We start from the raw sequence: 143,566 nt of genomic DNA on the forward strand, positions 1-143,566 counted from the left end.
TCTTTTTTCACTGCTATGATCCTGGCTTCTAGCATAAGACATAACATCACAGAGCCTCCTTATATATTTGTTGAATGAATGAATGAGTAAAAAGGAAAGTAATTGTTTTATAATAATAGAATTATAGACAATTAAATGTAATATTTTAAATAATTATCTGCTGATTTTTGACTATAAGCTAATATGCTTTATTTATAATTTTCTAATCAAATATGCCAAATTAAGTATTATCAATGATTATTCCTCAGCATGTCTTTTGGACATTACACACATGAATCATAATACGAACTAGTGGGGTTTTTTCGTGTTTTGGAATTTCATTTTGAGACAGGGTCTTGATCTGTTACCCAGGCTGGAGTGTAGTGGCATGACCATGACTCACTATGGCCTCAACCTCCCAACCTCAAGCAATCCTTCCATCTCAGTCACCCAAATAGCTGGGACTACAGGTAAGTGCTGCCATGCCTGGCTAAGTTTTTAATTTTTTGTAGAGACAAGGTCTTGCTGTGTTGCCCAGGCTGGTCTTGAACTCCTGGGCCCAAGTGATCCTCCCATTTCAGCCTCCCAAAGTGTTGGAATTATAGGTGTGAGCCACCATGCCCAGCCTGAAACTGGTTTTTAACCCATCTGGGTTTGAAAGATCTATGCATGCACCTTATCAGCTACTCCAAGACTATTCCTTGTCTAAGGAATATCAAGAGGACTCACTCTCATGCACCATGATTTAGCATCTCCCAACTGTTCCCTCTCACATCTCTGAGCTCACAACAGTGAGTCAGAAGATTGTAGAAAAAGAAGTTAGAAAGAGTTCTTATGGTGTCATCACTCTCTGATTGAGAGCATGAGATTTGAGAGTAAGGAAATCATCATTTTAAGTAGCAAAAGGAAACATTAGCCAGGCATGGTAGCTCATGCCTGTAATCTCAGAACTTTGGGAAGAAGCAAGTCATCTTTTTAAGTAGCAAAAGGAGATGTTAGCTGGGCATGGTGGCTCACGCCTGTAATCTCAGCACTTTGGGAGGCCGAGGAGGGCAGATCACCTGAGGTCAGGAGTTCAAGACCAGCCTGACCAACATGGTGAAACCCCGTCTCTACTAAAAATACAAAAATTAGCCGGGCGTGGTGGCTAACGCCTGTAATCCAAGCTACTCAGGAGGCAGAGGCAAGAGAATCACTTGAACTGGGAGGCAGAGGTTGCAGTGAGCCAAGATTGAGCCATTGCACTCCAGCCTGGGCGACAGAGCAAGACTCCATCTCAAAAAAAAAAAAAAAGTTAAAAAGCTCTTTATATAATTTCTCCTAGGCAAGATGGAAATAATAATAAACCTTAATTTTGAATTTTGTTATTTTATTTATAACAACTGGACATATATTTACTCATTTTTATTATAAGTTTACACATGACCTCCTTCAGGACAACTACAGACAACTCTGTCCCACTCATAACTTTTCCCAACCCCCACTCTCCCAAACACTTCCTCCAGGCCCATAGCTTCTAGAACACCAAAGGCATGAGCTATGGCTTCATTTTCTACATTCCATTATGCTTATTTGTTTATGTGACATTCTTTCTAATAGGCTGCAAATACCTTGAAGCCATGGACTTTGTCTTATTCATCTCGGTATCCTCAGAACATGGCTCAATAAATGTATGTTGAACGATGAATTAATCCCTAAGGCTGTGAATAAATGATACTTACTGTTTCTGGTGTTCCTGGCAGAGAGCTCATTGCATTTGGGAAGGGAAGGGCTGAATTCCCATCTTGGCTGGACCAGTTACCTATTACCTTGGGCAATTCTCTTAACCTCAGTTTTCATCTGTCAAATGTCTCTTTGTACTATTACATGTTTACTATGAAAAGGAAACTCTGTGGTTCAGGAAAACCTCAAAACCATCAGGAAAAAAAGCTGCTAAAACAAGCCATTTTTTAATGTGTATTGAAGGGTAGTCTATAGTCTTCCCAAAAGCCAAGAATACTCTCAGCTACAATATTTTGTAAGCAGTATTGATTCATAAATCACTTACTTTGGTGGGGAGGGGTTTAAATCCTGCCCCTGTCCACTCACTGTGTCACCTTAGGTTCTCCAGGTGTGTTTCCTTTTGTAGAATTACAGTTAATTTAACACATGCTTATTAAGCACTTATGTCTTGAGTATTTATTACATGTTGAGCCCTAAGCAATACGCAAAAATTGGATTCATTTTATTGAAACAATATAAATATTTTTGGTCACTTTGCTTTCTGTATTAGTCCATTTCCAGGCTGCTAATAAAGAGATACCCAAGACTTAACAATTTACAAAAGAAAGAGGTTTATTGGACTTACTGGTCCACATCGCTGTGGAGGCCTCACAACCATGGTGGAAGGTAAAAGGCACATCTCACATGGTGGCGGCAAGAGAGAGAATGAGAGCCAAGCGAAACGGTTTCCCCTTTTCAAACCATCAGATCTCGGAAGACTTATTCACTACCAGGTATACAGTATGGGGGAAACCGCCCCCATGATTCAATGATCTCCCACTGGGTCCCTCCCACAATACATGGGAATTATAGTAGTACAATTCAAGATGAGATTTGGGTGGGGACATCGAGCCAAACCTTATCACCTTCCCTATACTCAGTCATGATCTTGAGTATTCAAACCATTCATTTCTTAAACTCATTCATTCATGATATATTCATTTAGAATCTTTTCTTTGCAAGTAACAGAAAACATATCCCAAACAGGCTTATGCAAAAGGAAAAGAGATCATGTAACTAATAGTATAGAAGATAGGACTGGTTTTAAGTACTGTGTGATGCAGGAGTACAAATGATATCCCCCAAACCTAGTTCTTCTGTCTCTCTCTTTATCCCTCAGTTCATTACCTTTGGGTTGGTACTGTTCTTTAGACAGAGTCCCCACTATAGAACTAATTAATAATTTTATATTCCCTCTTTCAGTGTCTTGGTATAAGAGGGCTCAATTCAGTTGTTTCTTGTGCTTATGATAGGGAAAATTAGAGTAGGTTGCTCTTAATTCTTTTTTTTTTTTTTTTTGAGACGGAGTCTTGCTCTGTCGCCCAGGCTGGAGTGTAGTGGCCGGATCTCAGCTCACTGCAAGCTCCGCCTCCCGGGTTTACGCCATTCTCCTGCCTCAGCCTCCCGAGTAGCTGGGACTACAGGCGCCACCTCGCCTGGCTAGTTTTTTGTATTTTTTTTAGTAGAGACGGGGTTTCACCGTGTTAGCCAGGATGGTCTCGATCTCCTGACCTCGTGATCCGCCCGTCTCGGCCTCCCAAAGTGCTGGGATTACAGGCTTGAGCCACCGCGCCCGGCCGGTTGCTCTTAATTCTTCTAGCAAGCTCAGAAGGCATCTGACACTTGTTATTTAAGGTACTGGCCAGTACAGGGGCAAGTACTAAATGGTTAGGTGGGAAGCAGAGTAGGGGGTAGAATATACAGAAAAAAAATTAGATTATAAGAAACCACTTTTCCATTGAGAATCACTAAATCACGAAGTAAAAATCAAGGGGTCTACACAGAACATTAACATAGTTTAAATAGGGTATTTTAGTACAAAGAGCAGATTTGTCTAAATGTGATCCTGAGAACTCATGTTGGGTTACAGGCAAAAAGCTAACTGGAACCAGGGATCTGCCCTTTTACCAAAGAGAAAAGCTGCACCCAATTTCAGCTTCCCATAGGACTTCTTCCCCTCATAGAAGAATTGTAATATCTAATTAACCCCAAGGTCCCAGACAATGCCTATAAACAGTTGGCACCGCAACTTCAGATTGCCTGGCATCAGGCAGCCTAAGTAGTCCATCACTGACAAGGCTCCTCTTAGACTTGCACTATAAGAAGGGAAAGCAAAGGGGCAAGGGATTCTCTCAACTGAACCCAGTGTTACCCTTCAGGCCCAGCGAGGGCTCCCTCTTACCAAGGCTCAATTAGCTATTACTGGCCTGATCTACCAGCAGCAGAGATCAACAGTGAGCCCACAGTACAGCACCATTTCTCAAGGAGACCAGCCACTTTGGCAGATTGATTACTTTGGATCCTTTCCACATGGGGTGTGGGGCATGCAGTTCATCTTGCCAGAGCTGATTCATACTCTGAATATGAGTTTGGCTTACCTATCCACAGTTTTCCCATGAGCACCACCATTCAGGAGTTTACAAATGGTCATATAGTAACATGGTATCCCACAAAGTATTGCCTTAAACCAATGGACCCATTTTACTGCAAAGGAGTTGCATATGACAATGAGAACTGCTGGCATCATATACCTCATCATGTAAAAGCAGACAGCCTCATGAAATGGTCCATGAAAGGCCCAGCTAACTTTTTAGCTTTTAGACCATACCTTGTGGAGTTGGGAGTGACACCGAATGTCGTTGGTCCCATGAATAGCCTCTATTCTTTTTACCATGAGTGACCCCATGTGAGACCAGAAGAAAAACTGCCCAGTTGAGCCCACCCCAATTTGTTGACCCACAGCATAATGAGCAAATAACATGATTATTATTTTAGACTATTGATGTTTTGAAGTGGTTTGTTGCAGGACAATAGAATATTGATACAACAGGTGAGGCCAAAAATATCTGAAATGATACATAAGATGTGTCTGATACAGGTGAAAAGAATGCATACTAAGTACTATCACATTCCAAAGAGAGCTCCTAGGCACTTCTCTACAGGACTCACCAAGAGGTGACAAAACCGGTTCTATGACCTCAAACACTTCCTCCAGCCTAAATAAGAGAAGACTACAAGGGAGAGGTTTATTAGTTATTATCTTCAAGGGGGTGTTGTAGATTTTCTCTCCCACTGAAAAGGGGGAAGCCAATGAGAAAAATGAGAGTGAGGTGGCCTCTGAGAGCTGATTAAGAATGTCTTCAAGACATATCACCCTCCAGATCCTTGGTCACTGAACTGAAGCTATCTGTAGGTCCAACCCAGAGAGAAAGTTTTAGGGAAAGCCTGCTATGTATCCCTGGAGTTTGGAGGCCCATGTCAGTATAGACACTGATACTGCCTCTTGTCAGAATTCTAAAGGCAGAAAACTTGCTGGAGCAGCAATGACAAGGCAGCATGTCTGTTGTTCAGTATGGCAAGGACATGGGAACTTCTCATGGATCAGGTGAGTGTCTCAGAAGGCAAAATATCTTGAGCTATTTGCTTGTGCCTGCCAAAGGGCTTGCCAGTTGTTGAAATAACACTGGCAGTAAGAAACTATGGGTATTCCACAAGAGACAGGGGCTGAGGAGAAGTTTAAAAGGATTGAGTCCATATTTAAGAAATGTTCAGTGAAGGGGGTCCTGAACAATCATACTCACCCTATAAGAGCCAGCATTCGGATGCCAGTCATATAGAAGGCATTGACAACCAAGAGAGGACTTACAGCAGCACTGAAAAGTAAGAGAGACAAAGGGCTGAGAAAAGAGAGGCTAGATGGAAGAAAGAGCTTCATTTGTGTCCTGACAGGTACTCCTGAATCTTCCCAGTGGGACCCTAAGAAGAAGTCACAGAAGAAATCAACAGAGAGCCAATTTTCAGCATTTGCCATGTCCAGAAAAGACAAAGCCATGCTATGAAAGGATCAGTAAAGCAACACCTTGCCACCTCCATTTCTATCACCCCCGGAGGAGATACAGCTATGGTTAGCAAGATGGGGTAGGAGAATTAGAAGCCTAAGGGACAGAAAGAGAAGGGTTACCCCTGCTTCCTTGACTCGAAGCCCCTCATCGGTGGCAGGATCCAACTGGGAGAGAGGACAAGATATAACTTCAAATAAGGTCCGAGTTTGATTATTTTATGGGTCTTCTGGTTGTCCCCTCAATGTTTTTTCCAAAGTCATGGAATGTTTAGCTAGTTACAGGACTGCTTAGAATAAGACCACGTTTCACAGTCTCCCTTGCAGGTAGATGCAGTAACGTAATTAATTAAGTTTTGACCAATGGGTTGTGAACATAAGTTGATGCTAACAACTTCTGGGTCATGCCCTTAAAGGAAATGGGTAGGCTTTCTCCCCCTTGATGACTGAAATGTGATGTGGTGCTTAGCCATTCTGGACCATGTAGACTAGGACAACAGTCTAGGAATGGTGGAGCAAGAAGACATAGGCAGACTAAACCATGGCTCAGTTTGTAGAACAGAGCTGCCGTGTTAGTCCACTTTTGCCACGTAATAAGCAAAAGTCTCAGTGCCATGCTACTGAGACTTTTTTTCTCACTCATGGTTTTGTGAGTTGGCTGGGGCTGCTCTCCTTGGTCCGAAACCTGAACTTGAAGCAGGTTTTCTACAAATGTTTCAGCACGATGGGCCCCACTGTGTGGGGTGTGTGATAGGAGTGAATGAACCCCTTTCTGACCACATCCAGCTTCCAAAATGAGTGGCTCTTGACACTGCAGCTGCTCTACTTCAGGATGTGGGTCAAATTCAGCTCCAGTCCAGCTGTTACATTCTCATCCCCAGGCTAGAGGGAGATTGGAAGCTCCCAGAGGGACAGGAGAACTTCCTTCCCATAGCAGCAGTTGGATCGTTTGCAGTTTGCCCACACTTGCAGAGGCAACACCTTGAGCCCTGCCCAGAGACATAACACCAGCGGATGCTGCTCCTTTCTCAGAGGTCTGAGTTTTACCTCCACAAGGCAACTCCTCTAAAGGTATAAATTGTAATAATCCCAACCTCTTCCCTTCCTCCTTCTAGCTCTAGGCATAGTAGCTGCTTCCTGCAGTTGCTACCTCTGTGGTACATTAACAGTTCTCTCTGACCTTATCAGTTGCCTAATAATCAATTCTTGATATTAAATTCTATTGGTTGAAATAATTGGGGTGGTTTGTTTCCTGCTATCACCCCGAGTGATTCACTGGACTAAATCTTATGCCTGTTAGACACCTCTGAAGAATTTTCTCTTTGGCTGGGCACGGTGGCTCACCACCTGTAATCCCAGCACTTTGGGAGGCCGAGGCGGGTGGATCACCTGAGGTCAGGAGTTCGAGACCAGTCTGGTCAACATGGTGAAACCCTGTCTCTACCAAAACTAATCAGCTGGACTACAGGTACACACTACTCAGTGTCCCAGCTACTCAGGAGGCTGAGGCACGAGAATCGCTTGAACCCGGGAGGCAGAGGTTGGAGTGAGCTGAGATCACACAGCTGCACTCCAGCCTAGGCAACAGAGGAAGACTCGGTCTCAAAAAAAAAAAAGGGGGGATTTCCTCTTTGATGTATTTTATGATATCCTCCCCCTATATCTGTCACTCCTCTCTGTACTCATTTCTATCACAGAACTTACTGTGCTCAAGTGTCGTCATTGTTTTTTCTTATTCATCTCCATCCCAGGCCAATAGCTCCCTGAGGTTACAGCATTTCCTCAGTAGCTAGCACACAGGAAACTGAACAACACACGTTTGAATGAATGAGCAAGAAAAAATAAAATAGGAAAAAGAATTATTCATATCAGATGGCTCATGTAGCACCAAAAATGAAAGAGAAAGTTAGATGGTGATGTGGGAAACAGGACTGTGGCTGCCAGCTGTGAGGCCATCTGCAAGCACACAGCAAGAAGCTCTTGATCAATAATGTGAACTCATAACAGGATGAAGAAGGTGCAGCTGAGGCTTTGCAAAGAATACTCGGTGACAGAACCCATAAGGACAAGCAAAGGGTTGGAAGACTCCCGAGGACGCAAAAGTGTGTTGGCCATTCGGGCTCCAGAGGGATGACCAAGCCTTAAGGGACGCCTCTCACTTGGTGCCTGATCCTGCCAAGCCCTTTACTGGGTTTCTTGACTGGGTTTCATTACCCCGCCCCGCGCCACTAGTGGAAACAGGTAAAACCTGGAGAACCAGGTCCTACTTTAGGAGCCGTTCAGGGCATGCGTCATTACCCGCGCACGCAGGCGCAGTAACTTCCTCGGTAACTGGTACTGCCCATTTCCAATATGGGAAGTGTTTGCTCAGGCTTCCCTAATTTATCACCTTTCCTTTGGGCCCCCGCCCTCCTGTTCCTGTGGGGGAAGCCTCGCGAGATCGCCCTTGGCAGTACCCGGCGGCGCCATCTTTGTACCTGGCGAGCGACGGCGCCCGACGGAAGCCCTGAAGCCAGAGCCTGCTTGCCAAGCTCTCGCTCAGACCGGATCTAGGAAATACAAGGCGGGCCTCGGTGGGAGGGACGCACTGAGGGAGGAGGGAGGAAAGGGGGCGGCGGCGGCGGCGGCTCACACCGGATCCCGGCCCCGCACGGCGCGCACCCTGGGGGTTCGGGCGGGGAAGCGGCGCCGGCCCGGACCCCCCGCGGGAGCAGGCAACGGGCGTGAGGGCGAGGCGGCGGCGGCGGCGACCAGAGAGCAGCAGCCGCTTGGTGAGTGTCCGCGGGGAGGCCCGGCACCTGCCGGAGCTGGGACGTCGGAGGCGCCCCCGGGATCGTCCCAGTGACCCTGTGCCTGAGACGGTGGGCGTGTGCGCAACTGCTGGTGTCCCGGGGACTCAGCTTGGCCCGGGACTGCGGCTGACAGCGGGAACTGCGGGGCTGCGGGAGGTTTGCGCAGGGCCTGGCGCGTCCGCGCCCGCCCCAGACGCCCTGAGAGGCCGAGGGGAGAGGGAGTGGCTGGGGTGGGGTGTCGACTTTATTGGCCTTGGTCCCCCCAACGGAGGGGAAGATGCCCTTCCTCTCCGGACCCTAGGCATTGCGGAGAGTGAGCCTCTGTGGACCGGCTTTAAGCCCCCAGGAAGGTGTTTGAGGATGAGGACTAGCAGCACCAGCGTAGGGGCCGTTGAGGGTGTTGAGAGATGTGAAGGTTAGTAGCAGTGTAGTAAGAATTGTTGGAGAGGAGGTTTACAGATGACTGTTGGTAGGTGTTGAGTAAGGAGAAAATATTGCTTTCCTTTAAAGATCACACAAGCAGTCCTCTGAGGTCCAACATCAGATTAGTTATTCCCAGTTGGAGTTCTGTAGCTTACTACCGTGTGCCAGTTCATAAAGTGCGTAAAAGCAGGATTTGAAGGGTGAGGGACAGGTGAGGCATAAAGTAAGCTGCATTAAAAAAATCCGAAGTTTGTTAATGTGTTAAAATTAACACTGTTAATGTGTTAAAATGTAAAGCCTTCTGTTTCTACTGAAATGTAACTTACTTGAATTATTTAAGAAAACTTGCCACCTTTGGTCCAGACCGGGCTTGTCAGTTCGGTGTGTTTCTTCAGTGACGTTTGTCAATCAGGCAGTCATTTTGGCCTACAGTATATTTACTTCTGGTTTCTAAAAGAACAAGAATGAATGAGAAAAGGGAACGGTTTGGCAAACTGAGCTTTCTTTGCGCACTTTTTCATTTTGAAAGGATAAGAAAATTTACTTTTTTCTTTGCTTTAGCAATGATTTGCAGTAGTATACAAGAACACGTGGAAGAAGAAAGAAAGGGTTTTTTGAGATGAGAGTTTAATTTTGCACAGTGTTAAATTATAAAGGGCCTCATCACCCATGGCAAATTTTGTGATGGTATGTTTTTATGAACACCGGAAGAATACAGGCATATACATATACATGCTTTTTAGTCAGTGTGTGATATGAATCTTTACAACCTTAGGGACAGCCCCCGCCCCCATTTGCTTACAACTGGCTTAATCAAGGGAAAGTTAGACTTCAGTGAAGGTAAATATTAAATATGTGATTTTCATCTTCACATCTGAAAGAACATAATCTGCATTCAATCACCCTGAATTTTCTTCCATATGTTTATTTGATGGAGTCTTCTCTTCAGTTATAGATACCGCATTGTGTACAGTTTGTTGGAGCAAACAGAGCTAACGGCGATTATATTCAGGCACTGGAGATCCTCACAGCCACCCCGTGCTAAAAAGATAATGTTATCCCGATTGCACAGAACAATACTAACCTCGAATATTCTTTGGTGACTTCCCTGAGGAGATTATATGGCCCTTAAATTGCAGAGCTAGAACTCAAACCCATGTAGGTCTGATTCTAGAGCGTGTGTTCTTTCACCGTACTCTGCATAAGTTTTTGTGCTGACTGATACAAACTTTATGAAAATGGAAATTTGTGTTACAAAGAAACCTTTCAGTTCTGTTGGTAATCTTGAAAGCTTTCAGTGTCCTTGGCTCCAGATAATCTCAAGGTTTTTTTTTTTTCTTTTCGGATGTGTCCATTTTCTAGCCAGAGGTAATATTTGAGTTAGAAGTCTGCTAATCTGTAAAGATTCCTAATAGCTGGTAGTGACCTATCTGAAATTCAGATATTTTCAGCAACTTTGCCTCTTGCGTCAGCATGCCCAAGATACTTCAAAGAACAAATATTTTGTTTATTCTGGTCCTGAATAGTATTTCAAATTACATTATTAAAATGGCAGCTATCTATAGGGATTTGAATTTGCTTTATCAGAGCTTGGAGGTACGCATACACACCCCAGCCTTCTCCAGCAAGTGGAGTACTTGACAGCTGACCCTGTTTTTCTTCTCTTTAATAATTTGATACAAAGGTTTTGGACCCTATTCATGATTTGCAGAAAAGATGGCAGCTCTTCTGGGATCCACCATAATCTGCTATGGGGCAAGAGAATGAAAGACCTTAACAGGTTCCCAGGCAGTATCTGAGGTGTTGGTGAAACAGCGTGAACATCTTGCCAGTGGTCACTTTTATCTGCCACTGTCTCTGCTGTTGCATTTCTTATGTGCTGCAGAGCCTGCCATCCTGGCCCTTATCTCTGCTCAAGAGAAGGGCTCCACATCTGAGTAGAGTTGAAGTGGAAGAACAGCCACAGAAATCATAAAAAAAGAGAAAAAGATACCAAATATCTGGTACTCATCCTCCACCAAGTCATTTGGTCAGGTTTAGCTGCCTAGTTAATTGTCTCTGGCTGAAAGTTCTAGAAAAGTTATGAAATTTGGGATTTGCTACTTCATCTTTTAAGAAGTACATTGTTCAGGGGCCTTCAGTTAAGTAGTCCTGTCTTCATGGAAACAGAAAAAGAAGTCTTGTGTTCCTCAGCACACATCAGCATGTGTGTGTATTATGTGGCTTTACAGACTGTTTTAAATAATCCCTTGGCATCTTGATGGGCAATCTTTGATCTGAATAAGTTTTTAAATATAGTTATACTCCCAAGAAAGAGTTAAATAAAATATACTTCCTTACTTGTAAAAGTAATTACTCATGGTATTTGGGCTGTTTATTAGGGCGAAAAAAATCAACAAATGATAATGTAACTGAATGCTTACCAAGTAAACAAAGCCTTTCTGAAATGATTTATATTGCCACTGTATAAAGATAAAACACTGGGAAATTGCCTCATATCTACTTATAAGTTTATTTTCATACCTTCTATATAGTAACCTCAAATGATTACCATGGCCACAAATATTTATTTCTCTAAAAGTGAAATGGACCTGATGAAATATTTGGAACTATCAAACTGAATTAATCCTAAATAAGAACATTTATTATAGTTTAATTCATGGACAGTTCTATTTGTCCTCTAACATCCTGCTTCCCTCCCTGCTTCAAATTTCTCTACTTTCCATCCTCTCCTTCTGATGCTGTTCCTGCCATTTACCTGGCACCCTTAGTTTTCCGTTGACATTGAAGTCTTTGATAGGGTGGATACTAACAAGGAAGGCACCAAAACTCCTCCAAGTCCCTTCTCCACATTCCCGTGCTCTAGGAGGTCAAGAGGGATGTGGATAAGACCTCTTAACCCACCCTGTTCTTTCTTGAAAAGGAGAACGAGAATAGCCAGAGTGAGGGAGGCACTGTCAAGACCCTCCAATGGTTTCTCCTCCTCTTCCCTCTCCTTAAGCATCAAGGAGGAAAGTTGGTAAAAGCCCACGTGCCGCAGGAACAGGCACTGTACACTCATCCTCTTCAGCAGCCCACCATCTTCGCACTGTTTCCTCACTCCTTTCAGCTGCCATCCCCCCCTCCATCCTTCTTTCCCAGTTGGTCTTGCCTTCCTCATCCCTGGATCTCCTCCCACCCCAGCTCTGCCTTTTTGCCCTCCTTCATAGTGGAAGCCGAAGTCTGTGGTCCTAGAGAACCTCCGACTTCCAGTTATGGAAGGGAAGATTTCCTTTTTCTACCTCCAGGGCTAAATGGGTCAGGAGTAGTTGCTGTTATCCTCAGTTGGAATGCTAAATTGATTTTCCTGTAGAAACATTGCCTGCACGGGTTCTGTGTTTTGTTATACTTCTGTAACCTTTTGGACATTTAGGCTTTTGTGAGCCGGCTTGGAAACCTAGCATATTGATCACTGTCTCCTGGAAAGGCAAAATCTGAGTTTCAAATAGATGATTTTAAAAATCAGCTTGTGCTCCAGAAATTGTTGAGGGTTGCCTGCTTTTTGTTAATTATTCACTGAAATGGTAGGTATTAATAGTACACCTTTAGCTGTCCGGAATTAGATTTATGTGGATCAGATGACTCTTCTGGGAGATAAACTGATAGGCTTTTTAGATTGTCAATGAAGAATTTCCAAATTTAGGCACATGTTTTGAAATAAAATTTAAGTTAGTCCCTCTCAGCCTAATATTGTCATTAAAGCAGGCATATCTTGAAGTTTTGTTGAAAGAGCATAGTTTTGGTTTTTCATAAAAGGAATATCTCGTTCCCACCGTGAATTACTGCTGATTTGAAACTTTTCAAAAGTATTGGATCTCTTGCAGTTATTTTACCCCGTTTATTTAGTGAGTAAATAACATGGGACAGTGTGTTTGTTTTACTTCAAGATTTTAAAATAAAGAGTGTGTTGAGGTTACATACTGTTACCACTGTTTGTGATGTTCAATTAAGTGAGGGATTTGAAGGTGATAAAAACAAAACTAAGTACATTTTAAATTTGTTTTCCATAATGTGTTCAGTCTTATCTTGGTTGAAGGAAATACTCCTAATTAAAGGCAAGATGGGTTTTTTTTTTTTAGTTTCCAAACCACTCTTTCGTTTGAAAAATGACTTTCAGTAAGCATGCTCTGTTCATTTTAAGACATTTTAAGAGTTTACCAAGTTATTTAATTACACACAGAGTGCGGAGGTTAAAAATATGATCTCTAGCGGTAAAATGCTCAGATGTTCAGATCTGACACTAACTAGCTCTGTGTGCGTGGGCAAATTACTTCATCTCTGACCTGTTCCCCCATTTTTGAAGTGGGGATAATGTGGTATCTACCTCATATAAGGATTAAATGAGCCAGAGGATGTATCATATTTAAAACATGCCTAGCAATGGTGAATATTCAAAAAGAGTTAGTTCTTATTATTACATTGTCATCATCATTACTACTATTACTGTTATTACTTTAGCTACTTTCTAAGATGATATGCCTTCTTTTCTGCGGTGTGGGCATGAAAGATGTATTTGTTTACCTGGTAGCAATTTTTTAATGCAGAGTTTATTTGAGAGGTTCAGGGAGAGAGCAGTATGTTAACTGCTGGATACATCCACAACTGGCCATAGTGCAGGAAATTCATAGAATATTAAGCTTATTTTTTTCAGTAACACCATTCCTTTTTTTAGGTATAAAGAACTATGCCTTTTTGATGTTTGAGCAAAACTAGATTATTTGAGTGATTGCAATGTCTTTATTAAAATTCAGTTATCTTGGTATCTACAGGCTAGAGTCTGTGTAGGGGGAGCCTCAATTTCTAAATGATCCATTGGTAAGACTTTTTTTAAGCAGCACCATTTTCCCACAGAAAAATGTCATGTAATAGTGTTCATATTCCCAAGCCAGCCCAACATATATGAATTTGAATACTGATAGTATTATAAAAACTAACTTTTATGTGTAACAGTGTCTCAGCAGGAACATGCACTGAGTACATCAAGTACTGAAAGATTATGACCACAATCTTGCAGATATGGCAGTAGGGCTATCTTCCTTTGCAGTTCTAGCAAGGACCGTCAAGCCTCGGGAAGAGAACTCTTTCCTCTGGTAGAGGCCGAGGGTAAGTAGTGGAGACTGGTCTCTAGAAGGCAGTAGCTTTTTTCTGGCTTGGCTCCTCAAAAGGCTGTATAGTATAGTGGTTAAACGCATGGACTGTCCACTCAGAGTGCTTATCTTCAAATCTCTGTTCCATTACTTACAGAACTTCCCATCTGTAAAATGTAGGTAAAAGTAGTGCCTCCCTTATGGGGTTCTTAAGAGGATTAAATGTGTTAATACGTGTGTGGCACTTAAAATAGCACCTGACCCATAAGTGAGTGCATAAGAAATGTTATGTATTTTTTAAGTATTAAGCTTTACTGGTCTAGGATTTCTAGAATACCTTTGTCTGCTTGGCTGTCCACTGCCCACATCTTCTGCACTAAACAGGATTCTTCTCTTTCCTTTCCACTTTGGAATGGTTTCAGACTTTTCATTCCTGCCTGAAGTATTTCTTAAGGAGTTTTGGGGGATTTATTTTATTTTTTAATGTTGGAGAAATAGCATTTAAAGAGTCCCTTCTGAGAACCCACTCTGTTTCCCCATTTAGGCCTTGTGTTGATGGAGACCATTATTTTAAGAAAGATATTGACTGCGGGCATTTAACTGAGTCAGAATTGAGTTACAAATTTCTCAACTTTTAGTAGTTTTTGCTAAGTCATTTCTTTTTAAATAAGCTTTTTATTTTGCAATAATTTTAGACTTACAATGAAGTTGCAAAGATTATACAGAATTCCCATATACCCAAGTATATATAACCCTGGTACATTTGTCTAAACTAAGACATTAACATTGGTTCATTATTGTTAGCGAAACTGTAGATTTTACTCGATTTTACCAGAATCTCACTAATGTCCTTTTTCTGTTCCAGAATACCATGTTGCACTTAGTTGTTAAGTCATTTTTAATTATTTGTATTTATATCATGGAGACCGCCAGTTCTTTAGTGAATAGATTTCTGTGGCTATAAAACCATTCTCTGTTTTAGTTTGAAGTTTTCTGCACATACTCGAGGGCTAGGTGTTTCCTCTAGGGATGGCAAGTCCAGGGATTTATCTTGGCACTGAACTTTATAGGTTGAAATAAAAGGAGAGAGTCCTATTATAGTGGAAAGAACACGATGGTGATGGAGTTTAGGCTAAAGCATTTTTATAATTTAAAACTGTGTTTTCATGGGACTAAATGAGTTCGTTTATGCACTATTCACTTTTGATGGATTTGATTTCAAAATGACGAGTCATTCTTCCTATTAAAAGTGTTAAGCATACTTCTTGGATATAGAAGCTAATTGAAATGAATTGGAGAATTTAATTTTTTAGTACTCATCATAGTTATGATTGACTTAATAAATTAATATTAAGTTAGTATAATTAAATTTCAGTAATTTAGAACATTTGTTTATATGCACTTTTAGAAAATCCTTGGTTTCAATTTGTGGTAACAATAGAGTCTTACCATATGTAATAGGTGCCATTGTTACTCTAACTTTTCGCACATGCCTTCAGTCTGATGTCAAAGTCATCATTTAATGTAAACAGCAAGTTATCTGTTAGGCTGCACATCATGAACTTTACTTTTAGAAAGTCTTATCTTTTATGCCACAGAAATAGCATTTGGCTATTAGTCATGGATGGCAAAGAAATTAATTTTGAGTTGTTTGGATAAAAATGTTTCAGTTGACTATAGTGTGTATTGAGGGACACTGCCAGTAAACAAACTCTTGGTAGGTGGAAATCCCCTAGAAGTTACAGAAAATTGGGAGGAGGTTAACTTAATTAAATAACTTGAATTGTTTAGACGTATTCAGAGTTTCTTATGACCTTGAACAAATCACCCAACTTCAAAGGACCTTGGTTTCTTCATTTGTAAAATTAGGGAGTTTGACTAGATGTGTAAATCTAGTTGTTAGTTAACTTCTAAGATGTAAAAACCCTCTTGTTTAACAAAAACCTGCAAGATCAAGTTGCTTATCTGAAATCTTTATGAATCAGCACGAGTCACTAAGTCTAGATATAAGTCAGTTTATCAGTTGGGTTCAAATAGTTTCAGACCAATATTACTGTAAGTTTGAGAGTCACTAGTTGGTTTAACACCTCTTATATATTTTTGGTAATTAGTATATTGCTTTTTAAAATTTTATTATCTGATTTTTGTGCTTTACCCTGAAGCAATGAACTTCAAACATTTTTGTTCTCATATTCCCTAAACAATTGTGAAAAATGTACTCCTTTACACTTAAAAAAAACCCCAAATAACCTTTTACTGAAGTTTAATATGCAGAAAGTACACAGAAAGTATGGTAGTGAACAACTCAGTGAATTTTCACCAACTGAGCACACTTGTGTACTAGCACCCAGATCAAGAAATTCTTACCAACTTACCCCCCTCCTGCCCCACCTCCGCATATTTTCCTAACTTTTAACACCACAGGTTAGTTTTGCCTACTTTTATACTTTATCTAAATGGACTCTTTTGTCTCTGACTTCTTTTATGCAACATTGTGAATTTGAGATGTATTTATATTGTATGTAGTTGTAGACTGTTCATTCTCATTACTGTATACCATTCCACTGTATGAATAGATCATTATATATCATTGTTGATGGATATGTAGGTAGATCTCAGTTTGTGGAGAATGTCTTTGTGACCCTGGAGTAGGCAAAGATTTCTTCAACAGGACTTTTCAAGAGTAATTATTTCTTTTACAGTTTAGATTGGATAAGGAATGGGAGAACTGGTTTATTGAAATATGAGCAGTTAAATTTTTTTTTTAATGTTAATGTATAGTTAAAAATACTCTCTAAATCTCAGGGAGAATGTTAGTATTTTTAACTAAATCTTCCAGGTAACAGGTTTGTGCTTTCATGACTATTTTGGGAGGAATTCCTTCAAAAATGTGTCATGTACTTCCTTGTCTTTTTGACTTGCCGATTTGTAGGAGTTTTTTTACTATATGCTGGAAATGAGCCCTTGCTGGTTGTAAATATCTTCTCCCACTGTGTGGCATGCTTTTTCTATTTCATGGTATTCTCATAAGATTACTTCAAGGTATTCTCTCATCTTCTAGAAGCTTTATTGTTTTGGCTTTCACATGTAGATCTAGCATATACCTGAAATTGATTTTGGTATATTGTGTGAGGTAGGGGATAATACTGTTTTTTCTTATATGGATAGCTAATTGTCCCAGCACACTATTTCCCTGCTATTTTCAGGAATCAAATGTCCATATATCTGTGGTTCTGTTTCTGTGCTCTCTGTTCTGTTCCTTTGGTCTGTTTGTCTCTACTTGTACTGATGCCACATTGTCTTGTTTATTATAGTTTTATCATAAAACTTGATATCTAGTAGAACAAGTTCTTCCACATTGTCCTTCGAAAGCATCTTCGCTATTCTTGACCCTTCGCACATTTCTTTGATTTTAGTGTCATCTTGTCATTTTCCACACACACCCACAAAACCTGTTGCTACTCTGATTGGAGCTGCATGGAATCTAGAGAGCAATTTGAGAAGAATTGACATCTTTATCATTTTCTGATTCATGAACATGATACACTACTCCATTTATTTAGGTCTTTAATTTCTTTCAGTAATGATTGTGATTTTCTCCAGAAGATTGTTCACAACTTTTGAGAGTTTTATTTGTAGATATTTGATATTTTTGATATCATAAATGTTTATAGCCATTATTTTGTTTATATCTTTATAGTGACCTTGTATCTAAGTTTTGCTAAACTTTTAGTTATGTATCTTCAGAGTATGTATTCGATCTTTTACTATGTATTCAGTCTTATCTGCAAATAAAGTCTTGTTTCTTCCTTTCGAAATGTTATACTTTTGTTTCTTATCTTACTGTACTGGCTAGTATTTCGATTATAATGTTGAAGAGAAGTAGTAATAGTGGCGCTATTGTCTTGTTTCCTTTCTTGAAAGGAAAACTTTGAACATTTCTCCATTAAATATGATGTTTAGTTTAATTTTTTTCTAGCTATCATCAGATTAAGGAAGTTTCATTCTGTCCTTAGTTTGTTAGGAGCTTACATCATGAATAGATACTGGATTTTATCAAATGTTTTTCCTACTGTTAATATAACCATAGGATATTCCTCAAGTCACATTATATTGATTGATTTCCTAATGCTAAATAAACTGCATTCCAGAAATAAACCCAGCTTGGTCAACATCACATTTTCCTCTAATTTTACTTTGGAATTTTAGATCTTTGTTCATGAGTGGGGTTGGCCTGAAATTTTGTTTTTCTTGTGCTGTCCTTGTCAGACTTTAGTAGCCTTGTAAAATGAGCTAAGGAAGATACCTGCTTTTTGATTCTCTGGAAGAGTTTAGGTTAAATTTGGTTTTATTTTTTCTTTAAATGCATGACAGAATTTAGCAGTGAAGCCATTTAGGCCTAGAATTTTCTTTGTGGGAAAGCTTTTAATTACAGATGCAGTTTTAAAAATACTAACAGTATTCTTCAAGTGTTTCTATTTTGTTAATCTCTGCCTTTATATTCATTATATTTTATATACCTTTTTAGGAATTATTTTGCTCTTTTTCTAACTTCTTGAGATGGGTAGGTAGGTGTTTATACCCTTGTTTCCTTCCTGACATACATATTTAAAGCTATACATTTCATTTTCAAGTATTGCTTTACCTGCATCCCATCATTTTTGAGATGTAATATTTTAATTATTTGACAATATTTTTAAATTCTCACTGTAATTTCTTTTTTGATCCATGGGTTTTTTAAAAGTATATTTCTTAATTTCCAGTAATATGAGAATTTTCTGTGTATTTTTTGTATTTTGTTTCTGGCTTTAACACATTTTCCTTAGAGAATTTTCTTTGAGTGATTTCAATCTTTTAAAATGCCCTGGGACTTACTTTATGGTTCAGCTTGTGGTCAGTTTTTGCAAATATGTAAGCACTTGAAAAGTATATATTCTGCAGTTATTGGATATAGCATTCTATATATGCCCATTGATCAAGTTTGGTAATCATATTGTATCTCTGTCCCTACTAACTTTTTTGTCTTCTTATTCTTTTAACTACTGAGAGAGATATCCTGTCTTTTTTTTTTTTTTTTTTTGAGCTGGAGTCTTGCCCTGTTGCCCAGGCTGGAGTGTGCAGTGGTGCAATCTCAGCTCACTGCAACCTTTGCCTCCTGGATTCAAGCAATTCTCCTGCCTCAGCCTCCCACATAGCTGGGACTACAGGCACGCACCACCACTCCTGGCTAGTTTTTGTAATTTTTGTATTTTTAGTAGAGACGGGGTTTAACCATGTTAACTAGACTGGTCTCGAACTCCTGACCTCAAGTGATTCACCTGCCTTGGCCTCCCAAAGTGCTGGGATTACAGGCGTGAGCCACCACGCCCAGCCAAGAGATATCTTAAAATTTACCCCTGAGATACTAATGCATGTCTAATTCTCTGAGAAGTTTTGTCAACTTTTGCTTTATATATAATTTGAGTCCATGTTATCAAGTGCATACAGATTTAGTTCTTTATATTGTTCTGGTGAATTAAGCATTTCATCACTATGAAGGGACTCTTTTTAACTCTAGTGATCCTTTTTCTTTGATTCTGTTTTGTCTGAAACGAATACGGCAACACCATCTTTAATATAGCAATACCATCTTTATTTTAGCTAATGTTTGCATGATATATGTTTATCCTTTTAACCTTTCTGTATTCTCATGTTTTAGATGGGTCTCTTGAAAGCAACATATATTTGTAGATTTATTTTTTACCCCAATCTGATAATCGTTCTTTTTTGAAACATTTGATTCATTTATACTTAATATAATTATTGACATTTTGGGGTTAAGTACAATATCACATTTTTATTCTACTAACTCTGTATTTATTTTTCCCCCTGTATTTTTCTTTTATTTGACTGAGTATTTTTATATCATTTTTCCTTTATTACTTCAGATATCACTTATTCATTTGTATTCTTTTTGTGATTACCCTAGCATTTATAGCATGTATTCTTCACTTATCAAAGTCTAGTGTTAACTGATACTTCTACCTTCCTCCTAGTTGAAGCAAGAATATTAAAGCACCTTAGTTCCATTTACCTACCTTGTAACATACATATTGTTGTCCTGTAATTTAGTTTTCTGTATGTATTTTAAACCTTACAAGACATTATTATTTTATACAGTCAATATTCCTTTAGATTTCACATGCTTATTTGAACTTCATGGGTCTTCATTCCTTTCTCTATCTGTGACCTTCCATCCTGAGGCAGTTTTCTTTTGCTTCATTCGTAGTGAGGGTTTGCTGGAGATGAACTCTGTTTTTATTTGTCTGAGCCTGTATTTTAATTTTTTTCTTGAAGGATATTTTCTCCTATACTAGGTTGGCAGTTGTTTTCTTCATGCTCCTTGGAGATACACAGTCTTTTAGCTGCCATTTTTGTTGTTGAAAACTAAGCTGTCAATCTAACAGTTGCTTCTTTGAAAGTAATCTCCCCACCCCTGCCCCCGCTGCCCCTCCATCAGGATGCTTTAAAACTTTCCTTTGTCTGGTGGGAATTCATTAAGATTGTTACACATGTGGTTTGACAGGTTTCATCATTTTTGGAACATTTATTCAAATATTGCCTCTGCCCCATTCTGTCTCTTTTCCTTCTGAGATTCTGATTAACTCTTGGATATTAGACCTTTCTCACTGTATCTTCCAGGTTTCTTACCCTCTCTTCATTCTGAGCGTTTTATTTTCCCCGACCTATCTTTTGGTTCACTGTCTCAACGGTGTCTATTGGCTGTTAGACCTGTTTATTGAATTCTTAATTTCGGTTTTTGCATTTCTCAGTAATAAAATTATTCTTTGCTTCTTTTAAAAATCTGCTGTGTAGCCCGGGCAACATGGCAAAACCCTATGTCTACAAAAAAAAAAAAAACAAAAATGAGCTGGGCATGCTGGTGCATGCCTGTAGTCTCAGCCACTCAGGAGACTGAGGTGGGAAGATCACCTGAGCCCCAGAGGTCAAGGCTGCAGTGAACTGTGATCACGCCACCACATTCCAGCCTGGGTGACAGAGTGAGACCTGGTCTCAAAAACACCCAAATTCTGCTGTGTCACATTTTATGATTTCTGGGTCATTGCTGAGGTTTTTAAGTTTGGCTTTCATCTCCTTGAACATAGAAAGCATTAATTTAAAATCCATGTCTGATAATTCCAATACTTGGAGTCCTTCTGAATCTGTTGTGGTCATCTTCTCTTGTTTCCTCGTGTACCTGATTGTCTTTAATTGCATGCTGGGCATTGTATTTGAAAAATTATTTGAAAAATCATTTGAGACCAAGGATGATAGTTTTTCAGAAAGGAGTATATGTGTGTGTGTACATCTGCTTAAGGGAATCCAGAAAATCCAGAGTTGCTTAATCAAATCTCAGCTTTGGAGACCTTCCTGGGCCAACCAGATGACTCAAGGCCACACTGCATTCAGTGTATGAACTGATTTATTGTGGTTCACCCTTATTTCTAAGGTGTAGCCCCTTCAGGGTCCCAGCCCGAAAGTGGGTGAAGAGGATTTTCCCTTTTGTCCTTCTGTTTTAGCTCTTTGACACTTTTAAGAAAGCCATTTCTTATATTTTAACCAACCCTATTACTTGCCTTCAGATAGGGAGGTGTTTTGTTGGCTCTTTATGGGCAGGATTTTCTTAGAAGTGGCAGAGACTATCATTTTCTCTAAGACTTCAGACTCAGCCCTAGTTCTGTTTAAGCTTTGTTTTATATAGCTGTACTCACTTGTATAATTATATACATTTTTAAATTGAAAGGTTACATTGTATGTGCGTAAATATAAGTAAATTGTTTACTAAACACTCAACAATATTTTAAGTTTCTTCAACCTTGGTCAGTTGCTAGACCTTGACAATGGACAGGTTTATTTAAATTTCAGCTATGTCTGGAATGGCTCAAAATATGAAATCCCTCTTAATTGCTATTGAAATTAGCATGCATAATACCAACTAAAGTTTTTTTCCTGTCATGGAAGAGAATACTTTTCTAGTTACACTTTTGCAGTCACAACTTCTGTCTTAGCATACCTGTATGTTGGTATAATATGTATCTGCCTTGTGAAATAGGAAAAAAAAAAAAGGCAATTCTGCTGAGATTCTTAGATTTCTGCCATATGAGAACCCTCAAACAACCTAATCAATGAACATTGTGTTTTACTAACTTTTTTCCTTCTATGTAAATTAATAACCCACAGCAGCCTTGTGAGGTAAGTATGTGATAGTTAGGTGTGATATTAAGCAAAGGATTAGGAAACAGGGCCCAAGAGGTTAAGTAACTTGTCTGTAGTCCCACACCTGGTGAATGGCATAGGTTCTTTGTCTGTTACTATTACAACATTGTGTTTCAGCTATAATGGCCAGGTAACTCTTGCCTGCAGATGTTCACTGACTTCCCAGTTTTATCATGTTATGCTTTCTTCTTTCTGTAAGTCATATAATATCCTGACCCCATGACTCATGTCCTGAAGATTGAGACAATTAGGAGATTACTCCTTCATATCTCATCCTCACCGCCTCCCACCCCATTTCTAGAACATGGTACCACCAGCTCTGAAATTTACCAACCTCTCTGCCCTGTTAGAAAGCTTGCTGTGTCACTAGTCCTTTCTCATCCCTACACATACAGTCCCTTTATCTCTTTTTAGACATGCCTCAATTTTTCCAGTTCTAAAAGAGATGCGTCTTTGCTTTCCAGTTCATTTGCCGTCTTTCTTGGCACTCAAGGCTTCCTTTGTTGCTTCTCCGGTCACTCTTGATGAAATCCTAGCCAGTCGTGTTTGCCTTATCCTTCTGAATCTTAAGAAGGGCAAAAAGCCTATCTGCCTTGTACTTCTTTCCCAGCAATAGAGTCAGTGCTTCTATACTTCTAGTGGTGATTCTGCTTCTGAATCCCCCTCATATCTCATTTTCAAATCATTGTTTTCAGCATCCAGCAACATCCTTGCTACTCACTTATAATGATAGCCTTGAACAATTATCTTACGTTAGGCCTGTGAATGTCAAATACCCTTGTTCGTTTGTAGGTACTTGACATTTGAACGTTTTATTTGAACATTTCTAAATGTACACAAATGAAAAGTCCAATGAACCTCTGATGCTACAGTTATGTACGTTTTACCATACTAGTTTCATCTCCTTACTCCTCTTTTTTCCAAGAATTTAAGACATAGCCAAGACATAATTTCACTCCTCAATAATTTAATATATCTAAAACAACACATTTTCTTATGTAGCTACAATGTTATTATCTTATACAGCACACCTAATAAGAATTCTTAATAGCATATACAATACAGTTGACCCATGAACAAAGCCAAAATTAGGAGTGCTGACTGCCTGCAGAGTCAAAAATCCACCTGCACTTTTGTTGTTGTTGTTGTTGTTGTTGTTTTGAGATAGGGTCTCACTTTGTCCCCCAGGCTGGAGTGCAGTGGCATGATCATGGCTCACTGCAGCCTCAATCCCCTGGGCTCAAGTGATCCTTCCACCTCAGCCTCCTGAATAGCTGGGACCATGAGCATGCACCACCACACCTGACTACTTTTTTTATTGTTTTGTGGAGATACGGTCTCCTCATGTTGCCCAGGCCAGTCTTGAACTCCTGGGATCAAGGGATCCTCCCGCCTTGCCTTCCCAAAGTGCTAGGATTACCGGCGTGAGCTTCTTTTGACTCCCCCAAAACTTAACTACTACTAGCCTAGTGTTGAACAGAAGCCTTATCAGTAATATAAACAATTAACACATGTTTTGTATGTTACATATATTATTGTATTCTTATAATAAAGTAAGCTAGAGAAAAGAAAATGTTAAAAATCATAGAAAAATATATTTCCTACTCATTAAGTGGAAGTAGATCATCATAAAGGTCTTCATTGTTGTCATTTTTATGTTGAAGAGGCTGAGGAGGTGGAAGAAAAGGAGGGGTTGGTCTTGCTGTCTCAGGCATGGCAGAGGCAGAAAAAGGGGAGGAGGTGGAAGGAGAGACAGGCACACTTGATGTAACTTTTTTTTATTGAAAAAAATCCACATATAAGTAGACCCACATCTTCAAACCTGTGCCGTTCAAGGGCCACCTGTACTTAGCCCATCCTTAAATTTCCCTAATTGTCTAAAAAAAATTCTTTTTTTATAGTTGGTTTCTTTGCAACAGGATCTACTCATTGTATTTGGTTATGCTCCTTAAGTCTCTTAATTCTCTTATAATTTATAACAATCCTGTCTGCTTTTTTTCATCCTCAGACTATCCCATTCTGGTGAAGCATTGTTTAACTTGTTTCTTTATCCTCTTATTTCATATGGACTGGAAATTAGATCTATGTACTTAATTAGGTTCAGAATATATTTTCTTGGAGGGGTGGGCAAGAGTGCTTGTGGTCACTTCATATTACATTACACCTGGAGGCATATATTGTCTGGTCATTTCACCTTAAGTGTTGTGAAGGTTCATCAGAGGGTTCCAGTGGTGACAGCTTGATCCCTTTGTGAAGCCCAACCTTTTACCTAATGCTTTTACCATCCATTGATTACCAGTGCATGAATTTAGTTATGTAATTAAAGGTTGCAAAATTGTGATTGTTCAATTTGGTCACTTCTGCTATTATTAGCTGAAATATTTATATATGGACAAACTGTTTTCTCATTCACAAGAGCTATTTGATTAACCTGAAATATGTAATCATTTATTGAGTTGTTAAATGTATAACTCTATTATTTTACTAAGGCTTATGAAAACTTGATAACTTGAAGAAGTTAAAGCTATTCCTGAATGTTAGATTAGTGATTTTTGTGGGTTGGGTCATGGGGAAGGCCTTCTAATCCTGAGTGAACAGTTCTAATCCTGTTGAGAAGAGGTAAGGTAACAGGGAAAAACAAACAAACAACAACACAGAAGAAAAGATTGTATACTCTGGTCATTGTTGTGGGCTTGCAGTGCGAGTGTGGTGCTTACTTGGGGTGTGGGAATTTTAAAAAGTTCCTTTACTTTACCAGAGACTAAATCAGACTCACCACGGAGTCCTTTAAATTTTAAAGACCTATGGCCCTAAAAGGGTCTCAGCACAGTTTTGCAATCAAATTCATTTAATTTTAATGACTAGTACATCTTGGGAAGCTGCAGGGACTCCTGATGGTTTTCCAGGGATGCAGCTAAAGCTCTTCTTGCTAGCTTTCTCTGAAGCTAAAATCTCAGGAAAGCTTTGTTCATCCCCTCTGCTGTTGTAAAGCTCTGCCTTAGGCACTCGAGGTGATGAGAGAGGAGCAGGGTGGCTCAGACAGTCAGGAAAACTATCTCTTAGTGTCAATTAAACATAAATTTCATTCACTGAAATTTCATGTAGTAAAATGGCTGCCTGCTTTTTCATGACCTTTTATTCATACACTATATCACTTGCTCACACTGTTGTATTTAAAGCTTTCACAGTTTGAATCTTACCTCATTAGCCTTTTATATTTTAGGATACTGTCTTCAGCCTTTTCTTCAAGTTTCTAACCGTGAATTGTGTTGTGTCAAACTGGATGAATTATCTTAGTTGAATTTTTACCAGTTGAAAATTGGAGGTAAGGAGTATATTTCTTTTTTGAAATTGAATCTATATTACTGTTAACATGTTTACACCCTCCCCTCCATTTATATTCCGTGTCCTTTGTGTATTTAAGAGCAAGGATGACAAAAGATGTCCAAGTGATTTCATGTGCTTAGATTTAGGCCCTAAGTCAAGACCCTAAGAGCAGCAGCTGCTACTGCTACTACTAGTGCTAGTACTACTACTACTGCTAGTGGGAGTTACAAATTCTTTGGACAATTCATTTGCTATTAGAAACCTCACCAGAAAATAGAAGGGTAATTTAGCAGTTTATTTTGAATAAAAGGGGCTAATCCTACTCAGGTGCCAGATCCTCAGCATTAGAGCTGGTGGAAATTGAAAGATCTGCCCCAAGAAATAACTAGATGTGTGTGGGATATACAAATCTTCCAACTTCCTAGTTTTTGTAATCTTTCTTATTCTCAAATTTATGTTGAAAAACTGAATTAAGCAGATGGTAAATACAGTATTATGAACAAATAAGGGTATAATTTTGTTAGTGGTATTGTAACCATAATTCTTGCTTTGAACCATTGGTAGATCTGTATCAGGAAAGACTACATAACAGTATCAGTTGTGATTTCTAGACAGGTTGTCTTTCTACCTTATGAAAATGTTCCCACTTTTTTTAACATCTGTTTCCTAGTATAATAACACACATGGGTATGTGCTGTGAATTAAGTACTTAGGCAAGATGTTGTGACACCTATTTAATAATCTTGGCTTTTAACAAGTTTTAAAATCCCTCCAGCCTTTAGTTATCTTCTTGTGTGAAGTGTTTGTATTTGGGTTGAGTTCAGGGTTTCTCGGATTTGGCACTATTGGCATCTTGGGCTGGATAATTTTCTGTTGTCAGGGGCTGTCCTGTGCAGTGTGGGATGTTTAGCAGCATCTCTGGACTCTGCCTGTCAGATGTCAATAGCACCTTTCCTCAGTATGACAACCAAAAATATCTTCAGACGTTGCCAAATGTCCCTTGCAGAGCAAAGTCACCCCTGGTTGGGAACTACTGGGTTAGATGATGTGAAGTTTCTTCCAGCTTTATAATTCTATAGTTTTTATTTTAAACAAAAAAACCTATTTTTTGTAATCAAGCTTAAATGTCATCTCTTCCCTGAAGCTTTCCTCAGCTCTCCTTCTCTTTGTTCTACCTTCATTGTTTCTTTTTCTGACTACTAATTATGGAACTCACTCCACTCTATTATAACTGCCAGTGTGTTTCTCTCACTACGAGGACATGGGTCTTCAGTATCGCCAAGCTTAGATTGTATTAAATGAATGGGCAATGCATTAGAAATTGTTTAGTTAATGATTATAAATGGCATTTCTGTTAATCTTTCAAACTCTTCCACTAGGAAATTCCCATAGTTGTGATCTTGGATTTCAGGGTTAATGAGACTGATTATTCATTTAAAAAAAAATCTTTTAAATATATTATAAGGCAGGAGCCTCCTATATGTATGTGAGGATGCTACATGAACACATCTAGGCTGCACTTGAGAGAAATCACACAGAAATTCATAACGTGAAGAGTTAAGTCATTTCAACTTTCATATCTAGAGGGTTTCTCCAGTACCTCTACTTTGCTTCTTAATCAGAAAGCTTCCATCTATTCAGAAAAAGGTAACAAGGAAAGTAGTAATATTTTTCCTTATATAACCTAAAATATATCACCATATTTGAAGTCACTATTTCTCAAACCCACAGTAAGAAATACATTTTAATCGTGATCTAGTACATATGCACATACCTGATACAAGTTTTTTGAATTAGTATTTGCCATTACTGTGTGTGAAACACTTCGATATTTTCTGTTCTTTTTCTTTTCCCCTGATAGTCATCACCTAGTACATTTGTTATACAATTCATTAATAGGTCAGAACCCACCATTTAAAAAACACTGTTCTAAGTAATCTCTTTAAGTAATAAAATGTGCAGATGATCTGCCTCTGGCATATGTCACCAATAGGTTATTCTGTCTTTCTTTTAAAATAACGTCATTTAGGAATTGATGCAACCAAGACCTTAAAACACCTTAACCAGAGCATATTATATTTCCAGTTATTTTCAAGGCCTATATTTTCTCATTTATATTGAATATTTAGTGTGTATAAGGCACTGTAGCCAAAAGAGCATGTTTGGTTCTTGTTCTCAAGATTTATAGTGAAAAATCCTAGAGGAGACTAAAAAGTTAATATACTCAATGTTGAAAGTGATAATCCACACACAGTGACTTTTATAGGCATTTACGAAAGGGAGAAAACTTTATAGGCATGTAGGAAGGGGTTAACATAAATGTGGGATGGCAAAAAACAAACAAAAGGCCGGGTGCAGTGGCTCACGCCTGTAATCCCGGCGCTTTGGGAGGCCAAGGTGGGCAGATCACCTGAGGTCAGGAGTTTAAGACCAGCCTGGCCAAAATGGTGAAACCCCATCTCTACAAAAATACAAAAATTAGCCAGGCATGATGGAGGGTGCCTGTAATCCCAGCCACTCAGGAGGCTGAGGCAGGAGAATCGCTTGAACCCAGGAGGCGGAGGTTGCAGTGAGCCGAGATCGCACCACTGCACTCCAGCCTGGGCGACAGAGCGAAACACCGTCTCAAAGGAAAAAAAAAAAAAAAATGTGGGGTGGATTTTGCATCATTGTATCAGAAAGTAGAAAAAAAAATTACACATTGTAGAAGCAGCATTCATGTCAGTGCATAGTGCTTCTTGCTCATACTTGAAGTTCAATTTTTTTTCTTTGGATAATCAAAGTAACTGAGAAATTTAAAAATAAGAAAGTTTGGTAAACTGCTAAATTAAATATATGATATAAACAGGGTATGTTATTTTAGCTCTACTGTGGTTGTAAAATGAAGTTTACTCAGGACCTCAGTTAGAAACTTGTGTGTATGATAGCTCTGATAAAAGCCAATATATGCCCTAAAATGATAATATTAACATTGAATTACTAGGTTTACTGAGAATGCAGATAATCTCTAAATGGGGAGAGTGCTCATCTGTCAAAATAAGTGAATAAGGTTACTATTTCTCTCTCTCTCTCTCTCTCTCTCTCTATATATATATATATATATATATATGTAGTTTTTCACAGACCAGAAACAGGATTTATAATAGAGGTAGCATTTTTCAAAAAGTTATACACACTGTATGCTATGCAATTAAAAATCATATAGGCTGGGCATGGTGGCTCACACCTGTAATCCCAACACTTTGGGAGGCCCAGGTGGGTGGACTGCTTGAGCCCAGGAGTTTGAGACCAGCTTGGGCAATATGGTGAAACCCTGTCTCTATAAAAAATAAAAAAATTAGCCAGGTGTGGTGGTGTACACCTATAGTCCCAGCTACTTGGGCAGCTGAGATGGGAGGATCAATTGAGCTTGGGAGGTTGAGGCTGCAGTGAGCCGTGAGTTTGCCACTATAGCCTGTCTCAAAAAAAAAAAAAAAAAATTGTATGCATGCTTCATAGGCCTGGGCTTAATCCTCTCTTTTCTAAATAGAATGGAGGCTCAGGATGCTAAGTCAGAACCAGGTGTTGACCTAAGAAAATAAGTAGTGGACTTGTTTTTCTTTTTGAACTTCTGCTGTCTTCTGTGGGAGAATGTAGAATTTACTTGCTGTAGAAGATATTTAAAGAAAAGAAGATTCAGCTTGTAAGGATACTTGGGAAAGAGCCAACCTGCCCTGAAAGTGTGGTCTAGCATCCTGTCTGCTGTTACTTTGAGGCACCAGAAGTCTACTAGTTTTTGTTACTTTCCATATTGAGTTGGGAAGTTAGCAAAAAGATAACCATCTTTTCGTTTTCTCAGATTTCTAGACTACTGAAAAGAAGTTGCTTTCAGAGCTGGAGATGTGAATAAAATTTCTGTGCCAGGGCTGATAAACCATCTTGAGGTACATTTTTTTTCTATTTTTAAGTAACTATATTTTTTAGAACAGTTTTAGTTTTACAGAAAAATTGAGAAGATGGTACAGGGAGTCCCCATATACCCTGCACTCCGTTTCCCCTATTATTAACAGCTTACATTAACATGGTATATTTGTTACAATTAGTGAACCAATATTGAAACATTATTATTAACTGAAGTCTGTACTTTATTCAGATTTCCTTAACTTTTACTAAACATGTTTTTTTCTCTTTCAGGATTCCATCCAGGAAACCCCATCACAGTTGGTTGTTATGTCTCCTTAGACTCCTCTTGGCTGTGACAGTTTCTCAGACTTTTGTTTTTGAGGAGTACTGATGAGGTATTTTGTAGACTATCACTCAATTGGGATGTGTCAGATGGTTTTCTCGTGGGTAGAATGGGGTTATGGGTTTTGAGGAGGAAGACCACAAAGATAAAGTGCCACTCTCACATTCTCATCACACCATGCAAACAGTCCATATTATCAACGTGACTTATCACTGTTGATGTTGACCTTGATCACCTGGCTGAGAACGTGTTTGTTAGGTTTCTTCACTGTAATCTTTTTTTTTTTTTTTAAACACCTCTTTCCTGTATTGTGCTCTTTGGAAAGCAGTCACTGTGTGCAGTCCACACTGAAGAGGTGGGAGGTTATGCTCCACCTCCTTGAGGTGAATTATCTGTGTAAATTGTTTGGGATTTCTGCGTGGGAGGCTCCCCCCAACCCTCATTTATTTATCATTCATTCATTTATTCAGTCATTTCTTTATATCAGCATGGGCTCATGGCTATTTATTTTATACGTTGGGTTATAATACAATACTACTTTATTTTGGTGTTCAAAATTTTCCAGCTTTGACCATTGGGAGCTCCTTCAGTTGGCTCCTGTGTCATTTTGACAAGCCCTCATCATCATGGGATTTTGATTTTTTAGTACTTCCTTACTTTCTGGTACTACAAGATGCTCCAGGCTCATCCTATATATTCCCTGCCCCAGTTTTAGAATCATCCATTTCTCCACAGGGCCTTGGTTCCCTTTATTAAAGAGAGAATGCAATTAGAAATCAAGATCTGGATGCTGGGTGTGCTCATTACTCCTGGGGTATTGTTGTCTCTGTGTCCTCTCAGCTGAAATTTCTGCGTATGTAGTCTCTATATATTTATGCATATTTATAAATATTCTTGTGTATACGTTTAATGTGGCAGCTAACAAACATTGTGGGGGCTGTTAAGTTTAAATTAAATATGAATATATTGTTTCTGGAGGCCATATTTAAATTGAAAATGTTTTTGAGGATTATTTTAATATAAATATTTCAGTCTCATAGTATATCTCTTGAGACTATAACAGAATATGAGATAGATGCAGTGAATATGTGACTATTTCAAAATGGTTTCTATTGTAATAAAAATCCCATAGGATGACTGTTTCATAAATTATTTAGAAGGCTTAATTTAGGGGAAATAATAACTATCGTATTCCTCTCTCCCTTGTTATTTGGTAGCACCTTTACATGTATGCATTAAATATCTTGAAAAATGGAACTCTTATCTCTGCCAGTAAAATATCATTTGTTATGCCTCAATATCAGCCACTTTTTATTACTGTTTAACTTGAATAATTCACACTCTAGTATAAAAACTTCTGTTTTAAAAGCAAGGTTTGGTTTAAACTGTTGTTAAGAGTTATGACATCATCAGAGTCTTACCAGGTAGCCAGTAGTACGGAAGAATAATGGTTAAGAGCATAACCTTAAATTTGTATCTTAGTTTTGCTACTGGCTGACTGTGTAACCACAGGCAATTTATTTGCCCTCTCTGAACTTCAAGTTTACTTATTTGTAAAATGTGGATGATAATATTACCTCTCATGGAAGTATTTTGGGGATTAAGTGAGGTAAAGCACTTAGCACAGTACTTGGTACACAGATACGGCTCAATAAATGTGATCTAAAATCAAAACCTCCAAAGCAGCAAAAAAAATGGGTGAAAGCTTCAAAGCTTTATACTCATATACATACTGTGTTTTGTTCAACAAGTATTACTGGGCCAGACCAACCAGAAAAATTAATGATTCTTTTATTTTGCAATCCTAAAATTCCTCTCAAGACAAGGCTAACTTTTCTTCAAACCTGGGAAATGCTCACTCACCTCATTACCTTAATATGCTAGCAGTGGCTGTCAGCCCAAGAAAGTATTGCCTCTCTAGAGGCCACTTGGGGGTGCTACTGAGATTTTATGGGAGGGGCCAGGATGCTAAATACCTTTCATTGCCTGGAATAGTCTTGCATGACAAGGAATTCTTGTGCCCCAAATTATTGCATCAATAGTATGCCGTAGAGACACACTAGAGTACACTGATACTTACCGTTGTATCTTTAAACCTTTCTGCAGAACACATTTTGGGTATCACAAACCCAGGAGATACCTAGATGGGTGAAGCAAGGCCAGGCTGCAGTGCTTGGGACCAGCTAGGGAGTATAGGAACTAGGCAAACTGTCCTTTCTAAAAGGGGAGTGGTACCTTAGCTTCAGCCAGTTGTTGCCTGCAGTTGCTAGATCATGTGATTTTTCAGAGAAAAGCTAGATATGTAAATTTTTATGTGAAATCTCCCAGCTTTTTTTTTTTTTTTTTGAGATGGAGTCTCGCTCTGTTGCCCAGGCTGGAGTGCAGTGGCCAGATATCAGCTCACTGCAAGCTCCGCCTCCCGGGTTTACGCCATTCTCCTGCCTCAGCCTCCCGAGTAGCTGGGACTACAGGTGCCCGCCACCTCGCCCAGCTAGTTTGTTTTGTATTTTTTTAGTAGAGACAGGGTTTCACCGTGTTAGCCAGGATGGTCTCGATCTCCTGACCTCGTGATCTGCCCGTCTCGGCCTCCCAAAGTGCTGGGATTACAAGCTTGAGCCACCGCGCCAGGCCAGTCTCCCAGTTTTAAATGCAGCTCAACTTAAAACAACACTGCGGCGGCCAAACCAGGCAAATCTGTGGGCTGAATTCATTGCACAGACCATTGGTTTTACTACCTCTGATAAACTGTTTTAGGAAGTGACCTAAAATTCTGACAGAGGTAAAACACTCTGGGCTATAATGGCACCACCCTGTTTATTTGCTGAGCTCAGAAAAAACTGTGGAAACAAAGCACTAGATGTCGACATCATTTTCTAGAGTGTGGGGAATTGTGGCATTAGAGCAGAGCTCTGGGGGAGCTTCCTCTCTGATTGGGAGGAGCAATTCTGTTGGGAGACATCCTAGCAACTGCTTTTTCAGGAACAGAAACAACTGTGCCTTGTGTTACCAGCAGTCTTGAATTAGGGAGGTAGCTGCACCACTGAAGGAAGCCTCTGATTCCACTGCTAAGCATAGCATCTGGGCCCCATAGTGTGTCTTGCCTTTAAGAAAAAAATCCTCACAAAGCTGACATGCATTAAAGGCTTAAAACTCTGCAGAATCTCTTGGTTCATGTGGCCCCTGAACTGTGTGATGATCATAGGGTTTATGTCTTTAGTATTTCTTCTTTCTTAATCTAGGGTTACCGCCTACACAGCTCCACAATCCACAGCTGTGGCCATCTGGACTTCAGTGGGGGTGTTTCAAGGGTATCCCAGGAGTTTGGTCATGCCTGAGCCTAGCCTGTACAGTTTAGGTACTGCTTGAGTCCTCTGTCTGGTTTTAAAGTGACAAATCATCATTCAGCGCTTATTGTATTAAGCCCATTATAATGTTAAGAAACAAACTCAATGTGTATTTTGCTTAGTAGTTGTTGCCTACATTGATGTATATGGACAAGAATAGATTATATGCTTTGATCTGCATGGTAGCTACATCTATAATATGACACTATATGACAGTGTTTTCATTTTGTTTTCTATTGGATTAAATATAAAAGTACAGTGTAATACTTTACTGTAAAACTTTGTGTTTTTAAAGGAAACTGAGTATATTAGGCCATTCTTACATCACTGTAAAGAAACACCCAAGGCAGGGTCATTTCTAAAGAAAAGAGGTTTAATTGGTTCAGGATTCTACAGACTGCATAAGCATGGCACCAATATCTGCCCAGCTTCTGGTGAGAGCCTCAGAAAGCTTAACAATCATGGCAGATGGTGAAGCAAGAGCAGGCATGTAACATGGCGAGAGCGGGAGCAAGGCAGGTGGGGGAGAGGTCCTAGAGTTTTAAACAATCAGATCTTGAGTGAATGGAACAAGGACTCACCTAGGATGGTGCTAAACCATTCACAAGGGATCTGCCCCTATCATCCAGTCACCTCCCATCAGGCCCCACCTCCAACGTTGGGAATCACATTTCAACATGAGATTTGGAGGGGACAAACATCTAAACTGTATCACTGACTTAATTTATTGGCTGGAATATTTTCTATTTGTAAACAGAAAGCCTCCCAGTGAGCAAAATGGAAATTGCTTTTTAAAAGTATTTTAACATGATATAGTTATCAAAAAATTAAGTTTGAGTGTTATATATTACAGTGAAATACTAAATGATTATTCGTGTCAATTAGTGCTTATGTGAGTGAATGTTTGTACAGGGCAGAGTGCTAACCACTATTAAGATTATATACATAATCCCTTAAGGGAGGATATGTGTTTACCAGTTTAGATTCCTATTTGTTGTGAAAAGTCAGTCTATTAATCATCTTTTCAGATGGTAGCCATTTTTGTAAGCTGTTGGCTTCCATTTGAAAGATGCTTTCACATGTTTCTTCAAAGGCAAGTATTTATAACCATTTTTTCAAAAGGCATTTTCTTCTTGTGTGTTTAAACAGCTAACTTATTTGTACGAGAATTTTTTCCTTCCCTCTCTGTCATCCACCTCACCACACACCTTTAGCTTCCTATTTGAATGATAAACTTAATGAGGGTTTGCTCCTTAGCCAGTCAAAGAAAGGCACTCATAATTAGAAATGCTCTGATACCTACTAGTGACACAGTAGAAAGAACACAGACTTTGGAGAAGGCAGGCATGGATTTGAGTCATGATTCTGCCGTATGTTCATTCTTTGAGTTCATTTTCTTATTTGTAAAATGGAGATAATCGTAACTACCTTTGAGGGCATATTATTAGCTACCAATAAATGGTAGCTAATAATAATGATAAAAATAATGGTAACCTTGGATTCAGTAGCATCTGAGGTTTCTGAAGGCTCTGACAAAGCTAGGTGAGAGCTGGCCGCTCTCAAGATCTCTAAAGTATATGAAAGCCTATGCTTTTGACACATGAAGCCTGTCTGTCCTTGTTTTGATCCTTCTTGCCTTTTCTTCTATCTCATAAAAAAGACAATGGTATTGCCCTTGTATTTTAAAGGCTTGTAATTAAGGTTGGGAAATGAATAAAACCGTTTTTGGGAGCCACTGGGAAAGCTGGAGTTAGGCCTTTGGCTGCTTCAGAAGCTCTTTATTGAAGGTTTGATTAAATAGCCATGAAGTGTTCTGAATGTAGTTTAGCACCTCAAATATTGGGATCACTTCCTGTTAGGAAAACTGTTATTTCTGTAAATACAAGCAGATTTGATGAGTTAAGGTCATCCCTACCATTAAATTCAGTGAATTCCTTTTTTCTCCCCATTTCTCCTAATAAGTATTTATTGAACACCTAGCCTGTGCTAGGCCGTGTGCCTACTTGATTGTATACCCTAAAAGGAGATGTTGAATTAAGGAATCTAAGAGTTCTAGGTTGTTGCCTATTATTTAAATGAAGATCCTAAAGCCTTAGAGCTGCACTGTCCAGTAAAGTAGCCACTAACTACAGGTGGCTACTGAGCACTGGAAATGGGACCAGTGTGAATTAAGATGTGCTGTAAGTATAAAATATACACTGGATTTCAAAGATATCATTTGAAATATATATATAAAATAACAATGATTTTATGTAGATTACATTTAAAACAATATTTTTGACATAGGTTAAATGTTACAATTAATTTCACCTGTTTAAGTTGGCCACTAGAACATTTCAAATTATACATATGACTCACATATTTTTACTGGACAACGCTGCCTTAGAGCCTCAGTGACTTGGTAAGATTATACATCTAGCTAGGGCTCCTTTGGCCAGTGGAAATTAGAAATTGCTTTACTGTGAAAATGGAAGATAGATCATTCAAACCCCATTCAGAAAAAAGTTAAATTAACACTAAGGACTTTGAAACATTTTAAATCCTGGATTGTTAATCTGGTAGAATCTCTTAGTATTTCAGATTTGGGATTTTCAACAGGGACAAACTGGAAAAGTATACCCATTGATTTAGTAGCCTAAACCAATTTTTTTCCCTAAGCGTTCACAAGTTACCCTATATAGGTGACTCCACTCCCTCGATATTTGCTGGGTGGGGGATGGCAGGAGATGGGGGGACAAGATTCATCTAAAAGGCTTGTCTATATATTTTTCTTTGAGTATGAATATTGTTTTATCCAAATCTATCTTATTAGGTAGATTGATTTAGTATAGTGAAATTGATTCATCATTTAACGATACTTGAGTAGATATGGGGTTGGGCTCTGGAAATACATTGGTGAACAAGGCACAGACCTTGAGTAGAGCTACAGGCTTTTGTTTGGTTAGCTGGTTTTTGTTTTCATTTTAACTTTTTATTTGGAAATAATTTTAAACTGACAGGAATTATGAGAATAAAAATAGGAGAAAGAACACTGTATACCCTTTACCCAAATTCACCTATTAACATTTTCCTGTTTGCTTTATAGTTGTCTGTGCACACAGATATGTGTGCATGTACACGTTTGTATGTACACACACGTACATATTTTTTTTTTCTGAACTATTTGGGAGTAAGTTGCATGCCCTTTACCACTGAATGCTTCATTGTCTAATACATAAATATAGGAATATTCTCTTATGTAACCACAGCACAGTTATCAATTCAGTAAACAGGAAATTCAATACATTTATTGATACAGAATACTTCTGATCTACCGTCAACATTTCACTTCGGTCAATAGATCCACTCATTTATTTTATAACAGTTTTCCCTTTTAGTATAGGATCCAATCTAGGATCAGGTAAAAGATTTAGTTGTCATGGCTCTCTCTTTTTTAACCTGGGACATTTTTCAAACCTTTGTCTTAAAATGATATTTCCTCCCCCTACCCTTTTTTATAGAAAAACCCAAAATGAGAAATGTTCTATTTCCTCATGATTAGTTTCAGGTTATGCATTCCTGACTGTAATACTATAAAATGATGTGTTCTTCTCATGGTGTCACATCTGGAGGCCTATGCAGTCCATCTGGCCCTCATTGGTGATGTTCATTTTGATCACCCAGTCAAGATATTGTTCAATTTGTCCACTGTATAATTAAATTTTTCCCCTTTGCAACTAATAAGCTTTGGGTACACAATTATAAAACTGTGTGTACTTCCTACGCTTCATGCAGATTTTCCCCTAGATTTAGCATCCATTGATGATACTTGCTTGAAGCAGTCTCTATACTATGATGACTGCAAAATGATTTTTCCAGCTCCAGCACTCTTGCATGTTTACCGATTGGATTTTACTGTAAGCAGAGACTTCCCTTCTCCCCTATTTTTGTATGTATGTATTTAGCTATCTTCATTGATACGGATGCACGGCTCCCTCTTTTCTACAGGTTTATAACTCATTACTGTCTTCTATTATTTTGGTATTCAAATTGTTGCAAATGTGGCCAGTGAGTGTACCTCTTCAAGTTGCCTTCCAGGTCCTTATATGTTCCCATCACTTCTTGAGTACATCCTCACTGTCTGTAATAATGAGCTATATTCCAGGTGGGGCTTCAGGTTTTTTTGGGTTTTTTTAAATAGGTGAGAGCTTTAGGTGCATAGATGGTTTCAGTATAGTGTGTTCAGTGTTCCTGTAAGGGTAAGCAAAGCCTGCTGTGGCAGCATCATGGAGGGGAGAGGCAAGGCAGTAGGACTAAGACGGGGAGTGTCAGTGGAAGCCTCCTTAGAGGAAATGCCACCACTACTGAGTTGTACAGGATCAATAGGAATAAAGTGAAATATGTAACTAAACTTAACCATACTTTTTTTTTCTTTTTTAAATAGAAAATGACTGTGGTGCTAGAAGATCATCACTTTTGGAAAGCCAGTTAACATCCATTTCCTAAGAGAAACTTGGCCACCATTTGCTCTGGCATGGCGCAAAGCAGCCCACAGCTTGATATTCAGATTCTCCATGATCTTCGACAACGTTTCCCTGAAATTCCAGAGGGCGTGGTGTCTCAGTGCATGTTACAGGTAAGTTACCTACCAGTGATAATGATATTAAGTTTTAGTTTTTCCTATTAGAGCTGGTGATGTGTGATGTAATTAGAACCCAGTTATGTTTTCTTTGTGTGTGTGTGTATGTGTGGTCTTGGGGAACATTTAGAGCAGGATTTCCCCTCAACCTTGGCACTGTTGACAGTCTATCCTGGATAATTCTCTGTTGTGGGAGTCTGCCTTGTGCATTGTAGAATTACTAAACATTCTAGGCATCCGAGGCCTCTACCCAGTAAATACCAATAGCTTCCCCACAGTTGTGACAACTGAAAATGTCTTTAGACATTGCCAGATGTCTCATAGGAGGCAAAATCTCCCACCATTGAGAACCACAGATTGGAGAGGAGAGTAAAAGCAGGTAGCAACAAGAAAAACAGATACTCCTTATGTTTCACTTTTTGAAGATTTTGGGTTGTACTATCAGTCCCTAAGTCCTTAGAGTTGAATTTTGAATCTCAAATTTATCGTTTTAACTTCTTAGACTATACACTTTTGAGTCTTTTTTTTTAAAAGTCTGTAGATAATCCACTCCTTGTTTTTCTAATGCTAAATCCTTACTGATATCTAATTTTAAATGTAAGCCCACTTTAAATGTAAGCCCACTTTCACTCACATTACCTTTGTCTTGCTGTGTGTCTTACATTGAATTAAATCTCATCTCTAAGATAGAATGTGTCTTTCCCACTCAGGGGACAACAGAGAAGTAGGCCTACCATTTCCCCTGTCCCACTGTCCCCTTGTTGTGTTTTATGTCATCCTTCACAGGATCGTAGTGTTTTGGGTTATGGCACTTACTTATTTGCTTAACTTTGGGCAGCACTACTTCTACCATGCTCACTGGTCTTCCTCACACACAGTCAGTACTCATGTTCAAACTCTACCTTATGGCAGTGTGAGCAGCTCAGGATATAACCTAAACCTATATACAGGTGTGGTTAATTATAAATAGAGACTCACAGAACAATGATGGTAACAGAGGTGCTTCCTTTGTTTGCAAGCCCTTTACTAGTTTAGAGCTTTGGGCTTATGGTTTTTGTGTTACAGCTTGCCTTTGCTTTTTCTCACACACATTCCCAGCCTGAATCTCAGGTCTTTACTTTACATTTTGGTTTCTGGTAGAGCAAAGATACTTCCCACCAGAGTGAAACCAAGTAAGGGTGAAGCTTTTAGTTTAAACCACTTCCTAGCAATCACCTTCCTCACCTATCTTAGGGCCCCACCTAGCCCTGACCTTGTTTTATTTCATTTAGCCCTTTACTACCTGCATTTCTCATGACCATTTAACTAAACTGAAGGAATAGAACTTTACATTCAGCTCAGTGAACATTTGTTGATAATTACACTATCCTAAGTCTTCCACTTTTTTCTTCCTTTGGGATTAATAAAATATATTGTATGGAGATTTACCACCTACTGGCTCTGGAAAACTGTTTTTCACATTAAAATGTATGAGGCTCAGTAGTTTGCATTTAATGCGCAAGCCTTAGAGCCTCACTCAGGGGTATCATCCTCAATTTAAGATCACTTTTTAGGAATATGATGCTTTTTTGCCTCATTCCTTTCAAAAGTGTTCATTATATGTCTTAAAAATTCTTACCTCTGAAATGATTTTGATTTCTTCTTCATGTTTACTGTTTGATACATTTTTTATCCTTATTATAATCTATTCTGGTAGTTTTCTTTTTAAAATACTTCTGTAAAAATAATACTTTAATATCTTGGTTTTGTGGTTTTTAAATTTTCTTCATAGGAAAATTTACTCAACTTGTCACTATGGACATGCTGACAATTCCAACTTTATATCATATTGAATTTGGATACTTTTTGTGACAATACTACATAGGCTATCTAACTCAGCGTAGAGAACATGGAATTTCAGGGTTATTAATAATAAAAATATCAGATGGTAAAGTATCCATGACTACCTTATGTTTAAAAGAAAACTCTCCAGTTTTTGTTTTCCCCTAATCCATAGTCTATTAAAAAAAAAAAAAAGAATACTTTATTTCACCTTCCATATTTTTTTTCCTTCAGATGTCTGTCAGTGACACATTCTAGTTGGCAGTTTGAATCCTTTGGCTCCAAATTTGCTTTTAATATCTTCCCTTCCTTGCTCAATACGATTTTCAAGCAAGGTAAAAATAATTCAGATCTTTGAGTTGTAATGATTTTCTTCTTCAATTAATACATCTTTCTGTGACTCAAAGTATTTTTAAAAGTATTTGAATTTTAAATTTTCTATATTGATAATAATTACTATTTGTTCCTATCATCTGGGTAAGATGTTAATGTTTTACATGCATGATCTCATTTTTTAAAGTATTTGAATTTTAGTATCAAAAACTTTATATAAAGAAAAGGTTAAAAATGATCTATAGAGTTTTAATAAAGCCAATTCATTAAATTTCTAAGAATTCATTTTGCAAAGATTTGCTTGACTTTTTTTAAACTTCCTAAAGTTCTAGTTTAATAATGTCCTTTTGGCCAAACATCCTTTCCCTTGAAATTACCATGTGGAAAGAGCACTGGGACTCAGGAGAATAAGAATCTAGAATTGACTTTCCAGTTAACTAGTTAAGTGCCTATTGTCAAGCCATGTAACTTCCCAGGCATCTGTAACTTCCCAGGCATCTCTTTCCTCATCTGTAAATGTAAGTTGCATTGGAGCAGATGAACTCTAATAGGAGTTCTCCCAACTCTAAAATTACAACATTATGGGTCCTGTTTTAAGTTTAACTTCATTTGGTTCTCAGCAGAAGTGAATTATTTCCTTTCGTTTTTATATAAAACATTTTTCCTAAAATATATAGTAATATCTATGCATGTGCATATCTCTGTGTATATTTATGAACTACAGAGAAAGTCACAATAATTGGGAAACTTTTATGGATTACTTCAAAAGCAGTGGATAATATGTGTCTTACACTAGTAAAATAGTTTGGAATTCTGTATTTCAATAGAAAACTGCTTTTTGATATATTAAAATTTTACAAAGAGGGAACCTTTTATTAGTCTGATTACTGTCAGTTGGAACTTCTAAAGTGTCAGTTTGCTATTACCTTCTTTGTGAGTGTGTAGAACTAAACAATTCACATCTTTCAGTGATTTTGAAAGTATACCAAGACACCTTTCAGCGGGTAAAAACTTTTGAGACTGCGAGAGTATGAATGAATTTAATTAAGGCAGTCGACACCAGGTTTTTAATTAAATTACCCTAACGCGGGCAAAGTCATGGAGCCATAGTTCAAGTTATGGATTTTTTTAATACTTATTCATTTTGCTTAAATCTTATATAATGGTTCAGACAGTTGAAGTTATTCAAGGAAAAATTTAGGTAAAAGAAAAATGAGGGCTGCTTTAGAATTTTTATTGTTTTAACTCTTGAGGAATTTTATTGTAATTCTTTTTCTCCTTTTGTGGTTTTAGTGCCTTTTAAAAACTAAAGCATGGTTATTTTTATGTTTTTTATCGATTTAAATATTAATCATGGATATTACTTATACTTATATTGCAGCAATTGTGGTGAATCCGAGATAAGCCCAACATTTTAATTTGTTGAGATGCAACAAGTATAAAATGAGTCCTGGATTTGGAGTCAGAAAACTTGGGGTTGAGTCACAGTGTTCATTAGTAGGTACTTTACATTTCTGTAGCAGTAGCAGTAGTGGTAGTACTAGTAATGTGAGCTAAATGTTTGTAAAATAATATGGATCATTTGGTATCTCCTTTTCAGGATAGATGACCATGAAGCTTTTTGTGGTTAAGATACTGCTCTCTATTTATTCTGTGACAGTAGTATTTGCATAACTCTCTGGCAAAGCCTGACTTCCACTATTAGAATTTGTTAATGTTGCCAATGTTACTTTTACCATTTTTCTCCCCTAGAATAACAACAATCTTGAAGCCTGTTGCCGAGCCCTTTCCCAGGAGAGTAGCAAATACTTATATATGGAATACCATAGTCCAGATGACAATAGGATGAATAGAAATCGCCTTTTACATATTAACCTGGGTGTCCATTCTCCTAGTAGCTATCACCCAGGAGATGGAGCCCAACTTAATGGTGGTCGAACACTGGTACATAGCTCAAGTGATGGACATATTGATCCACAGCATGCAGCAGGTAAACAGCTGATATGTTTAGTTCAAGAACCACACTCAGCTCCAGCTGTTGTTGCTGCTACTCCCAACTACAATCCATTTTTTATGAATGAACAGAACAGAAGTGCAGCTACTCCTCCTTCACAGCCACCTCAACAGCCATCTTCCATGCAAACAGGAATGAATCCGTCTGCTATGCAAGGGCCTTCACCACCACCGCCACCTCCTTCATACATGCACATACCTCGGTATAGTACAAATCCAATTACTGTTACAGTATCCCAGAACCTCCCTTCTGGACAGACTGTACCAAGAGCTTTACAAATTCTTCCACAAATTCCAAGCAATCTCTATGGATCTCCTGGTTCTATTTATATTAGACAGACATCTCAGAGTTCATCAGGAAGACAAACTCCTCAGAGTACACCGTGGCAGTCCTCACCACAGGGCCCAGTGCCTCACTATAGCCAGCGTCCTTTACCTGTTTATCCACACCAACAGAACTATCAACCTTCTCAGTATTCTCCCAAACAGCAGCAGATCCCTCAGTCTGCTTACCATTCACCACCTCCTTCTCAATGTCCTTCACCCTTCAGCTCTCCACAGCATCAAGTGCAACCTTCCCAGTTGGGCCACATCTTTATGCCACCTAGTCCTTCAACTACTCCACCCCATCCATATCAACAAGGACCTCCTAGCTATCAGAAACAGGGAAGCCATTCAGTAGCCTATCTTCCATACACAGCATCTAGTTTATCCAAAGGTTCCATGAAGAAGATAGAAATTACAGTTGAACCTTCTCAAAGACCTGGAACAGCAATTAATAGGAGTCCTTCACCCATCAGTAATCAACCATCTCCACGGAATCAACACTCACTATACACAGCCACCACGCCACCTTCAAGTTCTCCTTCAAGAGGGATATCTAGTCAACCAAAACCTCCGTTTAGTGTTAATCCTGTGTATATTACATACACACAGCCAACTGGACCTTCGTGTACTCCATCACCATCTCCTCGAGTGATACCAAACCCAACTACAGTTTTTAAAATTACCGTAGGCCGAGCAACGACTGAAAATCTTTTAAATTTAGTGGACCAAGAAGAGCGCTCTGCAGCACCAGAACCTATTCAGCCCATTTCAGTGATACCAGGCTCTGGGGGAGAAAAGGGAAGCCATAAATATCAGAGGAGTTCTAGTTCTGGATCAGATGACTATGCCTACACACAAGGTAAACTTTAACCCTTTTATGAAATTTCATTTCTGTGGTGAGGCAGCAATCTCCCATTCAAATATATTAGCTGTTTAGTTTTAATTAAATGTTTAGTATTAAATGTTGGGCAGTAGCATTGCTATTAAGAATAAAGTTAGTGGTCGGGTGTGGTGGCTCACGCCTATAATCCCAGCACTTTGGGAGGCTGAGGCCGGTGGATCACCTGAGGTCAGAAGTTTGAGATCAGCCTGGCCAACATGGAGAAACCCCACCTCTGCTAAAGTGTGGTAGCGCACGCCTGTAATCCCAGCTACTCGGGAGGCTAAGGCAGGAGAATCACTTGAAGCCAGGAGGCAGAGGTTGCAGTGAGCCGAAATCACGCCACTGCACTCCAGCCTGGGCAACAGAGGGAGACTGTCTGAAACAAACAAAAAGAATGAAGTTAGTGCTTCAGAGTCATCTATAGACTTTGTTTTAAAACATGAAATTGTAGGCCTAATAAGGCTTAGTTTAGAAAGAATATTCATAGAGCAAAAAATACAAGTGAAATGGAAATTGTCAAAAGTACAAACTACAGAGTAGGAAAAAAGAGATTCATGGAAAATGGAGTAAAGTTCATCAAATGAAAGAATTTGAATCTTTTCTAAAGAGGATGGCCCAGAGGGCATAATGATATTTACATATAAATAATATATAAGAAGTGGAATTATTGGATTAGCTAATAGTAGACCTAAATTAGATATAGAGTTTTTAAAACGTCTATTCAGATTGTTTCAAGATACCTGAGAATTTAGTTTTCTTTCAGTATATAAGAAGGGAAGTAATGATTAAGTATGCCTGGTAGTCAGCCTGTTCAAAACACACACAAGTATAAAGAGAATCTTAGGACAATAGAACAAGAGGGATGTTCAGGTGATGTCACTTTGGTAGCATTCAGAGAGCTAAATTGAAGCAGATATGGAGGCAGCATAGCATTAGAAAGACATGAGAGTAAATGCCAACCCCCAAGTTGAATGAGTCTTTTATACATTAGTAATACATATCAAAATTTTCCAGTCACTTGTTCAGTGTTGTTCTCTGCAATGACGTTATCTATAATGCTGTAGCCTTGCTGTTACATCAACGAGCAAGGATGGAGAGGTTAGCAAAGCAGTTGAAACTTGAGAAAGAGGAGCTAGAGCGGTTGAAGTCTGAAGTTAACGGTATGGAGCATGACCTGATGCAGAGACGGCTCAGAAGAGTCAGCTGCACCACTGCGATCCCTACGGTAAGTGATCTGTTAGATGTGTTAATAGGTGGGTCGGGATATTGGCTATCAGGTCATTTATTTTTCTTTAGGTTTTATTCCTGGCAGAGTTCTGGGTTATTTTTGTTGTTGTTGCTGCTGTTTTTTAAAACAATAGATGAAGGACTTTTGCCTTTAGTAGTTCTTGTCAAAATAATTCATGTATGCAAATTCCATAGGCTCATCAGTATTTTCAAACACTGATGATAATAATCAAGGTATAGCATCTCATTTATTTGTAAATTGCTTTCTGTCAAAATAGAAAAGTGCACACTGACCAAAAATTTGATGAATTATTCTTTGTGTATTCATTTATTATTCTAAGTGTATGATATATATATATTTTTAAACATTTAAAATTATTTTTATAAGTACATTAGTTCAGATGATTTAGAATAGATCAATATGAGTTTTGGGGAAGTGTTGACTGTAGAATATTTTAAGGCAGAGCAGTTTTGTTAAGTATAAATAATTGTAGAAACTGAGGTAACAGTATTGACTGATAGCAGTCTTAAAGGGAACTGCTCTAATGAAAAGATTCAGATAATATATTTTTAACATGTTGGTTAATGTATATGAGTTCTAACGATCCCAAGCAACTGATAATTTTGAAACATGTTTAAAATCTTGTGACTTCACAAGCTATGATCCAACCTATCATTTTACCTTTCAACATTTAGCAGTTTTGTGCATATAGTTTATGAAATGTGGTACTATGCTAGATGCTTAGTACATACCTACCAGTGGGAAAAATAGATACATCAACAGATAATTATAATACAGTGTGGTAAGTGCTCTATATGTTCATGGGTAATGAGAGAATTCATACATCAACTCGTTTCTGTGCAGATTCAATGCAATTCTCTGCTCTTACATTATCCTCCTGCTGGAATGCCCTTCTAAAAAGTTCTGCACGTGTAAATCTTGTCTGTTCTGTTCTTCAAGGCTCAACTTAACCTCTACTTTTTCCATGAAGCCTTTCCTCATTTTCCTACCCTCTCTAAACTTAGGGCAATCTCTGAGTTTACAGGTTTAGAGAAGTGGGCATATGTCAGGCCTCTTGCAGTCAGCATGTCTGCAGCCACTCCCTCATAGAGAAGTTTCTACTTGAGGTTCTTGGCTTCAAAGGGGATCTGTGAATTCTCTGAAATTATATGCAGAGTTTCGTAAGTGTGTCTAATATGGGAAGTGGGTCTATAGCTTTCATCAGATTTTCATAAGATTATTATATTGAAGGAAAAAAAGAGTGAGGAACCACTGCCCTAAACAATAGGCAGAGAGAAAAGGGGAAGGCATTTTAGAAGAGAAAAGAACAATAATAAGGTAATGAAGGCTTGAAGTCAAGATGGAGAGTGACTTTTAGGAGACAGTGACTACAATTCCCTGGCATAAGCATGAGATTTCTGAAGAGTTAACAGAGGGTAAGTGGGGCTTTGACCTTGAATGCTAGGTCGAGGTACTTGAACTTTATTCTGCTGGTAACAGGGAACAAGTGGGAGTTTTTGAGAAAGAGAGTCTTGAGAAATAGGCATATTCACTAATTTAATGACTTTTTTGTAATATCGTCTATAGTCCTCAGTATAGTCAATATTAGAAGTGAGGAGGAAGATTTTAACTACTTAAAGCAATGGAAAAATAACAGAGCCATCTTTAATGGAAAGGTGATGTTACTACAAATCAAATTTCTGCCTCATTTTCTCCATTTGAAATCTTAATTGAATCCTCTGATTGTGGAAGATACTGAAGAACATAACCCATATGGGAATCCACCTATGGTGATTGAGTACTTTGGAAACCTTTAGGTACCTGTAGAGCATAAACAAATTTTCTTAGCATAGTAATTTTCTTTTCTTTTCTTTTTTTTTTTTTTTTTTTTGAGACGGAGTCTTGCTCTGTTGCCCAGGCTGGAGTGCAGTGGCCAGATCTCAGCTCACTGCAAGCTCTGCCTCCTGGGTTTAGGCCATTCTCCTGCCTCAGCCTCCCGAGTAGCTGGGACTACAGGCGACCACCACCTCGCCCGGCTAGTTTTTTGGGGTTTTTTTTTGTATTTTTTAGTAGAGACGGGGTTTCACCGTGTTAGCCAGGATGGTCTTGATCTCCTGACCTCGTGATCCACCCGTCTCGGCCTCCCAAAGTGCTGGGATTACAGGCTTGAGCCACTGCGCCCGGCCAGTTTTCTTTAATCATATACATTTTATTTAGCAACTACTTGCTGTGTGATAATCCCTGCTAAATAAAATATTGGTTTTTTTGTTTTGTTTTTCATTGGAAGTGGAGAACTGTCTAATGTAGCATAGGTTAGTACTTAAAAAAAAAAAAAAAAAAGCCCCAGATTTTATATCAGAGCTCTTATTGATGTATCTTTTTTTCTTTTTTTTTTTTTTTTTTTTTGAGACAGAGTGTCTCACCCTGTCACCCAGGTTGGAGTGCAATGGTATGATCTCGGCTCACTGCAACCTCCACCTCCCAGGTTCAAGTGATTCTCCTGCTTCAGCCTCCCGAGTAGCTGGGATTACAGGTGTGCGCCACCACGCCTGGCTAATTTTTTGTATCTTTAGTAGAGACGGGGCTTCACCATGTTGGCCAGGCTAGTCTTGAACTCCTGACCTTGTGATCTGCCCGCCTCGGCCTCCCAAAGTGCTGGGATTACAGGCATGAGCCACTGCACCTGGTCCCCAATCTATCTTCTTGAGAAAGGAAAAAGAGAAGTTGGTGAAACTGCTGCCCTGGGCTGTAATTTCAAGTTTTATTATAATTTCAAAGATACATAAAATAGTATAATGAACCCCCATGTAGCCATCCCCCAAACCGAGAAATTGGTAGTTCATGTGGGTGCTAACATCTGAGAGATAAGACATTTAAGTGTGTTTCCCATGTGTTGCCAAGCCTAGAGTGAAATGGAGGACAATTGTAGTACACGGCAGAGAGAGAGTTGTATGTGGTGGTTGAGACAGTGAGTAGGCTTTCAAGTCAGGTGCCAGTTTGAATCCTACTTCTATTTGTGTCATTCATGTATCCTTGGATAAGTAACTTTCTCTATGCTTGTTATCTATAAAATGTGTGGTATAGTACCCATCTTACGGGATTTTTACTAGGATTATATGAGGTAATTTATGTGAAGCAGTTTACATAATGCCCAACAAATAGTAAGTGTTCTTATAAGTGTTGGTTGCAAAATACTAGAAAAATTTGCTTGAGGTTTAGACACACAAATCTAAAGCATTTTGTACTTTGACTTCCTTTGAACTTGAGGAACATATATAAGATTATTATTATGTAGGAAATTAATCAAGAAATAAATCATTTAGTCAGAATGCCCATTTTGCTCATCAAGGCTCATTTGAAGAACCATGACATAGTGGAAAGAGAGCCCACATAGGCTTTGGAGTCAGAATTGCTCAGGTGCTCACTGGCTATATCTGACTTCTCTGCATCTGATTTTCCCTATCTGTAAAAGAGAATTATAGCAGGTACATTATAATAATTGTCAAGATAAAGAGACAGTGTATGTAATAAGCCTGGCATGAAGTAGGTAATCAGTAGATGGCTAGCCTTATCATTGTCCCACTTGTGTATAGGAACACCCAGTAGAGAACTCATGTTTTTGCTACTAAAGCACACATTGCTACCTTCAAGTTTTCAAACAAATTGCTTATCAGGCAGTGTATACAAAATTGATTAGAAAGCTGCTTGCCTAATGATACTGCAGTGCACACTTGTGACCAGCTATGGGGTAGGGGGAGTTGTAGAAACTTAGAGTAGCAGTGAAATAATCTTTTTCTAAGGAGAGCAGAAGTACAACATGTAAGATGCATGATGGTGTCATTTCCCTTAATCTGTTATTTGCAAAGCATTGTATTAAATGCTGACGAAGATGCCATCTCTTAGATCTGCATGTGAAATGAGATAGGTTTATCTGTGAGTCTATATGTATTTGTGTGTGAGAGAAAATATAAGTACTTTCAGAGTATTGAGATAGAAATGTTAGCTTTTTGCCTATAAAGTTTATAGATGAAACAGTTTCAAGGAGAAGGGGGAAATGTAAGTTTTACCTTGAAAGATAAGATTTTAATATGCAGAAAGCTGCCAGTTGCCCCCTCTCTCAAGTTATTTCCCCCCATTCTTCGTGTTCTGATTAGGTTTTTGGACTGTCCCACAGCTTTGAGTCCCAGAGGCATAACTGAGGCCAAGCCACAAAAGAACATCAGTGGGCCGGGCGCGGTGGCTCAAGCCTGTAATCCCAGCACTTTGGGAGGCCGAGACGGGCGGATCACGAGGTCAGGAGATCAAGACCATCCTGGCTAACACGGTGAAACCCCGTCTCTACTAAAAAATACAAAAAAAAAAAAATAGCCGGGCGAAGTGGCGGGCGCCTGTAGTCCCAGCTACACGGGAGGCTGAGGCAGGAGAATGGCATGAACCCGGGAGGCGGAGCTTGCAGTGAGCCGAGATCCGGCCACTGCACTCCCGCCCGGGCGACAGAGCGAGACTCCATCTCAAAAAAAAAAAAAAAAAGAACATCAGTGGTCTCTGACGCTGGTCTATGCCAGCTTTGGAAAAAAAGCTTACTGTTTTTTATTTTGAAATGTTAGCTACAAACATCCTGTTACCTTACAGACAACTTTGAATTATACATACCCAATTTTGAAATTCCTTCTCCACAAAAACTACTTTTGACAAATGGCGGTAATTTCTCAGAAACTGCTTTTTTCCCCCTCAGTTTAATCAGAAGCTATATGAAAAAGGACATAGGAATCTTACTGATAAACCCTTAGTAAGATCGAGTGCTTCTACTATCTTTGGAAATGAGCCTGTTGATGAGAGTACTTTTTGTTGTTTCTGAGACAGAGTCTCGCTCTGTTGCTCAGGCTGGAGTGCAGTGGTGCAATCTGGGCTCACTGCAACCTCCACCTCCCAGGTGCAATCAATTCTCCTGCCTCAGCCTCCTGAGTAGCTGGGACTACAGGCATGCGCCACCACGCCCAGCTAATTTTTGTATTTTTGGTAGAGACGGTTTCGCCATGTTGGCCAGGCTGATCTCAAACTCCTGACCCCGAGTGATCCATCTGCCTCAGCCTCCCAAAGTGCTGGGATTATAGGAGTGAGCCACTGCGCCCGGCCTGATGAGAGTATGTTTTTTGTTATGAGCAAATGTGTGGTGGCCGCTTCACTGTTCAGGGCCACTGTGGCTGAAACGTCTCTGTTGTCCCCAACTCCCTAAAACCTATGGAAAAGATCATCCTTTTCAGGTGCTTGACTTTCCCAATAGGTTCTTCCATGTGTTCCTAGGAAGACAGCATCACTGTGTGGAGCCCTTAACTAAATACATTAATTTAAATGTTCAAGTATATATTTTAAACTATTTGAATATTGCTTGATAGGCAAAGCACAAAGCATTTTACACATTAATGTCACATAGTTTTAGCCCATAGGAATTAGAAAAGGCAGTTCATAATAAATATTTCTGAATGACTTTTTTTGTTCCTCTAGCATTCTGTGGAATTGTAGCTATTATATTCTGCCTTTTATCACTTATTTTAAACTTTGATACCTGCTTATTTAATGGGCATTCTCAGTTATTCTGATAATACCTCCTAACATCATATGAATTAAGATATCCTTTCTGCTCATTTTTCTTTCACTGGCATATTAACATATTTAGCATTCAGCAAAGTACATGTTTTTAACAGAATAGGATTTTGTTCTGCCTTCCTAGAGTAGCAGATATTTTTCACTTTATATGTTATAAAATCACCCTAGTCATTAATAACTGGGCTGTGCTGAAAGCTTCAGTATTTCAGCCTCTAGATTCTAAACTTTGACTTTTTTACTGTACATACATGTACACGTGTATATATATACACATACACGTGTACATATGTACACGTGTATATATGTACACATATACACATATATACACATGTATGTATAAAATAAATTAAGAATGGCATGGGAAGTAAAGGCTTCCAAAAAGCTTTATTGAATGGAAGATTAGGACTCTCTTCACATTTCAGTGCCTCATATGTGCCCCTGAAAGGCTTAAGGAGTGGGCTGGCCTGAAGAGGTGGAGGCAGAAGAAAACAAAGTTGGGGAAAAAATGGAATTCAGTTGTTTCTGAAGTTTTCATGCACTAGAGTAATTGCCTCCTTCAATCTAGAAAAAAAGATGACAAAAATATTTATATATGAATTTATATAGGAGTCTTTATATTATATAAATCCTGGCTCTACCAATTACTAGCTTTATAACTTTAAGAGAAGTATATAACCTCTCTGTGCCTCGGTTTCCTCATCTACAAATTGGGCACAGTATTAGTACCTACCTTAAAAGATTGTTAAGAAGAAGGAATGAGAATTCTGGTAAACACCATACTGTTGTAATTTTTACCAGGCTGGACAAGACTAAGATCATGGACATGACTCGTTTAAAAGGTTGATTCTTACATTTTCCCTTACCATGAAAACATAGAAACAAAATATTCTCAGTGCTCTGTGATTAAAATGGTAGTATCTTGTATGGTAGAACACAGTCCACTGTTGCAGCTCGCCACTTTATATGCAGATTTTGTTTATATGTGGCCATTTTGATGTCCCCATTTTACCTGACTGTTCCTTTAAAAACATACACATAGGACTTCTTTAAACATGCCCTCTTATGGACTAAGGCCATATTCTTGGTAATACCCAATCATTACAATTAACATGAAACGCAGTTCTTAAATGTTGGGCTTGATGATGACTTTCCCACAATTGCTATTTTGGGTCCTTTCTTACTAGCCTGAGGAAATGACAAGATTGAGAAGCATGAACAGACAACTCCAGATAAATGTTGACTGTACACTGAAAGAAGTTGACCTCCTTCAATCTAGAGGTATAGACTTGATTATTTGGTAAACCATAAGTAATAGTGTGGTATTTTAAGCTGCTTAAATAGCAATAACTTTGGTTTTGTAGATTTAAGAGACAGTTTTTATCCATGATAAGATTACAATCCTGGTAAAGAGATCGCCCTGTCCCATGGTCATGGATCAGATTTGGGGATGAAAAAATAGTTTTACTTTGGCAATTTCATCAAGTTCTTATCATTTAGACTATTCTCTGTTGTTACTTTGCATTTATCCTTTTTTTGTCATTTACTGTGAATATTTTATAAATTGATGGGTTTTAATTCTAAAACTTAGCAGAGTTCATATTATGTGATAGACATCTAAAGTATCTGTAAAAAGGGATCCCAAATCAGAGTATCAGATTTCTCAGTTTTAAAATAAACTCTATATGTTATTTTTCATGTTATGTTATGTGAAAACATTCAACTATAATCATAGTTGTAGTTTTTTGGATTTTTTTACAGAAGTATACTACAGCAGAAGCTCTCTTAAACTTTCATTTACCCAACTCACCAGATTAGAGATGGTCTTCATTTTCTGTGGAAAATATACTGACTGATGTCCACAGCTGCTGCATACTTTTGACTAGTAGGCTGCATTCTGGTAGGCCTATGAATATTGCTCCCATCGGTTGAATTGTCTGCTTACCAAGAGTTGATTCTGTCCCCAAACCTGTTTATACCAGTTATTGTATTTCTGCATTTTAATGTTTCATAAACTGACATGAAGGAGAAAGTTGCTCTTTCTATGAAAGCCAAAGGCAGATCACTCAAAAAATAGGGATTGTGAATTAGATATTGGTGAAAACAACTGAAAAAGGTTAAGGGAGAAAATCATGTAAGTTTAAAAGGATTCTGTACTCAAATTGCATTATAAGTGTTCTTAATATCTTTCTTGCTCCATTCTAAAGCAATCAGAATTATAGATGAGGGTTCAGCAAACTAGGGCCTGTTGCCTGTTTCTGTGAATAAAAGTTTTAGTGGATCGATAGCCATGCCCATTTGTTTACAAATTGTCTGTGGTTGCCTTTGTGCTTCAACAGCACAGTTGACTGCTTGCAACAGAGACTACATCACAGGTCCACAAAGTCTAAAATATTATCTGGCCCTTGACAGAAAAGGTTTGCCAACCTCTGCTGTAGGTCATCATGGGTGTGGTTTATGTAAGAAATACAATATGGAACCCCAGCCAACAGACACATAAAAAGTAGGTCTTCGTCTAACTTTAAAATATAGCTATATACAAGTGTTTTGTTACGTTAAAGTTGACATGTAATTTTTCTTAACGATTCTGTGTATTAATCAGCTTTCCTGCCCCCTCATCCCCCACACTTACTTTTCCTGATTATGGCAGCTAAGAGTTTCTACAGTGTTTTAAGAGTATATAATAAAATATCTCATTGCCATTTTTAGGCAAGATTAAACAAACAGTAGGCTGGGCACAATGGCTCATGCATTTATTCCCAGCAGTTTGGGAGGCCAAGGCAAGAGAATCACTTGAGCCTAAGAGTTAAGAGACCAGCCTGGGCAACATAGGGAGACCTCATCCCTACAAATAGTTTTTTAAAAATTAGCTAGGTGTGGTGGTGTATGCCTGTGATCCCAGCTACGTGGGAGGCTAAGGCAGGAGGATCACCTGAGCTCGGGAGGTCAAGGCTGCAGTGAGCCATGATTGCACCACTGCACTGCAGCCTAGGCACCAGAAAGAGACTTGGTCTAAAAAACAGAGAGAGATTAAAGATTAGTGGCAGGTGAACCCAAAAGACATGGCATTATCTGAACAGACAGAAGCAAATTTGAATGTGAAAACTGAGCAATCTAGTCAGGTACCCTTAAAGTTATTTGCAGAAGCCTAGTCACTCTGTAGCCCACTAACTTGAAGCAATCAAAGAATGACTATGCATGATGTAGGGGTTACATAAACTATTGCTACTATATTTTACAAGATTGCATCAATTTTTTCTACTTGTGTGGTCTTTGAAGCAAAACAGTGAAACATTTGGTTAGGATACTTATAGTAAGCCTTTTGTGATCTAGAAATTAGAACATGAGCTGTAACAAGTAATTGAAGAAATACATATGCAGCTTCTTAAAGCATAAAAAGATCCAATTAATACATCAGATAGCACTGTGGCTTTTATGAGCTATCACAGCAATTATTTTCAGAATATTATCTTAAAACAGCATATTCAAGTGGATAAAACATTTGTGAAAGGGCCTGCAAGGGAAACCACTATTAAGGTTTTACAAGCAAAGAGCTGTGTTTTTTGTCTGCATTGGACAATGAGCTCTTTGGGATACTTAGGCATTTCTAAATCTCTTTTCATAACGAATCTAAATGTATCCATTTTATACTAAATTCTACTCTTCCACACTGCAGAAAACTTTATACTGAGTTCCCAATCTAAACTTTTAAGCTAGGGAAGGAATCTAAACCTTTTTTGGTGGTGAGGGGGGAGGCAGGGAAATAAGCATTTAGAATAGATGCAAATCAGTGCATGATTTTATGAAAACCAGCTTTTTTTGTGATTTTTGGTAAGGAAAACTTGTTGGGGAAAAAAAAAAGTAGATCTGGAAATCAAGAGATATCATATATTTAAACTATCAGTGTTAGTACCACACAGCATCTTCTATAAATAAGTATGGCTACAGTTAACCGTAATTGTTTAGAACAAGCAGAGCACAGTGATAGGTTCACAGAAGTGAAGGCAGCACCCAAAACTGGCACTAGATCAAAACCAGCCTTGGAGGAGACACGGCAGGAGATGTGGCTGAAATAGACACTAGACCAGGGAATGAACATTTGAAGACAGGTGAAAATTTTGTGGCAAGACAAAATTCTCAGGTACTGTTCTATCTATTCTGAAACTGGCACCTTTTATCATTGATAAATCTTTAGGAAACATTTAACATTTAAGATTCTCCTTTTCTTGAAAATAAGAATACATAAACTGTTGATGTTATTTCACATGTATTGAGGTTGTTCAGTAGTCTCAAAATATAACTTGATTAATCCTTGTAAATGTTTATATTTGGCTTCTTCCATAGTTCAATTTATAATGAACTTTTAAGGTAAATTATGAAAAATATGAAAGTAAGCTTTCATTATTCAAGTGTTCTTTCTCACGGTTTGTTCATTAAAAATCAAAAGCAGAAAGAAAACAGTTCAACCATCCTTTCATTTCTCCTCTTCATTTATCTCCCCAAATGCCCACATGCCTAATTCTGCCTAAGGAGACTAGCCTTACAATTAGAAAAATATTCCTTTAGGTGTAATACATTGTAGACATACATCTATGTAGTGGTTTTCTTGGGTCTTTTCTCATAGCAATGAAAACACAATTTCGTTGGGAGGATAGAATTATGTAATGAGTTCTGAAATCCTGGAAAACATTTTTTCCCTTATGTGTTTTATTTACATATTTTCTTTTAAAAAATCAAATAACAGGAAAAAAGAGTTCTTAAATGCCTGATGAATTTACTTTCTTTATAGGAAACTTTGATCCAAAAGCCATGAATAATTTTTATGACAACATAGAACCTGGCCCAATTGTACCACCCAAGCCATCTAAAAAAGGTGAGTATGAAAAATGTCACAAATATGATAGAAATAAATATCAAAATAATTTGGGATTTCACATTTATATCTGAAGAAACTTCCACTAGAGGTTAACTTATTCACCATAAAGTTACCATATTTTTATTCTTTTTCAGACAGGGTCTTATTCTGCTGCCCAGCTAGAGTGCAGTGGTGCGATCCTGGCTTATTACAGCCTTGACCTTCTGGGTTCAAGCGATCCTTCTGCCTCAGCCTCCCAAGTAGCTGGGACTGTAGGCACACACCACCATGCCCGGCTAATTTTTTTTATTTTTTATAGAGATGGGATGTCACCATGTTGCTTACTGGTCTCAACAAATTTGCCATATTGGTGTTAATGTGGCAATAATGAAATGTCGCCAAACTTTAGTTTTTAAAAAGTACTGAAATTAGTAACTCTTAGAATTACTGTCAGAGGTAATTTGATGGAATATATAATTTTTACAAACAGAAGTTGAAACGCTGTATTACATAGTTAACATTATAAATTTACTTAGCATTGTAAAAACTATAACCCTAAAAGATAATTCTCATAAAATAATGAGGATTTTAAAGGTCTAATGTGAGAATAGAAAGTTAGATTTGCAGTAGACTTAAGATTATTTTTCAGACAACAAAAGAATCCCTGTGTACTCAAAAGGGGAGCATAGCAATTAGTAGCGACTAGGTGTTTTCCCATCAAGAACAAAAGAAATCCTACATAACCAAGGTTTGAAGGAATCATTTTCGGATAATTGTTACATAGAAATGATTTAAAATTAAAGATATCAAATGTGTTCTTATTTTTATGTACCAAATGTTTAACTGGCATTTCCATATCTTAAAAAATTAATTTTAATTGAACTTACACGTTTAGTCATTTAAGCCAGATGCAGTGGCTCATGCCTGCAATCCCAGCACTTTGGGAGGCCGAGATGGACGGATCACATGAGGCCAGGAGTTTGAGACTAGCCTGGCCAACATGGCAGAACCTCGTCTCTACTAAAAATTCAAAAATTAGCCAGGCCTGATAGCACGCACCTGTAGTCCCAGCTACTCGGGTGACTGAGGCATGAGAATCACTTGAACCCAGGAGGCGGAGGTTGCAGTGAGCCGAGATCGTGCCACTGCACTCCAGCCTAGGCGACAGAGACCCTGTCATTTATTCATTCTTTCATAAATAAGTAGTCATTGAATGTAGATTAACTTTCTGCCTCATTCTTAATATTTTAATTCTTTTTGCCTTAAGCAACTCCAGGTAGATTGATCGTGAAGACACATAGAATAGTGGAGAATGCCTTATTTAAAAAAAAAAAATTACCAGAGAGTATAACATTTAACATCTCATCAGACTTACTTTTAATTAAAGAATATATAAATTCTATCTAAATACTACCTGACCTAATTATTTAAATTTTGGTTGAATAGTTTTCTACGTGTATTAAGCTCATTACAGTGTGTGTTTTTTTTTTCATTTATAAGTTGCAACACAGTATCTGTTCTTCTTTTTATTGTTTAATATTACCATGGATGTTTCATCTGATCTGCATTTAAAAACAGCCTATTGATTTCTTTTGAGATGGAGACTCACTCCGTCACCTAGGCTGGAATGCAATGGTGCGATCTCAGCTCACTGCAACCTCCACCTCCCGGGTTAAAGCGATTCTCCTGTCTCAGCCTCCCGAGTAGCTGGGATTACCCACCACCATGCCCGGCTAATTTTTGTATTTTTAGTGGAGACGGCGTTTCACCATGGTGGTGAGGCTGGTCTTGAACTCTTGACCTCAAGTGACAGCCTCCCAAAGTGCTGGGATTACAGGCGTGAGCCACGGACCGCACCTGGCCAAAAAATGGTTTTATTGATTTCTAAAAATGATACAAAGAATCATCTTAGTGGATGACTGCCAAGTGCCAGATTTGGCACTTTGGCAGCATTATATGCAGTTTCTTGCTGAAAGTCACTGAAGTGTATAGTTATCATTGATCAATTTAGTCTTTTGGGTTCATAAAATCAGAGTCTTTAAACTTGATTTTGCCTGAATGTCTACTAAAGAAGTATCGCCAGACAAACTTTAGTTCATTGATTCAAGGAGCTGTCTTAGAGGAATTGCCCTATCTAAGGAAAAAAAACATTGGAAAGTTTTTACCCTGGAAACAGGACCAAGTTGATTAGAAATGGTGGAAAACACATGCACCATGAGCCATCCCCCTCAGCATAAACTCCCTATAGGTGTGGTGTATTAGTCTGTTTTCACGCTGCTGATAAAGACATACCCAAGACTTGGCAATTTACAAAAGAAAGAGATTTATTGACTTACAATTCCACATGGCTGGCGAGGCCTCACAATCATCACAGAAGGCAAGGAGGAGCAGGTCACATCTTAAAGAGAGCTTGTGCAGGAAAACTCTCCCTTATAATAACCATTGGATCTCGTGAGACTTACTATCACAAGACCTGCCCCCATGATTCAGTTACCTCCCACCAGGCCCCTCCCACAACACGTGGGAATTCAAGATGAGATTTGGGTGAGGACACAGCCAAACCATATCATGTGGTCTGAGGGACCCACCATAAATAACAGACACTGTCGTTACTCAGGAAATGTCAAGGTATTGAGCCAGGGACAAAGCCAGACCTCTCTTTGGGCAAGGCAGAATTCTTTTCTATGCAATAAAGCAGTGCTTAGAAGGGAGCGTATAGCTTTAAATGCTCATATAAGACAGGAATATCCAAAATCAATGATCTAAAATTCTACCTTAAGAAACAAGATAAGAACAAAGTAAAAACAAAGTAGAAGAAAGGAAAGATAACAAACTCAAGAGTTTGATCTTTGAAAAGGTAAACAAAATCAATAAACTTCAAGGTAGACTGATCTGTAAAAAAAAAAAAAAAAGAACGCAAATTACGACAATCAAAAGTGAAAGATGGGTTATCCATTACAATGGTAATGATAATAAGGGAAAGTGATGGACATCTTTATGCCAGTCAGCTTGACACCTTAGATAAAGTGGACAAATTTCCTGAACCATATAATCTACCCAAACTGAAAACAAGACAAAACAGTAAATATTAGTAAGTATGTGTGTGTATGTATGTGTGTATATATATATAAAAGAAACTGAATCTACTATCAAAATTTTCCCCACAAAGAAAACTCCAGATCCAGATAGATTCACTGGTGGGTAAATCCTACCAAATATTTAAGAAAGTAAAAATACCAATCTTACACAAATGCTTTGAGAAAATACAGGAGGGAATGCGTCCCATATTTCTTTTTTTTTTTTTCATTTTCTTTTCATATTACTGAGAGGAAGTGGCAGAGATTTTCCGTATACCTCCTGCCCCCACAAATTCAAAGCCTGCCCCATTATCAGCATCCTACACCAGAGTGGTGCGTTTGTTACCATTGATGAACTTATATTGACACCTCATAATCACTCAGAGTCCATAGTTTACATTAGGGTTCGCTGTTGGTGTTGTACCCCATCTTTTTTTATGGCTCTAGCAGAACTCTGATTCTAAAACCTGGTAAAGACATTATGTATCTGCCCCTCACAAAAAGAAAACAAAATTTCAGATCAATATCCCTCATGAACATAGAAACAAAAAAATCCATAATTCTGTTTTCTATCTCATTGACTTATAGTCACAATATATAAAAAAAAATAATACATCATGATCAAGTTGAGTTTAGCTTAGGAATGTAATCTTGGTATAAGCATTAAAAAACCAACCAGTGTAATTTACCATATTAAACAAAGGGAGAAAAAGCATGTGATCATTTCACCAGATACAGGAAAAACATTTGACAAAATTCAACAGCCATTCCTGACAGACAAAAACTTTTAACAAATTAAGAATAGAAAAGAACTCTTTCAGTCTCATAAAGGGCATCTTTCAAAAATCTTTAGCTACCATTATTACTTAAATAATGCAATCCTGAACTTACTAACATTGGGAACAAGGCAAGGATGTCTATTCTCACCACCTTTATTCAACGTTGTACCTGGAGTTCCAAGCCCATGCAGTAAGAGAAATAAATAAATAAATAAATAAATAAATAAATAAATAAATATTGGAAAAGAAGAAATAAAACTATATACTACAGATGACATAATTATTTTTAAAATCCTAAGGATACTGAAAAACAACTATTAGAACTAATAAGTGAATTTAACAAGGCCTCAGGATGCAAAGTCTATATATAAACATATTTTTACAATATCAGTAAACACTTAGAAAATAAAATTTAAAAGAGAATTTCATTTACAATGCCATCAAAAACCATGTAACAGGAATAAATTTATCCAGAGATGTATACATTGAAAACTATAAAACATTGTCAAAGGATATTTAAGAAGACCTAAGTAAATGGAGTGATATACCATGTTCATAACTGACTGCATCAATATTTTTGAGATACCTGTTCTTACAAGGTTATGTATAGATACAGTGTAATACCAATTATAACCCCATTAGGTGGTAGTGCATTTTTAATTAACAAACTGATTATAAAATTCATATGGAAATACAGAAAGTCCTAGAACATCCAAAACAATCTTGAAAAAGAGCAGCCAGAAGTGTTAGACTGGCTCAGTGCAATGGCTCACACCTGTAAACCTAGCATTTTGGGAGACCAAGGCAGGAGGATCACTTGAGCTCAGGAGTCCGAGACTAGCCTGGGCAACATAATGAGACCTCATCTACAAAAAGATTTAAAAATTAGCTAGACATGGTGTAATTAAAAGTGTATTAAAAGTGTATTAGTGTAGAGCTAATTTTAAAATAGCTCACTGCAGCCTCACTTATAGTCCCAGCTATTCTGGTGGCTGAGACAGTAGGATTGCTTGAGCCCAGGAGTTTGAGGCTGCAGTGAGCCGTGATTGCAGCACCATACTCCAGCCTGGGTGACAAAGCAAGACCCTGTCTCAAAAAAAAAAAAAAAAAAAAAAGTCTTAGACTAACCAACTTCAGGACTTACTATAAAGCTACAATAACCACAGAGTGATATTGGTATAGGAATAAAGACATAGATCACTGGAACAGAATAGGGAGCCCAGGTTTACACCCCCCAGTCACACTGTCATTTGATATTTGACAAAAGCACCAAAGCAACCAATAGAGAAAGGAACATTTTTTCAACAGGCAGAGCTGGGAAGAACTGGATATCCATGTGGAAGAAACACACAGTCTGATCTCTACCTCACATCATACACACAAATTTGAGATAGATCATACACCTAAGTATAAAAGTTAAACTATAAAGCTTCCAAAACAGAATATCTTTGCAATATAGGTATAAAAGTTTTTAGACAGGTCGCAGGAAGCAATAAGAAAAACAATTGATAGATTAGTCTTCATTAAAGTTTTACACTTCTGCTCATCAAGTGACACTATTAAGAAAATGAAAAGGCAAACCACAGACTGGGAGAAAATATTTGTAAAATATGTATCTGATGAAGGACAGTATCCAGAGTATATAAAGAATTTCTACAACACAGTAATAAAGAGACAACTCAATAAAAAAAGGTGTAAAACACTTGAACAGACACTTGACAAAGGAATATATATGAAAGACCATGAAAAAAGAAATATCAAGAAATTTTCCTGGGGTAATGAAATGGATCTGCTGCCAGGATCCTGTATAGTCAGATTGTGGTTTTCTAGCAATGGTGATGTTCGTGTTAATATGTCATTCTGAGGCCAGCATTGTGGCTCATGCTTGTAATCCCAGCACTTTGGGAGGCCCAGCAGGGAGGGAGGATCACTTGAGGTCAGGAGTTCGAGACCAGCCTGTCTAACAGGGTGAAACCCTGTGTCTACTAAAGATACCAAAATTAGCTGGGCATGGTGGCGTGCACCTGTAATCCCAGCTACTTGGGAGGCTGCAGCAGAAGAATCACTTGAACCTGGGAGGTGGAGGTTGCAGTGAGCCGAGATCGCACCACTGCACTCCAACCTGGGTGACAGAGCGAGATGCTGTCTCCAAAAAAAAAAAAAAAAAAGTCATTTTGCCTTCTGTCTTTGGGATCAACACCATGTATTCGAGGTGGGAGGTTCCTGTTTGGTATCCTCCTTGGCTGGGAATTGAACAAGGCTTGCATTAATATTCCATGATGTGGTCCCATTAATATCAAGCTTCATCTAGCTCTCTACAGGTACCTTTACACTAAAAAGACTTTGTTTATTTGTTTTTGTTTTGAGACAGGGTCCCGCTCTGTCGCCCAGGCTGGAGTGCAGTGGTATGATCATAGCTCATTGCAGCCTCGACCTCCCAGGCTCAAGCCATCCTCCTGCCTCAGCCACCCGAGTAGCTGGGACTACAGACGCACACCACCACACCTGGCTAATTTTTGTATTTTTTGTGGAGATAGGGTTTCGCCATGTTGCCCAGGCTGGTCTCGAACTCCTGGGCTGAAGCGATCCTACTGCCTCGGCCTCCCAAAGAAAGTGCTGCGATTACAGGCATAAGTCACTGTTCCTGGTCTGAAAGACTCTCTTCTATGGCTCATTTGACTCAAATACAATTTGCTAAAACTGATAGTCCCTTAGAGTTAGTTATAATGGGATTTCGGTTACAATTTCTTAAATATGTATTGAATGCTCAGTGCGTATCTCGATTATGTATTATGTAGATAGATGCTTGATGTTACAAAGGGAAAACATGACTCCTACCCCAAGCGGTTTATACTCTACATATATACACTTTTAATAAAAAGGAGACTAGGAAGCCATCTCAAACAGTCCTCTTCGCTATAAATGAATTTCTATTTTAGAAATTTAGTAGTTGTAATTCTATAATAATATATATTATTGGTGAAAGTATAAATGGTTCTGTTATATGCCAAATTGTCTTTAACCCGTTTTTTTATCTTTTTCTGTTAAAACTTAGAAACAGTAGAACTTGATTAAATTCTATAATTTTTTGGTGAGGCTTTTATCAGATTTATAAAAGCTATTTAGTTTTCTCCATAAAATCAAGTTTGTTTTCCATTAAGCACTTGCAGATTCTCATTTTGTATTTGAAACTAAATCGGCCTTTTCTAAAAGTACATATAGTTTAGCACAGATTGGCTTGCAATACCACTCAAATACAAAAAAAAAAAAAAAAGATAAACCAGTAAAACACAAATTACTGGTAGAATAGGTTTATTGGTTTGAATAAATGTCTTGGAGTTATTACAGATATATAGCAGAAATCCAAGTGGAATATAGTTGATCTGAATAGTAAGTGTGATAATTAGAGAAAGAATATGAGGGAGACAGAAGCAAAGAGAAAGAGACAGAGGAACAAACCTTTTTGGATTGAACTTTGTAGTTAAGCAATACAGTGTGTACGTGCTCTTCAGCGGGCTTAGAAAGTCTCCCAACCCTTATTAGTAACTCATAACAGTGGCCGATTGGACTTTGTAGTTAAACAATACAGTGGGTATGTGTGCTCTTCAGTGGGCTTAGAAAGTTTCCCCAATCCTCATCAGTAAGCAAGCAAGCACACTGACCTTGGTGTCCCACGATCTGAGCACTGGTCCTGGTCATCTTGGCCACCTGACCTTGTTCAAACTCAATCTGAGCACCACAGAGGGACAATCCCGCCAAGTACTCCCAAGGTTGTAAGAGTTAATGAGATAAGGTATGTGACTCTGTAGAAGTACTTTGCAAATCTAAGAAGCAGAACTTTACCTTATTCTTTGGAGCCTAAGGAGACATTAACTCTGCTTTTGTTTACTTGGACAATGGAGTGTTTAAGTACCTGAGCACCATGCTTTGGATTCTGGAGCAGTGATTTCCAAAGATGAGTTGTACTGTCAGCTCAGAATTGATTAGAAAATGCAAGATCTTTCTTTGGTTCCTAAGGGCAAATAATATAAAGGCTGCCATTTTTCATTTTTAATACAAAGGGTTGCTTACTAATAAACTATAAATTTATAGAAACAATATTCTAGCAAGATATTAGGATGCCTACAGTTCTTGTCTGTGTTGCAAAGTGTCTGCTGGGCTTCTGCACACATAGGTAACTGGAACTCAGTAAATGATTTGGGAGCACGTGGTTCTCAGTATATAATATCGAGTTGGTTCTGATTTTTCAAGTACTGCTATATTTAAAAAATCCACCAGACACAGTTGCCTGTAATACCAACACTTTGGGAGGCTGAAGTGGGAGGATCACTTGAGGCCAGGAGTTTGAGACCAGCCTGGGCAACATAGTGAGACCCTGTCTCTACAAAAAATAAAATTTAAAAAATTAGCTGGGCGTGGTAGTGGCATGCACCTGTAGTCTTGGCTACTTGGGAGGCTGAGGCACTTGAGCCCAGGAGATCAAAGCTGCAGTGAGCCATGATTGTGCCACTGTACTCCAGCCTGGACAGCAGAACAAGACCCTGTCTCAAAAAAAAAAAAAAAAATCCTGTCATTTTCATCACATTTCATCATTCTAACAGCCTTACTGTATGGATAGTACCCATAATTTTTAAATAATTATTGCTTAATCAGATAATTGCTAAAGTATATTTTCCCAAATTTTGCTTTCACATTGACATATATTTGCTATCACTGAGTTTGTACCCTTAATCCATTAAAAAGTAGAAAACAGTGAAATAGGGCATTTGTTCTAAGTAATGGGACAAGATGTAATTGGAGAAGATGGAAAAAGTCGTAAGAACCACTGCTCTGTATAAGTTGTAAAAGCAGTATTAAATATGGTACTTGCCCTTGCTAAAAAGGTAACATGAAGTAATAGGAAGGGCACTCAGCTGCGTGGGTTGCATGAAAGATCTTGTGAGCCTGTTCACTCTTGGAGTTGAAAGACTGGATCACTTCTTTCTGGCATTGTTTCTTCTTATGCAGACTCCTCAGACCCCTGCACAATTGAGAGAAAAGCCCGAAGAATTAGCGTGACCTCCAAAGTACAGGCAGACATCCATGACACCCATGCAGCAGCTGCAGATGGTTTGTACTTGTGTGTCCAGAGTTTGTGCAGAATGTCCAAAGACACATGTTAATCTGTGTAGAATTATAAGTAAAACCATACCTTTATTTTCTGCTTTAAAAAATTACCAAGTTTCTAAGGCTGTGCTGTCCAATAGAAATATAATGCAAGCCACATATATAATTTAAAATTTTCTAGTAGCAAAGATGAAATTTTAACATTTTATATAATTCAGTATATACAAACTATTATTTCAATATGAAATCAATATAAAATTATCAGTGAGATGTTTTACATCCTTTTTATACTAAGTCTTTGAAATCTGGTGTATATTTTACACTTACAGCAACACTGAGTTTTTAGAGCATGTCTATTAAAAACCAACAACAGTAAGATACGAATTTTTTTTAAGTGTTAGGTTTTTGGGCATATTGTTCTTTTAAAAGGTAAAGACAAAAGAGGTCCTTTTCTGAAAATGGCATAGTAGGCCAGGTGTGGTGGCTCACGCCTGTAATCCCAGCACTTTGGGAGGCCGAGAAGGGTGGATCACGAGGTCAGGAGATGAAGACCATCAAGACAGTGAAACCCCGTCTCTACTAAAAATACAAAAATTTAGCCGAGCGTGGTGGCGGGCGCCTGTAGTCCCAGCTACCTGGGAGACTGAGGCAGGAGACTGGCGTGAACCCGGGAGGCGGAGCTTGCAGAGAGCCGAGATAGCGCCACTGCACTCCAGCCTGGGCGACTGAGCGAGACTCCGTCTCAAAAAAAAAAAACAAAAAAAAACACAAGAAAATGGCATAGTAAACATTTTTCCTCCAACCGAAGGCTTTATTCCTCCATATGAGACAAAAAAGAAAACTGTATTAAATCTACATGTTTTAGAGTCATGAGCCAAACAAAAGACACAAGGTGGGTGATAATGGCAGTTAAAAAGCAATAGTTGAAGCAAGAGAAACAAGCCCATCTCCTATTTATAGTCATAGAAAGCGACTGAAGAACCCAGTAATTTTCTGTTACATCGTAAGGCTAAGATCACCGTCCTGTTTGAGGCTGAGCATTATCATACCTTGGGGTAAGGTTCAGGGTCTAAAATTCAGTTCTCTTTACCTCTTGGGGAATGTTATGACATTTGTCATATAAGGCAAATTGATAAACTAGAAGTCAGCTTGTTAATTTCCAGTGGAAGATATGCCTAGCCCAAAACAGTAACTGACAAAGCTTCCCTAGATCTGTTTCTTTTGTTACCTATTTAAAAAGGTGTTGCTTACCTTAGATCTTAATCTCATTTCCAGTTCATAGTGACCATTTCCAGTTACCCCAGATTCCAGGGTGAATTCCATCTGGAGATCTTTAGTCTCCTATTCATTGACCTCAGTCTCAATAGGGACCTAAAAGACAGAAATTACAGGTTAACTCTAGATGCAAAGAGCTTTTTTGAGCATAAAGCCAGAGGGAATAAGGACCTAAGAGGAATGTAAGTTTGGATTTCTTTATCAAATCCTGGGGACCAACATAAGGTTGCCAGGTATGGGCATTTTTAAAAACTGATATATGAAGGATTTTTAATGCCAAAAATGTAGGAAAGAATATGAGAATAAAAGTCTTTTATACTGAATGAATTTAGCTTTATGAAAAATGAACTGTAGAATCTTTCTCTTTTCACTGTTCTGGGGAAAACTTTGGTATGAACTGCCACTGCTATTTATGAACCATTAATATAAAATACATGCATATTGTAGAACTTAAGTTGTCATGGAAGAAGGCACACATTTAGTCAGATGTTTAATATAGTGTGGATGATAATATACTATAGAGAGGAAAAGTCAAGGTGGGCTGAACGTCAGGGAAAACTTACAGAGGCGACAGAATTTAACATGCTATAAAACATTTCTCTCTCTTTTTTTTTTTTCATTTGGCTGGAATAAAGCATAACTCTCCACTATTTACAGGTAATGACCTAGGAAGGCAGTCTATTCTGGACATATATCCATCTTATAGCCAAAAAAAAAGTAATTAGAACAAAGTAAAAGATCAACTTTCTGTTCAACTATGCATTTCCAGTAGATATGTTTACTAATTGGCTTACATATTAAAGTAGGCAATTAACTCCCTTGATTTTTGTGGTATTTTTCTTTTCAGTTTGGGATTATACTTGGAAAAAGGTTAATCTATTTACCCCCCCCCCGCTTAATCCTAACCTCCCTCAGAGCATCGAACTGGCTCCACACAAAGTCCTCGGACACAACCTCGAGATGAAGACTACGAAGGGGCTCCATGGAATTGTGATAGCTGCACCTTTCTTAACCACCCAGCACTAAATCGCTGTGAGCAGTGCGAGATGCCACGGTACACTTGAATTCAGAAAAGTCTGCGCCAGGTTGAAAGTGAAACTTTGAGCACCACCAGAAGAAAAGGAAACCTCGGGACTCTATTCATCCACCCAGCCTTTTCATTTTCGATTGCACAGCGGGGAGGAGGAATGGCTTTGTGGTCGTTGTGCTCACGAAAGGAAAAATGGGGAGGTCTTTTTTTCTCCTTTCTTAACTCACTACAGAGTGAGAGATAGGAAGGGATACTTGAAACTGGGAAAGGATTCACTCTGTGAAAGAATGTACACACAGAAGTCAAGAGCTCTTCTGTGGTGGAATCCCAATTGTTAAAGTTACTGCTGAGTGGCCCTTATTTTTCAAACTAGAACTTTGAATCATAGTATAAAATGTTACAGTTTATGCAAACTGTGAATTCCCAGAGCAGACTTACCTGGTCGCTGCTCTCTGGAAAACCAAGGCTCCCCGTGCTGCTTCCGGTTGCTTCCTACTAAAGAGGACAACAGGAAAAAGCACCTAGAATATTTTTTGGGGGGGGCGGGGGGCAAATTAATTAAGGGTATTTGTAATTGCTGCTTTTTTCAGGGGTAATTTCCAACACACATACATACACACAAACAAAATGTTTTAAAATGTGATTTGTAGCAGTCAGGAACTAGGCATATCATGCCTTTGTTGTACAATCAGAGGTGGTAAGATGCCTTTGGCTTGTACAGTGATTCATCAAGCTCTATCAACACTGGTAACTAAGACCTACTTATGCCACATAAGAGATGCATTTTTTAAGTTACTGCATGTTTTTATTAAGGCCACCGGTTTTCAAAATAACAAGTCCTTACAAAGTATGATTTTATAAATGATATTCTCGTAACACTGCGCTTTGCCAGTAGCACAGAGAATGTATGCCAAATGCAAGTCCATTCCAAAATCCATTTGGAAATCTTGAACTCAGCTGTGGTTCTTACACTTTGGCAGTCCATAGGGCCTTTTTTTTTTTTTCCTCCTTCCAATTTTGTGATAAATTCATGATGTTTACAGCACAGATAAAACTTTGTGCCATAATCCTAATTTAGCTGAAATCAATATTAACTGTTTGATAAAAACTTACTTGCACATGTTAATAAACCAACGTGAGGGGAATTACAGTTGGCCAATGACAAAGTTGCACACTGCATTATTTGGGAAACGAGAGGGATTGTCAAAAATTATTAAGAGAAAGGTGAATATAGAGGACTTTGAAACAGAACTTTTAAAGTTTAACATAACCGTATCTAGAGGTCAATTGAGTTTCTGCAGGCAGTTCAGGTCATTTTAAAGCACTCCTTATTTATGAAATAAAACTTCAGGGTGTGGATAAGTTAAGAGATATAAAATCATGTGACTCACTAAGGCGCATCACTGGAAACTTAATAGCACGTTTCATTAAGGTCTCTGCCATTGCTGGAGTTCCTTCTTAGCTCAGAATTGGAGTTTTGGAATCTTCCCCTCATTTTGGTGAGTATAAACAGCAATAAAGTTAGTAGGTTCTCCCATCCTAAAGGATTTTACCTGAGGATATCATCTTAGGAATATCCATAGACTCTCCCATCAGGTATCTCCCCCAACCCCCATACACAGACACACACCCCCCTTCTAATTTAGCAGTAATCTCTGGCAGACCTGCAAAAGCAAGCTGCTCTTAATAGCATAATGAAACCAAAGGCGTAATAACTCATCATAGTTTTCCATCAGAATCATCATTTCACACTCTGCCTACAGCTTTGAAAACATTTTTTCATATGTGAAAAATTCCCCCAAAATATATCCACTTGTCTCCCAAAGGAAGCGTGGTAATTACACTGATAAAACATCTCTCATACAATAACTGTGGCAAAACTGTGAAAATAACGGTGAGAAAGCAGATGGGCTCAAAAGCATGGTCCCCAAAACAATGTTCTTTAAAGGTTTTTGTAACACTGGTCTCTTGTCTCCAATAACAGTCTAGCCGTCCTACTGTTCTGTAATATGCCTTTGCCTTTGTATGGTTTCATATCTCTTTAGTGATGGTCAACCCCACTTGTTTTTAAGTTACAATTTAGGGGAAAATATATATATATACTGCTTGGTGTCCTAGCTAAAAGGTTTACCAGTATTCATAGTGATATGCTGAAGTGGAGGCAATTAACTTGGCAGTTGTCAGTTGAGAATGAAAGTAGCATGTCTGAAAACAGTCTGATGCTTTATAAAACCACGTAGATGACTTTAAAACTATTGCATGAAAATACATCAAGGTTAATTAGCTGTTATACAGTAGATGCATGGTTTCAATTCTTTGGTGATATATCTAGTCAATCATTGTTTTCACCTGCCAGGAAAAGAGAGCAAACAGTCTATTGGATAGGTGTAAAGGGTGGGGTATGCAGTATCAGATTGATTTTAAGGAAGTTTTGTACATGTTAATTTTTAATTGTGCATAAGTTTCATATGCCAACATAGGCTGTATTCAGTTTTAAAACAGGCAAAATGACTTGACACTGATAAATCTGATATATTTAACTGTGTCCCATATGTATACTGCTTTTTGCCTATGACCAGTTTGAACAAGAATTCACCGAACTTTCAAGGTGCCTTTTCAAAAGGATCTTGTAATCAGTTGGTATGTACAGACAATTGGCATGAAAGTGGTAGGATATAAATCGGATGATGCCTGGCTGCTGAGGTGCCTGTGCTCTCTGGATCAGCTGGTGCACTTCTTGTTTCTTGTAAGAGGTTTGCTTCTTTAAAATGACTAGTTTGATGTATCTGGTAACATATAGACCTGACTATACATTTTACATTATTTCACTATTTTGTAAACTGGGATTTTAGAAAGCACATTTGCCATTTTGTTAAAGTACATTGCCCCTTAAATTTTGGAGTAGTTTTTAAAAGTTTAAAATGGTAATAGAGGAGCCAGAAACTTTCTAAGCATTGTAAAATGTTTTGAATTGATATTGACTTTGTTTGGAAGAGAGTAGAGGCAGGGGGTTTTAAAAAAACAAAGAAATGCATTGTAAAAATGTAGTTTTAGAGCAGATTAATAATGATGGTGGGGAAAGTGTTGCTAATTTGTTTATTTCCCTGGAAGAAATGGGAAGTGTGATAAGCAGTTTATTTTTTAAGGAGCTGGTCTCAATTTTAGTACTTTTTAATTATGCAAATAAATCAATGTTTCCTTAAATTTTGTCATTGCTTTGTCACAGTTGTCTAGGGTTCATATCCAACCTTCTGTGGCAATTCAATTTTATATAGTCTTTTAAGAGGTAATTGTAATGTATTTCTGACAGTATAAACAAAAAGAATATAAGGCATAGACGAACTGTCCTTTAAAAATATCAATGATGTATCCTGGAATGTGAAGATGTCTCTTTAGAGTTAAAAATCAAATTATTTTAATATTGTACCATTGTTAGACCTTGAATGAGTCCATGTTACCGTGTGTGTCTGTATATCTGTAGAGAAAGAAAAATGACAACTGAAATGTTACTTTTTAAAATCGGAATTGGGCACTGCCTGTGTTGCGCCACTACTGTATCTTTTCGAAAGAATTAACAGTATTTGCCTATTGTAAAAGTTAATTCTGATGACGCTTTCACATTCACCAGACTTCTGTTCCTGTATTATTTGCATCCCCAAATATTTAATACAAGTAGATTCTGCATGGCTTGGGCATTCAGAGATTAATAGAATGATGACTCAATTTTAATTCTAAAGCCATGAAAAGTTACTTTAAGACTGAACAATTCTGAATTATTTATGATACCAAATGTCCATGTTTCTTTCCCTACTGTAAAAGAATTGATCAGTTTCTTCATTAAAGCAGCAAAAACTTATTAAATCTTGTAAATACCATGTCTCTTTTAGATTTCTGTGTATGCTGTGAATGAAATCATTTTGAGATGAAATTGTACAAAGGCATTTTAAAAGGCTCTGCATGCATCGTACCTCCAAACAGTACATATTCGGAAAGTCAAAGATTCCTGCAAAATAAATAAACTAAAAGCAAACACTACATTCTGCATCTTTTCTGTGTAGTTAGAAATTTACAGTATCAAATTAGTTCTAGTGTCAGCACTCATGTGTCTGGACTGAAATATGCTGTCTCACAAACCTAATCATCACATTTGTCTTCCTTTATTAGAACATGTAATGTCAGATTTGGGGTATTAAGTGCACATTACTCCAATTGGAAAAATTGGTAAAATTATACATAAGCAGGTTTTATATAAAAGTTGCAATACGTTAGGAACTTCTTTTCATTCCACTTTAGAATGTTATTTACAAAAGAATACGTAGTTTTCTTTTTTAAAAAATCTTTGTCATTTCAGAGGCAAATAACGTTCTGATAATTTGTTAGGGTCTGTAGTAAACCTTTACAACTTTTACACAGAAATTACCACAAATGAATTATAGTAGGTAACACTTCCAGTGATTAAGCACATTTAAATTCAAAATCATTTCCAGGCTGGGCACAATGGCTTATGCTTGTAATCCCAACACTTTGGGAAGTCGAGGTGGGAGGAAGGCTTAAACCCAGAGTTCAAGACCAGTCTGGGCAATATAGTGAAACTCTTGTCCATTCAAAAAATATGCAAATTAGCTGGTCATGGTGGCGTAGGCCTGTAGTCCCAGCTACTCGGGAGGCTGAAGTGGGAGGATCGCTTGAGCCCAGGAGGTCAAGGTTACAGTAAGCCCTGGTTGTGCCACTGCACTTCAGCCTGGGCAACAGAGCGAAACTGTCTCAAAAAGGCATTTCCACGACACTGTTTTAATACATGAAAAACTGCAAACATACGCAAGTAGAGATATAATGATCCCCCATTTATTACCCAGCTTCCAAAATTATCTATGTATAAGCATTCTTATTTCATCTATGTTTTCATTCCACCTCCCCCTAGATTATGTTGAAACAAATCCCAGACATCATATCAATTCACTGGTAAATAAACTTTCAACATAAGCAAAGTACACTCATCACACCTTACAAAATAATTTAAACACTGAATATCCAGTGGTAAGTTTCTCTAATAGTTTCAAGGATTTTTTAACAAGCTTATCCAAATCAGGGTCTAAATAGAGTACATGAAATTGATTACGTCTTTTAAGTCTATATACATTCTCATGGTCTCTGTCAGAAGCCCAGTCATGTGTTCACTGGAGTTTTTGAGACAAGATCTCACTGTGTCACCCAGGCTGGAGTGCAGTGGCACGATCACAGCTCACTGCAGCCTCCAACCCCTGGGCTCAAGTGATCCTCCTGCCTCAGCCTCCTCAGTAGCTGGGACCACAGGCTTGAGTGGTGTCACCATGCCCAGCTTTTTTTTTTTTTTTTTTTTTTTTTTTTTAGGAAATGGGGCCTTGCTATGTTGCCCAGTCTCGGAATATTTTTATAGGGGAATTCCCTCATCTACTATTGAGTTATCCTCCACCACATCTTATAGTTCAATTATGCATAGAATGTCAAAGATAATTTTGAAGACAACTTTTTAAATAGTGTGTGCAGTATTCCCTTCCCCTTGCTTCCTGCACCCTGGGTTGTCCCTTTTAAACGACTGATTTTTAAATAGAAAAGTACTTCAAATCTGTTTGGTTACCACAACAATGGTTCACTGTGGTGCTCATTTTCAGAGACATATCTGGGTTTTTTTGGGCTTTTTTTTTTTTTTTTTTGAGACAAGGTTTTACTCTCACCTAGGCTGGAGTACAGTGAGTGGCACGATCTTGGCTCACTGCAGCCTCAAACTCCAAAGCTCAAATGATCCTCCCACTTCAGCCTCCCAAGTAGCTGGGATTACATGTGTGACACCATGCCCAGTTAACTTTTGTTATTTTTAGTAGAAAGAGGGGTTTGCCATATTGCCCAGGCTGGTCTCGAACTCATGAGCTCACGCCATCTGCTCACCTCAGCCTCCCAAAGTGCTGGGATTATAGGTGTGAGTCACTGCACCTGGCCCATAATTAGTCTTTAATCCCACTATCACTATGATGATTTCAGGTATTGCCCAGCTCAGTTTTCCACACAGAAGACTGGAGGACTGTTGTGTAGGAGATGCAGTGTGTATCCCACCTGCATTCCTCCGAAGACTTCCTGACTTGACTTTGTCCTCTTGGCCTTTTTTCTAGAACATTGACCAGGTAATGTTTTATGATGGAGATTTCAAAGATATTAATAGAATATGTGAGTGAGATTTTGTTTTGCAAGTTCCTTATTCTCAGAGCAGTCAAACCATCTCACTTGTCCTGCCTCATATGAACATTGGTGGGTGTGCTTTTGGCCACCCTTTCATAACATGACAGTGATAATATATTGTGCAAGAAAAGTGGTGCCGCCTAGCTCTCTAGAGTTTTGCACTGTGGTGGGAACAAAATGCCAGTAACTACATTCTATATTACTTTGTTTTCTTTTGACTGACTTGTGCATTTATTCCTGGGGACTGAGGCAGTTTTCAGGCAATTCCATTCCCTTGATCAAGAACTGCTGACATTTACAGCAATTTCTAAATTCTATCCCCCAATTCTGTTTTCTTTCAAATCATTTAGTCTGATTTGGGTGTGCAAGATTCAAAAAAAGATACATGGAAGGTATTTGGGGTTGGGAGAGGAGAAAATTGGGTTAGCATATGGAAATAGCTTGCATTCTCTATACACTTTGACAGTGAATCAAATGGTCACATGTGGCAGGAAGACTCTGATTTTAAGATTACGATTTGAGATTCTCTTCCCAAATTCACTGGTGTAACTACCAAAAGCATTTTCAAGGACTAGAGAATAGGCTCTCAGGGTCAGAAATTACAGGAAGCAGACGGGGAGGTATGGAGGGCAGTAGCAACCAGTGTCAGCCAGCCCACAATTCCAGCCATCAGTGAAAGTCAACCTGCAAATCAAGTCTACGGGACTCCTCAAAAGAAGCCATGAAGACCCCCAAACTCTGAGCAGCGGGCAAATGGGAATGGATCTGTGTGCTGGACAGGAAGCATGTAGATTGCAGCATTTGCTTTCTGGCTCACTTGGCACCACAGTTCACTACAGAAAGCATTTAATGGGAGTGGTTTGGCCACCTAGTTAAGGGGCATAAGGCACCAAGTAACTTCAAGCTGCCACAATGAACATAGAGGAAAAGCTTGCTTGGCCCAGCTGAGGATTCCAGGGAGCAGTTTTCAACCCCGCAATGAATATTTAAAACAGCACCCATTGATGCCTGTTACTGAGTGGCTGAAAAGAAATGCTTAGCAAAGCACTGAACTTCCCGATCTTTCTAATACTTTTAGTAATTTCCAACCAAGAAAAATTAGACTACAGAAGTAGACAAATTTTTGCTTAAGATATTAAAAGAGTTAAACAATGTGACCCACATGGTATTTACAATTCTTTAAAAATCAAATGTACATGAAGATGTAGCATTCTGAAAAAAGAATCTCATTCTACAGAAGGGAAAGAGAAAACCTAAATTTCTAAATTGAATTCCAAACAAAATTTACAACCATGTTGTATCTCTCAAAAAGGAACAATCAGATCAAAAAAGGTTTCCTTCAAAGGAAAACTAATTTTTGCTAAAACTCTAAAATACAAATACAGGTAGTGAAGTTCAGAAAACTGAGTCAATAGAGATTCTAGAATTCGGAGGAGATACTGAGATGAAGAGCTGACATAGAGAAGAAATAAACATGAAACTAGACTCAGGAGATGCAATAAGGAATACCAGAAAAAACAAACACAGCAGATAGGAGAGAAGAAATGAAGATACAAGAAACATGGGACAGGAGGATTGAAAAAATCTTACCTATGAAGGTCAAATAAAGGAACACAATTGTCTGATTTTCACATGCAAAATAGACAAATAGTGAATATTATCAGTTTGGTTAAATCTACTACAATAAAACTTTATACCTCCCAATAACCAACTGTTCTTTCAAATGTCCAAACATTTACCCCCCAAAAAATCAAGAAAACCTCGATTCCTAAAATGGAATTATACAGGCCACATTTTTCTGACTGTAAGGCATCAAATCTAAAAATAACTAAAATCAAGCCACCTGAAAATTAAAAGAAAAAGCTCTTCTAAATAATTCAAAAATGGAATAAAAAATAATTAATGTCAGATTTAGTTCAGGTGACTCAACAAGAGCCTGTGGCAAAAACATGATCTCAAACTAAAAAGATGTTCAGCTCCCAAAGAACAGGAGAAAATAAAAGAGTGCCATATCCCAGTGATGTTTTATACTGTGCAAATGTTGAATTATTTCTAGATGTAAATGAATTGTCCACACTCATAATAGAAGCTGTTGCACAAAGAAATAATTCAGAACTGTAGTTGATGTCACTTGTGGGAAATACGTTTCCAACACAAGATGTCTCTATGCAAACTCTAACAATGAAATGAAATCATGTCAAAATTTGCAGCCCAGCTATAGTCTGAGAGAACACTCTGTCTAATACGGCCGGTGTCAAGAATCCTTATGAACTGGAGAGCCCTGGGGAAAGAGTTGGATCAGAAGTATTCCAAGGCCAAGCTGATGTGTAACATGTGTGAGAAAATGTTTTTAGAAGCCATCAGCTTAAGAATGCATGTGAATATACATAAAGGAGTCAAACTCTATATCTGCCACGTCTGTGGAAAGGTATGTATGCATTGTAACTAGCTGAAAACTCATGTAAGAACTCATACGGGTGAGAAGCCTTACAAATGTGAATTATGTGATAAAGGCTTAGCTCAAACATGCCGGGTAATCACCCATAGTCACATGTATTATGGTAAGAAAAAAAAAAACAAACCTGTAAATGTGATATATGTGATTTACAATTCGCACCTGCTAGCAGTCTCAGTATCATGCAAACACACTGATATGGTTTGGCTCTATATCCCCAACCAAATCTCATGTCAAACTGTAATCCCCATGTGTTGAAGGAGGGGCCTGGTGGGAGGTAATTAGATCATGAGGGCGGATTTCCCCCTTGCTGGTCTCATTTAGTGAGTTCTTAGAGATCTGATGTGTTTTAAAAGTGTGTAGCACTTCCCCATTTACTCTCTTCTCTCTCCTGCCACCAAGTAAAGAAGGTGCTTGCTTTCCTTTGTGCCTTCTGCCATGATTGTAAGTTGCCTGAGGCCTCCCAGTCATGCTTCCTGTTAAGCCTGTGGAACTGTGAGTCAATCAAACCCTTCCTTCATAAATTAACCAGTCTCAGGTAGTTCTTTGTAGCAGTGTGAAAACAGACTAATACAGACACCTAGTGGAGAGAAGTCATACGTCTAAGAAAGAGGAGTGGACAGAGATTTGCCTAACCTAGCAGCAAACTGACCTGTCAGGTTTGCATGCATATTAAAGGAAGCCTTACGTGTGTCACACCCAGAAGATGGTATTTCCTGCCCCTAATTCTCTTATCACGCATACTTGAAACAAACAGGTGAAAACATATACAAAGCATTTGTGGGAAAACTTCTATTTCTTCAGAAGTCAAACACTTTGAATCCCATCAATAAGACAGACCATTTATGATGCAAAAATTCTTACAAAGGTATTAAAAAATATAAAGAACAAAACAGAAGTTCATTCTGGAACAGACAAAGCTCTAGATTTCAGTATAGAGGATCATATCATGCTTGGAGTGAATAAGATTCCATACAGAAAAGTCCTGAATCAGAAACTATGGATTTGAAAGTTTTTGAAAAGGCTTTAACACTGACTCTTCCTCTTGGGACTAAGGACCTGTTATCAATAATCAGGCTCTTACAACAGATCCTTCTCATGGTTAGCTGGGAACCAGAGATGATTTTTTTTTTTTTTTGCAATAACTTATACTGACTTTGTGAGGAGTATGAAATGACTAAAATATCTGATAGTAGACATAAATATCTCTTGTAAAAATTTCATTTACCAAAGTAAAAGCATCTCATACCGCATCCTATTTCCCCTAATTTATTATTAAATTGATAAAAATTGTCTTATGTACATGATGCTTGGAAATATGTATACATTGTGAAATGGCTAAATTGAGCTAATTAACATATGCATTACCTCACATCATTATTTTTATGGTGAGAACACTTTACATTCACTCTCCCAGCATTTTTCAAGAACACGATATATTGCTTTGTTTTGAGATGGGTGGGGGGGGGTCTCACTATGCTGACCAGGCTGGTCTTGAACTCCTGGCCTCAAGTGATCCTTTCACCTCTGCCTCCTAAAGTGCTGGGATTACAGCCATGAGCCACTTCGCCTGGCCAAGAATACAATATATAGCTAACTACAGTCACCAGGTGGCGCAATACATCTCTTGAACTTACTTCTCCTAACTGAAATTTTGCATCCTTTGACCAATATCTCCCCAATCTTCCCACTCCCCGGCCTCTAAATAACCAACATTCTTCTCTTTGCTTCTGTGAATTTGCCTTTTTAGCTTCTACATATGAGGGAGATGCAAATCAAAACTACAATGCAATACCACCTTACTCCTGCAAGAATGGCCATACTTCTAGAAATCAAATAATAGATGCAGGCATGGATGTGGTGAAAAGGGAACACTTTTACACTGCTGGTGGGAGTGTAAACTAGTATAACCATGATGGAAAACAATGTGTAGATTCCTTAAAGAACTAAAAGTAGATCTACCATTGACTCAGCAATCCCACTAGTGGGTATCTACCCAGAGGAAAAGAAGTCATTATGTGAAAAAGATACTTGCACACACATGTTTATAGGAACACAATTTGCAATTCCAAAAATATGGAACCGGCCCAAATGCCCATCAATCAATGAGTGGATAAAGAAACTGTGGTGGATAAAGTAACTGTGGTGTATATATATATATATATATATACACACACACATATACATACACATACACACCATGGAATACTACTCAGCCAAGAAAAGGAACAAAATAATGGTATTCACAGCAACCTGGATGGAATTGGAGACCATTACTCTAAATGAAGTAACTCAGGAATGGAAAACCAAACACCGTATGTTCTCACTTATAATTGGGAGCCAAGCTATGAGGATGCAAAGGCATAAGAATGAAACAATGGACTTTGGGGACTCAGGGGAAAGGCTGTGAGGGGTGACGACACACTGGATACAGTGTACACTGCTCGTGTGATGGGTGCACCAAAATCTCTCAGAAATCACCACTAAAGAACTTATCTATGTAACTAAATACTACCTGTTCTCCCAAAATCTATTGAAATAAAAATTTAAAACACACACACACACACACACACAGAGAGAGAGAGAGAGAGAGAGAGAGAGAGAGAGAGAGAGAGAGATTGATTCTAGTGAAAAAGTCCAGAGAGAGAGAGAGAGAGAGAGAGAGAGATTGATTCTAGTGAAAAAGTCCCCCAACTTGGAGGAAAAAAAAAAAAAAGAGAACTACCTGAGACCTTACATTCCTAGGATAAATCCCACTTGGTCATGTGTACAATCCTTTAAATACACTCTTGGACTCAATTTGCTAGTATTGAGGATTCTTGCATCTATATTCATAAGGATACTGGTCAGTAATTTCCTTGTGATGTCTTTGTCTGGCTTGGTATCAAGGTAATGCTAGCCTCACAGAATAAGACAGGAGGTGTTCCCTGCAATTCTATTTTTTGGAAGAATTTGAGAAGAATTGGTGTAAATTTGTCTTTAAATGTTTGGTAGAATTGACCACTAAAGCCATGTAGTCCTGGATGTTTCCTTTTTAGAAGGTTTTTGATTACTCATTCAATCTGCTGTAAGTCTAAGAAATTACCTTTCTTCTTGAGTCCTTTAGGTAACCTGTGTGTTTCTAGGAATTTGTCCATTTCATTTAGGTTATCTAATTTCTTGGTGTGCAATTGTCCATAGTATTCTCTCACAATCCTTTTTATTTCTGTAATATTAGTAATAATGTCTCCAACTTCATTTCTGATTTTAGATATTTATATCTTTTCCTCGTCAGTCTAGCTTAAGGTTTGTCCATTTTCTTTTCCTTTTCAAAGAACCAACTTTTGTTTTTATTGTCTCTTGTTTTTCTATATTCTATTTTAGTTACCTCTGCTCTAACCATTATTTCCTTCCTTCTGCCAGCTTTTGGTTTAATTATTTTTTCTAGTTCCTCAAGGTGTAAAGTTAGCTATTAAGATTTTCGTTGTGTGGTTGTTTTGTTTTGTTTTGTTTTGTTTTTGCTATTGTTTCTTGAGACAGAATCTCACTGTCTCCTGGGCTGGAGTGCAGTGGTACCATGTTGGCTCTCACTTTAACCTTCGCCTCCTGGGTTCAAGCGATTCTCATGCCTCCGCCTCTTGAGTAGCTGGAATTACAGGCACGCACCACCACATCTGGCTAATTTTTGTATTTTTAGTAGAGATGGGGTTTCATCATGTTGGCCAGGCTGGTCTTGAACTCATGGCCACAAGCGATCCACCCACCTTGGCGTCTCCAAGTGCTAGGATTACAGGCATGAGCCACCACATCAGGCCAAGTAGTGGCACTTACAGCTATAAATTTTCCTCTGAGGGCGCCTTCACTGCATCCCATAAGTTTTGATATGTTGTGATTTACTTTTCATTCATCTCTAAGTATTTTCTAATTTTTCTTTTGATTTCTTTTTTGACCTGTTGGTTATTCTTGTTGTTTAATTTCCACATATTTGGGAATTTTCCAGTTTTCCTTCTTTTATTGATTTCTAATTTTATTCTATTATGGTCAGAGAAGATACCTTGTATGACTTCACTCTTTTTAAATCTATTAAGACTTATAAAGCCTAATATATGGTCTATCCTGAAGAATGTTCCATGTGCACTGGATAAGAATGTGCATTCTGCTGTTGTTGAATGGAATGTTCTATATATGTCTGTTAGGCTTAGATGGTTTAATGTTTCAGGCCTCTATTTCTTTATTGGTCTTTTGTCTAGATGTTTTATCCAAGATTTGAAGTGTTGTACTGAAGCTTCCAACTATTATTGCATAACTGTGTATTTTGCCCATCAATTCTGTCAGTTTGCATCATATGTTTTGTAATAATGATAGTTTTAAAATAGTAATTATAGCATAATGATAATAATAGCTAACAGCTTTTTAGCAGTTAGGATATGCTAGGCACTATTCTTTGTGCCTTGACTGTAATAACTCATTTAATTTTCACAACTCAATGAGGCAGAGTGCTATTATCATTTACATTTTAAAAATGAGGTGGCTGAATTTGAGAGAAATAAAGCAATTTGTAGAAGATGACAAAGCAAGTAGGTGGTAGGTGGAACAAGGATTTCATAGATAGAATCCTTAACCATTAATAGTCTAGGCTATACCCTAAAACAAAAATAAAACACCATCATAGGAATTCATATGGCATAAAAAGATGTAGTATATGTGTATGCTCATCCTTGCAGAAATATGGGTATTTTTTTAAAATGAGCTTAACATAAATGGAGGAGTTAATATAGTGTTTCATTCATTGTGCCCATTCAGAAGGTAAACATTTTTTCTTTGTACCTAAATGTTAATCCTGAAAGCAGTTCATGTTTACTATTGGAAACTAGCATATCCAAATCTGGTGCCAGGAGCGGTGGCTCATGCCTGTAATCCCAGCACTTTGGGAGGCCACGGTGGGCAGATCACTTGATGTCAGGACTTTGAGACCTGCCTGGCCAACATGGTGAAATCCCATCTCTACTAAAACCACAAAAATTAGCCAGGTGTGGTGGTGGGCGCCTGTAATCCCAGCTATTTGGGAAGCTGAGGCAGGAGAATAACTTGAACCCGGGAGGCAGAGATCCTGCCATTGCGCTCTAGCCTGGCTGATAAGAGTGAAACTCTGTCTCAAAAAAAAAGAAGAAGAAGAAAAAAAAAACCCTGCTCTTTGCAACAATGTAGATGGACCTGGAGGGTATTACCTTAAGAGAAATAAGCCAGATACAGAAAGACAAATACTGTATGATTTCATTTATATGTAGAATCTAAAAGAGTCAAGCTCATAGAATCAGAGTAGATTAGTAGTTGCCAGGGGTAGAGGAACAAGGAAATGGGGAAGTGATGGTTAAAGGGTACAGAGTTTCAGTTATACAAAACTAAGTTTTGGAAATCTATAGAGCATAGTGCTACTGTATTGTGTACTTAACATTTGTTAATGGTAGTTTTTTATTTTTTTTTCTTTTTGAGATGGAATCTCACTCTGTCCCACAGGCTGGAGTACAGTGGCACAATCTCAGTTCATTACAACCTCTGCCTCCCAGGTTCAAGAGATTCTCATGCCTCATCCTCCCAGGTAGCTGGGATTACAGGCGTCCGCCACCACGCCCAGCTAATTTTCACATTTTTAGTAGACATGGGGTTTCACCATCTTAGCCAGGCTGATCTCAAACTCCTGACTTCAAGTGATCTGTAGGGCAGATCTTATATTTTGTTCTTACCACAAAACAAGCAACCAGAAATGGTGGCTCACACCTGTAATCCCAGCACTTTGGGAGGCTGAGGCAGGAGAATAGCTTGAGGCTAGAAGTTCAAGATCAGCCTGGGCAACATAGTAAGATCCTGTCTCTACAAAAAAATGTTTAAACTAGCTAGGTATGGTGGTGTGTGCCTGTAGTCCCATGAACTCGGAAGGGTGAGGCAGGAGAATTGCTTGAGCCCAGGGAGTTTGAGGTTGCAGTGAAGTATGGTTTGCACTACTGCACTCCAGCCTATGTGGCACAGTGAGACCCTGTTTCATAAAACATACACACACACAAAGAAACTTGGATATATTGATGACCTTGACAGTGATGCTTTCACAGGTATATATTTATCCCCAAACTCATCAAGATTAAGTATGTGCAGCTTTTTAGATGTCAATCATACCTTAATAAGGCAGTCAAAAAAAATAAAGATACTGGAAATCTTAGCTCTTTTAAATCCATCCACATGGATAAGCTGCTTTGTCAAAATATTTATATATATTTCAATTAAGCAGATATCAAATAGTGAATCTAATGATTATTTATATTGAAATATTAATGTGTGGGAGTCTCATTAGATTTTAAACTGCCACACAATCTCTTAGAATAGTGCAATTTATTCTACAGAATTGAACATATTATGTGACTTAAGGATTGTCATATTAATTATAGGCAACTGAATATAGAAGACTTTCAATTACAATTTTGAGAATATATGAAGTTGTGGGGACTCCAGCTTGGTCGGTAACCATCATGCACTACGTTAAATGTAAGGCAGATGAGTCTTACACCATATTCTAACTAATGAATAGTTCTCTCGCATACACGAATTACCACCTTTTACATGACTAATGGTTATTTATCTTAAAAGAGCATATACCACTATTCTTTTTCTATGCAATCTTCCACAGTGGAGGCCAGATGAAATTACATCTCAGATGAAATTACTTGGCCCGTTTGTTTCCTTTGCTACAAACCTGGAATGAACTTAAACCATTTTTAATATCAAGTATCATGGTGTTATGCTAAAGTCATAAAAGATGTTACCACTGGGAGAAGCTGGGTGAAGGGTTCATGGGACTCTATGTAGTATGTTTGCTATCTTCTGTGAATCTACAATTATTTTAAAAGATAAAAGTTTAAATATCAAAAGTTTGTAAGGACATCAAGTTATCTTAGGCAACCCAAACCGTTAACCCTGTTCTCAAAAGTGCTATGTTGAATATTGCATCCAGACTAGGCCTTCTAGCTTTCACAATGTTGCTGTTACAAACCTTTATACACACACACACACACACATATACACACACACATATATATACACATACACACATACATACACAAGCATATATATACACACATATATATGTATGTGTGGTGTGTATATATATATAAAAGTGCTCTGTAATGCTGACTCTCAACAATCTAAATTAGACCTAAGTGAAACTTGTGTTAATACAATGGAATCATAATTTAATTTCTACTTTGATTTCTAAACCCAATTACAGAAATTTCTTCAACATCATACCAAAAGTAACTCTTTCATTACTCCTTTCTGAATCATAGGAGTTTCTAAAAACTGTGGCATTAAAACCTGGGTGTGGTGGCTTCTGCCTAGAATCCCAGCTACGTGGGAGGCTGAGGTGGGAGGATTGATTGAGCCCAGGAGGTTGAACCTGCAGTGAGCTGAGAATGCACCACTGCACTCCAGCCTGAGCGACAGAGTGAAACTCCATCTCTTAAAAAAAACCTAAAAATAAAACGATGGAGTTCAAGTTTGCAAGTATTTGTGCTGTTAGGAATATGAATCTTTGCTCATTCTTAGAGAAATATAAAGCACAAGGCAGATGGACCCTGTCTGCTAAGGCATCCACTTTTTCCAGAATTATGTGTGCCCCGATAAAAATTCTTATACACAATGCCTCACTTCCCCAATTGGAAATAAATTCTTCCACACACCCTCTCCCATGGAGCTCAAATGAATGAAGCAGTGTATACTGAAGATGTAAAACGGTGTGTATAGACACACATGTAGCAAATGCTATTAAGAAATATAGCTTTCTAATGTTACAAAGAAATTATGGCATGTACACGCAACAGAATATTATTCTACTTTAAAAACAAAGGAAATCCTGCCCTTTGCAACAATATAGATGAACCTGGAGGGTATTAGGTTAAGAGAAATAAGCCAAGCACAGAAAGACAAATACTATATGATTTCATTTATATGCGGAATCAAGAGTCAACTCATAGAGCACAGAGTAGACTAGCAGTTGCCAGGGCTAGGGGAACAAGGAAATGGGGAAGTGATGGCTAAAGGGTACAAAGTTTCAGTTATGCAAACTAAGTTTTGGAGGTCTATAGAGCATAGTGCTAACAATGCTGTATTACATACTTAACATTTGTTAACAGGGCAGGGTTTTTTTGTTTTTTGTTTTGTTTTATTTTGAGATGGAATCTTACTCTGTGGTGTAGGCTGTAGTACAGTGGTGTGATCTTGGCTCATTACAACCTCTGCCTCCCAGGTTCGAGAGATTCTTGTGCTTCAGCCTCCCAAGTAGCTGGGATTACAGGCGCCTGCTACCATGCCCAGCTAATTTTTGTATTTTCAGTAGAGACGGGGTTTCACCATGTTGGCCACGCTGGTGAAGTTTAACCATAAACTTGAACTCCGTCATTTTATTTTTAGTTTTTTCTTTTAAGAGATGGGGTCTCACTCTGTCCTTCAGGCTGGAGTGCAGTGGTGCCATCTCAGCTCACTGCAACTTCAACTTCCTGGGCTCAAGCAATCTTCCTCCCCCAGGCTCCTGAGTAGCTGGGACTATAGGCAGAAGCCACCATACCCCGGTTTTAATGCCATAGTTTTGAAAAACTCTTATGATTCAGAAGGGAGTAATGAAATACTAATTAAAATGTGTCAGATTTTTTGGGCCTTTTGAGTTGTTTCACCAAAAACATAGGTTTTGAATTTTAAACTATGGGAAAAGTCCATGGTTCTAAAACCATACTAAAAATGATCATGATTGTTTACAAAAGAAGGATCAGGCAGGTTTTGGCAGCAGATGAGTTTCCTAACTCTATGAAGTCAGGCACCTCAGCCTCCTGAGTAGCTGGGACTATAGGCACATGCTACCACATCCAGCTAATTTTTTAATTTTTTGTAAGGACAAGGTCTCACTATGTTGCCCAGGCTGGTTTTGAACTCCTGAGTTCAAGTGATCTGCCTGCCCCGGGCTCCCAAAGGGCTGGGATTACAGGCGTGAGCCACTGGACCCACCCTGTAGCGCTTTTTTGTGCTCCTGAGCTCTATGCAACTCTTACAAGTGGGTATTTTGACAAAAGCACCTACTGATTTCATTTCTGGTCTCTAAGTCTTCTCTGAGGGAGTCCCACATATCATCTCCAGCAGTGGAATGGAAAATGCCTATCTCTGCCTCAGAAACTTGAGATTTTTATACCCGTTTTGAGCAGGTGATCTTTGTCTTTAGTGTGATCTTTAAGGATGTTTGCCTGATGATTGGGCCCCCTCAGATTGCTAGAGTTATACAATTTCGGTTGATGGATGGATTGTTGTTTTATGTCCTGTATTATCTTTAAGCCAATGTGAGCTGCAGATTTTTATTCCTCAATCGAAGGTACAGTCATGCTTTACATGACTAGATCTTGTTCAGACCTCACCCTAGGCCACCTAACTCAGAAGTTAATAGCTGTTGGGACCCAGGAATCAATGTTTTAAAAGCTCCCTAATAATTCTGATCTCCAGCCAGGGATTAGAACCACTGGACTAGAGTTGCAAAAGTTTTTACTTTAAAATGTCTGAGGACTAGGATTTTGACCTCCTGATAACACCACCTACTTTATTATTTATTTATTTATTTATGATAGGGGGTCTCACTCTGTCGCCCAGACTGGAGTGCAGTGGTGCAATCTCGGCTCACTGAAACCTCCACCTCCCAGGGTCAAGGGATCCTCCCATCTCAGCCTCCCGAGTAGCTGGGACCAGAGGCACGCACCACCAGACTTAACTAATTTGTTGTATTTTTGGTAGAGACAGGGTTTCGCCATGTTGCCCAGGCTGGTCTCAAACTCCTGGGCTCAAGAGAGCCCTTTGCCTCGGCCTTCCAAAGTGCTGGGATTACTTACAGGCATGAGCCACCATGACCAGTCATACACGATCTACTTTGGTGAAATACCTGAGATCCCATGGATGTGAAGCAATTGTCATGAAAATTCGACTTCGCTAAAGTGGGGCTTTTTTTGAGATTTTTAAGTGTATTTGCATTGAAAGTGAGTCGTAGATTTGGTTGAGTCGCATGGTCATCAAAATATATTTGGCTTAAAGTACTCTTACATCATTAACCCTTTAAATTTTGATAGCTTTTGTGCTGTTTGTGCTTTTGACACGAGAGATCAAATGAAAAAAATTCACATACACAGGCTTACTTTTCCATTTTAACTTTAGAACTCTGGCTTTTTCATAACCAGTTATTTGGACTAGTATAAACACATTACCTTTGGTCAACAGATAGGCTTTCCACTTGGAACATTCTAGGTTTATCTCTCATAAAAAATAAGTGGCTGAGCTTGAACCCAGAAGGCTGAGGTTGCAGTGAGCCAAGACTGCGCCATTACACTCCAGCCTGGGCGACAAGAGCAAGACTCCATCTCAAACAAACAAACAAAAAATTAGTGGTTGAGCATTTTTTTTTCTGACATGGAGCTGGGACTTGAATCTTCTGGTAAGTAGATTTAAGTCACATCTTTCTACCTAATGCTAGCCCTTGTTTTACACATTGCTGAGGAACAATTTAAGACAAAAAAAACCCTCATGTCTCCAAATGAGATTTTTCTATACATATATACAGTTGTACATAGCACCTGGCAAATAATGGGAGCTGCATAAAGACTTGATTGAGGCTGGGTGCAGTGGCTCACATCTGTAATCCCAGCAGTTTGGGAGGACGAGGCAGGTAGATCACTTGAGCTCACGAATTTGAGACTAGCCTGGGCAACACAGCGAAACCCTATCTCTACAAAATTTAGCCAGGCATGGTTGTATACACCTGTGGTCTCAGTTACTTGGGAGGCTGAGGTGGGAAGATGGCTTGAGCCCAGGAGGCAGATGTTGTAGTGAACCGAGATTGTGCCACTGCATTCCAGCCTGGGTGACAGAGCCAGACCTTGTCTCAAAAGAAGAAGAAAAAACAGAGACTCGATTGAATGAATATCTGGTATACTTGGGTCAATAAGTCAAGGAGATTGTTGGGGGTGGGGATGGGGAGCTGACAATAGTCATATTTCATGAATGAATGGTAGTGCCACTGAGACATTTTGTCACAAAGGAAAGAGAAGCTTAATACAGCCAGCCAGTCTCAGTGGAGGATTGAGAGGCAGTGATGGCTCTGATCCCAGTATGAGGACCACACAGGTTGTCCAACAGTGCCAGAGCAGCCCTGCCAGGCCACTAAGGAAGTGTGCTATGCCCTTGGGGCAAAGCCTGCATGCAGAAACCCCATTCTGCAGTGTTCCCAGGCCCGAGTACCCTGTTCTAGGATCATTCTATTAACACTACTGAGAAAGATGGAGGGGGTGCCCGATGCTCTCTTATTTTTAAAGGGGTGTGTGTAAATGGTGAAGAAACTTTGAAATCATCACAGATGGACATGAAGATACAGATGTGAACTTCAGCTTGGGGGACAGAGAGGTTCAGCAGTGGGATCCCAGCTTATCTGGCCATGGTAACTCTTTATCCACCAGAACTGTGGACACAGGTAAAGGTAACTTAAATAAGTTACTTAAATAAGAATAAGTAACTTATTATAAGAATAAGACACAGGTAAAGGTAACTTAAATCAGTAACTTAAATAAGAATCTATTTCCTTATTTAAGTTACTGATATATAGAAGTACACACATCTTCAATGTACAGCCTGAAAATTTTTACATATATAGACACCCATGTACTCAACCAGATCAAGATATGGAATATTTCAGGCATCTCAGAAGGCTCTTTTGCTACCCATCTGAGTTAGTTCTACAGAAAGGGTAACCATTGCTTTCTTACCAATCAGTTTTGCTCACTTTGAACTTGATATACAGTTTGTGTTTTTTGGTGAAGAGGAAAAATTTTAACTAAGATTGCTGTAGCTCAGAGAATATTTGATGGTGGGATTCAGGAAAAAAAAAATCATAGAGTATAAGGAAGACCCATTCCAAGTCATAATCATTCTAGAAGTGCTCTCTTCCTACCAAAAACGCCAGATGAGCTATAAAATCCTTCTCATAGCAGCTAAGGAAGACATTCTGCTTTTTTAAAAAGGAGGATTTAGTCTTGGATATTGGAGTCTCATTAGGGACAGGAAATGTTTACCATTTCAGTGTCACATGGATCATTATGCTGAGGCAAAAGGAACAATAAAATCTAGAGTAATTAAAAGACAGTTGCTGCGGTGTGTGAAGGGAGGCTGAGAGCCTTTTACAATCAGGATGTCCACCCTGCACTGACGAGTCCCGAGAGTTTCAAACAGTGCTTGGCATATTCTAAGCATTCAATAAATATCTACTGAAAGAATGTTGAATTAATGAATAATGAATAAGTTTGAAGGAAAATTTCTGAAATATTTATCGGGTTATTTTTCTACCACCCAGAAAATAGTAATAAATTGAAGAATAATAGTACTTGTTTTTGTGAACCTTCAACATTTCTCTTCAAAAATATCCCAGTTTTAATTCTCCCTCAAGCAAATAACGATAAAACAATATTAGCACTATTCCCTAAGCATTTTTTTTTTTTTTTGAGACAGGGTTTGGGTCTGGCTCTGTTGCCCAGGCTGGAATGCAGCTGTGCAATCACAGCTCACTGCAGCCTCAAAATCCTGGGCTCAATCCTCCCACCTCAGCCTCCCAAGCAGGTAGAATTATAGGTGCACACCACCATGGCCAGCTAGGGTTTTCTGTCCTTAATTTTTTATTTTTGCAGAGGCAGATCTTGCTATGTTGCCCAGGCTGGTCTGGAACTCCTGGCTCAAGCAATCCTCCTGCCTCAGCCTTCCAAAGTGCTGGGATTATAGGCCTGAGCCACTGCACCTGGCCCATAAACAGTTTTGAAAGATCTAACAGCCCATCTGTTTGTTGTTTCATTTTTTTCTGTTGGTACTAGGGCAGGCTTTCCTTGATAAAATGTTAAACCAATATTATGTATTAAATGGCTAAATGTGGACAGCATCTCAACATGCAAGTATCTTAGATAAAAAATAGAATTGTTCTACAATTTTTTGTTCTCTAAGCAGCACCAGATAAATTCTTATCAGTCATGAATTAATTAACAACAGGGAAGCCAAATGCGGTGGCTTACACATGTACTCTCAGAACTTTGGGTGGCCAAGGCACAAGAATCACTTGAGTCTAGGAGTTTGAGGCCAGCCTTGGCAACATAGTGGGACCCTGTCTCTACAAAAAATTTTAAAATTCACTGGGTGTGGTGGCATGCAACTGTAGCCCCGGCTACTTAAGGGGCTGAGGTGGGGGAATTGCTTGGGTTCAGGAGGCTCAGCTGCAGTGAGCCATGATGACACCACCCAGGCACTCCAGCCTAGGTGATAGGATGACATGCAAGGCAAGGGCAAGGCAAAGGCAAAGGCAAGGGTAAGGGCAAAGGCAAGGACAAAGGCAAGGGCAAAGGCAGAACCAGGCAATGCAAGGCACAAGGCAAGGCAAGGCAGGGCAAGGCGCAAGGCAAGGCAAGGCAAGGCAAGGCAGGGCAAGACACGAGGCGAGGCGAGGCAAGGCAAGGCAGAAGGCAAGGCAAGGCAGAAGGCAAGGCAAGGCAGAAGGCAAGGCAAGGCACGAGGCAAGGCAAGGCACAAAGCAAGGCAATGCAATGCAAGGCACAAGTCAAGGCAAGACAAGGGACAAGGGATGTCAAGACAAGCCAAGGGACAAGGAAAGGCAAGGCACAAGGAAAGGCAAGGCAATGACAAGACAAGGCAAGGAAGAAGGCAAAGCAAGGCAAGGCACAATGGAAGCCTAGGCAAGGCAAGTCAAAGCAAGGTACAAGGCAAGGCAAGGCACAAAGGAAGGCTAGGTAAGGCAATGCAAGGCACAAGGCATGGCAAGGCAAAGCAAAGCAAAGCACAAGGCAAGGCAAGGCAAGGCAAGACCAGGCAAGGCAAGGCATGGCACAAGGGAAGGCAACGCAAGGCACGTCCCAACGCAAGGCACAATGCAAGGTTAGGCAAGGCAAGGTACAATGCAAGGCAAGGTACAATGCAAGGCAAGACACAAAGAAAAACTAGGCAAGGCAATGCAAGGCACAAGTCAAGGCAAGGCAAGGCAGAAGGCAAAGCACAAGAAAAGGCAAGGCAAGGCAAATCCAAAGGCAATGCAAGGCAAAGCTCAAAATGAGGCGAGGCCAGGCAAACCATGACACAAGGCAAAGCAAGGCAAAGCACAAGACAAGGCAAAGCACAAGGCAAGGCAAGGCAAGACACTAGGCAAGGTAAGGTAAGACAGAGGGCGAGGCAAGGCAAGGCAAGCACCAAGGCAAGGCAAGGCAAGGCACAAAGCAAGGCAAGAGAAGGCAAGGCACAAGGCAAGGCAAGAGAAGGCAAGGCACAAGGCAAGGCATGGAATGGGACAAGGTAGGCAAGGCAAGGAAAGGCAAGGCAGAAGGAAAGGCAATGCAAGGCAAGGCCAAGGCAACGCAAGTCAAGGCAGAAGGCAGGGCACGGCCAGGAAAAGCAAAGAACAAAACGAGGCAAGGCAAAACACATGGCAAGGCAACACAAGGCAAGGCGCAAGGCACATGGCAAGGCAAGGCATGACAAAACACAAGGCAAATCAAAGCAAGGCATAAGGCAAGGCAAGATGAGGCACAAGGGAAGGCAGGGCAAGGCAAGGCACAAGGCAGATCAAGGCAAGGCACAAGGCAAAGCAATGCAAGGCAAGGCACAAGGCAAGGCAAGGCAAGGCAAAAGGCATGGCAAGGCAAAAAACAAGTCATGACACAAGGCAAGGCAAGGCAAGGCATAAGGCAAGGCTCCAAAGAAGGCAATTCCAAGGCAAGGCAAGGAGATTCAAGGGCACAAGGCAAGCCAAGGCAAGACAAGGCAAGGCAACACAAAGCAAGGCCCAAGGCAAGTCAGGCAAGGTTCAAGACAAAACGAGGCAAGGCAAAGCAAGGTACAAAGCAAGGCAAGGCAAGGCAGAAGGCAAGGCAAGGCAAGGTAAAACAAAAGGTAAGGTGAAGCAAGGCACAAGCTGAGTCAATACAAGGCGCAAGGCAAGGCAAGGCACAAGACAAGGCACAAGGCAAGGGAAGGGAAGGCACAAGGCAAGTCAAGGGAAAGCATGAGGAAAGGTAAGGCAAGGCACAAGGCAAGGCAAGGCACGGCAAGACAAGGCAAGACACAAGGCATGGCAAGTCAATGCAAGGCACAAGACAAGGCACAGCAAGGCAAGGCACAAGGCAAGGAAAGGCAAGGTACAAGGCAGAAAAAAGGCAAATAAAAAACAAAAAAAAAGGCAAGGTGCAAGGCAAGGCAAATCAAGGCAAGGGAGAAGGCAGAAGGCAAGGCAAGGCACAATGCAAGATGAGGCAAGGCAAGTCACAAGGTAAGGAAAGCCTAGGCACAAGGCAACGCAAGGCAAAGCACATGGCAAGGCAAGGCACAGGGCAAGGCAAGGCACAGGGCAAGGAAAGGCACAAGGCAAGGAAAGGCACAACGCAAGGCAAGGCAAAAGGCAATGCAAGGCATAAGGCAAGGCAAGGCAAAACACAATGCAAGGTAAGATGAGGCAAGTTACAAGGCTAGGAAAGGCTAAACACAAGGCAAGGCAATGCAAAGTAAAATGCAAGGCAAGGCAAAAGAGGCAAGAAACAAGGAAAGGCAAGCCAAGACACAAGGCAAGGCATCACAAGGCAAGTCAAGGTGAAGGCAAGGCAAGGTACAAGGGAAGGCAAGGCAAAAAGCAAGGCAAGGAACAAGGCAAAACAAGAAACAAGGCAAGGCAATAAAGACAAGTCTAGGCAGGGTCAAGCAAGGAAAAAGCAAGGCAAGGCACACGACAAAACGAAGCAAGGGAAGTCAAGGTAAGGCACAAGGAAAGGCAAGCTAAGGCAAAACTCAAGGGAAGGCAAGGCAAAGCACAAGACAAGGCAAGGCACAAAGCAAGGCAAAGCTAGGCGCAAGGCAAGGTGCAAGGCAAGGCACAATGCAAGGCAACACAAGGCAAGGTGCAAGGCAATGCAAAGCAAAGCAAAGCAAAAAGAGGCAAGGAAAGTGACAAGGCAAGGCATGCCAAGGCACAAGGCAATGCGACCTAAGAAAAGGCACAAGCAAGGCAAGGCACAAGGCAAGAAAAAGCAAGTCAAGGTACAAGACAAAGGCAAGACACAAGGTAAGGCAAGGAAAGGCAAGACACAAGGTAAGGCAAGAAAAGGCAAGGCACAAGGCAAGGCAATGTAAGGCACAAGGCAGGGTAATTCCAGGAAATGTGCAAGACAAGCCAAGGCAAGGCACAAGGCAAGGCAAGGCACAAGGCAAGACAATGCAAGGCAAGGCAAGGCAGAAGTCAAGGCAAGCCACAAGGCAAAGCAATGCAAGGCAATGCACAAGGCAAGGCAAGTCAAAGCACAAGGCAAGTCAAAGCACAAGGCAAGGCAAGGCCATGCACAAGGCAGGGAAAAGCAAAAAACAAGGCATGATGCAAGGGAAGGCAAGACACAAGGCAAGGCAAGGCAAAAGGCAAGGAACAAGGCAGAGCAAGGCAAGGTAGAAGGCAAGGCCAGGGAAGCCAAGGTAATAGGCAATGCAAAGCAAGGCACAAGTCGAGGCAATACAAGGCACAAGGCAAGGCAAGGCAAGGCACAAGGCAAGGCAAACCATAAGGCAAAGCAAGGCATAAGGCAAGGCAAGTGAAGAGAAGGGACAAAGGAAAGCAAAGCAAGGCAAGGTAAGGAAAGGCAAGGAAAAAGGCAAGGCAAGGCAAGTCACAAGACAAGGTAAAGCAAGGCTAGGCACAAGGCAAGGCAAGGCACTGGGCAAGGTATGATAAGGCACAAGGCAAGTCAACGCAAGGCATGAGCCAAGGCAAGTCAATGCAAGGCAGAAGTCAAGGCAAGGTGCAAGGAAAGGCAAGTAAGGCACAAGGCTAGGCCACTAAAGGCACAAAACAAGGCAAGGTAAAAGGGAACACAAGGCAAGAAAAGCCAGGACACAGGACAAGGTAAGGCAAGACACAAGGTAAGGCAAGGCTGAAAGCAAGGTGAAAGGAAAGATAAGGCACAAAGCAAGGCAAAAGGCAAGGAACAAGGCAGAGCAATGAAGGTGGAAGGCAAGGCTAGGGAAGCCAAGGCAATAGGCAACGCAAAGCAAGGCACAAGATGAGGCAATACAAGGCACAGGACAAGGCAAGGCAAGGCAAGGCAAAAGGCAAGGCAAGGCAAGGCAATGCACAAGGCAAGGCAAAAAACAAGGCAAGGCAAGGCAAGGCAAGGCACTGGGCAACGTATGACAAGGCACAAGGCAAGTCAATGCAAGGCACGAGCAAAGGCAAGTCAATGCAAGGCAGAAGCCAAGGCAAGGTTCAAGGAAAGGCAAGTACGGCACAAGGCCAGGCCACTCAAGGCACAAAACAAGGCAAGGCAAAATGGAACACAAGGTAAGAAAAGCCAGGAAACAGGGCAAGGTAAGGCAAGGTAAGGCAAGGCAAGGCTGAAAACAAGGTGAAAGGAAATATAAGGCACAAAGCAAGGCAAAAGGCAACGCAAGGCAAGGCAAGGCAAAGCAAAATAAAACCAACCAACCAACCAAACAAACAAACAAACAAAACAAAAAACAAAACAAAACAAAAAAACTGGCAAGGCAAGGCACAAGGCAAGGGAAGGCAAGGTAATGCAAGGCAAAACACCAGGCAAGGTATGGCAAAACAAGCCAAGGCATAAGGCAAGGCAATATAAGGAAAGGCACACGGCAAAACAAGGCAAGGCACAAGGCAAGACATGGCAAGGCAAGACAAGGTACAAGGTAAGGCAAGGCACAAGAAAAGGCTAGGCAAGGCAATGCACAAGGCAAGGAAAGGCAAGACAATGCTCAAGGCAAGACAAGGTACAAGACAAGGTACAAGGCAAGGGAAGGCAAGGCACAAAGCAAGGCACAAGGCAAGCAAAGGCAAGGTAAGGCACAAGGCAAGGCAAGGCAAGGCACAAGGTAAGGCAAGGAAAAAACAAGGCACAAGGCAAGGCAGGTCTAAGCATAAGGCATGGCAAGGCACAAGGCAAGGCAAATCACAAGGCAAGGAAAGACTAGGCATATAGCAAGACAAGGCAAGTCAAAGCACAAAGCAAGGGAAGGCAAGAAAGGCAAGACATAAGTAAAGGCACGGCAAGACAAGGGACAAGGCAGGTCAAGGTAAGGTAAGGCATGAAAAGGAAAGGCAAGGTGCAAGGGAAGGCAAGGCACAAGGCAAGGGAAGGCAAGGAAAAAAGGCAAGGCCAGACATGGCACACAGCAAGGCAAAGCGAGGCAACTCAAGGCAAGGCACAAGAAAGGCACACCAAGGCAAGGCACAAGGGAAGGCACACCAAGGCAAGGCAAGGCACAAGGCACAAAGCAAGGCAAAACAAGGCATAAGGCAAGGCAAGGCAAGGCACAAGGCAAAGGAAGGCAAGGAAAAAGGCAAGGCCAAGCACGGTGCACAGCAAGGCCAAGCGAGGCAACTCAAGGCAAGGCACAAGGAAGGGCACACCAAGACAAGGCACAAGGGAAGGGAAGGCAAGTCAAGCCAAGGCACAAGGCAAATGTAGAAAAGGCAAGGCAAGGAAGGCAGAAAACAAGACAAGGCAAGGCATGAGGCTAGGCAAGGTACAAGGCAAAACAAAAGGCAATGCAAGGAGGGAAACAACGCAAGGCATGAAAAGGCACAAGGCAAGGCAAGGCAAGGCACAAGGCAAGGCGAGGCAAGCGACAAGGCGAGGCAAGCTACAAGGCAAGGTGAGGCAAACTGCAAGGCAAGGCAAGGCAAGGCAAGGCACAAGGCAAGGCAAGGAAAAGCACAAACCAAGGCAGGGCAAGGCAAGGCACAAGGCAAGGCAAGGCAAAAGGCAAAACAAAGCAAGGCAAGGCACAAGACAAGGCAAGACAAACACACAAGGCAAGGCAAGGCACAAACAAGGCAAGGAAAGGAAAGGTAAGATACAAGGCAAGGCAAAACAAGGCAAGGAACAAAGCAAGGCAAGAGACAAAGCACAAGGCAAGGCAGAGTAAGGCAAAGTACAAGGCAAAGCAAGACAAGGCACAAGGCAAAGCAAGGCAAGGCAGAGCAAGGCAAGGTACAAGGCAAAGCAAGACAAGGTACAAGGCAAAGCAAGGCAAGGCAAGGCACAAGGCAAGGAAAAAGGCAAGTCCAGGCAAGGCACAAGGCAAGACAAGAAAAGACAAAAGGCAAGACAAGAAAAGACAAAAGGCAAGGCAAGGCAAGGCAAAGCACAAAATAAGGCAATGAAAGACAAGGCAAAAGGTAAAGCAAGGCAACGCCCAAGCAAGGCAACACAAGGCAACGCAAGGAGCAAGACAAGGCAAGACGAGGCACGGCAAGGCAAGACGAGGTACAGCAAGGCAAGACGAGGCACGGCAAGGCAAGACGAGGCATGGCAAGGCAAGACGAGGCAAGGCAAGACACTAGGAAAGATTAGGCAAGGTTAGGCACAAAGCAAGGTAAGGCACAAGCAAGGTAAGGCACAAACAAGGCAAGGCACAAGGCAAGGCAAGACACAAGGCAAGGTGGAAGGAAAGGCAAGATTGGGCACAAAGAAAGGCAAGGCAAGGCACAAGGCAATTCAATGTAAAGCAAAGGCAAGGCAATGTAATGCAAAGCAAAGGCAAGGCAAGTCATGGCAAGGCACAAGTCAAGGCACGGCAAGGCACAAGTCAAGGCATGGCAACGCATGGCAATGCAAAATACGGTACAAGTCAAGGCACAAAGAAAGTCTAGGGAAGGCATAAGGCAAGGAAAGGCAAGTCAACACTCAAGGCAAGACAAGGCAGAAGGCATTGCAAGGCAAGGCAAAAGGCAAGGTAAGGCAAGGCAGAAAACAAGGCATACGGCAAAACAAGGCGCGAGGCATGGCAAGGCAAAGTGCAAGGCAAGGGAAGATACAAGGCAAGGCAGGGGAGAAACAAGGCAAGGAAAGGCACAAGGCAAGGTAGGTCTAGGCACAAGGCATGGCAAGGCACAGCAAGGCACAATGCAAGACAAGGCAAGGCAAGTCACAGGGTAAGAAAAGGCTAGGCATAAGGCAAGGCAAGTCAATTCAAGGCATAAGGCAAGGGAAAGCAAGGCAAGAAAGGCAAGACACTACAAAAGGCATGGCCATCCTGGCTAACACAGTGAAACCCCATCTCTACTAAAAAATACATAAAAATTAGCAGGGCATGGTGGCAGGCACCTGTAGTCCCAGCTACGTGGGAGGCTGAGGCAGGAGAATGGTGTGAACCTGGGAGGTAGAGCTTGCAGGTGAGCCAAGATTGCGCCACTGCACTCCAGCCTGGGTGACAGAGCAAGACTTCGTCTCAAAACAAACAAACAAAACAAAACAAAACAAAAACACACACGGCAAGACAAGGCACAAGGTAAGGCACAAGGCAGGTCAAGGTAAGGCAAGGCACTGCAAGGAAAGGCAAGGGGCAAGGCAAGGCAAGGCACAAGGCAAGGCAAGGCAAGGGAAAGCAAGGCAAAGGGTAAGGCCAGGCACAGAACACGGCAAGGCAAAGCAAGGCAAGTCAAGGAAGGGCACAAGGAAAGTCAAGCCAAGGCAAGGCACAAGGCAAAACAAGGCACAAAGCAAGGCAAAATAAGGCACAAGGCAAGGCAAAAAGCAAGGCAAGGCTAGGCAAAGCCAGGCAAAGCACAGCAAGGCAAAGCCAGGCAAAGCAAAGCAAGTCAAGGCAAGACACAAGGGAAGGCAAGACACAAAGCCAGGCAAACAAGGCAAAAGACACAAGGCAAGGAAATGCAAGGCAAGGAAATGCAAGGCAAGGAAATGCAAGGCAAAGTGAGGCAGGGCAAGGCAAGGTGAGGCAAAGCAAAAGGCAAGGCGCGGCAAAAGAAAGGCGAGGCACAAGGCGCGGCAAAGCCAGGCAAGGCAAAGCCAATGCAAAGCAATACACAAGGCAAGGAAAAACAAGGTAAGGCACAAGGCAAGGCAAGTCAAGGCAAGAGAGAAAGCAAGGAAAGGCAAGAAACAAGACAAGGCAAGGCAGGAGGCAATGCAAGGCAAGGACAAGGTACAAGACAAGGCAAAGCAAGGCACAAAGGAAGGCATCACAATTCAGAAGGCAAATCAAGGCAAGAAACAAGCAAAGACGAGGCAAGGCACAAGGCAAAGCACTACAAGACAAGGTAAAGCATAAGCCAAGGCCAGGCAAGGCAACACATGGCACAAGCAAGGCAAGGGACAAGGCAAGGCACAAGGCAAGACAAGGCTCAAGGCAAGGCAAGGAACAAGGCAAGGCAAGGAATAAGGCAAGGCAAGGCAAGGCAAGGAATAAGGCAAGGCAAGGTAAGGCACAAGGCAAGGTAAGGCAAAGCACAAGGCAAGGCAAGGCAAGGCACAAGGCAAGGCAAGGCAAGGCACAAGGCATTACAATTCAGAAGGCAAGTCGAGACAAGGAACAAGCCAAGGCAAGGCAAGTCGCAAGGCAAGGCAAGCCAAGGCAAGGCAAGGACAAGTCAAGGAACAAGGCAAGGCACAAGGCAAGGCAAGGTGAGGCTCCATGCAAAGCAACACAAGGAGCAAGGCAAGGCTAGGTTAGGCAAGGCACAAGGCAAGGCAAGGCTAGGCACAAGGGAAGGCAAGGCAAGGCAAAGCACAGGCAAGGCAAGTCAAGGCACAAGGCCAGCTATGACAAGGCACAAGCAGGGCAAGGTAAGGTGAGGCACAAGGGAAGGGAAGGCAAGTCAAGCCAAGGCACAAGGCAAGTGTAGCAAAGGCATAAGAAAAGGCAAGGTAAGGAAAACACAAAACAAGGCAAGGCAAGGCAAGGCACAAGGCAAGGCAAGGAGAAAAACAAGTCAAGCCATGGTAAGGCACAAGGCAAGGCAAGGCAAGGCACAGGCAAGGCATGGAAAAGCAGAAACCAAGGCAAGACAAATCAAGGCACAAGGCAAGGCAAGTCAAGGCAAGGCAAGAGGCAAAAAAAAGCAAGGCAAGGCACAAGTCAACACAAGGTAACACAAACGTACAAGGCAAGGCAAGGCACAAGGTAAGGCAGGGCAAGGCAAAAGGCAAGGCAAGGGAAGGGATGGTAAGGCACAGGGCAAGGCAAGGCAAAGCAAGGCATAAGGCAAGGCAAGGCACAAGGCAAGGCAAAGCAAGGCAGGGCACAAGGCAAGGCAAGGCACAAGGCAAGGCAAGGCAAGGTACAAGGCAAGGGAAAGCACAAACCAAGGCAAGGCAGAAGCCAAGGCAAAGCAAGGCAAGGCCCGAGGCAAATCAAGGCAAGACAAGGCAAGGTTAGGCACAAGGCAAGGCAAGGCAAGGCACTAGGCAAGGCACAGGCAAGGTATGACAAGACACATGTCACAAGGCAATTTAAAGCAAGGAACAAGCCAAGGAAAGTCAAGGCGAAAGTCAAGGCACAAGGCAAGGCAAGGCAAGGCATAAGACAAGTCCAGGCAAGGCGCAAGGCAAGGCGCAAGGCAAGGCACAAGGCAAGGCAAAGCAAGGCACAAGGGTAGGCAAAGCAAGGTAAGGCAAAGCACAAGATAAGGCAGGGCAAAACACAAGATAAGGCACAGCAAGCCAAGGCAAAACAAGGCACAAGCAAGGCAAGGCAAGGCAAGTCACAAGGCAAGGCAAAACACAAAGCAAGGCAAGGTGAAAGATAAATCAAGGTTGGGCACAAGGCAAGGCACAAGACAAGGTAATGCAAAGCAAAGGCAAGTCATGGCAAGGGGCAAGGCAAAACAAGGTACAAGACAAGGAAAGGCACAAAGAAAGGCTAGGCAAGGCAAGGCACAAAGCAAGGAAAGGCAAGGCAACACTCAAGGCAAGACAAGGCACAAGGCATGGCAAGGCAGAAGGCAAGACACAAAGCAAAACAAAACACAAGAAATGGCAAGGCGAGGCAAGGCACAAGACAAGCCAAGGCACAAGACAAGGAAAGGCATGGAAAGGAACAAAACAAGGCAAGGCACAAGGCAAGGCAAGGCAAGACAAGGCAAGGCAAGGTAAGGCAAGGCAAAGCCAAGGCAAGGCAAGACACAAGGCAAGACAAGAGAAGGCAAAGCACAAGGCAAAACAAGGGAAGGCACAAGGCAAGTCAAGGCACAAGGCAAGAGAAGAAAGTCATAAGAAAAAGCAAGGCACAAGGCAAGGCAAGGCAAGGCGAGGCGCAAAGCAAGTTGAAGCAAGGCAAGGCATAAGGCAAGGAAAGGCCAGGCAAAGCAAGGCCATGGCAAGGCAAGTCACAAGGCAAGGCTAGGCACAAGGCAAGGGAAGGCAAGGGACAAGGCAAGGCAATGCACAAGGCAAAATATGATGAGGCATAAGGCATACAAAGCAAGGCACAAGCCAAGGCAAAGTATAAAACATGGCAAGGCAAGACAAGGCACGAGGCAAGGCAAAGCAAGGCTCAAGGCAAGACAAGGCATAAGGCAATGTATGAAAAGACACAAGCCAAGTCAAGGCAAGGCACAATCCAATGAAAGTCAAGGCACAAAGCAAGGCAAGGCGAGGCACAAAGGAAGGTCGGCAAGGCAAGCCACATGGGAAGGAAAGGCTCAGCAAGCCAAGGCACAAGGCAAGGCAAGGCAAAAGAAGGGAAGGCACAAGGCAAGGAAAAGCAAGACACAAGGCAAGGCAAAGCAAGGATAGGCAATGCAAAAGGCAAGGCAAGGCACAAAGCAAAGGCAGGGTACAAGGCAAGGCAAGAAAAGGCACAAGGCAAGGCAAGGGAAGGCACAAGGCAACAAAGGCAAGGCAAGGCACAAGGCACAAAGCAAGGCAAGTCAAGGTGCAAGGCAAGGCAAGGTAAGGCAAGGCACAAGGCAAGACAAGGGAAGGCAAGGCAAAAGGCAAGTTGAGGCAAGGCACAAGGCAAGGTAAAAGGCAAGGCAATGCAAGACACAAAACAAAGCAAGGCAAGGCCAGGCCAAAGGCAATGCAATGCAAGTTACAAGGCAAGGCAAGGCCAGGCAAGGAAAAGCACAAAACAAGGCAAGGCAAACACAAGGCAACACAAGGCATGACACAATGTAAGGTAAGGCATATCCCAAGGCAAGGCAAGGCAAGGCAAGGCAAGGTGTAATGCACAAGGCAAGGCCAAAGCAAAGGGCAAGGCAAAGCAAAAGGCAAGGCAAGGCACAAGCCATGGCAAGGCAAAGCAAGCAACGGCACAAGGCAAGGCAATGCAAGGCAAGACACAAGGCAAGGAAAGGCAAGACCCAGGCCAAGGCCAGACAAGGCACAAGGCAAGGCAAGGCACAAGGCAAGGCACAAGGCAAGGCACAAGGCAAGGCAAGGCAAGGCAAAAGGCAAGGCAAGACAAGACAAGGCACAAGGCAAGACAAGGCACAAAGCACAAGACAAGGCACAAGGCAAGGCAAGGTACAAGGCTAGGCAAGATAAGGCACAAGGCAAGACAAGACAAAACACAAGCCAAGGCAAGGTACAAGGCTAGGCAAGGGAAGGCAGAAGGCAAGACAAGGCATGGCACTAGGCAAGGCAATGCACAAGGCAACGTATGACAAGAACATGGCACAAGGCAATTAAAGCAAGGCACAAACCAAGGAAAGGCAAGGCACAAGGCAAGATGAGGCAAGGCAAGGCACAAGGCACGTCCAGGCAAGGCAAAGCAAGGCACAAGCATAGGGAAGGCAAGGAAAGGCACAAGGCAAGGAAAGGCAAAGCCCAAAATAAGGCACAAGGCAAGGCAAGGCACAAGCAAGGCAAGACAAGGTAAGGCAAAACACAAAGCAAGGGGAGGCAAGGCCAAAAGCAAGGCAAGGGTGGGCACAAGGTAAGGCAAGGCAAAGCAAAGACAAGGCAAGTCATGGCAACGCCTTGCCTTCACTTGCCTTGCCTTGTGACTTTCCATGCCTTGCCTTGGTTTGTGCTTTTCCTTGCCTTGTCTTGTGTCTTGCCTTTCGTTGCCTGGCACCTTGCCTTGCCTTGTGTTGCCTGGTGCCTTACCATGCCTTGCCTTGCCTTCTTCCTTGGCTTGCCTTGGCTTTTGCTTTGTCTTGCCTTGGCTTTCATTTTGCCATGAGTTGGCTTGCCTTGCCTTGCCTCGCCTCATGCCTTGCCTTCACTTTTGCCTTTTGTTGCCTTGCCTCCACTTGTGCCTTTTGTTGCCTTGCCTCCACTTGTGCCTTTTGTTGCCTTGCCTCCACTTTTGCCTTTTGTTGCCTTGCCTTGTGCCTCCCTTTGCTTTGCCTAGTGCCTTGTTTTGTCTTGCCTTGTGCTTTTCCTTGCCTTTTGCCTTGCCTTCCTGTGGGTTGCCTTTTGCCTTGCTTTAGTCTTGCCTTGCCTTGCCTAGCTGTCTATTGCCTTGTGCCTTGCCTTGTGCCTTGTCTTGGGCTTTGCCTTGTGTTGCTTTGTGTCTTGCCTTGCCTTGACTTTTGCCTTGCTTTGCATTGCCTTGCCTTGTGCCTTGCTTTGCCTTGTCTTTCCTTGCTCCTTGCCTTGTGCCTTACCTTGTGCCTTGTCTTGCCTTGCCTAGTCTTACCTTGCTTTGGGCCTTGCCTTATGCTTTTTCCTGCCTTGCCCTACCCTTGTGACTTGCCTTGCCTTGTGCCTTGCCATGTCTTGCCTTGTTTTCCTCCTTGCCTTGCCTTTTACCTTTCCTAGCCTTGCCTTGTGCCTTCCTTGCTTTGCCTTTTCTTACGACTTGCCTACACTTGCCTTGTGCCTTGGCTTGACATGCCTTCCCTTCCCTTGCCTTTATGGCTTGACTTGTGTCTTGTCATACCTTGCCATGTGCCTAGTCTTGCCTTGTGCCTTGCCTTGTTCCTTCCCTTGCCTTGCCTTAAGCCTTGAGTTGTGCCTTTCCTTGTGCCTTGCCTCGCCTTGGATTGTGCCTTGCCTTGTGCTTGCTTTGACTTGCCTTCTGAATTGTAATGCCTTGCCTTGTGCCTTGCCTTGTCCCTAGCACTGTTTTGCCTTGCCTCGTGCCTTTCCTGGCCTTGGCTTGTGGCTGGCCTTGCCTTGCCATAGCTTGTGCCTTGCCTTCTGAATTGTAATGCTTTGCCTTGTGCCTTGCCTTGGCTTGTCTTGTACCTTGCCTTGCAAATTAGGCAAGGCAAGGCACAAAGCAACGCAAGGCACAAGGAAAGGCAAGGCACAAGGAAAGGCAAGGCACAAGGCAAGTCCAGGCAAGGCACCAGGCAAGGCAAAGCAAGGCACAAGGGTAGGCAAGGCAAGGTAAGTCAAGACACAAGCAAGGAAAGACAAAGCACAAGATAAGGCACGCCAAGGAAAGGCACAAGGCAAAGCAAGGAAAGGCACAAGGCAAAGCAAGGCAAGGCACAAGTGAGGCAACGCAAGGCAAAACACAAGTCAAGACAAGGTAATACCAAAGGTAGTGCAAGGGTGAGTGCAAGGCAAGGTACATGGCAAGGCAAAGCAAAGGCATGGCAAGGCAAAGCAAAGGCAAGGCAAGTCATGGCAAGGCAAGGCAAGGTGCAAGGCAAAGAAAGGCACAAGGCCAGGTGACACAAAGAACAAGCACAGCAAGGCAAAACACGGCAAGGCACAAGGCAACAAAAGGGGAAGAACAAAACAAGGTGAGGCAAGGAAAAAGTCAAGGCAAGGAAAGACACTAGGCAACACAAGGCGAAGCACGAAGCACCAAGCAAGGCAAGGTAAAGCAAGGCAAGGCAAGGCACAAGGCAAGGCAGGTCAATGCAAGGCGCAAGGCACAAGGCAAGGCAAATCAAAGCACAAAGCAGGGCAACTCAAGGCACAAGGAAAGGCAAGGGACGGCAAGGCCAAAGTCAATGCACAGCAAGGCACAAGGCATGGCAAGGCCAGGCAAGGAAAGACAAGAAAAGGCAAGGAAAGGCACAAGCCAAGGCCATGCAAGGAAAAGCACAAGGCAAGGAGAGGCAAGGCACAAGGCAAGGCCCAAGGGAAGGCAAGGCACAAGTCAAGGCAAGACAAGGCACAGGGCAGGGCAAGGCAAGGCACAGGGCAGGGCAAGGCAAGGCACAAGGCAAGACAAGGCACAAGGCAAAACAAGGCAAGGTCAGGCATAGCCAAGGCAAGGAAATCCAACACAAGGCACAAGGCAAGGCAGAGGGAAGCCAAGGCAAGGCAAGGCAGAAGGCAAGGCAAGGCAGAAGGCAAGGCAAGGCAAGGCAAGGCAGAAGGCAAGGCAAGGCAGAAGGCAAGGCAAGTCATGGCAAGGAACAATGCAAGGCAAGGCATAAGGCAAGGCAAGTGCAAGGCAAGGCTCAGCAAGGTAAGGCACAAGGCAAGGCAAGGCACAAGGTAAGGCAAGGCAACAGGGAAGGCAAGGCACAAAGCAAGTGAAGGCAAAATGCAAGGCAAGGCAAGGTAAGGTGCAAGGCAAGACAAAGCACAATGAAATGGCAAGGTTAAGCAAAAAGCAAGGCAAGGCAAGGCACAAGGCAAGGCAAGGCAGAAAGCAAGGCACAGCAAGGCAAGACCCAAGTCAAGGCAAGTCAAAGCAAGGCACGAGGCAAGGCAAAGTAAGGCAAGGCACAAGGCAAGGCAAGGCAAGGCAAAGCAAGGCACAATGCAAGGCAAGGCACAAAACAAGTAAGGCATAAACAAGGCAAGGCAAGGCACAAGGAAAGGCAAGGCAACACAAGGCATGGCAAGGCAAGGTGCAAGGCAAGGCAAGTTACAAGACAAGGCAAGGCACAAGCTAAGGCAACGCAAGGCAATGCACAAGGCAAGGGAAGGGAAGGCACAAGGCAAGGCAATGCAAGGCACAGGGCAAGGCAATGCAAGGCGCAGGGCAAGGCACAAGTCAAGAGACGGCAAGTAATAAGGCGAAGCAAAACAAGGCAAGCAAGGCAAGGCAACACAAGGCATGGCGAGGCAAGGTACAAGGCAAGGCAAGTTACAAGACAAGGCAAGGCACAAACTAAGGCAATGCAAGGCAATACACAAGGCAAGGGAAGGGAAGGCACAAGTCAAGGCAAGGCAAGGTGCAAGGCAAGGCAAGGGAAAGCACAAGGCAAGGGACAAGGCAAGACAAGGCAAGGCAAGGCACAAGGCAAGGCAAGGCAAGGCACAAGGCAAGGCAATGCAAGGCAAAGCCAGGCAAGGCAAGACCAAGGCAAGGCAAGGCAATCAAAAGGCAAGTGAAGGGAAGACAAGGCATAAGGCAAGGCAAGGCACCAGGCAATGCAAGGCTAAGCAAGGCACAAAGCAAGGCAAGTCAAGGCAAAGGCAAGTCAAGGCAAGGCACAAGGGAATGGCAAGGCAAAGCAAAAAGCAATGCAACGCAAGGCAAGACACAAGGCAAGGCAATTCATAAGACAAAATATGACAAGGCATAAGGCAAGGCACAAGCCAAGGCAAGGAGTAAGGCACAGCAAGGCACAAGGTAAAAGCCGGGAAAGCATAAGGCAAGGAAACACAAGTCACAAGGGAATGCAAGGCAAGGCAAGACAAGGCAAGCCAAGGCACGAGGCAAGGCAAGGCGAGGCACAAGGCAAGGTAAGAAAAGGCACAAGGCAAATCAGGCAAGGCACAAGGCAAGGCAAGGCAAAGCGCAACGCAAAAAAAGACACAATGTAAGGAAAGGCAAGGCAAAGCCAAGGTGAGGCAAGGCATACAGCAAGGCAAGGCAAGGCAGAGCACGACAAGGCCAGGCCAAGGCAAGGCACAAGGCAAGGGAAGGGAAGGGAAGGGAAAAGGCCAAGTCCAGGTAAGGCACAACACAAGGCAAGGCAAGACAAGTCAAAACGCAAGGCAAGGCAAAGCACAAAATAAGGCAATGAAAGGCAAGGCAAAAGGCAAAGCAAGGCAACGCCCAAGCAAGGCAATGCAAGGCGAGGCACAAGGCAAGGCAAGGCGAAACACAAGGCAAGGCAAAAGGCAACGCAAGGCTGGGCACTAGGCAAGGCAAGGCACAAGGCAATCTAAGGCAAAACAAAAGGCAAGGCAAGGCAAGGAAAGGGAAGGCAAAAGCCAACGCAAGGCTGGGCACTAGGCAAGGCAAGGCACAAGGCAATCTAAGGCAAAACAAAAGGCAAGGCAAGGAAAGGAAAGGGAAGGCAAAAGGCAAGGCAAGGCAAGGAAAAAGGCAAGGCACAAGGCAAAGCATATGGAGAGGTGAAGCCAGGTAAGGCAAAGCCAATGCAAGGCAATACACAAGGCAAGGCAGCACAAGGCAAGGCAAGGCACAAAGCATGGGAAGGCAAAAGAAGACAAGGCATGGTAAGGCAAGGCACAAGGCAAGGCATAAGCCAAGGCAAGGCAAGGCACAAGGCAAGGTGAATCAAGGTACAATGCAAGGCAAGAGAAAGCACAAGGCAAGGCAATGCAAAGCAAAAGGCAAGGCAAGATAATGCAAGGCACAAGGCAGGGCAAACCAAGGCAAAAGGCAAGGCAAGGCACAAGGCAAGTAACGAGGCAAGGAAAATCAATGCATAAGTTAAGGCAAAGCAAGGCAAGGCACAAGGCAAGGGGCAAGGCAAGGCAAGGCAAGGCAAGGCAAAAGGCAAGTCCAGGTAAGGCATGAGGTAAGGCAAGACAAGACAAAAGGCAAGGCAAGGTAAAGCACAAAATAAGGCAATGAAAGGCAAGGCAAAAGGCAAAGCAAAGCAATGCCCAAGCAAGGCAATACAAGGCAAGGCAAGGCAAGGCAAGGCAAGGCAAAAGGCAAGGCAAGGCTGGGCACTAGGCAAGGCAAGGCACGAGGCAATGCAAGGAAAAACAAAAGGCAAGATAAGGCAAAACAAGGCAAGGCAAGGAAAGGGAAGGCAAGGCAAGGAAAGGGAAGGCGAAAGGGAAGGCAAAAGGGAAGGAAAGGCAAGGCAAGGAAAAAGGCAAGGAATAAGCCAAGGCAAGGCAAGGCATAAGCCAAGGGAGGGCAGGTAACAAGGCAAGGAAAATCAATGCACAAGTTAAGGAAAGGCAAAGCATAAGGCAAGGCAAAGCAAGGCAAGGCAAATCAAAAGGCAAGGCACTAGGAATGGCAAGGCAGAAGGCAAGGCACAAAGCACAGCAAAGCAAGGCACAAAGCACAGCAAGGCAAGGCAACACACAAGGCAAGGCAAAATAAGGTGCAAGGCAAGGCAAGGCGCAAAGCAAGGCAGAAGGCAAGGCACATGGCAAGGCAAGGCAAGGCAAAGCAAGGCACAAGGTGAGGCAAGGCACAAGGTGAGGCAAGGCAAAAGCCAAAACAAGGCAAGGCGCAAGGGAAAGCAAATCAAGGCAAAAGGCAAGGAAAAGCACAAGGCAAGGAACCAGGCAAGGCAAGGCAAGATATCAGGAAAGGTAAGACAAGGCAAGGCATGGCTTGTGCCTTGCCTTGCACCTTGCCTCACCTTGCACTACATATTGCCTTGCCTTGTGCCTTGTCTTACGCCTTGTGCCTTGCCTTGCATTGCCTTGTGACTTGCCTTTCCTTGCCTTGCTTTGTGCCTTGTCTTGCCTTCTGCCTTGCCTTGTGCCTTGCTTTGCCTTGCTTTGTGCCTTGCTTGCTTTACCTTGCCATGCCTTGTGCTTTGCCTTGTGGCTTGCCTTGCATTGCCTTGCCTTGACTTTTGTGATATTCCTTGCCTTGTTAACTTGCCTTCCCTTTGCTTGTGCCTTGCCTTGCCTTCTGCCTCGCGCCTTGCCTTGCGTTGTGCCTTGTCTTGCTTTGCCATATCTTGCTCCTTGCCTTGTGCCTTGCTTTGACTTGCCTTGACTTCTGCCTTGCCTTGCCTTGCATTGCCTTGCCCTTTGCTTTGCATTGCCTGGCCTAGCCTTGCTTTGTGCCTTGCCTTGCACTTTGCCTTGACTTACCTTGTTCCTTGCCTTACCTTACATTGTGCTTTGTCTTGCCTTGCCATGTCTTGTTCCTTGCCTTACGTTGTGCTTTGTCTTGCCTTGCAATGTTTTATTCCTTGCCTTGCCTTGCCATGTCTTGTTCCTTGCCTTGCCATGTCTTGTTCCTTGCCATGCCTTGCATTGTGCCTTGTCTTTTTCCATGCCTTGTCTCCTGCCTTGCTTTGACATGCCTTGACTTCTGCCTTGCCTTCCATTGCCTTGCCGTTTGCTTTGCATTGCCTGGCCTAGCCTTGTGCCTTGCCTTGCCTTGCGTTCTGCCTTACCTTGTGCCTGGCCTTGCTTTGCCTTGTGCCATGCCTTGCTTTGCCTTGTCTTGTGCCTTGCCTTGCGCCTTGCCTTGCCATGCCTTATGCCTTGCCTTGCTATGCCTTGCCTTGTGCCTGGCCTTGCCTTGTGCCTTGCCTTGCCTGGTGCCTTACATTGCCTTGCTTTGTGCCTTATCTTGCCTTGCCTTCTGGGTTGATTTGCCTTGGCTTGTCACTTGCCTTGCCTTGGCGTGAACCTTGCCTTGCCTTGTGCCTTTTCTTGCCATACCTTGCCTTTCCTTGTGCCTTGCCTTGTGCGCACAAGGCAAGGCACAAAGGAAGGCAAGGATAGGCAAGTCACGAGGCAAGGCAAGTCACAAGGCAATGCACAAGGCAAGGCAACGCAAAAGGCAAGGCAGGGCACAAAGCAAGGCAAGGTAATGCATAACGAGAGGCAAGGCAAGGTGAGGCAAGGCATAAGGCGAGGCATAAGGCAAGACGAGGCACAAAGCAAGGCTAGGAAAGGCAACTCGCAAGGCAAGGCAAGGCACAAGGCAAGGTAAGACACACACAAAAAAGCAAGGCAAGGCAGAACGCAATGCAAGGCAAGGCACAAAGCAACGCACAAGGCAAGGGACTAGGCAAGGCAAGGCAATGCAAAACAAAAGTCAAGGCAATGCAGAGCATGGCACAAGTCAAGGCAAGACACAAAGCACAAGGCAAGGCACGGCACAAGACAAGTCAAGGCAAGACAAGGGACAAGGCAAGGCACAATGCAAGGCAAGGAACAAGGCAAGGCAACACATAAGGTAAGGCAAGGAAATGCACAAGGCAAGGCACAAGGCAATGTGAGGCACAAAGAAAGGCAAGGCACGAGGCAAAGCAAGGCAGAAAGCAATGCAAGGTGCAAGGCAAGGCACAAAGCAAAGCAAGGCAATGCACAAGGAAAGGCACAAGCCAAGGCAAATCAAGGCGCAAGGCAAGGCAAAGCAAAGCGCAAGGCAAGAGAAAGCACAAGCCTAGGCACATGGCAAGGGAATTCAAGGCACACGGCAAGGCAAGGCACAAGGCAAGGCAATGCAAAGCGCAAGGCAAGCCAAGGCACACAGCAAGTCACAAGGCAAGGAAAGGCACAAAGCAAGGCAAGGGAAGGCAAGGCAAGGCATGGCAAAGCAAGGCACAAGGCAAGGCAATGCAAGGCACAAGCCAAAGCGAGGCAATGCACAAGGCAAGGCAATGCATAAGGCAAGGCAATGCAAGGCACAAGCCAAGGCAAGGCAACGCACAAGGCAAGGGAACGCATAAGGAAAGGCACAAGCAAAGCACGGCCCAAGGCAAGGCAAGACAAGGCAACGAACAATCGAGGCAAGGCAAGGCAAAAGGCAAGGCTAAGCCAGGCAAGGCAAGGCCAAGACAAGGCAAGGCAAGAAAAGGCAAGTGAAGGGAAGGTAAGGCACAAGGCAATTCAAGGCAAGGCACAAAGCAAGGAAATGAAAGCAAAAGGCAAAGCAAGAGAAGGCGCAAGGCAAGACTAGGCAAGGCACAATGGAATGGTGAGGCAAAGCAAAAAGCAAGGCATGGCAATCAAGGGAAGGGGCAAGTCAAGGCAAGGCACAATGGAATGGCAAGAGAAAGCAAAAAGCAACGCAAGGCAAGGCACAAGGGCAAGGCAATCAAAGCAAGGCACAGCAAGGCAAGGCAAGCCAAAGGAAGGCATGAGGCAAGACAAAGTAAGGCACAGAACAACGTAAGGCACAAGGCAAGGCAAGGCAAGGCAAGGCACAAAGCAAGGCAAGGCAAAGCACAAGGCACAGCATGGCACAAGGCGAGGGAAGGAAAGGGACAAGGCAAGGCAATGAAAGACAAGGCATGGCAAGGCAAGGCAAGGTACGAGGCAAGGCCAGGCAAGGCTCAAGCCAAGGCAAATCAAGGCACAAGGCAAGGCAAAGCACAAGCCAAGGGAAGGCAAGTAACATGGCAGGGCGAATCAACACATAAGTCAAGGCAAAGCAAGGCACAAGGCAAGGCAATACAAAGCACAAGGGAAGGCAAAGCAATGCAAAGTAGGCCAAAGCACAAGGCATGGCAAGGCAAACCAAGGCAAGGCACAAGGCAAGGCAAGGCAAGGCACAAGGCATGGCAAGGCAAGGCAAGGCACAAGCCAAGGGAAGGTAAGTAACAAGACAAAGCAAATCAATGCACAAGTCAAAGCAAGTCAAAGCAAGGCAAGGCAAGGCACAAGGAAAGGCAAAGAAATGCAAGGCAAGTCACAAGGCAAGGCAAGGCAGAAGGCATGGCAAGGCAAGGTGCAAGGCACAAGACAAGACAAGGTGAGGAAAGGCAAGAAAAGGCAAGGCACAAAGCAAGGCAAGCAAGGTACAAGGCAAGACAAGACACAAAGCAAAGCAAGGCAAGGCGAAAGGCAAGGCAAGGCACAAGGCAAGGCACAAGGCAAGGGACAAAACAAGGCAAAAGGCAAGACAAGGCAATGCAAAGGGCAAGACAAGAGAAGGCAAGGCAAGGCACAAGGCAAGGCAAGGCACAACACAATGCAAGGGAAGGTAAGACAAGACATGGCAAGGAAAGGCACAAGGAAAGTCAAGTTACAAGACAAGGCAAGGGAAGGGACAAGGCAAGGCACAAAACAAGGCAAACCAAGGCATAAGCTAGGCACAAGGCAAGGGAAGGCAACTAACAAGGCAAGGCAAATCAACGAACAAGTCAACGCAAGGCAAGGCAATGCAAGGTAAAAGGCAAGGCAAAGCAATGCAAGGCAAGGCACAAGGCAAGGCAAGGCAAGGCACAAGGCAAGGTAAGGCACAAAGCAAGGCAAGGCACAAACCTAGGTAAGGCAAGGCAAGGCAACGCACAAGGCAAGGCACAAGGCAAGGCAAGGCAAGGCAATGCAAAGCACAAGGCAAGACAAGGCAAGGCAAGCCAAGGCACAATGCAATGCAAGGCAAGGCACAAGGCAAGGCAAGTCAAGGCAAGGCAGAAAGCAAGGCACAGCAAGGCAAGACCCGAGTCAAGGCAGGCCAAAGCAAGGCATGAGGCAAGGCAAGGTAAGGCACAGAACAAGGAAAGGCACCAGGCAAGGCAAGGCACAAGGCAAGGCAAGACACAATACAAGGCAAGGCAAAAGGCAAAGCAAGACAAGGCATGGAAAGGCAAGGCACAAGGCAAGACAAGACAAGGCAAGTTATAAGGCAAGGCAAGCCACAAAGCAAAGCAAATCAAGGTACAAGGCAAGGCACAAGACAAGGCACAAGGCAAGGCAATGCAAGGTACAAGGCAAGGCAAGGCACAAGACAAGGCACAAGGCAAGGCAATGCAAGGTACAAGGCAAGGCAAGGCAAGGTAAGGCACAAGGTAAGGGACACCAAGGCACAAGACAAGGCAAGACAAGGCACAAGCCAAGAGAAGGGAAGTAACAAGGCAAGGCAACTCATGCACAAGTCAAGGCAAGGCAAGGCACAAGGCAAGGCAAGGCAATGCAAGGCAATGCAAGGCAAGACACAAGGCACAGCAACGCAAAGCAAGGCAAGGCATAAGGCACAAGGCAAGGCAAGGCACAAAGCAAGCCAAAGCAATGCACAAAGCAAGGCAAGGCACAAGGCAATGAAAAGTACAGGGCAAAGCAAGGCAAGGCACAGCACAAGGCAAGGCAAGGGAAGAGAAGGCAAGACAAAGCATGGCAAGGTAATGCTCAAAGCAAGGCAAGTTACAAGGCATGGCAAGTTTCAAGTCAAGGCAAGTTAAGACACAAGGTAAGGCAAAGCCAGACAAGGCAAAGCCAGACAAGGCAAGGCAAGGTCAAGGTAAGGCAAGGCGCAAGGCAAGGCAAGCAAAAAGCAAGCCAAGGGAATGCAAGACACAAGGCAAGTCAAGGCACCAGGCAAGGCAACACAAAGCACAAAGCAAGGCAAGTGAAGGCAAAAGGCAAGGCACAGCTCAAGGGAATGGCAAGGCAAAGAAAAGAACAAGGCAATGCAAAGCACAAGGCAGGGCAAGTAGAAACAAAGCAAAGAGCAAGGCACAGCAAGGCAAGGCCCAAGTCAAGGCAAGTCAAAGCAAGGCATGAGGCAAGGCCAGGTAAGGCACAGAACAAGGCAAGGAACAAGGCAAGGAACAAGGCAAGACAAGGCACAAGGCAAGGCAAGGCACAGGGCAAGGCAGGGCAAGGCACAGGGCAAGGCACAGGGCAAGGCAGGGCAAGGCAAGGCAAGGCACAAGGCAAGGGAAGGCAAGGCAAGGCAAGGCACAAGGCAAGGCAGGGCAAGGCAAGGCAAGACAAGGCGCAAGACAAGGCACAGCAAGGCAAGGCCAAAGTCAAGGCAGGCCAAAGCAAAGCACGAGGCAAGGCAAGGTAGGACACAGAAAAAGGCAAGGAGCAAGGCAAGGTAGGGCACAGAAAAAGGCAAGGAACAAGACAAGGCAAGGCACAAGGCATGCTAAGGCACAAGTAAGGCAAGGTAAGGCACAAGGCAAGGCACAAGGCAAGGCAAGGCACAAGGCAAGGCAAGGAAAGGCGAGGAAAGGTGAGGTAAGCAAAAGGCAAGCAAAGGGAAGGGAAGGCAGGACACAAGGCAAGTCAAGGGACCAGGCAAGGCAAGGCAAGGCAATGCAGTGCAGTGCACAAAGCAAAACAAGTGAAGGCAAAAGGCAAGGCAAGGCACAAGGCTACGCACAAGGCAAGGCATCAGACAAAACAAGTAGGAGCAAGGCAAGGGACGAGGCAAGACAAGGCCAGGCAAGGCAAGGCCATGGCAAAGAAAGGCACAAACATAATTCAAGGTAAGGCCTGGCAAGGTATAAGTCCAGGAAACGCAAGGCACAAGGCGAAGTGAGGAAAGGCACAAGGCAAAACAAGGGATGGCACAACGCAAGGCAAGGCAAGGAAGGCGCAAGGCAAGGCAGAGCAAGGCATCATCCAAGCAAGGCAATGCAAGGTGAGGCACAAGGCAAGGCAAGGCAAAACACAAGATGAGGCAAGGCAAGGCAAAAGGCAAGGCAAGGCTGGGCACTAGGCAAGGCAAGGCATGGCACGGCACAAGGCAATGCAAGGCAAAACAAAAGGCAAGGCAAGGCAAGGGAAGGCAAAAGGCAAGGAAAGGCAAGGCAAGGAAAAAGGCAAGGCACAAGGAGAGGAGAAGACAGGCAAGGCAAAGCCAATGCAAAGCAATACACAAGGCAAGACAAAAGGCAATGCAAAAGGAAAGGAAAGGCACAAGGCAAGGCAAGTCAAGGCAAGACAGTTCAAGTCAAGACAAGGCAAAGAACAAGGCGAGGCAAGGTGCAAGGCAAAGAACAAGGCAAGGCAAGGCAATGCAAGGCAAAAGGCAAGGCAATGCAAGGCAAGGCAAACCAAGGCAAAAGAAAGGCACAAGACAAAAGGCAAGGCAAGGCACAAGTCAAGGGAAGGCAAGTAACAAGGCAAGGGAAATCAATGCACAAGGCAAAGAAAGGCAAGGCACAAGGCAAGGCAAAGCAATGCAAGGCAAGGCAAGTCAAAAGGGAAGGCACAAGGAATGGCAAGGCAAAGCAAGGCAAGGCACAAGGCAAGGCACAGCACAAGCCAATGCACAGCACAAGTCAATGCACAAGGCAAGGCAAAACACGGCACAAGGCAAGGCAAAAGGCAAGGCAAGGCAAAAAGCAAGGCAAGGCAAGGCAAGGTAAAAAGCAAGGCAAGGCAAGGCACAAAGCACTGCAAGGCAAGGCAGCACACAAAGCAAGGCAAAACAAGGCACAAGGCAAGGCAAAAGGCAAGGCACAACGCAATGCAAAGTGCAAGGCAAGGCACAAGACAAGGCACAAAGCAAGGCACAAGGTAAAGCAAGGCACAAGGTGAAGCAAGGCAAAAGCCAAAACAAGGCAAGGCACAAGGGAAGGCAAATCAAGGCATAAGGCAAGGCAAGGCAAGATACCAGGAAAGGCAAGACAAGGCAAGGCATGGCTTGTGCCTTGCCTTGTGCCTTGCCTCACCTTACGTTATGCATTGCCTTGTCTTGTGACTTGCCTTTCCTTGCCTTGCTTTGTGCCTTGCCTTGCTTTGTGACTTGCTTACTTTGCTTTGCCATGTCTTGCGCCTTGCCTTGTGGCTTGCCTTGCCTTGCTTTGCCTTGCCATGACTTGTGCACTGATATCCCTTGCCTTGTTACTTGCCTTCCATTTGCTTGCGCCTTTCCTTCTGCCTTGCCTTGTTCCTTGCCTTGACTTGTCTTTTACTTGCACTTTGCTTTGCATTGCCTGGCTTAGCTTTGCCTTACATTGTGCCTTGCCTGTGCTTAGCCTCGTGCCTTGCCTTGCGCCTTGTCTTGCCTTGCCATGTCTTGTTCCTTGCCTTGCCATGTCTTGTTCCTTGCCTTGCCTTGCGTTGTGCCTTGCTTTGACTTCTGCCTTGCCTTGCATCACATTGCCCTTTGCTTTGCGTTGCCTGATCTAGCCTTGCCTTGTATTCTGCCTTGCCTTACCTCGTGCCTGGCTTTGCTTTGCCTTGTACCATGCCTTACTTTGCCTTAACACACCTTGTTCCTTGCCTTGCCTTGCTTGGTACCTTGCCTCATGCCTTGCCTTACTTTGCCTTGCCATGCCTTGTGCCTTGCCTGGTACCTTACATTGCCTTGCCTTGTGCCTTGCCTTGCCTTTCTTTGTGGGTTGATTTGACTTGGCTTGTCACTTGCTTTGTCTTGTGACTTTTCTTACCACACCTTGCCTTTCCTTTTCTTGCCTTTCCATGTGCCTTGACTTGGTTTGCCCTGTGTCTTGCCTTGTCTTGCCTTTCCTTGTGTTTTGCATTGCTTTGCCTTGCACCTTGCTTTGTGCTTTTCCTTGCTTTGCCTTGTCTTGTGCCTTGCCTTACCTCGTCTTGCTTTGCCTGCCTGGTGCCTTGCACTGCCTTGCCTTGCGCCTCGTCTTGCCTTTCCTTGTGGGTTGATTTGTCTTGTCTTGTGACTTGCCTTGCCTTGTGCCCTTTCTTGGCATACCTTGCCTTCCCTTTTCTTGCCAAGGCACAAGGCGACGCACAAAATAAGGCAAGGATAGGCAAGTCACGAGGCAAGGCAAGTCACAAGGCAAGGCAATACATAACGCAAGGCAAGACAGGGTGAGGCAAGGCACAAGACAAGGAAAGGCACAAAGCAAGGCAAGGAAAGGCAAGGCACAAGGCAAAGCAAGGTGCAAGGCAAGGCTCAAGGCAAGTCAAGGCCAAAAACATGGCAAGGATAGGCAAGTCACAAGACAAGGCAAGTCACAAGGCAATGCACAAGACAAGGCAAGTCACAAAGCAAGGCAAGGAAAGGCAGGGCGCAAGTCAAGGCAAGGCACAAGGCAAGGCGCAAGGCAAGGCACACACACACAAAAAAAAGCAAAGCAAGGCAAGGCACAAAGCAATGCACAAGGCAAGGCACTAGGCAAGGCAATGCAAAGCAAAAGGCAAGGCAATACAAGGCATGGCACAAGTCAAGGCAAGTCAAGGCAAAGCAAGGCAAGGCAAGGCACAAGACAAGTCAAGACAAGGGACAAGGCAAAGCAAAGCACAATGCAAGGCAAGGCAAGGCAAGGAACAAGGCAAGGCAAGACAACACAAGGTAAGGTAAGGCAAGGCAATCCACAAGGCAAGGCACAAGGCAAGGCAAGGCACAAAGCAAGGCAAGGCAAGGCAAGGCACAAGGCAAGGCAATGCAAAGCGCGAGGCAAGGCAATGCAAAGCGCGAGGCAAGGCAATGCAAAGCGCGAGGCAAGGCAATGCAAAGCGCGAGGCAAGGCAATGCAAAGCGCGAGGCAAGGCAATGCAAAGCGCGAGGCAAGGCAATGCAAAGCGCGAGGCAAGGCAAGGCAATGCAAAGTGCAAGGCAAGCCAAGGCACAAAGTAAGGCACAAGGCCAGGCAAATCTAGGCACAAAGCAAGGCAAAGCAAGGCAAATCAAGGCACAGAGCAGGGCAAGGCACAAGGCAAGGGAATTCAAGTCAAAGGCAAGGGAATTCAAGTCAAAGGCAAGGCAAAAGCAAGGCAATGCAAAGTGCAAGGCAAGCCAAGGCACAAGGAAAGGCAAAAAGCAAGGCAAGGGAAGGCAAGACAAGGCATGGCAAAGCAAGGCACAAGGCAAGGCACAAACCAAGGCAAGGCAACGCACAAGGCAAGGCAATGCAAGGCACAAGGCAAGGCAAGGGAAAGCATAAGGAAAGGCACAAGGCAAGGTAAGGCACAAGGCAAGGCAAGACAAGGCAAAGAACAATCAAGGCAAGGTAAGGCGCAAGGCAAGGCTAAGCCAGGAAAGGCAAGGCCAAGGCAAGGCAAGCAAAAGGCAAGTGAAGGGAAGGCAAGGAACAAGGCAAGTCAAGGCATCAGCAAGGCAAGTCCAGGCAAGGCACAAGGGAATGGCAAAGCAAAGCAAAAATCAAGGCAAGTCAAGGCACAGAGCAAGGCAATGAAGGCAAGGCAGACAGCAAGGCACAGCAAGGCAAGGTACAAGGTAAGGCAAGCCAAAGGAAGGCATGAGGCAAGGCAAGGTAAGACACAGAACAAGACAAGGAACAAAGCAAGGCAAGGCAAGGTACAAGGCAAGACAAGGAAAGGCAAGGCACAAGGAAATGCAAGGCACAAGGTAAAGCAAGGCATAAGACAAGGCAAGGCACAAGCAAGGAAAGGCACAAGGCAAAGTAATGAAAGACAAGGCATGGAAAGGCAAGTCAAGTTACAAGCCAAGGCAAGGCAAGGCAAGGCACAAGCCAAGGCAAGGCAGGGCACAAGCCAAGGCAAATCAAGGCACAAGCCAAGGTAAATCAAGGTACAAGACAAGGCAAATCAAGACACAAGACAAGGTGCAAGGCAAGGCAAGGCACAAGGCAAGGCAAGGCAAGGCACAAGCAAAGGCAGGCAAATAACAAGGCAAGGCAAATCAACACACCAGCCAAGGCAAAGCAAGGCACAAAGCAAGGCACAAGGCAAGGCAATGCAAAGCACAAGGGAAGGCAAAGCAATGCAAAGTAGGCCAAGGCACAAGGCATGGCAAGGAAAACCAAGGCAAGGCACAAGGCAAGGCACAAAGCAAGGCAAGGCACAAGACAAGGCAAGGCAAGGCACAAGGCATGGCAAGACAAACCAAGGCAAGGCACAAGGCAAGGCAAACCAAGGCAAGGCACAAGGCAAGGCACAAAGCAAGACAAGGCACAAGACAAGGCAAGGCAAGGCAAGGCAAGGCACAAGGCAAGACAAGGCAAGGCAAGGCACAAGGCATGGCAAGGCAAACCAAGGCAAGGCACAAGGGAAGGGAAAGCAAGGCAAGGCAGAGGGCAAGGCAAGGCACAAGCATGGCAAGGCAAGGCACAAGACAAGGAAAGAGAAGGAACAAGGCAAGGCAGAAGGCAAAGCAAGGCACAAGGAAAGGCAAGACAAGGCATCACAAGGCAAGTCAAGTTAGAAACCAGGGTAAGGCAAGGTACAAGCCAAGGCAAGGCAAGGCACAAGAAAAGGCAAATCAAGGCACAAGCAAGGCACAAGGCAAGGCAAGGCAGAAGCCAAGGGAAAGCAAGTAACAAGGTAAGGAAAATAACACACAAGCCAAGGCAAGGCACAATGCAAGCAAGGCAAGGCACAAGTGAAGGGAAGGCAAGTAACAAGGAAAGGCAAATCAACACACAAGTCGAGGCAAAGCAAGGAACAAGGAAAGGCAATGCAAAGCACAAGGGAAGGCAAAGCAATGCAAAGCAGGCAAGGCATAAGACGGCAAGGCAAGGCACAAGGCAAGGCAAGGCAAGGCAAAAAGCAAGGCAAGGCACAAGACAAGGCAAGGCAAGGCACAAGACAAGGCAAGACAAACCAAGGCAAAGCAAGGCAAGGCACAAGGTAGAGCAGAAGGCAAGGCAAGGCACAAGCAAGGCAAGGCAAGGCACAAGGCAAGGCAAAAGGCAAGACAAGGCACAAGGCAAGATAAGGCACAATTCAAGGCAAGGCACAAGCAAGGCAAGGCAAGGCACAAGGCAAGGCAAAGGCAAGCCACAAGGCAAGGCAAGGCAATGCAAAGGGCAAGCCAAGGCAAGTCAAGTCAAGGCACAAGGCAATCCACAAGGCAAGGTAAGGCACAAGGAAAGGCAAGAGAAGACAAGACAAGGCATCGCAAGGCAAGGCACAAGGCAAGTTACGAGGCAAGCCAAATCAGAGCAAGGCACAAGCCAAGGCAAGGCAAGGAACAAGGCAAGGCAAATCAAGGCACAAGGCAAGTCAAGGAAAAGTGCAAGGCAAGGCAATGCAAGGCACAAGGCAAGGCAATGCAAGGCACGAGGCAAGGCAAGATAAGGCAGGTACAAGTCAAGGCAAGGCACAAGTCAAGGCAAGGCACAAGGCACGGCAAAGCCAGGCAAGGCAAAGCATAAGGCAAGGCAAGGCAAGCAAAAGGCAAGGGAAGGGAAGGGAAGGCACAAGGGAAGGGAAGGGAAGGGAAGGCACAAGGGAAGGGAAGGGAAGGGAAGGGAAGGGAAGGCACAAGGCAAGGCAAGTGAAGGCAAATGGCAAGGCAAGGTGCAAGTCAAGTCAAGGCAAGGCGCAAGTCAAGTCAAGGCAAGGCATAAGGGAAAGGCAAGGCAAAGCAAAACGCAAGGCAAGGCCCAAGTCAAGACAAGCCAAAGCAAGGCATGAGGCAAGAGAAGGTGAAGTGCAGAACAAGGCAAGACAAGGCACAAGGAAAGGCAATGCAAGGTACAAGGCAAGGCAAGGCACAAAGCAAGGCAAGGCACAAAGCAAGGCAAGGCAAAGCACAAGGCAAGGAAAAGGAAAGTAAGGCAAAAGTCAAGGCAAGGTAAAACACAAAGTAACAAAAGGCAAAGCCCAAAGGAAGACACAAGGCAAGGCAAGACAAGAAAAGACAAGGCATGGCAAGGCAAGCCACAAGGCAAGGCAAGTTACAAGGCAAGGCACAAGCTAAGGCAAGAAAAAAAGCCAAGGCAAGGCACAAGCCAAGGCAAGGCAAGTAACAAGGAAAGGCAAACCAAGGCAAAAGCAGGGCACAAGGCAACGCAAGGCAAGGCACAAGCCAAGGGAAGGCAAGTAACAAGACAAGGCAAATCAATGCACAAGTCAAAGCAAGGCAAGGCAAGGCAAGGCACAAGGAAAGACAATGCAAGGCACAAGGAAAGGTAAAGAGGTGCAAGGCAAGGCAAGACAAGGTAAGGCAGACGGCATGGCAAGACAAAGCAAGGCAAGGTACAGCAAGGCACAAGGCAAAACAAGGCAAGGAAAGGCAAGAAAAGGCAAGGCAAGACACAAAGCAAGGCAAGCAAGGCGCACAAGGCAAGGCACAAACCAAGGTAAGGCAAGGCACAAAGCAAGGCAAGGTATAAATCAGGGCAGAAGGCAAGGCAAGGCAAGGCAATGCAAAGCGCAAGACAAGGCAAGGCAAGCCAAGGCACAAGGCAACACAAGGCAAGGCATGGCAAGGCACAAGGCAAGCCAAGGCAAGAAAAGGCAAGGCACAAAGCAAGGCAAGCAAGGCACATGACAAGGCAAGGCACAAACCAAGGTAAGGCAAGGCACAAGGCAAAGTAAGGTACAAGTCAGGTCAGAAGGCATGACAAGGCAATGCAAAGCAAGGCAAGACAAGGCAATACAAAGCAAGGCAAGACAAGGCAAGGCAAACCAAGGCACAAGGCAACACAAGGCAAGGCAAACCAAGGCGCAAAGCAAGCCACGACACAAGGTAAGGCACAAATCAAGGCAAGGCACAAGGCAAGTCAAGTCACGTCAAGGCAAGGCAAGGCACAAGACAAGGCAAGACAAGACAAGGCACAAGGCAAAGCAAGGCATAGCGCAAAGCAAGGCAAGGCACAAGACAAAGAAAGGCAGAAAGCAAGGCAAGGCAAGGCACAAGGCAAACCAAGGCAGAAAACAAGGCAAGGCATAAGGCAAGGCAAGGAACAAGGCAAGGTAAGGCAGAAGGCAAGGTGCAAGGCAATGCAAAGCCAAGGCAAGGCAAACCAAGGTACAAGGCAGAAGGCAAGGCACCAGTCAAGGCAAGGCACAAGACAATGCAAGGCAAATCCAGGCAAAGGGCAAGGTGAGGAAAAGCACAAGGCAAGGCAATGCAAGGCAAGGCACAAGTCAAGCCAAGGCAAGGCAAGGCAAAAGGCTAGGCAAAGCCAGGCAAGACAAGGCTAGGCAAAAGCAAAGGCAAGGCAAGCAAAAGACAAGTGAAGAGAAGACAAGGCACAAGGCAAGTTAAGGCACCAGGCAACACGAGGCAAGGCAGGGCACAAAGCAAGGCAAGTGAAGGCAAAAGGCAAGATAAGGCACAAATCAAGGCAAAGCAAGGCACAAAGGAAGGGCAAGACAAAGCAAAAAGCAAGCCAAGGCAAGGCAAGGCAGAAAGCAAGGCACAGAGAAGCAAGGCCCAAGTCAAGGCAAGACAAAGCAAGGCATGAGGCACGGGAAGGTAAGGCACTGAACAAAGCAAGGAATAAGGCAAGGCACAAAGCAAAGCAAGGCAAAAAGCAAGGCAAGGCACAAAGTAAGGCAAGGCAATGCAAAGGGCAAGGCAAGGCACAAACCAAGGCCCAAGGCAAGGCCCAAGGCAAGGCACAAGGCAAGGCAAGCGAAAGCACAAGGCAAGGCAATGCACAAGGAAGACAAGGCAAGGCAGAAGGCAAGGCAAGGCACAAAGCAAAGAAAGGCACAAGGCAAAGCAAGGCAGGAAGCAAGGCAAAGCAAGGCAGGAAGCAAGGCAAAGCAAGGCAGGAAGCAAGGCAAGGCAAGGCGCAAGGCAAGGCACAAGGCAAGGCAAGGCACAAGGCAAGTCAAGGCAAGGCAGAAAGCAAGGCACAGCCAGGCAAGGACCAAGTCAAGGCAAGCCAAAGCAAGGCACGAGGCAAGGCCAGGTAAGGCACAGAACAAGGCAAGGAACAATGTAATGCAAGGAACAAGGCAAGGCAAGGCAAAAGACAAGGCAAGGCAAAAGGCAAGGCAAGACACCAGGCAAGGCAAGGCACAAAGCAAGGCAAGTGAAGGCAAAAGGCAAGTCAAGGCAAGGCACAAGGAAATGGCAAGACAAAACAAAAATTAAGGCAAGGCAAGGTAAGTCAAGACAAGGCAGAAAGCAAGGCATACCAAGGCAAGGCCCAAGCCAAAGCAAGGTACAAAGCATGGCATGGTAAGGCACAGAACAAGGTAAGGCACAGAACAAGGCAAGGCAAGGCACAAGGGAAGGCAAGGGAAGGCACAAGCAAGGCAAGGCACAAGCAAGGCAGGGCAAAGTGCAGGCAAGGCAAGACAGGGCAAGGCAAGGCACAAAGCAAGACAAGGCGAAAGGCAAGGCAAGGCAAGGGGCAAGGCAAGGCAAGGGGCAAGGCAAGGCAAGTTACAAGGCAAGGCAAGGCAAGATACAAGGCAAGGCACAAGGCAAGGCAAATCAAGGCACAAGGCAGGCAAGGGAGGGCACAAGGCAAGGCGATGCAAGGTACAAGGCAAGGCAAGACAAGACAAGGTAAGGAACAAGGCAAGTGAAACCAAGGCACAAGCAAGGCACACACCAAGGCAAGGCACAAGGCAAGGAAAGGCAAGTAAGAAGAAAAGGCAAATCAATAAACAAGTCAAGTCATGGCAAGGTAAGGCACAATGCAAGGCAATGCAAGGCACAAAGCAAGGCAAAGCTATGCAAGGGAAGCCACAAGACAAGGCAAGGCACAAGGCAAGGCAAAGGACAAAGCAAGGCAAGGCAAGGCACAAGCCAAGGCAAAGGACAAAACAAGGCAAGGCAAGGCACAAGCCAAGGCAAGGCAAAGGACAAAGCAAGGCAAGGCAAGGCACAAGCCAAGGCAAGGCAAGGCACAAGGCAAGGCAAAGGACAAAGCAAGGCAAGGCAAGGCACAAGCCAAGGCAAGGCAAGGCACAAGCCAAGGCAAGGCAAGGCACAAGCCAAGGCAGAAGGCAAAGCAAGGCAATGCGAAGCACAGGGCAAAGCAAGCCAAGGCAAAGCAAGGCACAAGGCAAGGCAAGGGAAGGCAAGACAAGGCACGGAAAGGCAAGGTACAAGGCAAGGCAAGTTGCAAGGCAAGGCACAAGGAAGGTAAGGCAAGGCACAAGAAAAAGCAAGGTAGAAAGCAAGGCAAGGCACAAGGCCAAACAAGGCAACACACAAGGCAAGGCACAAGGCAAAGCAAAGCAGAAAGCAAGGCAAGGCAAGGCACAAGGCAAACCAAGGCAGAAAGCAAGGCAAGGCAAGGCACAAGGCAAACCAAGGCAGAAAACAAGGCAAGGCAAGGCACAAGGAAATGCAAGGCAATGCAAAGCACAAGGCAAGGCAAGCCAAGGCACAAGGCAAGGCAAGCCAAGGCACAAGGCAAGGCAAGCCAAGGCACAGGGAAAGGTGAGGAAAAACAGAGGGCAAGGCACAAGGCAAGGCAAGACAAGGCAAGGCACAAGGCAAGGCAAAGCCAGGCAAGGCAAAGCCAGGCAAGGCAAGCAAAAGACAAGTGAAGGAAGGCAAGGCACAAGGCAAGTCAAGGCACCAGGCAAGGCAAGGCAAGGCAAGGCACAAAGCAAGGCAAGTGAAGCAAAAGGCAAGGCAAGGCATAAGTCTAGTCAAGTCAAGGCACAAGGGAATGGCAAGGCAAAGCAAAAAGCAAGGCAAGGCAAGGCACAAGCCGAGGCAAGTCAAGCCAAGGCAGAAAGCAAGGCCCAGCAAGGCAAGGCACAAGGCAAGGCAGAAGGAAAGGCAAGGCACAAGGCAAGGCAAGGCATAAGGTAAGGCAATGTAAGGCATAAGGTAAGGCAATGTAAGGCACAAGGCAGGGCAATGCAAGGCAAGGCAATGCAAGGCAAGACACAAGTCAAGTCAAGTAAAGCTAAGGCAAAAGGCTAGGCAAAGTCAGGCAATGCAAGGATAGGCAAAAGGAAAGGCAAGGCAAGCAAAAGACAAGTGAAGAGAAGGCAAGGCACAAGGCAAGTTAAGGCACCAGGCAATGCAAGGCAAGGCAGAACGCAAGGGAAGGTGAGGAACAAGGCAATGCTAGGCAAAGCAAGGCAATGCAAAGCAAAAGGTAAGGCAATGCAAGGCAAGACACAAGTCAAGGCAAGGCACAAACCAAGTCAAGGCAAGGCAAGAAAAGGCACAAGGCAAGACAAGGCACAACGCAAGGCAAGGCAAGGGACAAAACAAGGGAAGGCAAGACAAGGCATGCCAATGCAAGGTAACGCAAGGTATGGCAAGGCAAGGCAAGTCACAAGGCAAGGCAAGTCACAAGGCAAGGCAAATCATGGCACAAGTCAAGGCACGGGAAGGCACAAGGCAAGAAGGCAAGCGAAGGGAAGGCAAGCACAAGGCAAGATAAGGCAAAAGGCAAGACAAGGCACCAGCAAGGCAATCAAGGCACAAAGCAAGGCAAGGGAAGGCAAAATACAAGGCAAGGCAAGGTGCAAGGCAAGTCAAGACAAGGCACAAGGGAATGGCAAGGCAAAGCAAAATAAGGCAAGGCAAGGCAGAAGGCAAGGCACAGTCAGGCAAGGCCCAAGTAAAGGCAAGCCAAAGCAAGGCATGAGGCAAGGCAAGGTAAGGCACAGAGCAAAGCAAGGAACAATGCAATGCAAGGCACAAGGCAGGGCAAGGTACAAGGCAGGGCAATGCAAAGCACAAGGCAAGGCACAAGGCACAAGGCACGAGGCAAGGCAAGGCACGAGGCAAAACAAGACCAGGCAAGGCAAGGACAGACAAGACATGGCAAGGCAAGGCACAAGGCAAGGCAAGGCACAAGGAAAGGCAAAACAAGGCACAAAAAAAGGCAAGGGAAGGCACAAGTCAAGGGAAGGCAGGCATAAGTCAAAACAAGGCACAAGGCAAGGCAAAGCACAAGGCATGACAAGGCAAAGTAAGGCAAGGCACAAGGCAAGACAAGTCACAAGGCAAGCAAAGGCACAAACTAAGGCAAGGCAAAGCATAAGGCAAGGCAAGGCAAAGCACAAAGGAATACAAGGCAAGGCACAAGGCACAAGGCAGGGCACAAGGTAAGGCATAGGGCAAGGCAAGGCAATGCAAAGTGCAAGGCAAGGCAAGCCAAAACACAAGGCAAGCCACAAGGCAAGGCAAGGCACAAAGAAAGACGAGGGAAGGCAAGACAAGGCATGGCAAGGCAAGGCACAAGCCAAGGCAATGCAAGGCACAAAGTAAGACAAATCAAGGCACAAGGCAAGGCAAGGGAAAGCATAAGGAGAGGCACAAGGCAAGGCAAGGCAAGGTAAGGCAAAGCACAAGTCAAGAGAAGGCAAGGCAAGGCACAAGACAAGGCAAAGCCAGGAAAGCCAAGGCCAAGGCAACGTAAGACAAGGCACAAGGCACAAGGCAAGGCAAGGCACAAGGCAAAGCAAGGCACAAGTAAGGCTAGGCAAGGCACAAGGCAAGGCAAAGCCAGGAAAAACAAGGCCAAGACAAGGCAAGGCACAAGGCAAAGAAAACCGAGGCACAAGCAAGGCACAAGCCAAGGAAAGGCAAGTAACAAGGTAATGAAAATTAACACACAAGTCAAGGGAAGGCAAAGCACAAGGCAACCAAAGCAAAGTACAAGGCAAGGCAAGGCACAAGGCAAGGCAAAGCACAAGGCATGACAAGGCAAAGTAAGGCAAGGCACAAGACAAGGCAAAAGGCAAGCAAAGGCACAGACTAAGGAAAGGCAAGGCACAAGGCAAGGCAAAGCACAAAGCAAGACAAGGTGAGGCACAAGGCAAGGCAAGGCACAAAGCAATACAAGGCAGGGCACAGGGCAAGACACAAAGCAAGGCATAGGGCAAGGCAAGGTAACACAAAGCCCAAGGCAAGGCAAGTCAAAACACAAGGCAAGCTGCAAGGCAAGGCGAGGCATAAGGAAAGACTAGGGAAGGCAAGACGAGCCCTGACAAGGCAAAGCACAAGGCAAGGCAAGGCACAACGCAAGGCAAGGCACAAGGTAATGCAAATCAAGGCACAAAGCAAGGCAAGGGAAAGCATAAGGAAAGGCACAAGGCAAGGCAAGGCAGAAGCCAAGGCAAGACAAGACAAAGCACAAGTCAAGGCAAGGCAAGGCAAGGCACAAAGCAAGGCAAAGCCAGGAAAGGCAAGGCCAAGGAAAGGCAAGGCAAGGCACAAGGCAAAGCAAAGCCAGGAAAGGCAATGCCAAGGCAAGGCAAGGTACAAGCAAGGAAAGGCAAGGCAAGGTACAAGGCAAAGCAAGACAAGGCACAAGCAAGGCAAGGCACAAGGCAAAACAAGGCCAGGAAAGGAAAGGAGAGACAAGACATAGCAAAGGAAGGCACAAGGCAAGACAAGTTACAAGACAAGGCACAAGCCAAGACAAGGCACAAGCCAAGGCAAGGCAAGGCAAATCAAGGCACAAAATAAGGCAAGACAAGGCACAAGGACAAGGCAAGGAAAAGCCAGGCAAAACAAGGCCAAGGCAAGGCAAGGCACAAGGCAAAGAAAACCAAGGCACATGGCAAGGTAAGGCACAAGCCAAGGCAAGGCAAGGCAAATCACGGCACAAAACAAGGCAAGGCAAGGCATAAGGCAAGCCACAAGGCAATGCAAGCCACAAGGCAAGGTACAAGGCAAGGCAAGGCACAAGGCAAGGAAAAGCCAGGCAAAACAAGTCCAAGGCAAGGCAAGGCACAAGGCAAAGCAAACCAAGGCAAATGGCAAGGCAAGGCATAAGCCCAGGCAAGGCAAGTAACAAGGTAAAGAAAATCAATGTGCAAGTCAAGGCAAGGCAAGGCACAAGGCAAAACAATGCAAGGCAAGACAGAAGGCAAGGCAAGATAAAGCACAAGGCATGACAAAGCAAAGTAAGGCAAGGCAAGGCACAAGGCAAGCCAAGGCACAAAGCAAGGCAAAGCAAGGCACAAGGCAAGGCAAAGCACAAGGTAAGGCAAGGCACAAGGCAAGGCGCAAGGCAAGGAAAGGCAAGGCGCAAGGCAAGGAAAGGCAAGGCACAAAGCAACACAAGGCAAGGCAAGGCACAAAGCAACACAAGGCAAGGCAAAGCACAAGGCAAGGCACAGGGCAAGGCAAGGCAATGCAAAGCGCAAGGCACAAGGAAAGCCACAAAGCTAGGCAAGGCAAGGCACAAGGCAAGACTAGAAAAGGCAAGACAAAGCACGGCAAGCCAAGGCAGAAGCAAGGCAATGCACAAGCAAAGGCAACACAAGGCATAAGGCAAGGCAAGGCACAAGGCACAAGGCAAGGTGCAAGGCACAAGGCAAGGGAAGGCAAGTCAAGCCACAAGGCAAGGCAAAGTCAGGCAAGGCAAGGCACAAGGCAAGGCAAGCCACAAGGCAAGGCAAGGCAAGGCAAGGCAAGCCACAAGGCAAGGCAAGGCACAAGGCAAGGCAAGCCACAAGGCAAGCGAAGGGAAGGCAAGGCACAAGGCAAGTCAAGCAAAAGGCAAGGCAAGGCACAAAGCAAGGCAAGTGAAGGCAAAAGGCAAGTCAAAGGGAAAGGGACAAGGCAAGTCAGGGCAAGCAACAAGGAAATAGCAAGGCAAAGCAAAAATCAAGGCAAGGCACAAGGCAAGGCAAGTCAAGGCAAGGCAGAAAGTAAGGCACAGCAATGCAAAGCCCAAGTTAAGGCAAGCCACAGCAAGGCACGAGGCAAGGCAAGGAAAGGTAAGGCACAGAACAAGGCAAGGCAGGGCACAAGGCAAGGCAGGGCACAAGGCAAGGCAAGGCCCAAGGCAAGGCAAAGCCCAAGGCAAGGCAAGGCAAGGCACAATGCAAGGCAAGGCACAATGCAAGGCAAGGCAGGGCAAAAGGCAAAGCAAGACAAGGCATGGCAAGTCAAGGCACCAGGCAAGGCAAGTTACAAGGCAAGGCAAGGCACAAGGCAAAGCAAGACAAGGCATGGCAAGGCAAGGCATAAGGCAAGGCAAGTTACAAGGCAAGGCAAGTTACAAAGCAAGGCCCAAGGCAAGGCAAGGCACAAGGCAAGGCAAAAGGTAAAGCAAGACAAGGCATGGAAAGGCAAGGCACAAGGCAAGGCAAGGTACAAGGTAAGGAAAGGCAAGTTACAAGGTAAGGCAAGGCACAAGGCAAGGCAAAGCAAGGCAAAAGGCAAAAGCAAGACAAGGCATGGAAAGGCAAGGCAAGGCGCAAGGCAAGGCAAGTTACAATGTAAGGCAAGGCAAGTTACAACGTAAGGCAAGGCAAGTTACAAGGCAAGGCACGAGGTGAGGCAAGGCAAGAGGCAAGGCACAATGCAAGGCAAGGCAAGGCAACACAAAAGGCAAAGCAAGACGAGGCATGGCAAGGCAAGGCACAAGGTGAGGCAAGGCAAGTTACAAGGCAAGACAAGGCACACAAGGCAAGGCACATAGGGCAAGGCAAGGCAAGGTACAAGGCAAGGCAAAAGGCAAAGCAAGATGAGGCATGGCAAGGCAAGGCACAAGACAAGGCAAGTTACAAGTTAAGGCAAGGCAAGTTACAAGGCAAGGCAAGTTACGAGGCAAGGCAAGTTACGAGGCAAGGCAAGTTACGAGGCAAGACCCAAGGCAAGGCAAGGCCCAAGGCAGGGCAAGGCAAGGCAAGGCACAAGACAAGGCATGACAAGGCAAGGCAAGGCAAGGTACAAGGTAAGTCAAGGCACAAGGTAAGTCAAGTTACAAGGTAAGGAAAGACGAGTTACCAGGCAAGGCAAGGCAAGGCAAGGGAAGGCACAAGGCAAGGCAATGCAAGGTACAAGGCAAGACAAGGTAAGGCACAAGGTAAGGGACACCAAGGCACAAGAAAGGCACAAGGCAAGGCAAGAGAAGCCACAAGCCAAGGGAAGGCAAGTAAGAAGGCAAGGTAAATCAACGCACAAGTCAAGTCAAGGCAAGGCTCAAGGCAAGGCAAAGGAAGGCAAGGCAAGGCGGAAGGCAAGGCAAAGGAAGGCGAGGCGGGAGGCGAGGCGGGAGGCGAGGCGGGAGGCGAGGCGGGAGGCGAGGCGAGGCGAGGCGAGGCTCAAGGCAAGGCAAGGCAAGGCAAGGCAAGGCTCAAGGCAAGGCAAGGCTCAAGGCAAGGCAAGGCTCAAGGCAAGGCAAGTTACAAGGCAAGGCAAGGCAAGGCAAGTTACAAGGCAAGGCAAGTTACAAGGCAAGGCAAGGCAAGGCAATGCAAGGCTCAAGGCAAGGCAAGTTACAAGGCAAGGCAAGTCAAGGCGCAAGGGAAGGCAAGGCAAGGCATAAGGCAAGACAAAGCCAGGAAAGGCAAGGCAAGGCAAGCAAAAGGCAAGCCAAGGGAACACAAGACACAAGGCAAATCAAGGCACCAGGCAAGGCAGGGCAACACAAGGCACAAGGCAAGGCAAGGCAACACAAGGCACAAGGCAAGGCAAGTGAAGGCAAGGCTCAAGGCAAGGCAAGTTACAAGGCAAGGCAAGTCAAGGCGCAAGGGAAGGCAAGGCAAGGCATAAGGCAAGACAAAGCCAGGAAAGGCAAGGCAAGGCAAGCAAAAGGCAAGCCAAGGGAACACAAGACACAAGGCAAATCAAGGCACCAGGCAAGGCAGGGCAACACAAGGCACAAGGCAAGGCAAGGCAACACAAGGCACAAGGCAAGGCAAGTGAAGGCAAAAGGCAAGGCAAGTGAAGGCAAAAGGCAATGCATGGTGCAAGGGAATGGCAAGGCAAAGCAAAGAGCAAGGCAAGGCAAGGCACAAGGCACGGCAAGTCAAAACAAAGCAAAGAGCAAGACATAGCAAGGCAAGGCCCAAGTCAAGGCAAGCCGAAGCGAGCCATGAGACAAGGCAAGGTAAGGCACAGAACAAGGCAGACAAGGCACAAGGCAAGGCAAAGCACAAAACAAGGCAGGGCACAAGGCAAGAAAACACAAGGAAAGACAAGGCATGACAAAGCAAGGCAAGGCAAGGCACAAGGTAAGGCAAATAAAGGCAAAGGATGACAAGGAATGGCAAGGCAAGGTACAAGGCAAGGCAAGGAAATGCACAAGGCAAGGGAATGCAAGGCACAAGGCAAGGCAAGCCAAGGCAAGGCAAAGTCAACTTAAGGCAAGGCAAGGCACAATATAAGGCAAGGCAAAAGGCAAAGCAAGACAAGATATGGCAAGGCAAGGCACAGGGCAAGGCAAGTTACAAGGCATGACACAAGACAAGGCAAATCAAGGTACAAGGCAAGGGAAGGGACAAGGCAAGGCAATGCAAGGTACAAGGCAAAGCAAGACAAGGTAAGGCACAAGGTAAGGGACACCAAGGCACAAGCAAGGCACAAGGCAAGACAAGGCACAAGCCAAGGGAAGGCAAGTAACAAAGCAAGGCAAACCAACGCACAAGTCAAGGCAAGGCAAGGCATAAGCAAGGCAAGGCAAAGCACAAAACAAGGCATGGCAAGGCAAAGCAAGGCAAGGCACAAGGCAAGGCAAGTCACAAGGCAAGGCAAAGCAAGGCACAAGGCAAGGCAAAAGGCAAGGCAATGCTAGGCACAAGGCAAAGCAAAGCAATGCAAAGCAAGGCACAAGGCAAGGCAAAACACAAGGCAAGGCAAGGCGTGAGGCAGAGCAAGGCAAGGCACAAGGCAAGGCAAGGCAAGGCAAGGCACAAGCCAAAACAGGGCAAGGCACAAGGCATGGTAAATCAAGGCACAAGGCGAGACAATGCAAAGCACAAGGCAAGGCAAGGCACAAGGCAAGGCAAGGCACAAGGCAAGGCAAAGCCAGGCAAGGCACAAAGCAAGGCAAGGCACAAGGCAAGGCAAAGCACAAGGCAAGACAAAGCACAAGGCAAGGCAAAGCACAAGGCAAGGCAAAGCCAGGCAAGGCACAAGGCAAGGCACAAGGCAAGGCAAGTGAAGGGAAGGCAAGGCAAGTCAAGGCACCAGGCAATGCAAGGTGAGGCAACGCAAGGCAAAGCACGAAGCAAGGCAAGGCACAAAGCAAGGCAAGTGAAGGCAAAAGGCAAGGCAAGGCAACATGCAAGGCAAGATAAGGCAAGGCAAGGCAACATGCAAGGCAAGGCAAGATAAGGCAAGGCAAGGCACAAGGGAATGGCAAGGCGAAGCATAAAAGCAAGGCAAGGCACAAGGCAAGACAAGGCAAGGCAAAAAGCAAAGCACAGCCATGCAAGGCCCAATTAAAGGCAAACCAAAGCAAGGCACAAGGCAAGGCAAGGCACAAGCAAGGCAAGGCAAAGCTCAAGCAAGGCAAGGCAAGGCACAAGGCAAGGCAAGGCACAAGGCAAGGCAAGGCACAAGGCAAGGCAAGGCAAGCCACAGGCAAAGCACGGGCAAGGCACAAGACAATGCAAGGTGAGACAGGCAAGGCAAGAAAAGCATGGCAAGGCAAGGCACAAGGCAAGGCAAGTTACAAGGCAAAGCAAGGCAAGGCAAGGCACAAGACAAGGGAAGGTAAGTAACAACGCAAGACAAATTAACACACAATTCAAGGCAAAGCAAGGCAAGGCACAAGGCAAGGCAAAGTAAGGCAATGCAAGACGCAAGGCAAGGCAAGGCACAAGGCAAAGCAGAAGGGAAGGCAAGGCACAAAGCAAGGGAAGGTAAGGCACAAAGCAAGGCACAAGACAAGGCAAGGCACAAGGCAAAGCAAGGGAAGGCAAGACAAGGCATGGTAAGGCAAGGCACAAGGCAAGGCAAGTTACAAGGCAAGGCAAGGCAAGGCACAAGCCAAGGCAAGGAACAAGGCAAGTCAAATCAAGGTACAAGGCCAGGCAAGGGAAAGCAAAAGGCAAGGCAAGGGAAAGCACAAGGCAAGGCACAAGGCAAGTGAAGGGAAGCAAGGCACAAAGCAAGTCAAGGCACCAAGCAAGTCAAGGCACCAGGCAAGGCAAGGCACAAAGCAAGACAAGTGAAGGCAAAAGGCAAGGCGTAAGGCAAGTCAAGGCAGGGCACAAGGGAATGGCAAGGCAAAGCAAAAAGCAAGGCAAAGCAAGGCAAAGCAAGGGAAAGCAAGGCAAAGCAAGGGAAAGCAAGGCAAGGCAAGGGAAAGCAAGGCACAGCAAGGCAAGGCCCTAGTCATGGCAAGCCAAAGCAAGGCAGCAGGCAAGGCAATATAAGGCAAAGAACAACACAAGGCACAAGGCAAGGCAAATCAAGGCACAAGGCAAGGCAAGGCAAGGCACAAGGCAAGGCAAGGCAAGGCACAAGGCAAGGCAAACCAAGGCACAAGTAAGTCACAAGGGAGGCAAAGCAAGGCAAGGCACAAGGCAAGGCAAGGCACAAGCCAAGGGAAGGCAAGGCAAATCAATGCACAAGTCAATGCAAGGCAAGGCGCAAGGCATAAGGCAAGGCACAAGACAAGGCACAAGCAAGGCAATGCAAGGCAACACAAGGCAACATAAGACACAAGGCAAGGCACAAGTTAAGGCACAAGGCAAGTCAAGGCAAGGCACAAGGAGGGCAAGGCAAAGCAAAAAGCAAGGCAAGGCAAGGCAGAAAGCAAGACACAGCAAGGAAAGACCCTGGTCATGGCAAGCCAAAGCAAGGCACGAGACAAGGCAAGATAAAGCACAAAACAACGCAAGGCACAACGCAAGGGAGGGCACAATCAAGGTAAGGTGCAAGACAAGGCAAGGCAAAAGGCAAGGCGCAAGGCAAGGCGCAAGGTAAGGCATAAGCAAGGCAAGGTGCAAGGCAAGGCACAAGGCAAGGGAAGGCACAAGGCAAGGCACAAGGCACAAGGCAAGGCAAACCAAGTCACAAGGGAGGCAAAGCAAGGCAAGGCACAAGGAAAGGAAAGGCACAAGCCAAGGGAGGGCAAGGCAAATCAATGCACAAGTTAGCGCAAGGCAAGGCAAGGTGCAAGGCAATGCAAGGCACAAGGCAAGGCAAAGCAAGGCAAGGCAAGGCACAAGACAAGACAAGGCACAAGCAAGGTAACACAAGGCACAAGGCAAGGCAATGCAAAGCACAAAGCAAGGTGCAAGGCAAGCCAAGGCACAAGGCAAGGCAATGAGGCAATGCAAGGCACAAGGCAAGGCAAGATAAGGCAAGGCACAAGGCAAGGCGCAAGGCAAGGTGTAAGGCAAGACAAGGCAAGGCACAAGGCAAGGCAACACAAGGCAAGGTGCAAGGCAAGGCAAGCAAAAGGCAAGTGAACGGAAGGCAAGGCACAAGGCAAGTCAAGGCACCAGGAAAGGAAAGGCAAGGCACAAAGGAAGGCAAGTGAAGGCAAAAACCAAGGCACAAGGCAAGGCAAGGCACAAGGGAACGGCAAGGCAAAGCAAAAAGCAAGGCAAGGCAAGGCAAGGCAGAAAGCAAGGCACAGCAAGGCAAGGTAAAGCACAGAACAACGCAAGGCACAAGGCAAGGGAGAGTGCAAGGCAAGGCAAGGCAAGGCAAAAAACAAGGCATAAGCAAGGCAAGGCAAGTACAAGGCAAGACAAGGCACAAGCCAAGACAAGGCACAAGCCAAGACAAGGCACAAGGCAAGGCAATGCAAGGCACAAGGCAAGGCAATGCAAGGCACAAGGCAAGGCAAACCAAGGCACAAGCAAGACACAAGGGAGGCAAAGCAAGGCAAGGCACAAGGGAAGGCAAGGCAAATCAATGCACAAGTCGATGCAAGGCAAGGCAAGGTGCAAGGCAATGCAAGGCACAAGGCAAGGCAAAGCAATGCAAGGCAAGGCACAAGACAAGACAAGGCACATGCAAGGCAATGCAAGGCAACACAAGGCACAAGGCAAGGCAATGCAAAGCACAAAGCAAGATGCAAGGCAATGCAAGGCACAAGGCAAGGCAAAGCAAGGCCAGGCAAGGCACAAGGCAAGGCAAACAAAAGGCAAGCGAAGGGAAGGCAAGGCACAAAGTAAGGCAAATGAAGGCAAAAGGCAGGGCAAAGCACAAGGAAATGGCAAGGCAAGTCACAAAGCAAGGCAAGGGAAGGCACACGGCAATACACAAGGCAAGGCAGTGCAAGGCACAAGGCAAGGGAAGACAAGGCAAGGCACAAGGCAAGGGAAGACAAGGCAAGGCACAAGGCAAGGCAAACCAAGTTACAAGCAAGGCACAAAGCAAGGTAAGGCACAAGGCAAGGCTAGGAGCAAGCCAAAGGAAGGCAAGTAACAAGACAAAGCAAATCATTGCACAAGTCAAGGCAAGGCAAGGCACAATGCAAGGCAATGCAAGGCACAAGGCAAGGCAAAGCAATGCAAGGTAAGGCACAAGGCAAGGCAAGGACAGGCAAGGCAAGGCAAAGCAATGCAAGGCAAGGCACAAGTCAAGGCAAGGCAAGCTAAAGGCAAGTGAAGGTAAGGCAAGGCATAAGGCAAGTCAAGGCACCAGGCAAAGCAAGGCAAGGCACCAAGCAAGGCAAGTGAAGGCAAAAGGCAAGGCAAGGCAAGCCAAGCCAAGGCACAAGGGAATGGCAAGGCAAAGCAAAGAGTAAGGCAAGTCAAGGCAAGGCAGAAGGCACAGCAAGGCAAGGCCCTAGTCAAGGCAATCCAAAGCAAGGCACGAGGCAAGACAAGGTAAGGCACAGAACAATGCAAGGCATGAGGCAAGGCAAGGCACAAGGCAAGGCAAATCAAGGCACAAGGCATGGCAAGGCATGGCAACGCAAGGCACAAGGCAAGTTACAAGTCAAAGCAAGGCAAGGCAAGGCACAAGTCGAGCAAGGCAAGGCAAATCAAGGCACAAAGCAGGCGCAAGGCAAGGCAAGGCAAGCAAAAGGCAAGTGAAGGGAAGGCAAGGCACAAGGCAAGTCAAGGCATCAGGCAAGACAAGTCACAAAGCAAGGCAAGCGAAGGCAAAAGGCAAGGCAAGGCCAGGTGCAAGGCAAGTCAAGACAATGCACAAGAGAATGGCGAGGCAAAGCAAAAAGTAAGGCAAGGCAAGTCAAAGCAATGGAGAAAGCAAGGCACAACAAGGCAAGGCCCTAGTCAAGGCAAACCAAACAAGGCATAAGTCAAGGCAAGGTAAGGCACAGAAAAACGCACAACACAAGGCAAGGCATGGCAAGGCAAGGCACAAGGCAAGGCAAGGCAAGTTACAAAGCAAGGCAATTTAGAAGGCAAGGGAAAGCACAAGCCAAGGCAAGGCAAGGCGCAAGGCAAGGCAAATCAAGGCGCAAGGCAAGGCAAATCAAGGCACAAAGCAAGGCAAATCAAGGCACAAGCCAAGCGAAGGCAAGTAACAAGGCAATGCAAATCAACGTCAAGGCAAGGCAAGTAACAAGGCAAGGCACAAGTCAAGTCAAGGTACAAGGCAAGTCAATGCAATGCAAAGCAAGGCACAAGACAAGGCAAGGCACAAAGCAAGGCACAAGGCACAAGACAAGGCAAGGCACAAAGGTAGGGTACAAAGGCAAGGAGAGACAAGGCATAATGAGGCAAGGCACAAGGCAAGGTAAATCAAGGCACAAAACTAGGCAAGAGAAGGCACAAGGCAAGGCAATGCAAGGCACAACAGAAGGCAAGGCAAGGCAAGGCAAGGCACAAGGCAAGGCACAAGGCAAGGCAAAGTTCAAAGCAAGACAAGGCAAGGCAAGGCAAGGCAAACCACACAGCAATACAAGGCAAGGCACAACACGAGGCACAAGGCAATGCAAAGCACAAGGCAAGCCAAGGTACAAGGCAGGCCACAAGGCAAGGCAAGGCAAGGCATGGCGCAAGGCAAGACTAAGAAAGGCAAGAAAAGGCATGGCAAGGCAAGGCACAAACCAAGGCAACGCAAGGCACAAGGCAAGGAAAGGCACAAGGCAAGACAAGACAGGGCAAAGCATATCTCAAGGCAAAGCAAGTCCAGCCACAAGGCAAGGCAAAGCAATGCACAGCAAGGCCATGGCAAGGCAAGGCACAAGGCAAGGCAAGGCACCAGGCAAGGCAAGGGCACAAAGCAAGGCAAGTGAAGGCAAAAGGCAAGTTAAGGCAAGGCACAAGGCAAGTCAGGGCAAGGCACAAGGAAATGGTGAGGCAAAGCAATTATTAAGGCAAGGCAAGGCACAAGGCAAGGTAAGTCAAGACAAGGCAGAAAGCAAGGCATACCAAGGCAAGGCCCAAATCAAGGCAAACCAAAGCAAGGCACAAGGCACGGCAAGATAAGGCACAGAACAAGGCAAGGAACAAGGCAAGGCAAGGCACAAGAAAGGCAAGGCAAGGCATAAGGCAAGACAATCCACAAACAAGGCAAGGCACAAGGCAAAGCAAGGCAATGTAAAGCACAGGGCAAAGCAAGGCAAGGCTAAGTCAAGGCAAAGCAAGGCACAAGGCAAGCCAAGGGAAGGCAAAACAAGGCACAGCAAGGCAAGGCACAAGGCAAGTTGCAAGGCAAGGCACAAGGAAGGCAAGGCAAGGCACAAGAAAAAGCAAGGCAGAAAGCAAGGCAAGGCATGAGGCAAAACAAAGCAAGACACAAGGCAAGGCAAGGCAAGGCAAGGCACAAGGCAAAGCAAGACAGAAAGCAAGACAAGGCAAGGCACAAGGCAAACCAAGGCAGAAAACAAGGCAATGCATAAGGCAAGGCAAGGCAAGGCACAAGGCAAGACAAGGCAAGGCAAATCACAAGGCAAGGCAAGGTAAGGCACAAGACAAGGCAAGGCAAGGCACAAGGCAGGCAAGGGAAGGCACAAGGCAAGGCAATGCAAGGTACAAGGCAAGGTATGACAAGGTAAGGAACAAGGCAAAGGAAACCAAGGCACAAGCAAGGCACAAGCCAAGGGAAGGCAAGTAATAAGACAAGGAAATCAATGAACAAGTCAAGTCAAGGCAAGGCACAATGCAAGGCAATGCAAGGCACAAAGCAAGGCAAAGCAATGCAAGGGAAGCCACAAGACAAGGCAAGGCACAAGGCAAGGCAAGGCACAAGGCAAGGCAAGGCAAGGCAAAGCAAGGCAATGCGAAGCACAGGGCAAAGCAAGGCAAGGCAAGTCAAGGCACAAGGCAAGGCAAGGCAAGGGAAGGCGAGACAAGGCACAGCAAGACAAGGCAGAAAGCAAGGCAAGGTAAGGCACAAGGCAAACCAAGGCAGAAAACGAGGCAAGGCATAAAGCAAGGCAAGGAACAAGGCAAGGCAAGGTAAGGCACAAGGCAATGCAAGGCAATGCAAAGCACACGGCAAGGCAAGCCAAGGCACAAGGCAAGGCAAGGTACAAGCCAAGGCAAGGCACAAAGTAAGGCAAATGAAGGCACAGGGCAAGGCGAGGAAAAGCAGAAGGCAAGGCACAAGGCAAGGCAATGCAAGGCATAAGACAAGGCAAGACAAGACAAGGCAAGGCAAAAGGCAAGGCAAAGCCAGGCAAGGCAAGGCTAAGGCAAGGCTAGGCACAAGGAAAGGCAAGGCAAGGAAAAGACAAGTGAAGGGAAGGCAAGGCACAGGGCAAGTTAAGGCACCAGGCAAGGCAAGGCAAGGCACAAAGCAAGGCAAGTGAAGGCAAAAGGCAAGGCAAGACACAAGTCAAGTCAAGGCACGAGGGAATGGCAAGGCAAGGCAAAGCAAAAAGCAAGGCAAGGCACAAGTCAAGTCAAGGCATGAGGGAATGGCAAGATAAGGCAAAGCAAAAAGCAAGGCAAGGCAAGGCACAAGGCAAGGCAAGGCAAGGCAGAAAGTGAGGCACAGCAAGGCAAGGCACAAGACAAGGCAGAAGGAAAGACAAGGCAGAAGGAAAGTCAAGGCACAAAGCAATGTAAGGCACAAAGCAAAGCAAGGCAGGAAGCAAGGTAAGGCACAAGAAAAGGCAAGGCACAAAGCAAGGCAAAGCAAGGCGAAGCAAGGCAGGAAGCAAGGCAAGGCATAAGGCAAGGTAATGCAAGGTGCAAGGCAAGACAAGGCAAGACGCAAGGCAAGGCAAAAGGCTAAGCAAAGCCAGGCAAGGCAAACCTAGGCAAAAGGAAAGGCAAGGAAGCCAAAAGACAAATGAAGGGAAGGCAAGGCACAAGAAAAGTTAAGGCACCAGGCAATGCAAGGCAAGCCAAGGCACAAAGCAAGGCAAGTGAAGGCAAAAGGCAAGGCAAGGCGCAAGTCAAGGCAAAGCAAAAAGCAAGTTAAGGCAAGACACAAAGCAAGGCAACTCAAGGCAACGCAGAAAGCGAGGCACACCAAGGCAAGGCACAAGGAAAGGCAGAAGGCAAGGCAAGTCAAGGCACAAAGCAAGGTAAGGCACAAGACAAAGCAAGGCAGGAAGCAAGGCAAGGCAAAAGGCAAGGCAATGCAAAGTGCAAGGCAAAGCAAGGCAAGGCAAGGCACAAGGCAAGGCAAGGCAAGGCAATGAAAAGTGCAAGGCAAAGCAAGGCAAGGCAAGGCAAGGTGCAAGGCAAGGCAAAGGAAGGCAGGACACGGCATGGCAAGGCAAGACAAGGCAAGGCACAAGGCAAGGCAAGTTACAAGTCAAGGCAAGGCAAGGCCAGACACAAGGCAAGGAAATGCAAGGCAAAATGCAAGGCAAGACAGAATGCAGGCAAGGCAGAATGCAGGCAAGGCAGAATGCAAGGCAAGGCACAAAGCAAGGCAAGGCACAAAGCAAGGAAAGGGAAGGCATAAGAAAACGTAAGGCAAGGAACAAGGCAATGCCAGGCAAAGCAAGGCAATGCAAAGCAAAAGGTAAGGCAACACAAGGCAAGACACAAGTCAAGGCAAGGCACAAGTCAAATCAAGGCAAGGCAAGACAAGGCACAATGCAAGATAAGGCGCAAGGCAAGGGACAAACAAGGGAAGGCAAGATAAGGCATGGCAATGCAAGGCAAGACAAGGCATGGCAATGCAAGGCAAGGCAAGGCATGGCAATGCAAGGCAAGGCAAATCACAAGGCAAGGCAAATCATGGCACAAGGCAAGGCAAGGGAAAGCACAAGGCAAGAAATAAGGCAAGGCAATGAAAGGCAAAAGGCAAGGCAAAGCCAGGCAAGGCAAAGCCAAGGCCAAGGCAAAGGAAGGCACAAGGCATGGCAAGGGAAGGCACAAGGCAAGGCAAGGGAAGGGAAGGCAAGGCAAGGCAAGGCAAGGGAAGGGAAGGCAAGGCAAGGCACAAGGCAAGGCAAGGCACCAGCAAGGCAATCAAGGCACAAAGCAAGGCAAGGAAAGGCAAACGGCAAGGCAAGGTGCAAGGCAAGTCAAGACAAAGCACAAGAGAATGGCAAGGCAAAGGAAAAAGGCAAGGCAAGGCAAGTCAAAGCAAGGCAGAAAGCAAGGCACAACAAAGCAAGGACCTAGTCAAGGCAAACCAAACAAGGCACAAGGCAAGGCAAGGTAAGGCACGGAACAATGCAAGACACAAGGCAAGGCAAGGTAAGGCAAGGCACAAGGCAAGGCACAAGCAAGGCAAGGCAAGGCACAAGGCAAGGCAATTTACAAGGCAAGGCAAGGCACAAGGCAAGGCAAATCAAGGCACAAGGCAAGGCAAATCAAGGCACAAGGCAAGGCAAATCAAGACACAAGGCAACACAATGCAAGGCACCAGGCAAGGCAAATCAAGGCACAAGCCAAGGGAAGGCAAGTAACAAGGCAATGCAAATCAACACACAAGTCAAGGTAAGGCAAGGCACAAGGTAAGGCAAGGCACGAGGTAAGGCAAATCAAGGCACAAGGCAAGGCAAATCAAGGCACAAGGCAACACAGTGCAAGACAAGGCATGGCAAGGCATGGCGCAAGGCAAGTTACAAGGCAAGGCAAGGCATAAGGCAAGTTACAAGGCAAGGCAAGTTACAAGGCAAGGCAAGGGAAGGCACAAGGCAAGGCAAGGGAAGGCACAAGGCAAGGCAATGCAAGGTATAAGGCAAGGCAAGACAGGATAAGGCACAAGGTAAAGGACACAAAGGCACAAGCAAGGAACAAGGCAAGGCAAGACAAGTCACAAGCCAAGAGAAGGCAAGTAACAAGGCAAGGCAAATCAATGCACAAGTCAAGGCAAGGCAAGGCACAAGGCAAGGCAAGGCAAGGCACAAGGAATGGCAAGGAAAAGTAAGGAAAGGCAGAAGGCAAGGCAAGGCGGAATGCAAGGCAAGGCACAAAGCAAGGCAAGGCAATGCACAAGGCAAGGCAATGCACAAGGCAAGGCAAGGCACAAGGCAAGGCAAGGCACAAGGCAAGGCAAGGCAATGCAAAGTGCAGGGTAAAGCAAAGCAAGGCAAGCCCAGGCACGAGGCAAAGCAAGGCACAAGGCAAGTAAAGACACCATGCAAGAAAAGGCACACGGCAAGGCAAGTGAAGGCAAAAGGCAACGCAAGGGGCAAGGGGCAAGGCAAGTCAGGGAAAGCCACAAGGAAAGGGCAAGACAAAGCAAAAATCAAGGCAAGGCAGATAGCAAGGTACGCAAGACAAGGCCCAAGTCAAGGCAAGCCAAAGCAAGGCACGAAGCAAGTCAAAGTAAGCACAGAACAAAGCAAGGAACAAGGCAAAGGCAAGGCAAGGCACAAGCCAATGCAAGGCACAAGCTAAGGGAAGGCAAGTAACAAGGCAAGGCAAATCAAGGTACAAGGCAAGGGAAGGGACAAGGCAAGGCACAAGGCAATGCAAGGTACAAGGCAAGGCAAGACAAGGTAAGACAAGGCAAAAGGCAAAGCAAGACAAGGCATGGCAAGGCACAAGGCAAGGCAAATCAAGGTACAAGGCAGGCAACGGAAGGGACAAGGCAAGGCACAAGGCAAGGCAATGCAAGGTACAAGGCAAGGCAAGACAAGGTAAGGGACACCAAGGCACAAGCAAGGCACAAGGCAAGGCAAGACAAGGCACAAGCCAATGCAAGGCACAAGCTAAGGGAAGGCAAGTAACAAGGCAAGGCAAATCAAGGTACAAGGCAAGGGAAGGGACAAGGCAAGGCACAAGGCAATGCAAGGTACAAGGCAAGGCAAGACAACGTAAGGGACACCAAGGCACAAGCAAGGCACAAGGCAAGGCAAGACAAGGCACAAGCTAAGGGAAGGCAAGTAACAAGGCAAGGCAAATCAATGACCAAGGCAAAGCAGGGCAAGTCAAAGCAATGCAAGGCAAGGCACAAGGCATGGCAAGGCAAAGCAAGGCAAGGCAAGACAAGGCAGAAGGGAAGGCAAGGCAAGGCACAAAGAAAGTCAAGGAAATGTACAAAGCAAGGCAAGGCACAAGGCAAAGCAAGGCAATGCAAAGTGCAGGGCATACCAAGGCAAGGGAAGGCACAAGGGAAGGCAAGGGTAGGCAAGGCAAGGCAAGGCAAGGCAGAAGGCAAGGCAAGGCAAGCAAAAGGCAAGCCAAGGGAATGCAAGACACAAGGCAAGTCAAGGCACCAGGCAAGGCAAGGCAATGCAAGGCACAAAGCAAGGCAAATGAAGGCAAAAGGCAAGGCATGGTGCAACAGAATGGCAAGACAAAGCAAAGAGCAAGGCAAGGCAAGGCACAAGGCAAGGCAAGTCAAAACAAAGCAAAGAGAAAGACACAGAAAGGCAAGGCCCAATTCAAGGCAAGCCAAAGCGAGGCACGAGGCAAGGCAAGGCACAAGCAAGACAAGGCAAAGCACAAAGCAAGGCAAGACAAGGCAAGGGACAAGGCAAGGCACAAGGCAAGGCAATGCAAAGTGCAAGGCAAGGCAATCCAAGCCAAGCCAAGGCACAAGGCAAAGCACAAAGCAAGGTAGAAGGCAAAGCAAGGCACAAAGCAAGGCAAGGCAAGGCACAAAGCAAGGAGAGGCAAAGCACAAGGCAAGGCAAGGGACAAGGCAAGGCACAAGGCAAGGCACAAGGCAAGGCAAGGCACAAGTCAAAGCAAGGCACAAGGCAAGGCAAGGCAAGGCAAGGCAGGCAAGGCACAAGGGAAGGCAAGACAAGGCACGGCCAGGCAAGGCAAGGCAAGGCAAAAGACAAGGCAAGTTACAAGGCAAGGCAAAGCAAGGCAAGATACAAGGGATGGCAAGGCAAGGCACAATGCAAGGCAAATCAAGGCACAACGCAAGGCAAGGGAAAGCACAAGGCAAAGCAATGCAAGGCACAAGACAAGGCACGACAAGTCAAGGCACAAGTCAAGGCAAAGCCAAGCAAGGCAAGGCCAAAGCAAGGCAAGGCACAAGGCAAGGCAAAGCCAGGCAAGACAAGGTGCAAGGCAAGGCAAGGCAAAGCCAAGCAAGGCAAGGCCAAGGCAAGGCACAAGGCAAGCAAAGGGAAGGCAAGGCACGAGGCAAGTCATGGGACCAGGCAAAGCAAGGCAACGCAATGCACAAAACAAAACAAGTGAAGGCAAAAGGCAAGGCAAGGCAATGTGCAAGGCAAGCCAAGGCAAAGCACAAGGGAATGGCGAGGCAAAGCAAAAAGCAAGGCAAGGCTAAGCTAGGCTAGGCAGAAAGCAAGGCACAGCAAGGCAAGGTCCAAGTCAAGGCCAGCCAAAGCAAGGCACGAGGCGAGGCAAGGCAAGGTAAAGCATGGAACAAGGCAAAGAGAAACACAAGGTAAGTCAAGGCACAAAGCAAGGCAAGGCAAGGCAAGGAAGACAAAGAATGGCAAGGCAAGGGACAAGGCAAGGTAAGGCACAAGGCAAGGCAAGGCACAAGGCAAAGCAAGGCAAATCAAGACAAAAGGCAAGGGAAGGCACAAGGCAAGGTAAGGCAAGGCACAAGCCAAGGGAAGGCAAGTAACAAGGGAAGGCAAATCAACACACAAGTCAAGTCAAAGTAAGGCAAGGCAAAAGGCAAGGCAAGGCACAAGCCAAGGGAAAGCAAGTAACAAGGCAAGGCAAATCAACACACAAGTCAAGGCAAGGCAAGGCAAGGCAAAAGGCAAGGCAAGGCAAGGCAAGGCAAGGCAAGGCACAAGCCAAGGAAAGCCAAGTAAGAAGGCAAGGCAAATCGACACAGAAGTCAAGGCAAGGCACAAGCCAAGGAAAGGCAAGTAAGAAGGCAAGGCAAATCGACATGCAAGGCAAGGCAATGCTAGGCACAAGGCAAGGCAAAGCAAGGCACAAGGCAAAGCAAGGCAAGGCGTAAGGCAAGGCAAGGCACAAGGAAAGGCAAGGCAAGGCAAGGCAAGGCACAAAGCAAGGCAAGTGAAGGCAAAAGGTAAGGCCCAAAGCAAGGCAAGGCAAGGCACAAGGGAATGGCAAGGCAAAGCAAAAAGCAAGGCAAGGCAAGGCAGGAAGCAAGGCACAGCAAGGCAAGGCCCTAGTCATGGCAAGCCAAAATAAGGAAGAAGGCAAGGCAAAGCACAGAACAACGCAAGCCACAAAGCAAGGGAGAACACAAGGCATAAGGCAAGGGAGGGTGCAAGGCAAGGCAAGGCACAAGGCAAGGCAAGGCACAGCAAGGCAAGGCCCTAGTCATGGCAAGCTAAAGCAAGGCAGGAGGCAAGGCAAGGTAAGGCACAGAACAACGCAAGGCACAAGGCAAGGGAGGGTGCAAGGCAAGGCACAAGGCAAGGCACAGCATAAGCAAGGCAAGGCAAGGTACAAGGCAAGGAAAGTACAAGGCAAAGCAAAGCAAAGCAAGGCACAAGCCAAGGCAAGGCAAATCAAGGCACAAGGCAAGGAAAGGGAAGGCACAAGGCAAGCAAAAGGCAAGCAATGGGAAGGCAAGGCACAAGGCAAGCCAAGGCAAGGCACAAAGCTAGGCAAGTCAAGGCAAGGCACAAGGCAAGGCACAAGGCAAGGCCCTAGTCAAGGCGAGGCAAAGCAAGGCACGAGGCAAGGCAAGGTAAGGCACAGAACAACACAAGGCACAAGGCACAAGGCAAGACAAGGCAAGTCCAGGCACAAGACAAGGCAAGGCAAGGCAAGGCACAAGGCAAGGCAAGGCATAAGGCACAAGGCAAGGCAAGGCAAGGCATAAGGCACAAGGCAAGGCAAGGCAGAAAGCAAGGTAAGCAGAAAGCAAGGCAAGGTAAGGTCCTAGTCAAGGCAAGGCAAAGCAAGGCACGAGAGAAGGTAAGGTAAGGCACAGAACAACACAAGGCACGAGGCAAGGCAAGTCAAGGCACAAGGGAAGGCAAGCCAAGGCACAAGGCAAGGCATGGAAAGTCAAGGCATGGCATGGCAAGGCAAGGCACAACGCAAAGCAATTTATAAGGCAAGGCAAGGCACAAGCCCAGGCAAGGCAGGGCACAAGCCAAGGCAAATCAAGGCACAAGCCAAGGTAAATTAGGCACAAGGCAAGGCAAGGGAAGGCACAAGGCAAAACAAGGCAAGGCAAGCCAAGCCAAACCAAGGCACAAGCAAGTCACAAGGGAGGCAAAGTAAGGCAAGGCAAGGCAAAAGCCAAGGGAAGGCAAGGCAAATCAATGCACAAGTCAATGCAAGGCAAGGAGCAAGGTAATGCAAGGCACAAGGCAAGGCACAAGACGAGGCAAGGCACAAGCAAGGCGAGGCAAGGCACAAGCAAGGCAACACAAGGCACAAGGCAAGGCGAAAGGCAAGGCAATGCAAATTGCAAGGCAAGGTAAGTCAAGCCAAGGCACAAGGCAAGGCAAGGCAAGACAAGGCAAGGTGCAAGGCAAGGAAAATCAAGGCCAGGCAAGGCCAAAGAAAGGCAAGGCACAAGGCAAGGCGAGCAAAAGCCCAGCGAAGGGAAGGCAAGGCACAAGGCAAGTCAAGGCACCCGGCAATGCAAGGCAAGGCAAGAAACAAAGCAAGGCAAGTGAAGGCAAAAGGCAAGGCAAGGCACAAGGGAATGGCAAGGCAAAGTAAAATGCAAGGCAAGGCACAAGGCAATGCAAGTCAGTAAGCAAGGCACAGCCAGGCAAGTCCCAATCAAGGCAAGCCAAAGCAAGCATAAGCACAAGAACAAGGCAAGGAACAAAGCAAGGCAAGGGACAAGGCAAGGCAAGGCACAAAGCAAGAAAAGGCAAGACAAGACGTAGCAAGGGAAGGCACAAGGCAAGGCAATTTACAAGGCAAGGCAAGCCAAGGCAAGGCAAGGCAAGGCATAAAGCAAGGCAAGGGAAGGCACAAGGCAAGGCATTGCAAGGCACAAGACAAGGGAAGACAAGGCAAGGCACAAGGAAAGGCAAACCAAGACACAAGCAAGGCACAAAGCAAGGCAAGGCACAAAGCAAGGCAAGGCACAAGACAAGACACAAGCCAAAGGAAGGCAAGTAACAAGGCAAAGCAAATCAATACACAAGTCAAGGCAAGGCAAGGCAAGGCACAAGGCAAGGCACAATGCAAGGCAAAGCAAGGCACAAAGCAAGGCAAAGCAATACAAGGCAAGGCAAGGCAAGGCAAGGCACAAGGCAAGGCAAGACACAAGTCGAGGCAAGGCAAGGAACAAGGCAAGGAAAAATCAAGACACAAGGCAAGGCAATGCAAGGCAAGGCAAGACAAGGCAAGACAAGGCAAGGCACAAGGCAAGGCAAGGCAAGGCAAAGCAAGACACAAGGCAAGCAAAAGGCAAGCAAAGGGAAAGTAAGGCACAAGGCAAGTCAAGTCACCAGGCAAAGCAAGGCAAGGCAAGGCAAGGCACAAGCAAGGCAAGTGAAGGCAAAAGGCAAGGCAAGGCAAGCCAAGGCACAAGGCAAGTTGAGCCAAGGCACAAGGGAATGGCAAGGCAAAGCAAAGAGTAAGGCAAGGCAAGTCAAGGCAAGGCAGAAAGCAAGGCACAGCAAGGCAAGGCCCTAGTCAAGGCAAGCCAAAGCAAGACACAAGGCAAGGTAAGGCACAGAACAATGCAAGGCGCAAGGCAAGGCACAAGGCAAGGCAAGGCAAATCAAGGCATAAACCAAGGCAAGGGAAGGCCCAAGGCAAGGCAAGTCAGGGCAAGCAAAAGGCAAGTGAAGGGAAGGCAAGGCACAAGGCAAGTCAAGGCACCAGGCAAGACAAGGCACAAAACATGGCAAGGGAAGGCAAAAGGCAAGGCAAGGCAAGGTGCAAGGCAAGTCAAGGCAAGGCAAGGCAAGGCAAGGCAAGGTGCAAGGCAAGTCAAGGCAAGGCAAGTCAAGGCAAGGCAAGGCAAAGCAAGGCAGAAAGCAAGGCACAACAAGGCAAGGCCCTAGTCAAGGCAAACCAAACAAGGCACAAGGCAAGGCAAAGTAAGGCACAGAACAACACAAGACACAAGGCAAGGTAAGGCACAAGGCAAGGCAAGGCACAAGCAAGGAAAGGCAAGGCACAAGGCAAGGAAAGACAAGGCATGGTAAAGCAAGGCAAGGCACAAGGCAACACAATGCAAGGCACAAGGCAAGGCAAGACAAGGCAAATCAAGACACAAGCCAAAGGAAGGCAATTAACAAGGCAAGGCAAATCAACGCACAAGTCAAGGCAAGGCACAAGGCAAGGTACAAGGCAAGCCAATGCAATGCAAGGCACGGCACAAGACAAGGCAAGGCACAAGGCATGGCAAGGCAAAGAAATGCAAGGCACAAGGCAAGGCAAAGCACAGGTAAGGCAAAGCAATGTAAAATGCAAGGCAAGGAAAGCCAAGGCACAAGGCAAGGGAAGGCAAGACAAGGCATTGCAAGGCAAGGTATAAGGCAAGTTACAAGTGAAGGCAAGACAAGGCAAGTCACAAGTCAAGGCAAATCAAGGCACAAGGCAAGGGAAGGCAAGGCAAAGCCAGGCAAAGCAAAGCCAAGGCAAGGCAAGGCAAGGCAAGCAAAGGGAAAGCAAAGGGAAAGCAAAGGGAAAGCAAGGCATAAGGCAAGGCAAGGCACAAAGCATGGCAAGTGAAGGCAAAAGGCAAGGCAAGGCAAGGCGCAAAGCAAGTGAAGGCAAGGCACAAGGAAGTGGCAAGGCAAGGCAGAAAGCGAGGCACAGCAAGGCAAGGCCCAAGTCAAGGCAAGCCAAAGCAAGGCATGAGGCAAGGCAAGGTAAGGCACAGAACAAGGCAAGGAACAAGGCAAGGCACAAGGCAAGTCAAGGCACGAGCAAGGCAAGGCAAGGCAATGCACAAGGCAAGGTAAGGAAAGGCAAGAAAAGGCAAGACAAAGCATGGCAAGGCAAGGCAAGTTGCAAGGCAAGGCAAGGCACAAGACAAGGCAAACCAAGACACAAGCAAGGCACAAGGCAAGGCAAACCAAGACACAAGCAAGGCA

The 143,566-nt window shown here is 43.7% G+C and overlaps 1 protein-coding gene across 13 annotated transcripts; it reads left to right on the top strand.

Annotated features, from left to right (window-relative positions):
- The first annotated feature begins 8,182 nt into the window (after positions 1–8,182).
- Positions 8,183–70,055, top strand: TAB3 (TGF-beta activated kinase 1 (MAP3K7) binding protein 3). 13 transcript variants are annotated; one of them, XM_007991358.3, is made up of 11 exons: positions 8,183–8,349; positions 25,399–25,500; positions 29,341–29,425; positions 29,676–29,779; positions 37,495–37,686; positions 41,596–43,042; positions 44,131–44,291; positions 51,086–51,179; positions 54,688–54,771; positions 63,617–63,718; positions 65,906–70,055. In XM_007991358.3, the coding sequence occupies exons 5-11, from the start codon at positions 37,585–37,587 to the stop codon at positions 66,052–66,054; spliced, it is 2,139 nt and encodes a 712-aa protein (XP_007989549.1). In that variant the 5' UTR covers positions 8,183–8,349; positions 25,399–25,500; positions 29,341–29,425; positions 29,676–29,779; positions 37,495–37,584; the 3' UTR covers positions 66,055–70,055. The 13 variants fall into 13 exon arrangements, 10 of the variants coding, with proteins under 10 accessions (XP_007989549.1, XP_037842368.1, XP_037842369.1 ...); XM_037986440.2 differs by lacking the exons at positions 63,617–63,718; positions 65,906–70,055 and adding exons at positions 13,783–13,935; positions 60,981–63,207; XM_037986441.2 differs by lacking the exons at positions 63,617–63,718; positions 65,906–70,055 and adding exons at positions 13,877–13,935; positions 60,981–63,207.
- The last annotated feature ends 73,511 nt before the right edge of the window (positions 70,056–143,566 follow it).

The sequence above is a fragment of the Chlorocebus sabaeus genome, chromosome X (genome assembly GCF_047675955.1).
Source record: "Chlorocebus sabaeus isolate Y175 chromosome X, mChlSab1.0.hap1, whole genome shotgun sequence".
NCBI classification, from domain to species: domain Eukaryota; kingdom Metazoa; phylum Chordata; class Mammalia; order Primates; family Cercopithecidae; genus Chlorocebus; species Chlorocebus sabaeus.

Coding starts and splice junctions, on each gene's coding strand:
- TAB3 (XM_037986440.2), top strand. CDS start 37,585: ATGGCGCAAAGCAGCCCACAGCTTGATATTCAGATTCTCCATGATCTT. Junction 37,687..41,595: donor TGTCTCAGTGCATGTTACAG/GTAAGTTACCTA, acceptor TTTCTCCCCTAG/AATAACAACAATCTTGAAGC. Junction 43,043..44,130: donor TGACTATGCCTACACACAAG/GTAAACTTTAAC, acceptor ATAATGCTGTAG/CCTTGCTGTTACATCAACGA.